The sequence below is a fragment of the Lemur catta genome, chromosome 2 (genome assembly GCF_020740605.2).
Source record: "Lemur catta isolate mLemCat1 chromosome 2, mLemCat1.pri, whole genome shotgun sequence".
NCBI classification, from domain to species: Eukaryota; Metazoa; Chordata; class Mammalia; order Primates; family Lemuridae; genus Lemur; species Lemur catta.
Window position 1 is genome coordinate 82,971,000 of NC_059129.1, and position 144,179 is coordinate 83,115,178.

General features: G+C 40.4%; 2 protein-coding genes across 9 annotated transcripts in view; one reads left to right on the forward strand and one right to left on the reverse strand.

Annotated features, from left to right (window-relative positions):
- The first annotated feature begins 53,288 nt into the window (after window positions 1-53,288).
- Window positions 53,289-93,443, forward strand: NT5E (5'-nucleotidase ecto). The gene is made up of 9 exons (XM_045543964.1): window positions 53,289-53,734; window positions 70,949-71,171; window positions 74,598-74,786; window positions 85,658-85,855; window positions 86,885-87,039; window positions 88,526-88,631; window positions 89,865-90,014; window positions 91,368-91,568; window positions 93,257-93,443. The coding sequence occupies exons 1-9, from the start codon at window positions 53,396-53,398 to the stop codon at window positions 93,418-93,420; spliced, it is 1,725 nt and encodes a 574-aa protein (XP_045399920.1). The 5' UTR covers window positions 53,289-53,395; the 3' UTR covers window positions 93,421-93,443.
- An 8,669-nt stretch (window positions 93,444-102,112) lies between these two features.
- Window positions 102,113-144,179, reverse strand: part of SNX14 (sorting nexin 14) — a 70,692-nt gene continuing 28,625 nt past the window's right edge. For 3 of the 8 annotated variants that reach the window (XM_045543969.1, XM_045543965.1, XM_045543968.1), the window contains exons 13-29: window positions 139,713-139,868; window positions 139,232-139,356; window positions 138,673-138,731; window positions 135,811-135,837; window positions 133,916-134,048; window positions 129,668-129,869; window positions 127,334-127,417; window positions 126,297-126,397; window positions 124,444-124,555; window positions 118,970-119,010; window positions 118,713-118,832; window positions 113,666-113,789; window positions 113,221-113,385; window positions 112,959-113,054; window positions 104,090-104,181; window positions 103,365-103,421; window positions 102,113-102,528 (exon numbers count right to left, since the gene is read on the reverse strand). In XM_045543969.1, the coding sequence (XP_045399925.1) occupies window positions 102,490-102,528; window positions 103,365-103,421; window positions 104,090-104,181; window positions 112,959-113,054; window positions 113,221-113,385; window positions 113,666-113,789; window positions 118,713-118,832; window positions 118,970-119,010; window positions 124,444-124,555; window positions 126,297-126,397; window positions 127,334-127,417; window positions 129,668-129,869; window positions 133,916-134,048; window positions 135,811-135,837; window positions 138,673-138,731; window positions 139,232-139,356; window positions 139,713-139,868 (1,733 nt within the window). In that variant the 3' untranslated portion in view covers window positions 102,113-102,489. Of the gene's footprint in view, window positions 102,529-103,364; window positions 103,422-104,089; window positions 104,182-112,958; window positions 113,055-113,220; window positions 113,386-113,665; window positions 113,790-115,035; window positions 115,198-117,034; window positions 117,106-118,712; window positions 118,833-118,969; window positions 119,011-124,443; window positions 124,556-126,296; window positions 126,398-127,333; window positions 127,418-129,667; window positions 129,870-133,915; window positions 134,049-135,810; window positions 135,838-138,672; window positions 138,732-139,231; window positions 139,357-139,712; window positions 139,869-144,179 lie in introns of those variants that run through there. The other 5 variants (XM_045543966.1, XM_045543971.1, XM_045543970.1 and 2 more) reach the window with 5 other exon arrangements.

A 144,179-nucleotide genomic window follows, 5' to 3' on the forward strand; every position in this document is an offset into this window, starting at 1 on the left:
GTTGTTCCAACTTTCTCAATAAAGGCAAGGGCAGTGGTGGAAATTTCAGGCACCGTAGATATCTCTGATAGAGTTCCCAAAGCTCTTAATAACCATACCATCGTTGTCTATTGTGCTTACGATGGATCAGCCTGCATCATGGTTTCCCAGAGTCATTGCAATTTCTGACTGTTGTTCTAAGAATGGTAGATATTATTACTCAAAATATCACACTGACTGCAAACATTCTTTGAAACAGAAGATTAAAGCTGGAACAAACCTGGGGATCATCTAATCTAATCCCTTCTTTTAATCAATGTTTGAATCAAGGCCCAGAAAGACAAAGCAACGTGTCCAAAGTAACTTTTCTTGTACTTCCTGGTATTTTACTGGGCTTAGTCATTTATTCTTACACTGCTTCAAACAATCCAAGATAACTAGTACTTGAGAAATTAAAAACATTTTGAAAAATAAATTTTCTTTGCCTGAATTTAGAATAAAAAGACAGAAAGAAGGAACTCACCAAATGTAGATACTCATTATTCTCCTAGCTCTGGCCTAATTAAAAATATTTTTAAATGCAAGGAAGAACTGACATCAAAGGAAAAACTAAAAGAGCAACATTACCATTATTTTTGGCACGACTTTGAAATACCAGTAAAAGAATTTTCTACATTTAAGCCCCCAGGCTCCAATTTACATACTCAGTCAACAGACTTGTTTAAAGGTAAGATATTATTTTAATGGGTTCAAATCTCAGTCACAAACCTGTAGTCTGAAAGCATCCCAGCCTGCTTTCCAAGTAATCTAGCCATTAACTTAATTCCCTGCCCTTAAACATACGCCACAGTCTTTGTGCAATTACTGTTTTTAAATTTGCACTAGTTTACTGATCAGTTTACCAGTCAATTATTTACATGCTGAATTCACACATAGTTCCTGCCATTACTTGGCCTCGGTTCTACTACCTCTGCTTTCTGGGTTTCCAACCTCTCTCTCTTGTACTATAGAAATCAACTCAACTCACCTACCTGGGAAATGCCTTGCTATGGGCTACCAGTCGTAGTGACCTCACTTTTGAAAGAATGCAGAGAAAGGAGGCTTCAGAGACATGAAGCCTCATGTATTGAGGATTTATTATGAGCCAGGCATTAGGCCTTGCACTTCCCCATATTATCTAATTTAATCTCTCAGCAGAGAATTAAAAGGAATGAAAACTATATCTCATTAGGACGGGGCAATAAACTTAGTGCTATACAACCTACAAAAGAAAATGGTTTCTGATTTCAAGGAGGAAGAAGTTCTTGACTCCTGGGATGGTAAAATCTGTAACACTAAAAGACTCAGCTCTTAGCCACAGGCAGCCTTGCAGTTTCTCTTGCATTGTCTCCCTGTGCTCGTCATCTAGGTAAGATGTACCTTTTCATCTTTTTTGCTCCTGTGGCTTGTCTCCAGTCTACCTTACAACCCTTTAGGGGCTGGAACCGAGCTCTGTTCTCCCCCTCCCTTCCATAGCCCTGAGTAGATGCTTCTCCACTGAGGATTGAGCAGCTGCTCAATCAACACTTATTGAAAGAAATTACAGTCAAAGAATGTAAAGGGGCACTTGAGTGGAGAAGGTGGGAATGGCAGTCCTGGGAGAGTACTTCCAATTACCTCAGCAATAATTGCTTAATTGGAGCAATGGGTACTTAACTTAATTAGACCATTCAAGTGCATTCCAGCAGATAGTTGTAACATCTTTCCTTGATACAAAGCTAAAATAACTTTTCATGACTCAATTTAAAAGATGATTCTCAACTTAGAAGCTCCTTTTGTGCAACCGTGAATCTAAATTCAAGCCCATCTACTCTACCAGTGGTTTTCCTAGGCCTATTGACGATGTGTTTTAATTTTTTAAAAGGCTTTTGGAATCACCTGTGGGGAGCGCGGACGCCATTGCAAGATGGCGCCGATTTCCGGTGGCCTGGCTGAGGTAAACAAGTGTGGCGCATGCGTAGTACATCTGTAGGTCTGTTACATAAGTATGCATATGAGGTTTTCTGACTCGGCCTATTGGTGACCGCTTGTGATTGACTTTGACCTATCTCTGTTACTTCCTGTTTCCCTGAGGGTATATTACTGTGTGAAAGCTTGTGCTCAGGGTCTTCCGCATCTTGAAGCTTAGAGGGATCCCCAATAAAGCACTGTTAGAAGAACTCCTGTTGCCGCGTCATCCTTGCTGGCGAGGCGGGCGCGACAATCACCTAAGAATGTTCATTGGCTTTTCATGTTTTTATTATGTGGGCTAGATCTGAACGACTCCCTCTTCCCTCACTCTTTTGCATTTCCTAGAGGGCACCTAGCTTCAACCCAGAATAGCTCAGCCACTCCTGGATTTCAGGTTTGGGGAGCTGGAAGCTATTAGATATGAATCACGTGAATTCTCTTAAACATTATAATTAAATCTACTTATAAAAACATGTTGATAATATAATGTCACAAAGATTTTATAGTTCTTTCACAATTGTCAAAGATTTAAAAACAAAAATTCTAAATGTGGGTTTGGATTTACTGACATTGAGTTTTATTCATTTATCTTAGCCCTAGACATTTGGAATATTTCCTCTCCCAGGAGTTAGGGGCAAATAGAACTGTGAGAAAGTAGAACTGATTTTTTTTCTAATACGCATTTTCTTCTGATTACAAAGCAAAATGTCCATTTGTCCATTCATTCATTCGACAAATATTTATTGAGTACCGAATGCATGCCAGGCATTGTGCTAGTAGAAGATACTATGGTGAGCAACAACATAGAGTTGCTGATCTTTTGGAGCCTGGAGTCAGTTATGTTTGAACTGAAATTGTAAGAGGAGATATAACTGGAGGGTGGGGAATGGGTATATAGAAGCAACAACAAGGACATTTCAGGGAAAGTAAACAATATAAACAAAGACCCTGTGGCACTTATTTCAAGAAAGCAGCTGATTAGGTGCAGGAATCTTCACTCTCCTCTTTCATTCAAAATACAAAGGGGAACTATATAGATATATAAACACACACACACACACACACACACACACACACATATGTCCATGTTGAAGGCATACTTGAGCTCAAAAGAAATGGATATCTTCATATGCCAGAAATGAACAGGGAACCCATTACCAAAGACAACCAGTTTTTGAAACTACAGCCACCTTAGCAGAAACTGGGCCAGAAGTATATTTTAAGGGCTGGCTGGCATGTTCATACTTTTATGTGAAAGGAATTGAACCCTTAGGCCCCATGTACATCAAGGAGTAGGAATTGGACCTCCTGTTTAGCACTGGCTGCCCAAAAATGGGCCGAAAAAGCTCATAAACATTACCTGGAAATCCCCTCCAGCAGGCTCAGGGTTACAGGACAAAAGTGAGCTGACTTCCTCAGACTCTCAGAAACAGAGATTTCAACAGCTATTCCCCCATACAATGAGATGTTTGAATCTTGAGACTGCACCATGCACCAGTGCAGAACTAACCACCTTTTTGGAGCCAGCACCATTACCCATGCACTATGGAAATCTGGAGCCGAGAACCTAGCAAAAGCATTGGTTTGGAAGAAATGAACTCAGTAGGACTTGGGCAAGTGCAATGGTGAACCTCTGACATCTAGAGGCCTCTACTTCTTGTGGCATGGACAGGAGTCCCTCTAAAGATAAATCCTCCTGAAGATAAACTTGTAGACATAAATTATGAAGCACATGAAGGAATACAGCAAAAAGGGAAAGTCCAAAGACCCCAAAATAAAAGAATTTATGATTGGGAAACTAAAAATAATGAGTATTGTTAAGTATATTTTCAAATGAGTACTTTAACTATAAAAAAGAGAAAAAAGGAAATGTGGAATCTAATTTTTTAAAGGTACAAAATAAATAAGAACAGGTTAATCTGAAAGTGACCCAGGTAGAAATTTCTAGAAGTGAAACATATAGTAGTCAAAATAGAAAGACTAATAAACAGATTAAACAATAGACTAGATTAAGATAGAATAAACAATAGACTAGACTCAGATAAAGAAATAATTCATGAATGGGAATATGGATCTGAGGAAATCACTGAGAGCACAGCATAGATAGATAACGAGGTGGAAAATATGAAAGAGAAGTTAGACATGTGGCAGCTAGAATGAAAAGTGACATGTGTTTGATAGATGCTCTATAAGAAAAGACTAAAGAGAATTGTTAAGAGGGAACTTTGATGTAATAGTGGAGAATGTTCTATATTTGAGGAAAGCTATGAGATGTCATATGAAAATATATAAAATTAAACTAAATAAATAAATGCTTATCTAATATACCTCATTGTGAAACTAAAACTACAGAACCATCAAGAATAAACAGGAAATCTTGGAAGCTATGAGAGAGAAAGGATAGGTTACCTAAAAAGGAGCAATAAGACTGGCAGAATAATTCTCATAATCAACCATGTATGCCAGAGACAATGGATGAGTGTCTTAAAAGTGATGAAAAAAAAAATTGTTAGGCCGGGTGCGGTGGCTCACGCCTATAATCCTAGCACTCTGGGAGGCCGAGGTGGGTGGATCGCTCGAGGTCAGGAGTTCAAGACCAGCCTGAGCAAGAGCGAGACCCCGTCTCTACTAAAAATAGAAAGAAGTTATATGGACATCTAAAATATATATATAGAAAAAAATTAGCCGGGCATGGTGGCACATGCCTGTAGTCCCAGCTACTTGGGAGGCTGAGGCAGAAGGATTGCTTGAAGCCCAGGAGTTTGAGGTTGCTGTGAGCTAGGCTGACACCACGGCACTCTAGCCAGGGTGACAGAGCGAGACTCTGTCTCAAACAAAAATAAATAATAAGAATAATAATAATTGTTAGTCTAGAATTATATATCCAGCTTTACTCTAAGAATTCAAAAGAAATAAAAGCATTTTCAGACATACAAAGATGAGGACGTAACTGTCTGGAAACTCACTGAAAAAACCTACTGAAGGATACACTTCAACAAAAAGGAAATGTAGTCTACACGAAGCCAAGGTGAACCCAAAAAAATGGTAAAAAATCAGTCAATCAATCAAGTTGTTATACATTGTTTGGAAAATTTAATTAAAAACAAAATCTCCTTCTAGCCCAGAAAACTTTTCCACAAGGGTAGAAGAGAAAGAAAATAATGTTATTATTGAACAAAGCATTAAACCAGAATGTGATGTATTAATAGATAATACAAGTATGCTAAAGAGACTGCAGAGACAGAAGGAAATCTTTTTATATAGCTGAGTGGATATAACCCATTACATTCATGTTATCAAGATAAAATGCTAAGTTTATTATCTCTTAATGACTGGAGGTAGGGATTGTAATTTGGAGTCAAGGGACAGCTGAAGTTTGGGCCTTCCCTTCTTTGATGATTACATTTCAAAGACACGGGTTCTTAGGTCTTTGAGGAAACATTTCTGAGTTGTAAAACTAGTATGAAGCCTTTTATTTAGAATTTGACTATACAATTTAAATAAGCGTTAGCTCTAAAGGTAACTAAATGGAAGGTTAAAAACAAGCTTAAAGTTAAATATTAAACAATAATAACATGGTAGATGGGAATTCAAAGGGACTTTAATGGTGAGGAGAGGCTAGAGATATTAACTTTAGATCTTGTTAAAATATACAATGTATGTGTCTGTTAAATATATAAGGGAAACCACTAAAAGAGTATGAACAGAAAGTGAAACCTCTAAGTTAGAAAAGGGAAAAATAAGTGGAGGGTGGGGTAAAGAAAACCCTACCTATCCAATGCAAGAGAGATGCTAAGTGAAATTAACTGCCTGCTAGAAAAATGGAGTCCAAAAGACATCATTAATGTGTTGAGGCAGGTGGAGGACAAAAACCTGTTAATCAAAAGCTCTATATTTATGAACCTATCTTTCAAAAGTGAAGACAATTTTTTAAAAAAATTCAGATAAAGAAAGCCTGAGAAAATTTATTGCCAGGAGACCTGCACTAGAAGAAATGCTAAAGGAACTTATTCAGGCTGAAGAGAATGACACCAAATGGTAATTTGAATCTGTAGGAGAGAATAAAGATCATTGGAAATGGTAAATATATGGGTAAACACAAAAGTTACAATTTTTTCTATTAATTTCTTTGAAAGACATTAGCGTCTGAAGCAAAAAATGTGAAACTACGTTATGCATTTATGACATGTAAGAATATAACATATATCAGGAATAATACAAGGGATGGAGAGCAAATGGAACTATACTGTTGCAAGTTTCCTATATTTTGTATTTATATTAATTCTAAGTAAATCATAAGTTGTAATAAATATATTATGTTATAATAAATGCATAGCCATATGCAAATTGAAATCCCTAGAAGTATAGCTAAAAAGACAACAGAGGAATGAAAATGGAATAGTTAAAAATATTTCATGCACCCAAAATAAAGCAGGAAAAGAGAAGCAAAGAAACAAAAAGCAGATGAGAAATTAGTCACTCTAGGCTGTGACAAGAACTGTACTTCTCTGACATCCTGACTCTAACACAGGGCCAGGCACATGGCAGGTGCTCAATAAATATTTCTTGAATTAATTAACTAATGGCTCAAACAATCAAATCTGTCAACCCCGGGAGCCCTCCTCGTGCGTCTGGCGCACCTTCCCCTCCCCGGCTCCCCAGACCCTTCACTGAAGCACCGGTGCCTTGCTGGGGTCTCCCGGAAGAGGCCACATAAGGTAGTGTTGGGAAAACATAATTAAACGCAACTTCTCCTCTCAGCCCAGAAAACCTCTCCAAAAAGGTAAAAGAGACAGAGAACAATTTTATTATCGAATAAGTGTTAAACCAGAATGTGATGTGTATCACAAACAATTCACTAAAGAGACTGCGATGACAGAAAGAAGTCTTTTATAGAGCTAAGTGGATACAATCCATTGCACTCCTGTTTTCAAGATAAAATTGCAAAGTCTATTGTATCCTCATGACTGGAGATAGGGCTTGCCATTTGAAGTCACGGGACAGTTGAAATTAGGCTCATCTCCCGGAAGACAGGGAGACAGGGCCTAGTCTTCTTTAATGATCACATTTAAAGACAATGGGCTCTCAGGTCCATGAGGAAACATTCCTGAGTTGTAAGACTGACAAGAGGTTTATTTAGCATTTGACCTTAAGGCGGCAAGGCAGTCCTGTCCTCCTGGACTCGTGCTCATCGGGGTCTCCTTGGGCCTGGGACTGAACTGGCTCTAGACCAAGGCACGCAGAAGCTGCCCCAGGACTGCAGGTGCTCTCTCAGCCAGGTCTCCAGGCACAGCGCTGAACTCTAAGGCCACCTCTCAGGGCAGAAATGTGAAACCTTTCTCTGAAAATCTGCTTGATAACCCTTTTGACCTTGAACTTAAGCAGCAAAGCACTGAAAGCACAGACTTTGAAACTAGACAGACCTGTGCTAAAATCCACACTTCACCATCTATGTTGTCTGATCTTGAGCTAATTAGTTAATTTTTCCAAGACTCAATGTCCTTGTCTATGAAATGAAGATAATAATACCTTCCAGAGAGCACAGAAGTAGAGTTATTAACTACTCTTATTACTATTACTGAAGCAAGAGAGTCAGGAGGTTTGAAGTGTACACTCTGAACCTGAACGCCTGGCTTTCATCCAGATCCATGTTAGGCAAAATCACATATCCTGTTCCTCAGTTTCCTCATAAGTAAAGTACTAGAAGAGTTGTTAGCCCATGTGAGAATTTAATAAATGTTGGCTATTTTATTTTTTTCACCTTCGTCTCCCTTTTGCCAGTGGAGATTGGAGAAACAGCGTTCCAGTTACAGTCTAACTCTTTCAAGTTGTTTCTTTCATTTTTAATTAGGTAGAATCCTTTGAATTGCAAGGTCTATAGACAAATTATTATCCAGATTAAACTCATTTAAAAGCTAAATGGAAATAATTTGAAAACCTAAAGAAGCATAAAATTCCAAATTGCAGTACAGAGAAGGCCTCTGGCTTTCATCCTTATTTAACGCTTTCTCCCTTCCCTCTTTATCTTTCTCTTTTCCTGGAAGTTTCTGAATTAAAGAGAAAAACCTGGCCTTTCATGTCTATGTAATACCTATTTAACAATTTACATTACTTTTAAGAGCCAACTACATCTCCAATGGGAGAGTTACTCTAATTGCTCTCCAAATACTTAGGAGGCATCATTCATCGTGATCTCTTCCCCAGGCTAAGATCAGATCTGGGGGCAAAGTTCAGTGAAATAAACCACTCTAGCAACTAATAAACTAGCATATTAGGAAAAGCATATTTAAGATCTACATTGGTTGATCAAGTGCAAGCCCTTTATTCTTGTTTAAACTAAATATAAATCAAGTCCTAATGCCTTTTGTAGTGTCTTCTGAGACAGAAATGAGCTGCTCTCCATCTCAGAAACAATGCAGCCTCCCAGAACTGGCAGCATCAACTCCCAGATCTCAGGCTCTTCATCGGCTGAGTAATCTTGATTCATATTATTTCCAGGTTTGATGTGGGCAAGTAAGAAGCCAGAGCATGGTGAAGGGTGAATCGTGCAGCAGGTAAATAATGAATGTTGTTTTTGTCACTATAGTCCAACAGAACACTGTTTAATTTAATCTTTCACTTTTTCACCAGCTGTGTTTGAATGCATTTTCCAGGATTGGCCTCACATAGATTTCGATCCTATATCTTCCATTTACTAGTTTTGTCACTGTGAGATAACAAATTAAACTCTCTGGGCCTCAGATTCCTATTCTATAAACTATGGATGATGATACCTTTTTCATATGGTTATTTGGGGGATTAAGTGTGATAGTAAATCTGTACTCCCAACCACTGTGCCCACTCCAGGCCTATAAGACATATACGACCCATAGCCTATACTCAGGGAACATTGGTTCCATTCCCTCTCCCCCCCCCTCCAGTCAAAGGGTCTATTTGTCAGCCCCATTCTACAGATTCAATGCTATCTTCCCAACCCCATGGGAAAATAATTTACTTCCAACTCATCCTTCAAGTCCTACTTTATCCTGCTTCCTCCATTGTCCTGTTCACCCCACATTGAAACCACCTCTCCTTTCTCTGAATCCCTCTAGAGCTGTTATTTTTTCCATTCATACTACCTGGCACACTCTGCTGGTGGCCCATTTTTGCTTAGTCCCTTCTTTGTCTCCATTACTACATCCTTGAAAGTTTCTGTGGTCTACCATGGTGTTTTAGTCACAATACATATGCCTCTGAGCTCCTCTGAAAGCAAACCCTGAGGCAACCCTGGGTTAGGCTGTTTATTGGGAAGATGATCCCAGGAAGTTCAAGTGGGGAAATCAAGGCAGAGAAGGGAGGCAGGCCAATAAAGTGTGCATCAATGAGCCGATGGCCATTGTGTGCAGCTAGAGTTCAGCCCCACTGAGGTCCCTCTGAGAAGCATCCTTCAAAGTTGTCCCACCAAGGGATGCAGACGCTGGAGTGTTTGTTCACTGTATCTTACCCATCAGTGATTAAGGATTGCCCCTGGAGCATCAGTTTCCGGCACTGCTGGCAGCCCTGCACGTGGCTGATCAAGCTCTTTTTGTTGCAGGGAGATAACGAGAGAGCCGTGGACAGGTCAAGTAAGAAGCTGCTGGTGTACACTAGAGCTCTCTGCTGTGGCTGCAGGTGAACTTGGAGTTGGGACATCCACATCGTCTGCTATGGAACTTAATTAACATCTAGTTAGTACTGAATAAATGGAAAAATAAATATCACAGAAACACTGCCTATATCATCATACAAAGCCACTATCTAGAAGAGTTATACCTACCTCTTTTCACACCACTGGTCTATTTAACACATAGTGTCTAAGGCTCAATTCTAGAGTTCTAGAATGGAGATCATGGATATTTTGCTCTCTGGTTCTCTTAGGGAGACCGCTGAAGTCCCTGGATATTGCTGGGAAAAACAAAGGGGAATGTAGAAGCTAATGGCTATTAAGAAACTTTCTCAACCACTTCTCAAATCTTCATTACAAAATACACAGTGGCTGAGAGGCCGAGGCGGGTGCATTGCTCGAGGTCAGGAGTTCGAGACCAGCCTGAGCAAGAGTGAGACCCCGTCTCTACTAAAAATAGAAACAAATTATCTGGCCAACTAAAATATATATAGAAAAAATTAGCCGGGCATGGTGGCGCATGCCTGTAGTCCCAGCTACTCAGGAGGCTGAGGCAGGAGGATCGCTTGAGCCCAGGAGTTTGAGGTTGCTGTGAGCTAGGCTGATGCCACGGCACTCACTCTAGCCAGGGCAACAAAGTGACACTCTGTCTCAAAAAAAAAAAAAAAAAAAAAATACACAGTGACTTGTCCAAGTTCAAATAGTAAGTCAGCTCTCAGGCTGGAAAAACAATTTGGCATTTCTTAAGTTTTCCAAAAGCCCAATCAAGAGAGACAAATAATGAACCACTCACACAACCCACATCCTGGACTCTCCACCTAACTAACCATTCCATCCATACTTCCTTCGTGTTTTCTTTACTCCTACAAATACCATGACCCTATGTTTCCACACAGCTGCTATTCCAGGAGGACCACGGGGTGGCACAAACAACTCTGTGATTCTCAATAGCTTCTCTTTATCCCTCACTGCTTTTCCCATACCCTGTGGGTGGTAAAAATAGAGGCCCATCACCTTAATGCCAACATGCAATGTTTTTAATCAGGTTACACAATTCGCAAGAAATTTCTTGGAGAAATGTCAACCTTCACATCTTACATTTTTCCACATTAATAATGATAAAATTAGCCTAAAATCAACTAATGAAAAAGTAAGAGCAGTAATAAAACCCTGAGCTATTTATTAATTATCAATTCCAATCCTTTTGTTTTGCAATGTCTTTCATTTAACACCTTAAAATAGAGCAAAAGTTTCCTCAGATCAGGCTCAGAATCGTCAATGATGCAATAAAATTTGACCAGAGCTTAGTGCAGACTCCTGCTCAGAATGAGGCCTTTAATAACTTATGAGCAACTCTGGGAAAATTGTGTGTGCTCTCAAAGCTGACATCTCAACCAAAAATAACAATCTTCATGAGTGACTGTTCCAGGACAAAATAAAAGTGTGAAAAGTTTCCTCAGGATTATACTTTAAATTCTTCCTACCTGAACAGCTTCTTTCTTTCTTTAAAAAAAAAAAAAACTTGATTATGGTGCTAAGCTAAAAGAAGATCATTTTCTTCAGGTGAGTAATGCCAAATATTCTCGGTACCCAAGTTTTACAACCATCTGCAAAGAACAGGATTTTCAAAGTCACATGAAGACCAGGAAGGCTCAGGTAAAGAGCTTCCTAACTGCAACTTTTTCCGGCCTACATTCTTAAGAAGCACAAGAGAGAGGGAGGAGGACCTGAGAGCACAAAAGGAGAAAAGTAAAACCAAAAACCTTGTGTACCAGATGCAGACTCAGGACGGCTGGAGCAAGATCCAAGGGAGTTCACCAGCAAAGGTGAAGATCTTGGAAGCACTTAAAAACAGAAGTTGTGGCCACTAAAAAGAAATGTGTGCCCAGAGCCGCTGCAGGAAGAAAATAGCAAATATTTCATTCAATAGACACAGATGCTTATACATAGCACACTTTTACCATGTCGGTCTTTTTCCATTTCCTGAGGCACAAAGGAGAAGTCATCTACGTCCTAGCTCTCAAAGTGGTTACAACCTAGCTGGGGACTTGATTGATATATTCAGGAAGAGAAAATAGACCCCTCCAGGCAAGCCCAGCCTGCAGGACTTCCATACTCTGGTTGGAAGATTTCCAGCCTCTGGGGAAGACTAGCTCCTGTAAGTTATCAGTTAACCCCTCCGAGATCCCATCTCCTTACCAGTGAAGAACCCAGTGTATCAGGAGAGTTTTGTTTTGTAATTTTGATAATGCTATCTAAGTGCTAAATAAATAGCAACTTTTATTCATTATTATTGCTATTTTTATTTGCTTCCTTCGTTAGTAGTATCTTCCTAGAACTTCCTGGAGGGTAGGGCAATGCCCTGTGAGTCCCACATAGAACTGAAATGCACTTTCCTACTGTTATAAATAGTACTTAGGGGATACTGAATACTTCACAAATTAAATGTTTATTATTTGCCATCGGGCTACGACTATCACAGATAACATTCTTCCAGACACTGAACCCAGAATTCCCACCAAGGTCAACTTTACAGATAATTGGCAGATGAACAGGAAACATTTGGAGCCATCCCCTTTGTTACTTGTGTCTACCAGGGGATGATAAGAAGATTGGTGAAATAAGCAATGTGTGCTCAGATTTAAGTCACTCAGTGGGAGGGACAAGCAGGGGCTGAAATCCAGGCCCCAAATGTCCCGTTAGACGAGCCCCTGGCTCTGTGATGACAGCATGGCCTTATTTTTCTTTACCTGAAGGAGTCTCTGAGGGCCAAGCCCATGGCTCATGGGGCTGTGCTGCTTGCAGGAAGAAACTTTCTCTAATTTTTCTGCCCTGAGAAGACACAGAGAGTTAGGTGACCCTGGCAGAAGCCTCCCAGTTGCACCATCTTGGGTGAGTCTTGTATCATCCCTGGGAGAGCTGTGACATCCTCGCGCTACCTTCATCAGTTCCAGTCTCGGTACAGGTGTTCCGCCCTAGGCCACCCCAGCCAGTCACAGGAGTGCATCATGATAATGGCTGTTGGGTTGAAGATGAGTGGCCCTGGAGGTGGCACTTCCCCCAGCATGACCCAGGGCCCAACCGCCCTCCTCCCTTTCTTGCAGGGCCAGTCCTGCCTCAGCCCAGCCACCACCCTGAGCAGGGCACACAGCGCCTCTGGGAGAGCCCGTCTAGCCCTGTCCTCCTCTGCCTAATTCTCTCATGGGGGCCAGCCCCGTCCTACCCAGTCTCTTCCAGAATTCTAGAGAATAAAATGTCTCCACCCAAATGAATAATTGAGTGAGCATTTGGCACGCCTCTGGCACTAACCAAACATTGGTGGAATACATAAGGGAGCAAATGAATACACGGATGCACGGAGCCCAGTGGTGTGTATTACCTAACCAAGTTGAATTCCAGGTTGAGGTACAATCAAGCATTCTTGTAGAATGCATCAAAATGGATAAGTTCGGGCAAGGCATCTGGCTCCCGAGCATACTTCCTAATCAGAGGAAATAAAAGCCTCTATGGCACAGAGGCTGGCATTCCTGCAGGCTGGAATGTTTTTTAAACAAAAGAACATAGACACCCTGCCTACGGAGGAAGCCAGGAGCCAGGGAAGGTTCCTTAGTAAAGAAGATGCAAGACACGTGCCTTTGACAAAAAGGGAGATAGCAAGTAGACCGGATTCCTGTCACTGGAGCAGGTCCCCTTCATACTTCACTGAACCCCCACAGCCAGCCTTGGAGCAAGGCACAGAGATGTGGCGTTAGCTGTGAATCACCACGATCAGGGAACACATGTCCCAACTCCAGGAAGGGCCTGCTTGCCTCTTTTCATTGAACAGCAATTCTCTCCTTTCCCAGGGTCTCAGGCTGGATGGAAGTAAGCTGTCCTCACACCCCCATTTGCAGCCTCAAAAACATCACCTCCAACACTTGCCCCAGAGAGAAATGCCAAAAATATCCACCTCACACCATAAAAGACAGGCTCGCTGGAAAGAAGAAAGTTTTACCACCCCTTGTTAAGTGCACTTTCAAATGTCGCTCTTTGCCCGTCTGCTGGGTTTGAGTGAATCACATCCTCAGGAAATACAACTGGTGGCATAAACCAGCACTCTGGAAAGTCTGAAAAAATACGGCTTGTTCAGCTGACTCACCGGATTGATGCAACTTTAAACGGAACATTTAAAACCTTGAAAGAGGCATGCCCTGTTACTGATTCAAGGTGGGTAACATTGGTGCCCAGGCGTTTGTCCAGGCAAAAGGCAAGTCAGTTTAACATAGAGCCCTTGGTTCTTACCTAAATAAACAAATCTTGGGGAGCAGTTCTAAGGATGGTCAGTGAAGCCAAAGCAGGTGGGAACCCAGCTTTAAGAAATAGCATGGCTGATGTTACCCTTAAACAAATTTCCTTTTTTAAAAATTGTTTTTATTTTTCTGTTTTTTATTTCAGCATATTATGGGGGTACAAATGTTTAGGTTACATATATTGCATTTGGCCCACTGGAGTCCACCCCCTGGATGGTGCACACCACACCCATTAGGTGTGAATATACCCATCCCTTCCTCCCCACTCCTACCTGCCTAACACGGGATGAATGTTACTACTACATGTACACTAAGTGTTGATCAGTTAGTACCAATTTGAGGGTGAGTACATGTGGTGCTTGTTTTTCCATTCTTGGGATACTTCACTTAGTAGAATGGGCTCCAGCTCTATCCAGGATAAATACAAGAGGTGCTAGATCACCATTGTTTCTTATAGCTGAGTAGAACTCCATGGTAAGAAAAGTACTGGGGCCAGGCGCAGTAGTTCATACCTGTAATCCCAGCTCTTTGGGAGATTGAGATGGAGGATCACTTAAGGCTAGGAGTTTGAGACCAGCCTGGGCAACCCAGAGAGACCTCTATTTCTACAAAAATTTTTTTAAAAATTAGCTAAGCATGGCAGTGCACGCCTGTACTCCCAGCTACTTTGGAGGCTGAGATGGGAGGATTGCTTGAGGCCAGGAGTTTGAGGTTACAGTGAGCTATGATTGATAATTGCACCACTACACTCCAGCCTGGGTGACAGAGGAGACCCTCTGTCTCAAAAAAAAAAAAAAAAGAAAAGAAAAGAAAACAGAAAGATATTAGGGACCTTACAAAGAGAGCCTGTGTGTCCTTAGAGTATCTTTTATCAATGTACCAGAAAAATTAAAGAGATTTGGAACTCTGAGTCCAGAGAGAACTTTAAAAGAAGAAACAATATAATCCTTTCTGTTCCACTGTTTGCCCCTGTGTTCTGGCCTTGATGGAGTGATTGGGTGTCACTGAGGGAGGTGAGTAAACCTGGCTGGCAATGCTGCAGGAAATCGGGTGTGAGGCCTGTCTGTACCATGCAAATAAATAATACTCCCAGACACAGGCAGGATTTTCATTTAATTTTCCAAAATTAGAATGAGCCAGACCTAAAAACGATGGGCAGTGAAGCAGAGTTACAGCATGATCTGAGGCAGACCGCATAAACCCAGCTACTTCCCTCTGCCTTTTGCTTGCATCAGCCCCAAGCTACCTGACTGCAGACTTGGGCGAAGGGCTCTCAGAAACCAGAGCAGCAGGAGGAGTGGTTTGTGCAGCCCGGTTGATGGAAGGGAACCGCAGGGATCAGTCCTGATTGGGCACAGAAGAAACTCACACCAAGTTATAAGACATAATTGCATTTGTAAGCTAAAACAATACCTCCTTCCAGATCACGATTTCTAAAGTTTCATTCCAATCCATGTCCTTTTAGTCCAATTCAAGCTTGTGGCTATGAATTCAAAATAAACAGAGCTGATTTGGGAAGCCACAAAGCTTTGCAGAGACAAACGAAAGCCAGTTGTTGTTAAGGGAAAAACTATACATATCTTTGACTCAAATTAGAGGAAAGCTGGGGCCAAAAGCCAAATGGTTTAAAATTTGAAAATATCCTCTTTCTAAGAACAGATCGGTCTTAATAAGTTAATGCCTGATAACAAGGCTGTGCAAAGTCCAGGATGGATGGTCCCGATCTCCTCCCCAGCACAGCCCTGATTCTCACTTTGGAGATCTGGCACCTGGGGCGGCCTGCCCTTTGCAGACAATCCTGCCTGCTTTCTGGCCTTTCTCCACCTGAATCACCCACTCCGGCGCACCCTTAGCCACCATTCTCTTCAGTGAGAAGCTCTCTTACAGGGAAACCACAAGCCCAATCAGCCCCTTTGTGTGAAATGTGAAAACACACGGCACAGTGCCACTGACCCTGGCCCCTCTGAGAGGCAGGGAGCAGCCTTTGGCAAACCGTGCTGGGCTCCCCCTCATCTCAGAGGGTCACAGGCTGGCACAGGTACATGCCCCACGGCCCTGTCCTCATTCTCCCCCAAACTCTAACTCACAACCCAACATGGAAAGCATCCAAGCGTGTCCCACATCACCCGGTGCTTCATAAAGAGCCACGGATAACAATTTCCTAATCTCATCTTGCTAGAATGCTAATGAAAAGGGGCTTAGAAGAAAGCCCTAACCAGGGCCCTTCTTCCTTAGACCTTGTTTTTTATGTTGTTTATGATTCTAAAGTGATTGTTGTTTATTGTTGAAAGTGCAAAAGCCTATCTTACCTCTTTCTAAATTTGGGATCAAGATTGAAAAAAAATTTGGGGCTTTTTGCATAATGGATCCTACTTATTTTCCCATGATGTTAAAAACTTTTTGGAAACATTGTTTCCAAATGCATAATACAGATGCATAATATTGCCTTGCACGGAAGTTCCTTAAGCATCCACTGGGCCTGATTGTGATATGTTCATTTACACATGACCCGTTATTGCCTGTGGTTTGGGTTTTTAGCCGTTAGAGGAAAAGGCCAGGTGTGTGTAGACAAACAGACAAACAGACTGGGCCTCTGCTTCTCCACCCCTGGGGAAGACTAAATCCTCTAGATGACATGGAAAGCTGTCACTAGGGGAGGCAGTGTGCCAAGAACACCTGCTGGCACCTCCACGTTCCTTGCCCCTTCCCCTCTGCCTCTTGGTCCGGGAGGCTGGGTCATTATGGGCCATATCAACGGGCCCCCTTTCCCTCCAGTGAGCTGGCCAGTGAGCTTGGTGACAAGGTAGCTGGCAGGAGATCAGAGAAAGGGAGGACAGGTAAGTGGAGGCATCTGTGCCCCTGGCTTCCTTCCTGCAGGGTGGCCTCCACAGAAAGGTACAGCTCCTCCTGTCTCACCTTCCCTCCAGGTAGCTTCGACATATGACTCTGTCCTGGTAGCCTCTCTCCCTGGTCCCTCCAGGCCCAGGCTGTTTCTAGCCCCACAGTATGCTCCCCAGGGTTCCCCAAATCCTGCTCAAACCTTGTAAACAGTTCTTTGATTAAACCCTTCTTAAATCACTCTATCTTATTTTTGGGGAGGGCCCTGACTGAAATAGGGCAAATGCAAATGGCTGTTTAATTATAGCAGGACAGTGTAATACACCTACAGGAAGGTCAGCCCCAGGTGTCCACGGACCATTTTGCCTTTTTCCAGTCCTTTGAGTCTCTACCATGAAAAAGCAGGGAGCAAACTGGAAAATAAGTCATAGAATGTGTCAGCCGATAACATGTACTGTATGGATGGGGCAAACACTATGCTCTATAAGCACGTGGGAAGGAAAAAGGGTGAGGAGAAAGACACTCTCAGGCCACACTCCTGAGGGTGGGGGCAATTCCAATGGTGTGAGGCAGCCCCCACCTGGATCAGAGAGCCTCCTTGCCTATAATAAACTACAGCAGACACAGCCTGCAATTCACAGCCTGCTCTGGCAACAAAACAATTCCTGCCAAGGAGAGGTATATGAGACCCAGTACATCCTTCATTCATATGACAAATGTTTAGCAAATATTTATCAATATCCTCTACACCAGGCCATGTTGCCTTTTATCTTGGTTGTGAAACTAGAGGCAAGTCTAGTTTCACACACACACACACACACACACACACACACACATGCACACACACGTATCACAATCATCATCATCACCATCATCACCATCTTCACCACCACTGTCATCATCACCATCATCATCACCATCACTATCACAGTCATCATCACCACCATCATGACCATCCCCATCATCACTACCACCATCACCATCATTATTACCATCACCAACATCACCATCACCACCATAATCTTCATCATCATCACCATCATTACCACAGCTACTATCATCACCACCACTACCATCATCATCATCATTATAATCACCATCATGATCATCATCACCACCATCATGATCATCACCATCATCATCATCATCATCTCCTACCTGCTATTAGACTTTGGTTCCTCACCTTTAGAGTAATGTCCTCTATCCTCCATCACCCAGGACTTTTCCTCCTCATAAGTTTTACATAAGATAATCCACATCCCACTCTGGCAAACTCCAAACTTTCAGGTATTTCATTTCCTCGTCTTCATGGTGCCTTCCCTTCCATCCCATAGAGACATCTAGGACTTCAATTTTCTAGGATCCCCCTCCTCCCTTATTATTGCTCCCAGTTTCCCAACTGGTCTCCCTGTTTTCAGTATCTCCAACATGAAAAGCATCCTCCACCCTGCCATCAGGGGATGTATCTAAAATTACCTCTGCTCATGCCACTCCCCAACATCTTAGCAATTGTAACCATGCTGAACTCTTTCTCCTTCTTTAAACTTGACTTTGGCTCATGTGCTCTCCTGCCCAGGATGCCCTTTCCTCTCTTTGCCTTGGTGAGGCCTTCCCTCCTGGTACACTTACATGATTCTCTAATATCATTAAATTTACTGACAATGAGTTTTGCTTTACCTGCACTACAACATTGAGTCCCTTAAAATACCATACTCCCCACTCCCTCTAACCCCCTAACCCCATCCATATGCCTGAGAGGGAGGAAAACAGCCTCAGCAAAGGAGACTAGAGGGCTATCGGGTAGGGATCAGGCAGAGGAATTATCACAGCTATTCAGCCTGTCAGCCTTTATTTAATAAAGTGACTAAATGTTGAAGAGAAGACCAAAAAAATGGCAGGCACAGCTTATGACTCAATAAATTGTCAAGGCAGATCACACTCTGGAGGCAACAAAAAAATATGTTTGCAAACCAACATACCAGCAACTACAAATAAACCAAGCAATAAAACTTGGACAGCAAGGTTAGAAAAGGTCAAACCCAACACACGGGGAGTACTGTTGCTCCTGAAGTGAAATGAGGTATATCGAGAATGGTCCCAATAATGGAGAATGAAGTAGATAAAGTTGTATTTCCGTACCTGTCATTCAGTGAGCTACAAAAGAGCTTGAAAAAATAGAACAAAAGTTCTATTTATTATATGGCACTTAAAAATATTATCAAAGTACTACATGCACAAAATTAAAAATCCTAAGTAGGACGGAGAGCTGGGAGCACAGTGCAGCCACATTCCTGGCTCCAGTCCACATTGTCCGTGTCTGGGTGAGTGTGGTCCCCAGCTATGGCCAGAATGATAACTCACAGTGAGGTTTAGCATGACAAGCTAGAAACTCTGGAGTCCACCTAGTCAAACTCTTTTACAGGTTGATTCCACAGTGACCCTATCCTTCTAATAAGTAGCCTTCCAAAATATAGATGGAACAAGATTCCGCATTCTTCAATTGTGCTTCCCTTGACAAGATCCTACTAAGTATTAGGAGAAGATTCAATGAGTTTTACCATTCTGTAACAAGTAAGGCTGGAGAAAATGATAAACAGTCCAAAAATGCTCAATTTTGCATGTGGTAAGAAAAGAATTCCCAATTATGAAGAAAAAATTGAGATCTCTCAGAAATTTTTAAATTACTAATATTACAAGTAGAGGAAAAGTTTGTTAGGATAAGGCTCTTTGCTTAAGTATCAACTGTGCAGGAAAAATTAAATGGAAATAGTAGAGCAAATAAAAATTATAAGAGAAGCAAAGAAAGGAGAGGAAGGAAGGAAGGAAGGAAGGAAGGAAGGAAGGAAGGAAGGAAGGAAGGAAGGAAGGAAGGAGCCAAAAGCAACTAATCTATGACATTTCTGTAACAATTGACAATTTCTTAAACTGGAAGGCAAAGTTTGGTACAGAATTCTTGAAAATTAGAAAGAAATAAATGAACAAAGAGCAAGTAAGAAAGAAATACATCAGCGAGGAAAAATAGTTATTTGAAGCAGATCGTAATCTTGATACATCCAATATCCAGTTCTTGGAGGATGCTGGAGACAACAGAGAGGTCAATGAATCTCCACCCCAGGAAATGGATGGCTTACAGCTGAGGATGAAAAGGATGATCTAAACTATAGTCCTGCCAATCCAGAAAGCAACTTGGCAGGCAATGTCCTGAGGCTCATGTCTCCATCTGCAGAGAGACTTAAATGCCACCTGTGGTATGCTGAGGCACTTTTGGTTTTCTTTTTTTTTTTTTCTTAATAAAAAATAATTTTTAGGAGAATATTCTTCAGATAACTTTCATCATTTAACTTAAACTGACTTTAAAAGTTGTTTTTTTTAAGGTTATGACAACAGCAACAAAAATGGTCCCATTTTACCCTTCCCAGTCCCTGATAGATTCATGTTGCTGTCATCTCAATTAGGATACAGGACAGTTCCATCATCACAAAAACTCCCCCATACTATCTTTTTATAGTCACATCCTCCTTCAACCTTTGCCCCTTAACAACCATGGACCTGTTCTTTATCACCATTGTTTTGTCTTTTCAGGAATGACATATAAATTGAATCATCTGATATGTAACACTTTGAGACCACCATCTCTGACTCAGAATAATGCTTTTGAGATCCGTCCAGTTTATTGCTTATATCAACAGTCCCTTCCTTATCATTGTTGAGTAGTTTCATTGTATGAGTGTAGTACAGTTATCCATTCACCCATTGAAAGACATTTGAATTATTTCTAGGTTTTGGCAATTATGAATAGAACTGTTATTCACATTTGTATACTTTCCTCTAGAGGAAATACCCAGGAAAGAATTGTTGAATCATAAGTGTGTGTTTAACTTTATAAGAAATTGCAAACCCCATTTTCTGTCCACAATGTTTAAGAGTTCCAATTGCTCTACATTCTTGTCACCACTTGCTATTATCAGTATTTTTAATTTAGCCATTCTAATAGGTGTGTAGTGGTTTCTATTGTAGTTTAATTTGTATTTCATGAGTGTAAATGAGGTTGAATATCTCTTCTGGTGCTTATTTCTATTCTTATATTCTCTTTGATGGAGCGCCTGTAGATCAATTAGGATGGAACTGAAATCTTCACTGTGTTGAGTCTTCCAATTCATGAGCACATTGTATCTCTCTCCTTTATTTTTTAACAAAATATACTTAGTATAATTTTAAAAATTATTAAGATTTGATTTATGACCCAGAATATAATCTCCCTTCCAGAATATTATATGTACATTTAAAAATAATGTGTATTCTGCTTTGGGATCTAAAGTTCTACAAATATGAATTAGATGGTTAATGGTGTTGTTCAGTTCTATATTCTTGGGGATTTTCTATCTATTGGTTCAATCTATTAATATTCCTGAGAGAGGAATATTGAACTCCCCAACTATAATTTTTGATTTATTTCTCTTTTTAGTTCTGTCAGTTTTTGCGTTATGTATTTGGAAGCTCTAAATGTACATACACACTTGGAATTTTCACATCTTTGTGGTGAATTGACTTTTTTATCCTATGCAATCAATATTTTCATCCCTGATAATCTTCTTTCCTCTGAAGTATACCTTGAAATTAATATAAACACTCTAGCTTTCTTTTTATTAGTTTTTCATGGTATATCTTTTTTCATTCTTTAGCTTTTAACTATTTGCATCATATTTGAAGTGAGTTTCTTGAAGACAGCATAGAGTGAAGACATTTTTAAATTCATTCTAACATCTCTGTTTACCAATGGATATATTGAAATGATTTACATTTAGTGAAATTATTGATATGTTTAGATTTATGTTTACATTTTATTATTGTTTTCTGTTTGTTCCCTTCATTTTTCATTTCCCTGTTTCCTCTTTCCTGCCTTTTTGGGGATTATTTGGGTATCTTTTATCATCCTATTCTAATGTATCTATTGTGATTTTTATCTGTTTATGTAATTTTTTTGTCTTTTTATGTAATGATTTTAGTGGTTGCCCTAGGGATTACAAAATACATAATCAACTTTTCATAGTCTATTTAGAATCAGAAACCTTAACACTCTTCCCTTCTTTGTGTTACAGTTGTATTAAATGTCACATCTATAGGTACTGAAAACTTCATCAATGTTATACTTGTGCTTTCAACCATGAAATACATTTTAAAGCACTCAAGAGGAGAATAGTCTGTATATCTACCCAAATACTCACCAATTCTGTTGCTTTTTCTCCATTCTTGAAATTCCAAGTTTCTTTCTGGCAGGCATTATTTCATTTCCGTCTGAACTCCCTTTAGCAATTCTTTTAAAGCAGGTCTATTGCCTAAAAATTCTCTTTGTTTTTCTTTATTTGAGTATGTATTTATTTGACTTTCATTTCTGAAAGCTATTTTCACTGTATATGCAATTCCAAGTTGATAGTTCTTTTTTCTCCCCCCCCCCAGCACTTGAAAGTGTCCTGCTACTTCTTTCTGACCTATGTGGACTCTAAGGAGAGAAAAGCTGTCATCAGCTCATTGTTCTCCTGTAGATTATGGATTGTTTCTCTCTGAATATTTTAAGAATTTTTCTTTGTCTTTAGCATTTCAGAAATTTGAGCACTACATATTTGGGCATGCATTTCCTTGATTTTATCCTCCACGGGGTCTGTTTCACTTCTTGAATATGTAACTATATGTTTTCCTCAAAATGCATGAAGTTTTTAGCTGTTATTTCTTCAAATCTTTTTTTAGCACCACATTCTTTCTTCTCTCCTAGAAATCTCATGACGCAAATATTATACCTTTTGCTGTTGTTCCACAGGACCCTGAGTTTCTATCCTTTGTTGTTGTTGTTGTTTTCCCAATATTTTTTCTCTCTGTTGTCCAGACTGGATAATTTTCATGGATCTATCAAGTTCACTATTTCTTTCCTCTGTCATCTTCATTCTGCTACCAACTCTTTCCAGTAATTTTTAATTTTGGTTACTGTGATTTTTAGTTCTAAAATCTCCATGTGGTTTTTCTTTATGTCTTTTATTTCTATTGTAACTTTGTTCCAAAAGTGTTCACAATTGCTCCTTTGAGTATTTCTATAACAGCTATTTTTAAGTCTTTGTCAAATAATCCCAACATCTGTATCATCTGTTTGTTGGTATCTATTGGTTGTCCTTTCCCGTGCAAGTTGGAAATTTCATGGTTTTTTGTATACGAAGTAATTTTGAATTCTATTCTGAACATTTTGAATATGACTTTATGAGACTCTGAGTCTTGTTTAAGTCCTGTGAGAGAATGTCGGTATTTTTGTTTTAGCAGGCACTATCCTGGTTAAGTTCAAGTCATAAGTTCCAACTCACTTTCTGTGGACTGTGCTTACAATGTCAGTTCAGGTTTCAAAGGCTTTATGTACTATTCAGATCTGTCCTGTGAGTATGTCGCCCAGTGATCAGTCTGGGCCCTGGGAAGAGGTCTATCTGTTAGCTCCGTTCTCACAGTTTTTGAAATACTAATTAGGAGCAGATCCAGCCATGCACAGGTTGGAGATCAGCCCAGATGTCCATAAACAGATTTATGGGATCCGTTTCCTGTCCTCTTCCTTCTTTGCTATCTTCCCAGTACTTTATGGTTCCCTGGGTCTTCTTTTTTTCAGTCTATCAGCCAAAAATCAGCCACTTCTATGACTGAGCCACATCTGGGGCCCAATGACAAGAGGCGAGAGAGAGGTTATAAGGGGGGGGGGTAGAATTGCAGCTCCACCAAATGAAAAATGAAGTCTCCCCTCCCTCAGAGTTTTGCCTCTTGTAGGTTTCCATGGCAACCACTGCCCCCACTATAGGATTGCCTGGGGCCAAGAACGAAAGAGAACGGAGAAAAAGGAGAGGGAGGGAAGAAAACCCCAAGGATTCCCTCACTCTCTCCGACCTGTAAGAGTTCTCTTTTCTGTTCCTCAAGCCAGACTAGAGGGATTTCCTGGCTCTCTGTCTGTTCTGCAGTGCTGACTGTGATTGTGACTGTGTTAAGATCCAGTTGGAGGTACTGGAGGAAAAAATATTGTGAATTCATTGCTAGTTTGGTGTTACTGTAATCGGGCCCCCCATTGAACAAATTTCACTGACCCCTATATAATCTTCTCCCTTAATTAACTACTGGACCTTTGAGTTGTTTCCCAGAAATGGTGGATTTTCTGTAAGACAAAGGAGCTGAGATTCTGAAGACCCCTGGGCAGACTTCCTGATGCCAAGATTCACCATCCCCAGGACCTGGCCCCAATACATGTAGCCCCTTGTAAGACCTGCCTCAAGGCATGTGGTCCCTCCTTTAAAAGCCCGTGATCTCCCTTAATCAGACAGATGAATTTGAGGCAGCTTCTCCTGTTCTCCCACCAAGAAGTCTGTCATAATAAAAATTCCTTTCTTCCTTGGTGGTCTTCATTGTCTCAATAATTAGATCTTTGTATGACGAGCATCTGGACCTAGACCAAAACCCCCTTGCAGTTTCCGACAATATTACTCCAAATTCTGCTATTCTTCCCCAGTCTGCCTGCTACTGCACACAGAAGGGCAGTAGCACATTCTTGGAAGAGACCAACCAGCTGCTTGGTAGCAGGTTGACTTTATTTAAGCCTTCAACCTTCACATGTGCAGAAATGTATCCTGACTGCTAATCTTCTTTTGTAAGTTCCAGGAACACAGGCCAACTCCACAGAGTTCTGGAGGAGCTATTCCCAGAACATACACAAAGAAAGTGGATCCAAATGGTTCAAGAGGTGAGATGAGATGTACGCTGTGGTGTGCTGCCCAGATGCCTGACTTCAGGACTGAAATGCTCATTCTCCCAATGCTGGGAGTCCCACCAGGAATTGCCCTGGAGAGTCAAGCCAAAGAAAGCCACCGTTCCCACGACCACACCACCTCCCTGGAGCCAGCTCACATCCAGGGACTGGGTGACGTGGAGATAGAGCTGGGACACCGTCAGTGCAAGGAAGGGCAACACTAAGGAGCCATCTCAGCTCGAGTTCCCCATGGAACTGACCCTTTCGTTGAACTCCTTCCTTTGCCCAATCCTATTTCCTTCACTCCCCTGTCGCGCCGCACTCGCCTGCAAGGACGACGCAACAAACTGGAGTTCTTCCAACAGCAGTTTAATGAGGCATCTAGTCTAGTTACATGGCGAGAGACCCCGAACAGGAAGGACAGTGGGCTTATATACCATTGCAGGTAGTCGTGGCGGGAAGTGATTGGTAGAGGGCCCTGACAAGGCTCCCAGCAATGATTCTATTGGCTATGTGCTCACCCGTAATCAGAGACCACTCCCAACAGCTCCCCCTTTTGTTTTGCAACACAAGCTTTGGGGACTCCAACCTCAAGGTCCGGATCCAGGGGGTGGAGTCCCTGAAGCAGGTGCAAAGGCCACCGTCTCCCGTGCAATGAGCAGAGACTCTGGGAGGTGCAACGGCTGGTAAGGGGGTGACACGCCACAATCTGGTGCAATGGGGAAACCCCTCAGAGTGCATGGGCCATGTCACGCTGTGCGAGAGGGGAGGCAGTCTTGACCTTCGGAGCGTAACATTTGTAGCCAGATGCCAGGGGATTGACCACACTCGAGGGCGGCTAGGGCTTGGGTAACCACCACTCGGTCCCTGCGGCGCTGTGCACGAACGCGCAGGAACCCTCAGATCACGAAACCTGCTCCCAGGATCCCCATGAACCCTAGGGACCCCAGGCCAGCCCAGTCCTGAAGTCCTCGGACTATTGACTGAAATGTAGGAAAGAGACCATTGGTCACTGTCAAGTCCAGGCGTGTGGAGTTAATGTGGGTGATCTCCAATTGCAACTGCCGGGTCAAGGCGGTAAATTGACTAGACCAGTGTCCTGTCAACATAGCAGATAATTGACGAGACTTGTTGGCCGCGGCGGAAGCATTATCAAACGGTACCGCGGTAATGCATAGTCCTGTGAAACGCCATTCGCAGCCCAGCTGTGCCAGCTGCCATAAGGCATCTATTTGCTCCTGGACCAAGTCCACACGTTGGTTCAGTATCATGATACCACCCTTCAGATGCGCATTGACGGCGGATTGTGTGTCCAGAGCTGTAGCCACAGATGCCGATAGGTTGTTCAGCGTCTGTGCTGTCTGAACAGAGCCTACCGCTGCAGCCGTAGCGGCTGCCAGTGCGGCAGTCACTGCCAATGTGGAAATTACAGCTGCAGTAACGCCAAAATCTCTTTGCTGTCGGAAAAGGGTCAAGAAGCTAGGAGCCTCCACCGGCCAAGGAATATGCCGAGGCATACGGGCAACAATTGCCATGGACTGGCTGGAGGCATTCCAGCAACGGGCATAGGAGCAGTTTGCCGTGGAGCAATTGAGAACACCAGGACCAGAGGAAGTAGCAGTGATCCAGATAAAAGGGGGCCAGAGGCAAACAGGTGTGGAGGGGAAAGACAGATTACGCTGCTGAATAGCGTGGACCGACGTCTCAAATGTTGAGGAGGAGTTCCATGTAAGATTGGCAAGGCCCAAAGAGGCATTAGTAGCGAACAGCCGGGGGAAGATCTGGGCATCATGGGTCACTGGCATCGGTCTCGGGAACACCGACAGGATGGCCCAGCGCCGGTCCGTCGTCACCGATGCGGCCAGCAGCAGAAAGGTCAGGAGCAGCAGCATCCCCGGCAGCGGACGCCCCATCATCTGCATCCTCCACATCCGCCAACCGCTGCACTCGCCGCGTTAAGCGTGCCGGGACCCACACTGGATCAGGAGTGTCCTGCGGGAAAACACAGACAGCTCCCCTGGACCGGCTCACAACCGGATCCGGGCCTTTCCATTTGTTAAGCAGGACATCCTTCCACAAGACCTGCTCTGATAAAGGGGAACCGGGGTTGGCGTGGCGGTCCGCAGCAGAGCGCCCCTGATCATCCAGCAAAAGAAAATTTAAAGTGAACAAGGTGAGAGAGAGCACAGGCTTAGGGGTACGTAAGCCCAAAGGGCTCGTCCCCGTCTCCCCCTTTTGTTTTTTGAGATAGGCCTTTAAGGTGCCATGGGCACGCTCTATGATACCCTGGGCCTGGGGGTTGTAGGGAAGGCCTGTGCGGTGCTCCACGCCTAATCACTGGGGGTCATGGCATGCACACTTAGCCGTTCCAGTAAGCCACGGGTGTAAGCGGCATTGCACCCATAAGCCTTGACAGCTTCAGCCAAAGCTTTTAGTTGCTTGTAATCTAGGTGTTCGTGAAAGCGATGTTGATTAGTGTCCTCAAAGACGGGGAAAGCAAACTCCCTCTGTATCTTCTTTCTAGCTCGGGGAGGCACAAACGAGGTTCCGCCCTCCATATTTAGAGGGGCGGATCCCGCAACGGGAAAAGGAGGGGCAGTAGCGTACGGGGGCGGGCGATTACGCTCCGCCTCATATCTAGCCGCCGCCTCCTCCAGCTCCGCCTTCTCCTGCGGAGACAGCCCCTCCTCCGCCTCGCGAGAACGCGAACGGGAAGAAGAGCGAGACGATGAAGAAGAACAGGAAGAAGAAGGACGAGAGGAAGAAGAGGAAGCCGACATGTGGAGGGAGGCCATTTTGAGAGCCACCTCCTCCATGTCCCTTTCAGGCGGCGGGCGTCCCCGCCGTTCCTGTTTACCCGCGGACTTACGTTTCTTTTTCGGCCTTTTCCTCGGCCGCCCCGGCCGAGCCGGACCCACTTTGCCTCTCTCAGACATACTATCTTGATAATCACTGAGTACTTGCTGACCTTCCTGGACCGGACCGCTGCAACGGTCGTCCTCTAAACAGGAGCGCACCAGTGCCCACACAGGGAGAACACACTCCCAAAGGGGACCAGACTCTCGGGCACGGCGAAGGTCCTGCTCTAGCTTATCCCAACTCGGAATCGTTAAAGACCCCGAGTGGAGAAACCATGGGGCCACCCGGTCCACGTCCTGCACAAAATGGCGCAGGACACGGTCAGGGATACGAAGCTCCCGGGCGACCAGAAGACCCCGCAGGGCCCGCAACAGGTGACAACTAGGAGAGTTCCCCATGGGGTAGGTCACAAGCACCCGGTGCCGGCGTCAGAAGAGGGCAGGGGTCCAAAATAAAGCCGCCCCAGCTGCTGTGGTTCTGAACTCACCTCCAAAGAGGTCGTCTCCGCCGGTGCGAGAAGTTCCCGGGTTTCGGCACCACTTGTCGCGCCGCACTCGCCTGCAAGGACGACGCAACAAACTGGAGTTCTTCCAACAGCAGTTTAATGAGGCATCTAGTCTAGTTACATGGCGAGAGACCCCGAACAGGAAGGACAGTGGGCTTATATACCATTGCAGGTAGTCGTGGCGGGAAGTGATTGGTAGAGGGCCCTGACAAGGCTCCCAGCAATGATTCTATTGGCTATGTGCTCACCCGTAATCAGAGACCGCTCCCAACACTCCCCTGCAGTGTTGAGTGGAGGGCTCTCTCCAATAAACCTCCTGCCCACAAACTGTCTCAGAGTTTGCTCCCCAAGGACAAGTGAAGATCCTAGGTCTAACGATGGCATTCCCCTTGTGACAGGAATTGGTTTAGAAATGGGCACATAACTCAATTCAGATTAGTATGATGTGAGGAGACTTGTTCTGGAATCTTCTGGGAAATTTTCCTGACACTAGAGAGAACCATAGGAAGAGATATCTGTCTCTCTTTGAAACTAAACCTGAGCAAGAACTCCTGCAGCTCCAATTGTTGCTGACAAACATATTTTGACCCCAAGAACAACCAGTCTCAGAACAAAGTTTATACTGTGAATAGAATGGTGAGATGGAGAGAACCTGAGTTCTTAATGCCATTGAGTTGCAAGGTCAATGCACCCAGAAGGCCATCACATTTTTAGATGTCTCGTTATATGGGCCAATACATTTCTTTATTATTTAAAGCAGCTTGGAGGTTTCGTTTTTGTTTGTTTCTGCTGTTGGCAACCAAAATGTCTGATACAAGTGTGCATCTCACTGACTCTCCCTTCCTATACCACTTCTAGAAGAGATTTTCACAAATATTCAAAAGAACTTGGGACATTTACAACCTTGACCAAAAAAAACCGAACTGTAACTAAGTGCAGGCAACTGATGGTAAGTTTTCTTTTCCTTTCTTTTTTCTTCTTTTTTTCTTTCTTTCTACAGGTCACCGTTGATGTTTAAAAAAAAGAGAGAGACCTAATTGAACAAATATATTTTATGTAATAATTAAGACCACAGTGATATTTGCAACTGGGTTGAAAAAAGTACCCTAAATTCTATTTTTAGGATCAAAGTACAATCTAGGTCATGAATTTGATATATAATTGGAACTTCTGAAAACTCCCTCCATAATAAACAGGTAAAGTCAGACACCTGGTAATTGCATAGGGTATTTATATACCTGTGGAGGAGGAAGAGAGAGATTTTTGCAAAATTACTTCAGAAGGAAAATGCCTGCAAAACAGATATAGTTCCAAAAATGATTCAGTTTGCAACTTAAAAGACAAACAATCCATTATGACAACCCAAGAAAACATTACTCACTCCCACACAGGGTATCTTGACTCAAACTCTGAAGGTCAAAAAACTACAATTTTGGAAGACCAGAAAGGAAAGAGATTTCAAGAAGCAAAGCTTTCCGCCCCTTCGTAGGGAACATCGTATCTGCCGTGCCTCCAGGTTTAAGGGCATGACAATGGAACATTCTTTGCTCTGATTTTAACTAATGCAAGGCTCTCTTCTATCTGCTGAATTGATTGTGTTCTCTTCTTCCTCAGCACTAGCCATTTCAAAACTTTTCCTCTAAATACATAATCTAAATACATAATCTAACGATTCTATCATTGTGGATAACAGACAAACCACAGCCCTGAATTTAGGGGGCAGGTTTTAATCTGAAGGGCTGCCCACCAGCGAACTAGGTGGCATTGAGAAAATGTCTTTCTCTCTCTGAGCCTCCATTTCCTCATCTGCAAAATGATCCCTTCTGCCTCCATGATTATAGATTCCTGGGGAAATGAGAGGTGTTGTCTAAATGCTGGTGTGGCTTGTGGCAATAACTCATTTTTTCATTCACCCACCCACTCACCCACCATTTCACAGTTCAAAGTTTTAACCCAATTTGCAACCTACATTCTCTGTTGCAGAGAAACTGGAAGGTAAGGAAATTTCTTTACAAATACTCAGAAACATCAGATCCTCTTCCTCCAAATCTGCAATCAACCTCTACTTTACTTTTGGTGCCTTGAGAGTTAGCCCATGCCATCAGTGCAGAGGAAAACTGAATCAAACACTCCTGTTCCTTCTCTGCTTCACATTTTAGAAACAATCCAAGGATCGCACTGGAGTAAATATAACTGATTTTGCAGTAAACATAGGTTAAGGTGGTGGTGAGAATGGATTGAATGAACCTGGAGTCCTTCAGAGGCATATTAATGAGACTGGGTCTTCAAATGTGTACAAAGATTTGCCCTTAGTTCTCTAAGTGCTAACCCCACACAAACCTCTCGCAAGGTCCTCAGGCCACAGCATCAAAGCCAACTGCATGACCCACGAGACCAGGGATAGAAGAGCTGGCTCAGAAACACAGCCCAACCCAGAAACAGTGACAAGAATCCACGGAGTCCTTTGCAAGACATCTGTCCTGGACACCTCAAAGATTCAGTGAAAAAGAACAGAGGGAGAAGAGGAAGCTCCTCTAGACTGAAAGTTACTGAAGAAACATAGCAGGCAAATGCAATGCACTACCCTTGACTCTAATGACATTCTGGAAACAATTTAGGAAATTTGGTTATTAACTATGTGTTTGGTATTATTGAATTAATGTTCCTTAAATGTGGAAATGATATTGTGATTATTGATTAGGAAAATGAAGAACATCTTTGTTCGTGGGAAATGCGCTATATAGACTTACATGGGAGTGATGTGTCATGATGCCTGCATACTACTTTCAGGTGGCTTACAAAAGGAAAGTGTGTGTGTGCATGTGCATGTGTAGGTATGGCAAGATGCTAATAGCTTTAAATCTAGGAGGGCAAAATATGTATGTTAATTATTACGGTTTTTTTTTTTCAATTTCCCGGAGTTTTGAACATTTTACAAAATTTAAGAACGGTATATAACTCAGCCAGACTTGGTCAGAGAGCGTGTGGGTTTCCAAGGGTCTCATGGCTATAAGCTCCCAGAATGTTTCCCCTTCTCAGAAGCCACTTTGCTTCTAGTTCTCCTAGAAGAAATTGTTACTGACACTTGTGAGGGCCAACCACATAACTTACAATTTCTTTTAAAAAAAAAAAGGGATAGGAGGAAAATAGTTTATTCCCCAATTTACAGAGGAGAAAACTGAAGTACAATTAAGTTAGCTAACCTGCAGAGGTCCCTGCAGGAGCCATGTTGATATTCTACCCAGATCCCCTGAGTCTCTTTGACTGGTTCTCTATGCTCACCTTCAAGCTTCTAGATCCTTCATTCCCAACAGGTCTCACTACAACCTTCAGAGAACTAACCATGGGCTACTGGAACCACTTCACCAAGACTCCAAACTCAGGAGAACCAGAAGTGCTAGGGAGTTCCATCCTTCTGAAGTGACCCATAGCAATGGCTGTCTCATCAGTCTCAGGAGGCCAGAAATTCCTTTCATTTCAGTTTAGTCCCAGAAAATAAATCCTCCCTTCATTGTTGTCATTATACTTCCAAAGCTTACCTGCTTATTCCCAAAATCAAGCCACTTCCCTCCCAAACATCCTGATATCCCACACACACGCATGTCATTTCATCCCATGTGCTTTTGTTGCCATGGATGAGCAGTGCTCCAAGATACAGTTTCACAATGACTGTATTCTCTCTCCTTCAGAAGACACAATCCTGATTCTAAGTTGTCCTAAACTTCCTTGTGAGGAACGTGTGTGATCACAATGCCGGGACTTTGTGGAATCTATTCTTATGTTCAAGGATTTCTTGTGCTTCCTTCCCAAATCTTGGCTGAATTCCAGAACAAAGGTTGGCTGAATAGCCATATACTCTGGGTTCATATTGTTATTTTCAGGAAGTGATGATCAAAATATATAACAACTAGTAAGCACAGAGGCCACCAACTAAGAATGGGTGGGGGCAGGCAGAAGATGGACCCAAACGGGATCCTGGGGGACACCCCCCTTGCTATGCCAGGTATGGACCCTCCAGTAGCTGGGCTGTGGGGAGCTCTGGGGGATGTCTTGGCCGCAGAGGAGCACTCAGGTGGGGCTGCGGCAACAGTTACTTGCAATCAGATACAGAACAATTCCCATATTTCATAATCATCACAGCTGTACCACTGTGGACAACCTGACCATCAGTTCTGGTTGTGCTTTAATGGTTGGAGTCATAGAAAAAAATTATTTTGAAGCTGTGTAAAAGAGAGAGGATAAGAATGAATGAATACAAACAGGGCATTAAAAGACAGACATTACACACAGATAAATATAAACTATCTCTCTCTCTCTCTCTCTCTCTCTCTCTCTCTCACACACACACACACACACACACACATACAGAAAAACAAACAAAGCTCCACACCAATGGCAACAAGCATTTTTTTGCACCCAACTTTCAAACTTCAGTCCCTCTAAGGTAATATTTTAAGAACTTTTAGTGAAAAGGCTGTTTTGATGCCTTCTGCTGTTGAGGTTCCTGGCCAGTCAGCCAGGAGCCAACCTCAGGAAAATGCAAACTATTATTCCGCAAGCAGGGAGGAAACTGGTCGAAGTAGGGAGGACAGCAATAATGATAAACAATATTATTCAGGAGAACCCAGGAGGGGAAAAAGCAACACTGGACAAGATAAGCATGGGGGAACAAAGAGGCCCAGGAACAGAGCTTTCCCTTCTGGGATATATAGAAAATTTTCCAATCCCTAGGCCCTAAAATTGTCCTTGGTCAGCAGAGTCTACACTGACTGACACTGTCCCCCCACTCCTCAGTCAGCTGCTGCCATGAGCAAAGCACCACTGTGAGACCAAAAAGAAAAAAATGTTGAATTTGAGAGACAAATTTAATCATGTTTCCTAATTAGGAGTTTTACTTTGTTACTCACTAATGGGCAATTTAAAATCCAGACACAGTAATAGAGTAAGCTAACTAAACAGAGGATGATCTATCTGTTTCTGAGGTGTAAATATTGCTATAAACTCCAGGTGGACATTTCCAACCACCGGGTCAACACGGAGTACAAACCCATGCAAGTAGAGAGTTCCAAAACTGCACATGGATGAAAAAGTTCTTTTGTGACTGTCTTAGTCCATTCCTGCCACTATAACCAAATGCCTTAGACTGGGTGGTTTATAAACAACAGAAATTGATTTCTCACAGTTCTGGAGGCTGGGAAGTCCAAGATTCAAGGCATCAGATCAGCAGATTCAGTGTTTGGTGAGGCCTCACTCTCTGCTTCATAGATGGTGCCTTGTCAATGCGTCCTCTCCTGGTGGAAGGGACAAAACAGCTCCCTCAGGCCTCTTCTATGAGGGCACTAATGCCTTCCATGGGGACAGAGCCTGCATGACCTACTCACCTCCTAAAGACCCACCTCTTAGTATTGTTGCATTGGAGATTAGGTTTTAACATATGAATTTGGGACGGGAGTGAGAGGCACAAACATTCAGATTGTAGCAGTGACCCTCTGTCACACCATCCATTCTATGGAGTTAAGATTTATCTCTAACAGAATCTGTCACCAGAAAGGATTTTTCTGATTTAATTATGATGCCACTATGATAAGAAAAATGAAATAACGGTTACAACAGATTTTTGTTTTTCCTGATGATCTCAGAGACAGGAATAATGCTAAATGCAGATATCAAAATAGTTAGAATGACTGCATTGGTAGACATTAACCTTAAAAACCAAATTCAACTGTGTCAGTAGTTAGACAATCTGGTCAGGGGGCAAGGATGGTGAAAACAGCTATGAACCTAAACCAAAAAGCCGGAGTGTTTGAACTTCTGGCCCTCTTTTCATCTTCTCGGGAAAGTACAGTGAGACCTGCACATGCAGAAGCCAATCAACTGAGAGAGAAGAAGACCTAGAAGTCAGGGTCAGAAGCAGCAAGGATAGGAGAAGCAAGGCTTTCAAACTTGACTCCAGCTTCTAATAACAGGTAGAGAGGCTGTGCCAAGACCTACACAGAAAGGCAAAAGCTGACAATTGACTTTTGGGAAAACTCTTCACAGTCCCTACTGATAATGAAATCATTGATCAGTTTTGTATTGGTGACCCCACAGTATTTACTCTTGTTTCTGGGGGGTCCTTAGGGAAGAATATAACTGCTCTGATTTGACACTGGTTCCAAGGCCTACTAAGAAGACATTCAGCTAAAACATAGTCATTTCTCTCCAATATTTTAATATAGCAAAGTTCTCATAACTTCAGTATATTTTGTTTCGATAAGAGAAAACAGTAGGGTCAATTATACAACTAAGACTTTAGAGAAGATTCTTCCTATGTGGGCTAGTATAAGAAGTTCAAGTGAATATGCTTGAAAATTTAAGTGTAGATACTCAATTTGCAGTGAAAATTACTAATACTTATAGAAGAATTTTCAGAAAAATTTATTCTTTAGATACTCTATTGATAAAATTCTAAATGTATTCACACTCTATAAATACAGTATTTCAACTTGGACTAGAAAAAACTTTTTAAAAAAAGAAGGAAGAAGTACAGGTCCAGCAAGAACTAGTCTAGGCCTCTGCAACATTTTTTTGTTTTGCTTCAAGAAACATCAGTAAAACCATCTTAGCTAATTATTCTTCAAGTCTCATCTGCTCTGGAAAGTCTTTTTCCCTGACTCTCCAAGATAATAGCGACATCTCCCTGTCCTGAATTTCTGCAGTACTGACAGATATAGCATAGTATGTACGTGTGAGATCATCTTTACATGTGCACACACTTGTTTCTCTAGCTAGGGACAAGTTCCCGGAGGACAGATACCCCCACAGCGCCCAGCATCATATCTGGTGCATAATAGATATGTATTGAATAACTGATTAATTAATGCTACTGAGGCTTCCAGACATAGGCCAGGGGGGAATGAAATGGAGAGAGACAGAGGTGGCAGATGAGAGAGGAAAAGAGGAAGAAGGGGAGAGAGGCAGAGGAGAGCTGTCTGTGGGCAGCCTGATGCAGGATCTGGAATGATGTCTCAGGAATTCCTTTGGTTGCATCAGGGCCACAGGAGGCCTAATCCAGACCAAAGCAATCCCCTGATTCCAGGAAGTTCCGGCTATAAAACAAGTTAACAAACACCTAGTTGATGAGAACTTAAAGGAGTTAAATTAATCAAAAACTGCTCTCAGAATTGTTTAGATGTTTGTGGAACAAGGCCTTGCCAATTTCTCACACATGTACCAACTGAGTAGATTTTTCATGCCAAGCTTCATCGATATGGGAATTCAGGCTCATCCGGGGGATTGGTTGGACCAAGAATCATTTTTTCTGAGATGAAGGAGAGTTACACTTAGACATGATTGAGCTGCCTGACTGGGGCGACATGGCAGGCCCTGCAGGAACGGGCTGCCACGGTTTGCCCACCTCTTCCTGCTTGTGTTGACCATTCTCCCCTGCCAGAGGTATTCCCAGAGCTATGAGTTGTGAAATATGAAACACAATAGCCTAGGAAACATAGAATGCTTGCAATGTTTTTAGATGTAAGACAGTTTCCTTGAGAAAGGTCCTTGGCTGACACGATGAGAATGTAATATGCTCTGACAAATTACTTCCGAAAAGCCCTAATTCCTGAGATGCATAGAACCACGAGCTTGACTTGTGCCCAGTCCTAACCCCTTAAGCTCCTCGGTGGCTCTCAGGCTGGTCTTTCCTCACCCTCCCCTTCCTACGGTTTCCTGGAGTCGCTGTGCTGCGGGAAGGAAAGAATGCACTGCTTGTTTCTTTCCGTTGATGCCCAGCACAAGGGCTGGCATCACTGCCTGATGGCTTCAGCTCAAGCCAGAGCTTCACAGAAAAACATACAGACAAAAACATTGTTATTACACTTGCATTTGCAGTCCAGTGGGGGTGTGACCGTGTCCGCCGGGTCTGCAGAGCCAAAATCCTTGGGTCCTAATCAGTTCCTGAACAGTAGAAGGGACGGAGAAGGAAGAAAGGATGACATCAGAATGTGGCCAGAAGCCAACCCCAGCTATAATTATGTCCCCAGAAAAGCGGTGGCAATTTTACACACTGTATTCAGTGACTTATAAAATTTGCTTTTTGTTAGATTATAATGAAAGAATGAATTAATTTTAAAAGTACGGCATAAATAAATAGAATATAATTTGGAGGACATTCAAAACTGAATTAAATGTTATAATTTCAATTATGAAATTCTGTATAATTTTAATGTGCACATAGATCACCAGTGGATCATGTTAAATATGCAGATTATGATTCAGTAACTCTGGGGTGGAGCCTGAGATTTTACATTTCTGACGAGCTCCCTGGCTAGGTCGGTGCTGCTGGTCTTGGGGTCACACTTTCCAGGAAGGCTCTACACTACGTTGGTTAAGAAAGAGTATAGACTGGAAAGAACATGGTCTGCTCCCAAAAGCATTCAGCTGATTTAAAATTTTATGCCAAAAAGGAACACCCTACAGCAAATAGATTAAATCACTTGCCCCTGAACTATTTATACAAAGCAGTCCTCTATTGGCCACAGTTAAAAAGTTCAATAAAGTTCAAAACTAGAAGTACAGATAACATTCTCTGGTATCAGTGTGATAAAATTGTAAAACCAAAGCACAAATATACAAAATTAACTACCAATAGTGAGGCAATTTAAACATCTTGTTAATAAGTTTGAAAATCCAGAAAAAAAATCATGGCTTTTGAGAAGGATACAAATCACTAAAAGTAACTCAGGAATAGGTGGACAATCTAAAGAAACTTATAGACCTGGAAATTGTCTTTAAAGTTGCCTAAGACTAAATATCCCCCAAAACACAAGGACTAGAGAGTTTTATAGATGAAGTGTTTCAAATCTTCAAGGAATAAATATTTAAACGTTTATAAAATTTTCCAGAGGGAAAAATGGAAAAGTTTCCAATTATTTGTACAAAACCATATAACATTGATTCCAAAACTTAACAGAAAACATAACAGGAAACTATATTCCAATTTCACTCAAAATATTGACACAAAAATTCTAAAGAAAACATTAGAAAACAAAATCAAACTGTATTTTAAAAGACCATACCCCCATCACCAAAGGCAGTCTTGTCTGGGAAAGCAACATTTATTCAATATTAGCAAATCAAGTTAAAATGTCAAAAGAGAAAAACAATTAATTACCTCAATAAATGATGAAAAGGCATCTGTAAAATCCAACATCAATTCTTTTTTCAGTTAGAAAAGAAAGAATCAAAGGATACTTTCTTATCATGATCATATACATTGTTCAAATAAAAAGCTAACAGCATGCATGAGACTGAAATGCTAAGATTAACACTGAAGCAATGATTCTTGTTATTACCACTATTATTTAACATTCTTTAAGACATATTAAATAATCTAATTAGATTAAATAATTATTAATATTATTAAATATGATTCTTGATATTGGAAAGGAAGAGACAAGGCTGATTTTCTGATAATATGATTTTATTATCTGAAAAGATTTTAGGTACATGGATGGGCCAGGAGGACATTAGGTTAAGTGAAGCCAGGCACAGAAACATGTTCTCGCTCACATGTGCAAGCTAAAAATGTTGATCTCATAGAAGCAAAGATCAGAACAGAGGTTATTAGAGGCAGGGAAGGGGGAGGGGAGGATAGCCAAAGGCTGGTTAACAGACACAAAAGGACAGCTAGATAGTAGAGTTAAGTTCTAGTGTTCTAGAACTATAGGGTGACTATAATTAACAATTTATTGTATATTTTTAAAGACCCTGAATTTTGAATGTTTCAAGCACAGTGCGCCGAATAGAGAGAGAGTCTGCGTGCCCAGGGGAGGGAGACTGAAGTGATTATGGGACTTTGCATTGAAACTCAGGGCCACATTGTCACAAGGGAACACAGTATAGGGCAGAATGCTGCCAGCACCCATGGAGGGAGCATTTTGATCACCCCGGCCAGAGGGAAATCCGCCACCCTGGGTTCTGGCTAGCCTTACCACTGGCTGACAAAAAGCAGTCTGGGGCCTGGAATAAATCCATAAGGCAGTCAGGCCACAAAGGCAGCAGTCCTTGGGCAATTTCTGAGAATACAGTGGCTCAGAGCCTGTGAACTCTGGGTGCATGTGACTCAGGGAGACATCAGCAGCAGCAGCCAAGCCAGTGCCTGTCACCCCTGCCCCAGCTCCAGGCAGTGCTGCTCAGGGAGTGTAGTCTTCCACTTGGGGAAAGGGAAGGGAAGACTTCAGAGAACTTTATTTTGCAACTTGGGTACCAGCTCAGCCACAGTAAAATAAAGGATGATCGGTCTTCTAAAAACCCTGATTCCAGGCCTTAGTTCCTGGATGGCATTTATGGACCCACCTTGGGCCACAAGAAAACCTGCTTCACTGAAGGGAAGGACCCAGTCCTGATAGGATTCACCACCTACTGACTAAAGAGCCCTTGGGCTTTTAAAAAACATCAAAGGTAACCAGGCAACAGTCACCACAGGTTTTGGGTGAGAATGGGCTGGCTTCAGGCATGACCTGGCAACATTCCAGCTGTCATGGCCATGAGGGAGTTCCTGTATCACTCCTCCCCCAACTCCAGCAGCCCAGCATAGAGAAGGGAAGAGAGTGAAAGACTTTTCCTGGTAATCCAGGGAATTCTCCTGTATCTTACCCAAATTCACCAAAGCAGTACCACCAGGGGTCTGCAAAAGTCACAGTATTACTGGGCTTGGGGTACTACCAGTACTGATATGGCTGCAGTGACCAAAGACATAGATCCCAACACTCAATTCTCTTTGAATATCTGGAAAGCCTTCTCAAGAAGGACAGATCCAAACAAGCCCAGACTGTGAAGATTAGAATAAATACCAAATTTTTCAATGCCCAGACATCGGTGAACATCCATAAACATGAAGAACACCCTGGGAAAAACATGACCACACAACACAACCTAAACAAGGTACCAGTGACCAATCTTGGAGTGATGGAGATGAGTGACCTTTCACACAAAGAATTCAACATAGCTGTCCTGAAGAAGCTCAATGAACTTCATGTCAACACAGAGAAGGAATTCAGAAGCCTATCAGAGAAATTTAACAAAGAGATTGAAATAATAAAAAAAAAAGTCAAGCAGAAATTCTGGAGCTTAAGAATTCAATTAACTGAGAAACTCTTCAGAGTCACTTAAGAGCAGAATTGATCAAGCAGAGGAAAGAATTAGTGAGCTTAAAGACAGGCTATTGGAAAATACACAGTCAGAAGAAAAAAAGAAAAAAGAATAAAAAGAATGAAGAATTTTTACAAGATCTAGAAAATAATCTCAAAAGTACAAATCTAAAAGTTTAAAGAGGAAGTAGAAAGAGAGATTGGTGTAGAAAGTTTATTCAAAGAAATAATAACAGAGAACTTTCCAAAACTAGAGAAAGATATCAATATGCAGTTACGAGAAGGTCATAGAATACCAAGCAGATTTAAGTCAAACAAGACTACCTCAAGGCATTTAATGATCAAGCTCCCAAAGGATCGCAAATAAAAAAAAATCCTAAGGGAAGCAAGAAAAAAAATAACACATAAAGGAGCTCCAGTACATCAGGCAGCAGACTTTTCAGTGGAAACCTTACAGGCCAGGAGAGAATGGCATGACATATCCAAAGTGCTGAAGGAATAAAACCTTAACAGTTGAATATTATGTCCTGCAAAAATATCTTTCAAACATGAAGGAGAAATACAGTCTTTCCCAGACAAACAAAAGCTGAGGAAGTTCATCAACACCAGACCTGTTCTACAAGAAGTGCTAAAAGGAGTTCTTCAATATGAAAGAAAAGGACTGGAGGAATCACACTACCTGACTTCAAATTATACTACAGAGCTGTAATAACCAAAACATGGTGGTACTTGCATAAAAACAGACACATGGACCAATGGAACAGAATAGAGAACTCTGAAATAAATCTACACATCTATAGTGAACTTATCTTCAATGAAGGAGCCAAGAACATACAATGGGGAAAAGACAATGTCTTCAATAAATAGTCTTGGAGAAACTGAATATCCATATGAAGAAGAATGAAACTGGTCCCTTATCTCACTGTACAAAAAAATCAAATCAAAATTTATTGAAGACTTAAATTTAAGACCTGAAACTATGAAACTACTAAAAGAGAACATTGGGGAAATGTTTCAGGACATTGGTCTGTACAAAGGATTTTTGATTATTACCCCCAAATCACAGGCAACCAAAGCAAAATTGGACAAATGGGATCACATCAAGCTAAAAAGCTTCTGCACAGCAAAGGAAACAATCAACAAAGTAAAGAGACAACCCACAGAATGGGAGGAAATATTTGCACCATCTGACAAGGGATTAATAACTAGAATATATAAGGAACTCTAACAACTCAATAGGAAAAAAATCAAATAATCTGATTTAAAAATGGGCAAAGGATATGAATAGATATTTCTCAAAAAAAATGTGCTAATGGCCAACACGTGTATGAAAAAATGTTCAACATTTTTAGTCATCAGAGAAGTGCAAATCAAAACTACAGTGGGATATCATCTCACTCCAGTTAAAATAGCTTTTATCAAAAAAGGCAATAATGAATGCTGGCAAGGAAGTGAAGAAAGAGGAACCCTTGTACACTGTTGGTGGGAAAGTAAATTAGTGCAACCACTATGGAGAACAGTATGGAGATTCCTCAGAAAACTAAAAATATAACTACCATATGACCCATAATCCCACTGCTAGGTATATAACCAAAAGAAAGGAAACCAGAATATCAAAAAGATACCTATGCTGCCATGTTTATTGCAGCACTATTGACAATAGCCAAGATTTGGAATCAATCTAAGTGTCTATCAATGGATAAATAGATAAAGATATTGTGGTACATACACACAATGAAATATTACATAGCCGTAAAAAAGAATGAAGTTCTGCCATTTGCAATAACATGGATGAAACTAGAGAATATTATGTTAAGTGAAATATGCCAAGCACAGAAAGACAAATCTCACATGTTCTCACTTCATATGTGGGAGCTGAATATTAAAGACAATTGATCTCATGGAGCCAGAGTGTAGAATGATGGTTACTAGAGGCTGGGAATGGTAGTGGGGAGGTAGGGATAAAGTGGTGATGATTAATGGGGACAAAAATATAGTTAGATAGAATGAACAATATTTGATAGTACAACAAAGTGACTATAATCAATAATAAGTTAGGCTATAGTTTAAAATAACTGCAAGAGTAGAATGAAATGTTTCTAACACAAAGAAATGATAAATCCGGATGTGATGAATACTCCAATTACCCTAATTTGATTAATACATATTGTATGCCTATATCAAACATCAAATGTACACTATAAAAATATACAACTCATGTACCCATATTAATAATTAAGAATAAAAAAAAAATTTTAAGTGAGGCCTATCTGCCTTACTTTTTTGAAGACACCAACCTGTGTACTTTCTTTTTTTTTTTTTTTTGAGACAGAGTCTCGCTGTGTTGCCCGGGCTAGAGTGAGTGCCATGGCGTCAGCCTAGCTCACAGCAACCTCAAACTCCTGGGCTTAAGCGATCCTACTGCCTCAGCCTCCCGAGTAGCTGGGACTACAGGCATGCGCCACCATGCCCAGCTAATTTTTTTCTATATATATATTTTAGTTGGCCAGATAATTTCTTTCTATTTTTAGTAGAGACGGGGTCTCGCTCTTGCTGAGGCTGGTCTTGAACTCCTGACCTCGAGCAATCCACCCACCTCGGCCTCCCAGAGTGCTAGGATTACTTACAGGCGTGAGCCACCGCGCCCGGCCACCAACCTGTGTACTTTCTATGCCAAAAGTGTAACCATTATGCCAAAAGACACTCAGCTAGCATACTGCATACATGGAGACTGTGGTCAAGAATCCATTATGGACCAGGCCCCGTGGCTCACACCAGTAAGCCCAACACTTTGGGAGGCAGAGGAGGGAGGATCACTTGAGGTCAAGAGTTTGAAAACACCCTGGGCCACATAGTAAGGCCCCATCTCTACAAAAATTTAAAAATTAACCAGGGAATGGTGGTGGGTACCTATAATCCCAGTTACTCAGGAGGCTGTAGCAGGAGAATTTCTTGAGTCTAGGAGTTCAAGGCTGCAGTGAGCTATGATCATGCCACTGCATTCCAGGCTTGGCGGTACGGTGAGACTCTGTCTCAAAAAAAAAAGTCTTCCCCTTGTTATTGGTAGTTCTGAGCATTAAGGTATTTTTTCCTGTGGGGTCAAAAGATAGCTAAGGATATAATTGCAAGTGAAAAATTAGGGGACAGAAATCAGGTACTGGGAGTTTTTCCAGTTTCATTTGTTTGTGAATTTTTAATATAAATGTATGGATGCAAAACATTAATGCAAATCAAAATGTTTCAGTGAACAAATTTAAGAGGTTCAACTTTATAACAATTATAATAAACCTGTTAAACTTTTCTGGATAATGTCAGCATTTGGATTTTTTAAAAAACAAGTAAATTATTAATGGCAAAATAAGAATTAAGATACAATAATCATGGCCAGGCACGGTGGCTCACGCCTATAGTCCTAGCACTGAGGGAGGCCGAGGCGGGAGGATCGCTTGAGGTCAGGAATTCAAGACTTGCCTGAGCAAGAGTGAGACCCCATCTCTACTAGAAATAGAAAAAATTAGCAGGACATGGTGTTGTGTGCCTGTAGTCCCAGCTACTGGGGAGGCTGAGGCAGGAGGGTTGCTTGAGTCCAGGAGTTTGAGGTTGCTGTGAGCTAGGCTGATGCCACAGCTCTCTAGCCTGGGCAACACAGTGAGACTCTGTCTTAGAAAAAAAAAGAAAAAGAAAAAGAAAGATACAATAATCAATGGCTTGAACAATGATCAAAAAATGTAATGAAAAAATATTTCATTCCCAATAGCAACAACAAGAATAAAAATAACAGCTGAAGCAGGGTGTGGTGGCTTATTCTTGTAATCCTAGCACTTTGGGAGACCAAGATGGGAGGACTGCTTGAGGCCAAGAGGTCAAGACCAGCCAGAGCAAGAATAAGACCCCCATTGCTACAAAAAGTAGAAAAATTAGCCGGCCATGGTGGTGTGCACCTGTAGACCCAGCTACTCAGGAGGCTGAGGCAGGAAGACCTCTTGAGCCCAGGAGTTTGAGGTTGCAGTGAGCTATGATAATGCCTCTGCACTCTAGCTAGAGCAACACAGCAAGACTCTGTCTCAAAAAATAAAAAAAAAAAATTAAAAAAAAATAACAGTTGGGAAAATATGAGTATATATAGGACCTATATATTTTTAAAACTGTGAAAATCTACTAAGATAAGAAAAAACTCGAATAAATAGAACACGAGGGCCGGGCACGGTGGCTCACGCCTGTAATCCTAGCACTCTGGGAGGCCGAGGCGGGTGGATCGTAGGTCAGGAGTTCGAGACCAGCCTGAGCAAGAGCGAGACCCCGTCTCTACTGAAAAATAGAAAGAAATTATCTCGACGATTAAAAATATATAGAAAAAGTTAGCCGGGCATGGTGGCACATGCCTGTCGTCCCAGCTACTCGGAAGGCTGAGGCAGGAGGATCGCTTGAGCCCAGGAGTTTGAGGTTGCTGTGAGCTAGACTGACGCCACGGCACTCTAGCCTGGGCAACAGAGTGAAAAAAAAAAAAAAAAAAAAAAAAAAAAAATATATATATATATATATATATATATTAGTTCTCCCTAAATGAATGTATAAATCAAATACATTACCAGTTGTGTCAGATATCATCAATTAATTGCCTCTCACCTCCAAATTTATTCATTGACTGCTCTACAAAAACAGATCTGAGCCCTTTAAATATTTTCTTTTGCCGGGCGCGGTGGCTCACGCCTGTAATCCTAGCACTCTGGGAGGCTGAGGCGGGTGGATCGCTCGAGGTCAGGAGTTCGAGACCAGCCTGAGCAAGAGTGAGACCCCGTCTCTACTAAAAATAGAAAGAAATTATCTGGCCAACTAAAAATATATATACAAAAAAATTAGCCGGGCATGGTGGCTCATGCCTGTAGTCCCAGCTACTCGGGAGGCTGAAGCAGTAGGATCGCTTAAGCCCAGGAGTCTGAGGTTGCTGTGAGCTAGGCTGATGCCACGGCACTCACTCTAGCCCGAGCAACAAAGTGAGACTCTGTCTCAAAAAAAAAAAAATAAATAAATAAATAAATAAATATTTTCTTTTGTCAGCTATTGCAACGTTAAAGTTTATCAGGAGAGCTTAAACATCGTGATAGAATAGCTTTGTCAAAGAGATACTGAATGAGAAAAAGACTTTTTGCTCCTTGATTCCTACGTACCCACTCTCCAAAACCTGGTTCCCACAGTGCACAGCAGCCAGAAGCTTCCCCACACCACCTGCCTCAGGCAACTTTGCTCACCTGCCAGTGAACCCCTTTCCCTGGAGCCCTGCAGAGCATATTTCCGACAAGTTCCCCAGCTCCTCAGCAGAGCTACTTCTCTACCGTCCAGAGAGCCAGTGTCCTTCACCAAGGTCTGGACCTCAGGCTAGAGGCTCTTTCTTAGGCATCTGTCCCACCCCTAGGAGTAGTGGCTATCCTTTACATAAGCTATTCTTATGAGTTCCTGTTTACTTCTTACTATCCAATCCTTTGTTATTCTTATCTCCTTTTGTAGTTAATAATTATTTACATTAGACTTTCCTTGTTCCAATTACTGTGTGGTTTCCCTCATTTGGCTGAGACACTAATCAAAATGCCAAGTGAGATTCTCGTGAACTAGATAAAAATTATTCTAAAGCTGTTTTGAAGAAATAAACCAATGGGAACAGCTTACCTTAGACACTTATGGAAAAGGAGAGCAATGTACAGAGATGGATTCGCTATGAAGCTAATAAAGCTTAAGCTTTAAGGCCTCTTACTTGCATGGACCAATTTCAAGGCCCTGGGAGGAGCCTAGTTCTTGTAAAAATGTCATAGGTAATGCATTTTAACCTCTGATGAAGTATTTTAACCTCTTGATTAAGACCTCTGTCTCTCTTCATCGCACCTTCCTCTCCATCACAGTGTCCCTTGAGACGGATGGCCTTGAAGTGGCCATGGGCATTTCTGGAAGACAGCTATGTGAAAACACATGTCCATACAAAAACCTCTCCCAGAATGTTCATAACAGCATTATTCCTAATAGGCAAAAAGTGGAAATAATCTAAATATCAATCTATCGATGGCTAAATACAATGTGTTATATCTATACAGTGGAATATTACTCAGCCATAAAAAGGAATGAAGTACTGACACATGCTATACCATGCATGAAAACATTAAGTGAAAGAAGCCAGTCACAAAGGACCACATGTTGTATGAATCTATTTGTATTAAAAGTCTAGAGTAAAGAAATTCATAAAGGCAGAAAGTAAATTGGTGATTCTCTAGGTCTGGAGAAGATAGGAAGAAATGGAGAGAGAGTGCTAATGGGAGTTCCTCTTGGGGGTGATGAAAATGTTATAAAACTGATTTGGTGATGGCTTTACAGCTAACAACAACTGAGTTGTACACTTTAAAAAGGTGAATTTTATAGTATGTGAATTATATTTCCATAAAGCATTTACTATAAAACAGATTTACTGCTGTTACTAAGTAACATGTCTGTTTCTTTTGAAGACCTGAGTTGGCAGGCACAATGGAAATATAACTCTCTAGAGATTGGTTCTGGGACAGACTGGGTGTTGGTTATAGAGCTGAGACAATAAAATCAGGTTAATCTTATATTAGTAATTCTCATGAAAATGGGATTATGCTCCTGACCTATTTTAAAGCTGGTCAACCTGAGAGCTTCTCAGCTAAGAGAAATCCAGGGCTCTGCAATTTTACAAAAATGCACAGAAGCCTATGGAAGTGGTACAAACGGGTTAATAATTAAAGCAGGATGATTTCTTTACCTACCAGCTCTGTGATCTTGAGCAAGACACTTAAACTCTCAAATCTTCAGTTGTTCCTTCTGTAATATGGAGATAACAAAAGTACCTACTGTACTTCATAGGGCTGTTGAGATAATTAAAAGAGATTTAATAGGTATACAGTGCCAGGCACGTGGGAAGGATCCAATGGATGCTGGCTGCCCTTGAAGATTTATTTGAATTATTCTGCAAAAGGAAGTGGGAGACTCAGGCAAACTAATGTCAGTCTTCCTTACATCTCAGCTGAGTGCCCTTTAATGGGAGTGAACAGGCTGCTCCGCTCCCCTCAGAAATGTTTCTTGAGCTCAATTACTACCTAACACTACTTCCACCATGTCCCAGTCAATCACTCCAGGGACAGGAATGTCAGCCTGCCCAGCTCTCCCACTGTCCTGCGAGGAAGCCCCACTCTCAGGCCTAGACCCCCCATCACCATGGCACCCCGGGCAATCTCTTCAGAACCTGTTTTGCAAATTTTGAAGAATGAATTATAACGTAACATAAGGAATTGTGCCTCAGAGGGACCAAGAGTCCTGCCTAAGGTCTCAGTGTGCTCTTTCTAATCCATGCTGCCTCCCATTCAAAAGAGATAACAATGTGTTACATTTTGAGCCAACCAGACTAGAGAGCCAGACAGATCTGGATATGCTGAACTAGACAAAGGGTTTTCTCTCTCTGCACCTTATTATCCTCGACTTTGAAAAGGCTGCTGTGAGAATTCAACAAAATAATGAAAGTATGAAAATAAAGGGCTTACTTCTCATTCATATTTCCTATAGTTTAAAAAATTTATGTTGTACGTATTCTTCTCTTTAAAACATAGGTACAAAAATATATAGCTCTGTTTTCCCCACAAGTGGTTGCTCTCTTCCAAATTTCTAGTTTTCTGATGGGAACAAAAGGGAGGGGGAGGTGTTACAGTAAAAGGCAGCTTTGTTTAGAGATGGGAATTGGAGTATTACTAATTGTTAGTATAATAACATGAGAAAAATGTCATCTGTGGAGCATTAAACTCCTGACACTTGTTTCCAGAATAAGTGGAATCCTCATTTTTCTGCAACAGCTTCAGCGCAGCCTAACATGTAAATTTCTTTTTAAATAATTGTTGGGTCTATTACAAAGAATTTTAAATTTCCTAGGCAGTGTGGCCCACATATATTCTTGGGATAGCAAAGCACACTGTGATTCTCTGGCCTTTAAGCCTCTCATATAACATCCCAGTACAATGATATAAGATTTCTGAAATTGTCCTGTTTGTACCTGGGAAAATGCTCATAATAGTTCTTTGCCGATTACATGATACGTTTGAAAAATGGTATCTTTTTTTAACATTGTGAAGCATATCATTGAAGAATTGGCAACCTCAAGGTTCCCCTTTAGTATACAATTGGTTGAAACTAAAGAGTATCTCCTTAAAATAGACAAATCCTTGTTTTATTTACTATGTTCTTGCTGCTGCCATCAAAGAAAAATTCTTAGGCTGGGCACGGTGGCTCATGCCTGTAATCCTAGCACTCTGGGAGGCCAAGGCGGGCGGATTGTTTGAGCTCAGGAGTTCAAGACCAGCCTGAGCAAGAGCGAGACCCCGTCTCTACTAAAAATAGAAAGAAAATTATATAAATACAACTAAAAATATATATAGAAAAATTAGCAGGGCATGGTGGCACATGCCTGCAGTCCCAGCTACTCGGGAGGCTGAGGCAGGAGGATCGCTTAAGCCCAGGAGTTTGAGGTTGCTGTGAGCTAGGCTGACGCCACGGCACTCTAGCCCAGGCATCAAAGCAAGACTCTGTCTCAGAAAAAAAAAAAGAAAAATTCTTATTTTTTCAGTCCTTTTTAGAAATTACAAAGACTGTCAATGTTTTGGAAATTTTTAAAATCTTTTTCATTAACATATAATAGTTGTACATATTTAAGAGGTATATGTGATACTTTGATAACTGTATACAGAGTGTGTATGATCAAATCAGGGTAATTGGGATACCCATCACCTCAAACATATATCTTTACATTGTGTTGGGACCATTACATATCTTCTCTTCTAGCTGTTTTGAAATATACAATAAATTATAGTTAACTATGATTTCCTATGGTACTATCAAATACCTGAACTTATTCCTTCTATTTAACTGTATTTTTGTGTCCCTTAATGAACTTGGAAATGGTTTGGAAGGAAGAAAGGAAATAAGGAAGGAAAGAAAGAGAGAGAGAACAAAGAAAAAAACTGCCAAACAAAATGTTGCCTGAAAAAAAAACACTTGGTACTCTTTTGTGCAGACGGAGCAGTTGTGATGTTTGTGGTGCATTTTATTCTGCTACTTTCATTATAAAGGAACCTCCTTGGGTCATTATCACTCTTTGCTCCCTACACAGACAAGCACTGAGAATAAAAACTCCTCCTGTCACCCCGAAGTTTTTCTACAGCCTTAGAGGCAACACCCTTATCAGAAGCAGATCTCTAAATCGCTGCATTTTGAAAAGATTTTGCCAAGAAATGGGAACGTCATGGAGAGCAGCTGTCTACCATTCATAAGAGAGAAAGTCTTAAAGGCACTTGGAATTAGGAGCAGAAGTTTTACTTTTTCTAAGGGAAAAAGAAAACTCATTCTTGTTCACTTTGAGAAAAAAGAGTATCCTTTACTTGTATTACCTGCCAGTTTTTTGTAATTACATGAACAAAATGAACCTTTTTACTATTAATAAAAAATCTAAAGTCACCATTATGGATACTATTGAAAAATGTCCTACTTTCTTGGGTAAGGGGCCAATATTAAAAAAAAAATAGCAGGGATTGGCATCCTTTTAACTTTTTTCTAAAAACATAGATTTTATTTTTTAGAGCAGTTTTAGGTTCACAGCAAAATTGAGGTAAAGGTATAGAGATTTCCCAGATGCCCCTCTCTCCCTCGACATGCAGAGCCTTCCCCATTGTCAACATTCCCCTCCGGGTGGTGTGTTTGTGACACTTGATGAACCTACACTGACATATCATTATCACCACAAGTCTATACTTTAAATAAAGGTCCACTCTTGGTGTTACACATTCTATGGGTTTGGACAAATGTATAATGCTATGTATCTACCATATGAGTGGCGATATATATCCACTTCTGCTCATACATCCATATATATTCTACAGAGTAGTTTCACTGCCCCCAAATCCTCTGTACTCCACATATTCATCTCTTCCTCCCACCCAACCCCTGGCAGCCCTGATCTTTTTACTGTCTCCACAGTTTTGCCTTTTCCAGAATGTTATATATTTGGAATCATACAGCACGTAGCTTTTTCAGATTAGCTTTTCTTACTTAGTAATATGCATTTAACATTCCTCTATGTCTTTTCATGGTTTGATAGCACATTTCTTTTTAGCACTGATATTCCGTTATCTGGATGTACCACAGTTTATTCATCTATTTGCCTACTAAAGGACATCTTGGTCACTTCCAAGTTTTGGCAATTATGAATAAAACTGCTCTAAACAATCCATGTACAGATTTTTGTGTGGGCATAAGTTTCTAACTCATTTGAATAAATACCAAGGTGTGCAATTTCTGGATGATAAAAGCGTTTATTTTTGTAAGAAATGCCATGCTGTCCTTCAGAATGGCTGTACCATTTTGCAATGACATCAGTAATGAATGAGAGTACCTGTGGCTCCACATTCTCATCAGCATTTGGTGTTGTCAGTGTTCTGGATTTTGACCATTCTAAACGTATGTAGTGGTATCTCTTTGTTGTTTTAACTTGTATTTCCCGGATGACATATGATGCGGAGGTTCTTTTCATATGTTTATTTGCCGACAGTATATCTTTAGTGAAGTGTCTGTTAAGGTATTTGGCCAATTTTTAAGTCAGGTTGTTGTGTTCATCTTGTTCAGTTTTAAGAGTTTTTTGTATATTTTGGGTAATAGTCTTTTTTTTTTTTTTCTTTAGCAGCACTCTATCATCAAAGAGTAATAGTCCTTTATCAGCTATATTTGCAAATATTTTCTCCTAGTCTGTTTCTTGTCTACTCACTATCTTGACAATGTATTTTAAAGTGCAGAAGTTTTAACTTTAATGAAGTCTAGCTTATCAATTCTTTCTTTCATGGTTCATGACTTTGATGTTGTATATAAAATGTCATCACCATACCCAAGGTCATATTCTCCTATGTTATTTTCTAGCAGTTTTATGGTTTTGCTTTTTACAGTTAGGACTATGATTGATTTTGAGTTAATGTTGGAGAAAGGTGTAAGATCTGTGTCTAGATTCACTTTTTTTGCATATGGATGTTCAGTTGTTCCAATGCCATTTGTTGGAAAGACTACATTTTCTCCCTCGTATCAGCTTTGCTCCCATGTCAAGGATCAGTTGACTATATTTACACAGGATTGTTTCTGGGCTCTCTCTTCAGTTTCATAGATTTGTCTATTCCTTTGCCAGTACCACACTGTCTTAATTATCATAGCTTTACTGTAAGTCCTGAAGTCAAGTAATGTCAGTCCTCTGTCCTTGTTCTACTCATTCAATATTGTGTTGGCTATCCTGGGTCTTTTTGCCTCTCCACATAAATGTTAAAATCACTTTGTTGACATCCACAAGATAACTTGCTGGGATTTTGACTGGGATTGCATTGAACCTATAGATCAAGTGGAGAAGAATCGATATTTTGGAAATAATGCCTTTCTATCCATGAATACGGAATATCTCTCCATTTATTAGGTCTTCTTTTATTTTTTTGATCAAAGTTTTGTAATTTCCTCATGTAGATCTGGTACATATGGGCTGGGTGCAGTAGCTCATGCCTGTAATCCCAGCACTTTGGGAGGCTGAGGTGAGAGGATCGCTTGAGGCCAAGAGGTCGAGACCAGGCTGAGCAAGGGCAAGACCCCATCTTTATTAAAAATAGAAAAATTAGTTGGGCATGGTGGTGCACAACTGTAGTCCCAGACACTCGGGAGGCTAAGGCAGGAGGATGGCTTGAGTCCAGGAGTTTGAGGTTGCTGTGAGCTATGATGATGCCACTGCACTCTAGCTGGGGCAACAGAGCAACACCCTGTCTCAAAGAAAAAGTTTATTCTGCATTATTGACATTTTCTTCATTACTGTCTTAAGTCCAATAAACTGATAAAACAGTAAATCAAGCCCTGATTTGTATATAGATCTACTTGCCTTGGAGAAATTCATTAAGTGTATTTTTCTTCCCTCATTGACTTAGGAAATTTTCTACGACCCCAATGGCTTTGCAGCTGTTTAGTATATGCAGCCTTGCCTTGTCTGCAGCATTATCATCTCCAGAAGAGCTGAAATCCTTCTTGGTTCTTTCAGGTCATTGCTCAATGTCCCTAAAGTACATTTTAGGTTAATGCTACTCTAACCGTACTACTGAAGCAGCTACTCTGTTTCAATCACTTGAAAGGAAGACAAAAAACACACATTAAACACCTGAGGAAAAAAAAGTAAAACCACATTAAAGTGAGATTGTAGGAACAGACTAGGAATTTAGAGAAGAGAAAGCTGACTGCTGTCTGGAGGAGTCAAAGAAATTTCATGTTGACTTGAACAAGAACATTAAGCAAGACTGGGCCCTGCCTGAGGGCAGGCTGGGAGTGAGTGGTGGTTTGGAAAGAAGGAAAGAGGACACATAGAATATGTGAGGGACAGTGGAAGGTGAAGTTGGCCGGATAAAGTGAAGTCTTCAAAAGGCCGGTTAGGAAGCTTGAATTTGGTTCAATAAGCAGTCAGAGACTATTTTAGGTCTACAGGCAATTAAATAGCATAGAAATGATGTTGAAGTAGAAGTCTGGTAGCATCCCTAGGTCAGGAATTTCGGAAGCTATCACACTGACCTAGGTTTAAATAAATAAAAAAAAAACACAAATAAGCAGTTCTCCAGTGATCCATGATAAGTCATGTTGATACCATGTACCCCCTCCTCCCCACCTCAGATACAATGCAATGAGAAAGGCACCTCATCTCTGGAGTATTCTTCCTAAAAATCCACTACTTAAGTCAATCATGAGAAAACATCAGGTGAACCCAAACTAAGGGTCAGTATACGAAAACTAATACTCTTCAAAAGTGTCAAGGTCATTGAAGACAAAAGACTAATAAACTGTCATTGAGTAGAGGAAACTAAGGACCCAGGAAAACTAAATGTAATGTGGTATCCTGGATTGTGTCCTGGAACAAAAAAAGGACATTAGTGGAATAATTGGTGAATCCATATAAAAGTGGTATAGTTGATAATTTTGTATCAATGTTAATTTTTTTGTGTCATTGGTTATATAAGCTATTATTATAGGTGAACTTGGGTGAAAGGTCTGTGGGAACTGCCTGTACTACCTTCACAACTCTTCTGTAAGTCTAAAATTATTTTTTAAGTTAAAAAATAAAAAACAACTTCCAGTTTTTCTACCTGCTAGCTGCAAGAGAGACAGGGCAAAACTTTGCAAAGCATGACCTTAGAGCATGTTTCAGAACAAAGGTCTGCTGCTCCCAATCTGTGTAGCCTTCCCTAGGCAAATGATTTACAATCTCTGAGCCTCAAACCCCATGTCTTAAAAACAGGACTAGCAAGGGACAACTATTCAACAAATGGCACTGAGAAAAGTGGATATTCACATGCAAAAGAATAAATCTGGACTCTTACCTATATGCAAAAATTAACTCAAAATGGATTAATGACCTACAGTGTAAGAGCTGAAATTATAAAGGAGAAAACATCGAGGGAAAGTTTCGTGACATCGTATTTGGCTATGATTTCTTGGACATGACATCAAAAGCATAAGCAACAAAAGAAAAAGAAAATAGACAAATCGGACAGAAAGAAATGATGACCAGAAGAGCAACGGAGGGCAGCATCACACCCTCATAGCTGTCGGTCCTTGCAGTTAACTTGCAGCAGCTGTCCACGCACCGCCGCTGATTGATCACTAAGGTCTTAATCGTGGGTAAACGAGGGAGTGTATTCCTAGGATTTCTTAGCTTCTGAGAGTCTGGGTCCCAGCTTCGCAGACTCCGTGCGTTCTGGAGCCCATCTCACAGCGCGCTCGCTCTCACAGCCAGGAAGCGCAAAGCGCTCGTCTCGCCCGCCTGGCTCTCACTGCTCTCTCCAGCCCTCCTCCTCTTTCTTTAAGGCCCTCTCCTTTCCCTCGTTCGCTCTTTGAAGTACTGAGCTCACGCAGCCACGAGCCCAGCACAAACCATTCCGCTTATAGAAAAATCTGCCATAGAAAGAGGCAAGAATCAGCGCGGACCCACGCGCGGGGCGTCCCCTCCAACTCCTCCCCCGCACCCCCGCAAGAGCAGCCCACCAGCGTGGGACTGCGGGCGCCCGGGCTCCCCGCTCGGCTCCCGCCGGGAACAGCCTCCCCACTGTGCCTGCGGGGAGCGCGTGCCAGCCGCCAGCCCAGCCGCGCCCGGCCGCCCGGGGTGCCAGGGTCGGGTCGGGTGACGCCGCGGGCGTGCGCCCGGCCGCGGGGCAGACCTCGGGGCTGACGGAGGGCCCGCCCCGGCTCCGACCTGGGCCCCGCCCCACCGCCCGGGCGCCCGGCCCTGGCCCGGCTAGTCGGCTGGCACTGGCCGGCTCTCGCCCGGCTGCCCGCGTCGCGCTCGCTCCACGCGCCGTAGCCATGTGTGCCCGGGCCGTGCGGGCGCCCGCGCTGCTGCTGCTCGCTCTGGGCGCGTCGCTGTGGCCCGCGGCCGGCGCCTGGGAGCTCACGATCCTGCACACCAACGACGTGCACAGCCGGCTGGAGCAGACCAGCGAGGACTCGAGCAAGTGCGTCAATGCCAGCCGCTGTGTGGGCGGCGTGGCTCGGCTCTTCACCAAGGTGCAGCAGATCCGCCACGCCGAGCGCAACGTGCTGCTGCTGGACGCCGGGGACCAGTACCAGGGCACCATCTGGTTCACCGTGTACAAGGGCACCGAGGTGGCTCACTTCATGAACGCCTTGCGCTACGATGCCATGGTAAGACCCGAGTCCCCGCCCGGGGTAGGAGTCCCGGACAGAGAGCGAAGCTGGGCTGGAGAAGCACCGATGGCAGAGCGTGGCAAGCCTAGGACCAGGCGCAGGGAGATGTGAGGTTAAAGTGAGATTCTGGCCAATGTGCCAGGTGGATGCAGACATAGAAGTCCCTTGGAGGGTTCGTCTTAAACAGATATTACTGCGCCCTCACTGTGAGATGGGAGTACTTAGAGGAGCGGGACCCAGGCCTGACTACCAGGGGGTTCAGCTAGGGTACATAGGAGCATTGACAATTACCGAGTGCTAGGGACTGAATTAGGTCCCTCACGCATCTCTCATTTACTGCTCGATCTTTCAAAAAATGCTTTAGCTCAATTTTATTGAAAGGTAGACTGAGGGTCAAAGAAGCTGAGTAAATTTTCCAGGTCACCATCCCCCAAAAAGGGAGATGTGATATGAATGGAATTGAGATCGCTTTGACTCTGGAGTACGGGCACAATTAAGCTCACAGCTTTGGGGTAGATTCCTGGCTCAGTTACCTTCTGTGTGATCTTAAGCAAGTTATTTACTCTCTCTGTGCCTCAGTTCCATCCTCTATAAAATGGGGATAATATTAATAATTGTATTTACTTCAAAGCATTGCCTGCACATAGTATCCTCTGTATAAATGTTAGTTCGGAGACACAGTATAGGTTTAAAAAGAGAAACTTCAGAGAGGACCAAAATGATGAAATGCTGGGGTTTCAAAGGATTTCAAAACATCAGCTGGGCAGCAGAAGAGTCCAACTTAAGATAAAGGGTTCTTAAAGCATGTACAAGAGTTTAGTCCAAAGTCCCCAAATGCTGTGGTAAAGGCAATGCTTTGTTTGTTGGACTAAATTAGGGGGGAGGGGAAGGAAAAGAAAAGAAAAAGAAAGAAAGAGAGAGAGAGAGAAGAAAAGGAAGGGAGGAAGGGAGGAAGGAAGAAAGAAAGAGAAAGGAAGGAAGGAAGGAAGGAAGGAAGGAAGGAAGGAAGGAAGGAAGGAAGGAAGGAAGGGAAAGAAAAGAAGGAAGAAAGGAAGGAAGGAAGAGAAAGAGAAAGAAAAGAGAGAAAGAGAAGGAAGAAAAAAGGGTTACATAGTAATAAATAAGTGTAATGGAGATGCATATATGGTGGTTGTTTTTTCATGTCAAACCACCACCCAAGTTTAGCCCTGTGGAAAAGCCTCAACTGAAGGGATTCAGCGAGATTGTGGAGAAACTAGGGACAAAATTTAAGAGCTTTGGAAGAGGAAAGACAGAGAAATCTGTGGGGTCCCTGGGTGTGGAAGTTTGGGGAGGCGCAACAGAAGGCTGGCAGTGTGCTGTGTGTGGAAGAGCTCAGGGGTCAGGAGAGCACAGTGCTATGTAATGTTTTTCCTCTGGAAACCTGGAGAACCGAGGACAGGAAAAGATGATAAGGGGGCACAGTTATTTGATTTTATTGTTGTTGTTTTCTTCCCCTCCCAACAAGAAAGCTCATTTTAGAGAAATGAGAAGAAGGGAGAAAGCTCCCTCTGATGTGCCGTGTTGGTTATGAGCCTATCAGGGACAGTTCAGCAGATGGCTGAGCCCTCAGAGCCCACCTGGAGAGCTCACCACCGTCCGGACTCACAGAAAAATCATAGGTCTCAAGAACTCTGTGGTCTCTTCACATCTTAGCTAGACTTGCCTGATGCTTTGCACGCAGCAGTGACAAAATGAATATTTATAGAATTGAATTGGTACTAGCCTGTGTCTCCACTCCCTCCCTCCCTCCCTCCCTCCCTCAGGAGGGTAAAAGAAACCCTACAAGAGTTTGTTTTATTTCACATATAAACTACAGCTTCATCTACTTTTCTTTTTGTGACACCCTTTTCTCCACAGTTGTATAAATTCCTTTTGGTGAAAAAAAAATGGAGAATTTCTCGTTTTCCCTAATGAAAATATTTCCCTCTTTAGATCCAATTGAGCTCACAGTGTTTGTTAATCGTCCTGTCAAATGTTTATAATAAGACTTCTGGGTCAGGTCAGAGCAGTCTGCTGCAAGTTATAGCCCATCTCCTCTGTGAATGTTTAGAATACTTTTTGTTGGATGGAATTACTTTCAAATTTCTTTCAAGTTGAGCTCAAAGTAATTGGATTAGGGCCCGAGGAAAAGGGAACTACTTATATAATGTTGGCGGGGATAAAGAAGTGGAGGGGGTCAAGTGGCTACGTTGGTGGTTGCGTTCCTGAAGGCATCTCCTCAGGACTTGCTCTGTGAAGTCTGGGGGTTTGCCAAGCATGATTTGACCGGCATAAAATCCTAGTTCTTGCAGTGCTAAGGCATGTGGTAAGGCTCCTCCCGATTCCTGTTTTACAGAGATTTTTCACTGTCATTTTGCTTATATTACACTAACCCTCTAGGAATGTATTGCTATTCTGATATAAAGGTTCCCCCACCACAGCCACTGTCCATCTGGACGCTGGACGTTCAGATGAGGGTGGAAAACAGCTGTGGAGGGGCATCTCCAGTTCCCCAGAAACTGGACCTGGTTTGGGGGCGCCCATCCAAGGACTCAAGGGTAGGGAGGACAAAGAGGAAGGCCCTAGAATCTAGTTTAGCCCGGGAGTTCCCTAGAGCAGGGGCCCCCGAGGAAGTGTAGACTTTCTAGACCTGCTGAAGCAATCCCAATTGCTGTGCAGGCCCCAGGGTGAGCCTGGAGACCCCAGACCCACTGCTAGGCAGAACGCTGAGAAAAGGATTGCAAAAACTAGTTGGTGCAGCTGTCTCAATGGAAGGACTGGTGTCTCCTGATGGATGAGGAGGACAGGTGGATGCACGGGCGTGTGTTCAGCCTGGTTACGCTGTCTGAGCCTCATGTTCCTTATCTGTACAATGGAAGTGGTAACACCCATCGTGTAGGATTTTTATGAGCAATTCATGATACAATAAATGTAAAAATTCCTAGCCCTCTGCTGGCTCTTAATAAGTGCTCGCCAAATGTTAGTTCTGTGTGCTCTGGCAGGAAAAACTGTGAGGGAGGGAAGGTCTGGAGTTTGCGTCTGTCAGTTTATCTGATTCTGACACCCTGGCACAGTCTACCACCTCCCCTGCACCATCTTTTCCCATTGTCTAAACTATTTTTTTTATATTTACTCCTTGAGTGGACTTATAAAATCTCCCCAAAGTACAAAACCAAAGGGATTCATCTCCAGAGGTGGGGTTCTCGCCATCAAGACAGGCTGTAAGGAAGAGAGCTTTGAGCGGGTCTCTTGTGCCCCCTAGAAGTGTGGCCTCCTCTCTACCTGGCCCCTGCTTCTGAGGCCCCGGCCACCGAGCCCACCTCCTGCCCAGAAGACTGAAGCCTTGGCCTTTGCCTTAGCAAATTGCTCCCTAATGCCAGAGCCAGCAGCAAGGAGGGGACCATGGCCCCTGCCTTTAACCCACCCAGGGGACAAGTGAGTCAAACAGAGTGGCCCTTTGGTCACCATCCTCCCTTCCACATAGACAACCATTCTAATGGATGTGATGGACCATATACAGCTTTGTTTCTATGTGTACTTGGCAAAACCTTTGTGTGCTTCTATTTTTAAATTATGTGACTAGTCCTGTTACTCAGCCCATTCTGTTTCTTACTTTTGTCCTAAGCTTGTTGTTTTTATGATTGCTCCATGTTGCTCTAGAACTGCTTATACCCACACATCAGGGTGCATCGTGTTCTCCACATATTTTACCCATGAGCTCCCTGGCTGATGGGTTTGCAGATGGCCTTCAGCTCCGTGTCTCCACGAATTGTGCTGCTCCAATAGCTTCCTGCGGGTCCCCCCGTGAGGATTTCTGTGGGATCCAGACCCAAGACCAGAATTGCTGGTCACAGGGCAAGTGCATGCTTACTTTGACCAAGGACTGCCAGACTGCTTTCCTGAATGACTAGCACTGTCTCCTCTCCCCAACTCACTCCCACCCCCAAACAGGACACGGAAATCCCTATATCTTTACCCATACGTTGTAGCATTATCCAGCTGTCCAGTAGTTGTAAAGTAACATCACATTATTGTTTCATCTGGTATTTTTCTAATGACTAGTGAGTTTGGGCATTTATTGATACGTTTGTTAACTTTTTGGATTTCCTCTTCCCTAATTGGATGGTCAAATCCTTTGCTCTATTTTTAAATTGAATTTGCTCTCTATTTCTTAACTTTCAGGAGTTCTAGGTATTGATCTGTGATCAATTTCAGACATTATAAATATCTTCTGATGATATTACATCTATTAACTTTGTCAGTGTTATCTTCCATTTAACAGAAATCCTTCATTCATTTGGAGTATTTTTTTTTTTTTTTGCGTTGTGCTTTGTGCTTTTGAAAGTTTATGTAACAGTTAGCTCATCTGAAGCCTAGCATCTCCAGGACTCCTCACCAGAAATTCAGAGATCACTACTGTTCTTGCTACCTTTTAAGAGATAAATCTACAATCTGTGGCTATGGCATTCACTTCTCAGTGTCACCAGCTCCTCATGGATAAAATAAGAGGGTTGAACCAGTTCATCTTTGAGGTTCCTTACCTCTCTGAACAACTGGAGCCCTGAGAACTGTTTTGATTCAGAGTAGGGGCTGAGGGTGGGGCAAAGCAGTAGAAGCAGGAATGTATGGCTGGAGCAGCCTGGATGGCAGTGAGGGGCAGAAATCCTGGCAGGTGAGACTATGTAAGCCTTAAGGGCAGCCTGAGAAGTTTGGGCTCTGTTGTCATGGGAGCCACAGAGTTTCTGAGTACAGGGTGACTATAATACAAAATAAATATTCGGTCTTTGTCATCAGTTTCTGCCACAGAGCTCCTAGAAACCTAAGGATTTCCTAAGCAACAGAAATGTCTTTTGTTATTCATAATGAGCCCCTTTGATAATACCTAGGTTTATGCCCCAGGTGACTTAAGGGAGACCCTTAGATGGCCTCAGGGTGGGGCTAGTTACCAGAAAGACCAAGTGATTAGAAGATTAGGGAGTTAGAACTTTCAGCGCCTCCCACCAACATCCAGGAAAGGGGTGTGGGGCTGGAGATTAAGCTCTTTACAAACTCTGTAACATTTGATGAGCCTTTGGGAGATGGCCCTGTCCGTCTCTTCATCTGGCTGTTCATCTGTATCCTTTCTAATATCCTCCATAATAAACCAGGAAATGTGTTTCCCTGAGCTCTGTGAGCCAGCCTAGCAAGTTAACTGGACTAAGGAGGAGATCACCGGAGCCCCCAGTTTATAGCCAGTTGGTCAAAAGCACATATCACATCCTTAGGCTTGCAATTGGCATCTGAAGTAGGGGGAGGTCGTATGGAACTGAGGGATCCTACACTATCTCGAGATAGTGTCAGAATGGAATTGAACTATGGAACACGCAGTTTGTGTCATCTGGAGAATTGCTGGGTGTGTGGTGAAAAAACCCACACATCTGGTCCCACAAGTGTTGACTGTGAGAGTTGGAAGAAAAAGGTTTGTCTTCTCCTTTACACTTTTGTACACTAAAGAGATCACTGGTGGCTGGAGATCCCTGTCTAGCTTCAGGAAGCTGAAGTTGGTGGCTGGTCACCAGGAAGACCATCCCATGATTAGAGGGTTAGAACTTACAGCCCTACTTCCGGGGAGGGGAGGTGGGCTAGAGATTGAGTTCAGTCACCAATGACCCATGATTCAGTGAATTATGCCTTCCTAATGAAACCTCCCTGAAAACCCCTAGATGACCAGGCGCAGAGAGCTTCCAAGTTTGTGAACCTATCGAGGGGCTAGGAAGGTGGAGCACCCAGAGAGGGTATGGAAGTGCCTTGCCCTGTGCACCTCTTCCATTTGGCTGTTCCTGGGTTGTAGTAATAATACACTGGCAGTAGCAGGTAACGTGCTTTATGAGTGCTATGAATTGTTCTATCTGATTATCAAACCTGAGGATAGCGTCATGGGAACCTCCGATTTCTAGCCGGTTGGTTAGAAGTACAGGTGGCCCAGGACTCTCGCCTGGCATTGAAGTGGGGGCAGTCTTGTGTGACTGAGCCTTCTAATTTGTGGGGTCTGACGCTAAGTCCAGGAAGATAGTGTCAGAGTTGAATTGGATTGTTGGACACCAAATTAGTGGTCACAGAGAATTGGTTGATGTGAGGGACAAAACCTCCCAGCTACGTAGGGAAAATCACAGTTTTAGAAGATGAGCAGAGATGGATGGGAGGGGGAAGACCCCAGGGAAGAGGCTGGGCAGCAGTCCAGGTGCGAGACAATGAGGACTGTCTGTGGTCACAGGGAGGCTGAATCCACGAGAACCAGTTTCAAAAGGCGGGCAGCGTGGTATACGGCAAAGGTGAAATTGGGGGTGATACTGGGATGGAGTTTAGTTCCCTTCTTACCACCGAGAACCTGTGGACTGTGAACAGGTTGTTTACTCCCACGAAGCCTGCACTTCCACATGTGCAAGATGTGTGGTGTAGTCTGCACCCCGCAGGTTGTCGTGGGGGTTAGAAAAGACAATAATGCTTGTAAGGTGCCGAGCACACGGCCGACCCACGAGAAGTGCTGGCTGTGCTCCCCTTGTTTTGGCAGGGGGCGCTCAGGAGAGGGCGTAATCAAAAGATGACTCCAGGGGTTTGAGCAGGGGACAGGGCACCAGGAGGGTCAGCAGGCTCTGATGCTGCCCCACGGGAGTGCGATTCTTCTACTGACGCTTACCCCTGACAGCTGAGGCCTGCTATTTCAAGTACTAAAAGGCTTTTCTTGGCCGTACTGGGCACGATCAGACTCTGCAGGGCTGTGGCAGACAGCAGCGGTGGAAAGAGGTTTGGACAGGACGTCAGGACACCCAGGTTTTACGTCTTGGCTCTTGTACTCGTCAGCTATGTGAGTTTGGCAGTGGTGTCCTCGTCTGATCTGCTGCATGTCACTTCTCAGCGCTGCAGCCTCTGCCCAGCCCTCTCTCTTGCTTCTAATCTGCCAGCATAACTTGGTTTGTCTCTGGGCTTGATGTACACACAAGTCTAAGTTTGCTGGACAACTCTCTTATTTCTCCTTCACAGTTGCTTTTGGGTGGAGCTGCTATTTCCTGGTGGAGCAATAGCTTAGGGCTTCTCCCAGCGCCTCCAGCTGGCCTCTGCTCCCAGATGGGGAGGGTCCCAGGATGCTCTGTGCAGTGTTGCTCTATTAGCAACAGAAATGACAGCCTAAGGAAGGGGACGAGGATGAACCCAGTTTTGAGTCTGTTGTCTTTGGGGCTCATTTATTCTTTTAGACCACAAATATTCATTCAGCACTACTATGTGCAGGCTCTCTGCTAAGTACTGAGAACAGTCACTAAGCCCTGCAAGGCTACACTTACTGTTCACAGGACAGTGGAGGGGGCAGTGCCCACTGAGCCTTTCTTCACCCCATAGAGAGGCTGGGTAAGATCTACAAAGGGGAGAGGATGAACAGAGCAAAGCAAAAGCGACTGAAATTCTAACACCTATGCTTGGGGGATTCTCGAGCTAAAGATCTGGTCTGCAGAAGATACAACATCAGAACCTCCTATTTGCCTACGCCCAAATAGACACCATGTTTCTCCTCCGCAGAAAGCTAGTCCCTAAAAGAAGAGAAGTCACCTTATATTCAAGTGCTTACAAGGGCTCTCGTGTCAAGCGAACTCTCAGAATTACTTGATCTTCAATAACAAAGCCCTGTTTGGAGGAAGATAAATGAGCAATGCTAGGTTGGGAAGCTTGAAAGCGAGATCCTGGTGGCAATGGTATTTTTAAAAAGGCAAAGACAATCAGTAATTGTTCCTAGAGCTCAGATCTCAGAAGCTGTGAGTGTCTAGGGGTTTGTGGATCCCAGGCCTCAGAGACGGGAACAACCCTCCGCCCCCTACTTCCTGGGGCTGTGGCCTCAGGCCGCTGCTTCCTTCATTCCAGCCTGAGTTCCAGACCAGAAAGGGGCTGGGCCAGACTGCTCCGCAGGGGAGGAAGGAAACAAAGGTAGCTTCTTAGCTATCTTGTCCTTGTCCTAGCATCGGTGTTTTCTTAACTGAAAATTGGAAAGAACCGTACAAATCACAAAGCATATTGGCAGCTTTCCATACACCACTCACAAGTACATTTGAATGCTGTATAAACTCCTTCAGTGTTTATTTTCTTCACATAACTAGAATTTGAATATTCTCTTGATACTTCTTTTCCCTGCCTTGAATAGTTGGTTCTCCATGTATAATCCAGACATTAGCTGGAGCCCTCTAGCCCCTCAGAGATGTAGTTAAACTTTCCTGGACCCTGGTTAGTTGAGCAGTTAATTCTAAATGTAACATTGATATGCATATTTTGCATTATGGAGAATTTGGACATTTTTCCCCCATACAGAAAAAGTGAAATGCTGTCTGTTCAGTACTTGTTCATTTATTCATTCTTTCAACAAATGTTGAAGTGCAGGTGAGCTTGGTTGGGCCCTAGGGTCCTTTCTGCTGTTCAGTGGGATGCCACATTCACCTGTGGGGCTGACCTGCCCGGCCCAGGACTGCAGGGACGGAGGGCAGCCCAACATCAGAAATGGGCAACAGTGCCAAAAACGTATCAGCCAAACCAAAGGTCATTTGTAATCCTCCCACCTTAAGGATGTTGTGGAGTGTCCCTGAGTGACTGGCAGGTGAGCCCCATTGTATAATAGACCAGGCTGTCTTGCTAAGCCTTGGCTTATAGGACTTCCTGCAACCACTAGTCCCTAAGGAATGAGGTAGTATGCAAGGGACTAGCTAAGTAATTGTGCTGCAAACTTCTGACAAATAGCTTTGGACTAAAAAAATTTTTTTCTTCTGCATCATGTATACTACACTGTTCTTAACGCTCCTTTCCTTTGTTTCTCATCTAATATTCCTTTGCTTTCCTTCCAACATGCCTCTTGTCTTCACTTGGAACATTTTTTACTACTTCACCCCTCTAGTTTCCCTTCCCTAACCTAGCTCAGCCTAGTATTTTTGGCACTCAAACACCTGAAATGTTGCCTGCTGTTTAAAGCCAAAAATAAATGAAAATTTTAAGGACAAAAGGAAATTTGATTCTTCTGTGACTCAAAATCCTTCTGTTATTGTTAAATGAACTCTGCGGAATACAGTATGATGTTTTTAATACCTTATGAAGGTATTTCTTAATATTTACATTTGTTGTGGATAGTTTATGAAAGTCCAGTGGCTTTGATGAAACCCCTTTCAACTAAGAACCAGAAGGTCATATGAATCAGCAATGGAATAATGAGGATATTCTAAGACTTCTGATGTCAAGTTTCTTGTTTTGATTATGAAAAATACCCTGCAATTAGGAGTGAGGGAGAGCTTGTGTCTAAAGTTCGGCTTGGAGTTCACATGAATTCTGTATACAGGCCAAAGACTGCCTTCCCTTTGAGGATAAGCAACGTATCTCTATTCATTGATTCATTTCCAATGCACTATAATGCTAAAAACAATTCAAAATAGGAATCAATTATCATCTCTTGGATACCAAATTAAATGGAAGATACCTAGTACCCACTCAAGTTGAAATGCCAATAAATGCATGATACCATAACGGTACGCTCCCCCACCCCTTTCTCTGTTCTTGGCAGATGACGATTGACTGAATCAGTCTTTCCCACTGAGTTTGGACTGAGCCTCAGAATCCTACTTATTCCTACACTGCAGGGAGTTATTGGCACTCAACTAGAGATGGCCTTGAGATGAAATTATATTCCATCCTTGCACTAAGATAATAATTATAAGCATGTAATCTACTTACTGGCTTTTAACAGCAGTAAAATACATCTTTAGCAAGTAAAAAATGCCAAAGGCTATACTTCTAAATAAAGACGGCAGAATCCTTCTGACTTTTCTCTCTTTACCACTTTTGATCCACAAAGAGTATGGCTAGAATATGCAACTGAATTCAGCAGTCACACCCAAACGCTGCTGGCTGACCACGCTGCCTCTGCGGTGACATGCCAAATTGTATGTTTTTCTTTCCCAAAGCTCTTCCTTATTCACTTGCTCTCTTCCTGTAAACACACACTCCCAGCGGTATTGAGTAAATGGACGAATGGAAGAAACAGTGAGAACACTGCGTAGGATGAGAATGAGAGGAATGAAAACACCTGGCGTGAGGGCAGGTCGGAGGTGGTGGCTGACACAGGAACTCGGGTCCAGGCCTGAGCCTTGGTGCTGGTCTGTGTGGTCCGCAGCGGGACACGCAGAGCTCAGTGGCCATCTGGTGGCCTTCTGTGAAGGCCTCTCGTCTTGTTCTTACATGGAAATCTCCAACTTCCTGATTTCCCCAGGTACAGTGGATTAATCACAGCTGTCTCTCTTTGTTATTAAACAATTAAACAATATGCATTATTTGATCCCCATAATCCATTTTAAGTTATCTAACACAAATACTTTGTAAACATTACTGAGTGAGTGAACAGTAGCTAATGGTTGTGTGGGGCAGGGGGACACAGAGTATTAATTCCCGAGGCTGGAGCTACTGGTCCCTCAGCCCCTGGTCCAGGTGCCCCTGGCGGCCTCATCTGTAGCACCTGGCATTCTGTGCAAGTATCGTTTTCTGTGTGTGCTGTTGTGGCAAAAAGGTTACAAGACACAGTCTTTCTGTCCTCAGGTACCAAACTGGTAAACAGTTGCATCTGAAAGCCTCTGATGAATGAACACAACGGCCACAGTGATAATTTTAGCAGGAAACTAAGCCACAGAAAGCAAGCAGGCCACAAAGCCCTGAGAGCTGAAACAGCCTCGCAGGCCGAGAAGCAGTTCGTTAGGTCACATCTCGGCAGGGAAATGTGTGTGCCCAGATTATAAAGCTGTGAGGAGCTCCTGATGCAGCATCGTCGGCTAGTTTGTCTCAAGCTGTAGCAGAATTTTCATTCTGAGGGTTACCAGAAAATTTAGACTTTTTTCAAACATTGAGATGACCACTGCCCCCACTTGAAAGCAGGGGTTACAGACACTGCGGAAACACAGCGGCCTGGGCAGGGCAGGCGGGTCGGGCAGAGGGCCCTGCGCTCTCGCCCTTTTCTTGTTTCGGGAGGCACTTGGTGGAGTGGTCGGGAGGGACTTGGTGGTTGCTCCCCATGCCCTCCCCATAGCTCTCCGCTCCTCCCGATCCGCTGGCCCAAGAGTCCCCCTGCCAGGTGAACCACTGCAGAGAAGGACACTTACCCCGGTGACCCTGTGAGACAGCCCTGAGGACACACATGGTGTCAGGTGTTGGAAACATGCAGAGGAATAGTGGAACCTGGGGCAGCCCAATCGTCCCTGCCCCACGCCCTCGTGTCCAGCAGGTACAAAGTCCTGTCGCTTCCACTCCTGCACCGTCCCCTCAGCAACTCCTCCCCACCACGCTCCCACTGCCCCGCTCCACCGCCTCACCTCTCCCTGGACCATCCCAGAGGCTTCTGGGCAGTCTCAGGACCTGGGGCTCACACAGCTCCGCTCTGTTCCCCAGAGGCAGCAGACCCAGCTTCCCAAAACACACCCTGACTGCCTCCTGCCCCCGCAGTAAATCTCTCCAGCGCTTCCCCCTTCCCTCTGAAATGAAAGTCCTGACTCCTCCCACACCATACAGACCCTCCCTGATCTCCCAGGGAAGCGCTGAGCTGCATCATTTTTCCTGCCTAAGTTCCAGGTGCCCTCAGTTCCAGGGGCACTAAATCACCCAGATGCCACAAGCTGCTTCCAACACAGTTCAAGCATGAATTCCTTGAGCTGCCTCCATGACACCACCACTGCGGACATCTCTCTCCATTGGTGTCTCTAACAGCACTTGTCCACTGTGACTGTCTGTTCACACATCCGCTGCCCCTGTGTCCTCAGTGATGCCAGGCAAGCGCTGGCTGGCACCAGTGCCCAGCAGATGTTTGCAGAATGAATAATAAAATGCTCACTCCACCTGCTCCTTTTAAATGGGCTCCATTTTACTCTATGATTTAGTGTGTGAGCTGCTAAAACTTTTCAGAAGAAGGCAGGATATGAAACAAACCTGGTAGATAGATAGCACAATGAAGCAGTGTCTTCGTTGAATGAGAGAAACCAGGTTGCTTGGAAGCAGGTGAGAAGCTTGGCCAACTGCATCCCAATTCACAGCCTGACCCCTCAGAACCGCCTCTCATGACAGTACCACAGCTTTTCTTGTTTTCATTTCCTGTGTTTTAATTTATGTCACCTTTATATTTTTACTCATATCTTATTGGCTGTTTGTGAATGGAACAATTTTTTTTTTAAGTTTGCTAAACTGTTCTGTGTGAGTGGAAAGTTTTTCATATAAGATCATCAGTTTTTTTTTTTTAAAGAAAAAAAGTGTTTTAGGCTTTCTCCTGCATAAAGAAAAAGAAAGTGGTTGAGGTGAGGAGCTAGGGGTGGACCATATGCTCACATTGTATTTCTATGATTCTGGTGTTGGAGATACTGAAGGTAATTTTGCTAGGCCCAGCTTATATTATAGAAAAATACACTTGGTGAAATTTAGTGTTTGTGGTAAAAATATACAAGATTGTCACAAGGCTAGAATTGGTGAATCAATAACGTTAGTGAATGAATGAGCTGAATATTAGAAATGAAATATTTGGAAAGCAAGAGAGTGAGGGCATAAGAATATGATTTAGGGTCATGGAAATCACCCACCTAAGGTGATGGTTAAACAGTAAGTGGCAAGTTAAGAGTTGAGCTACAAAAAATGTACAAGCACACGTAAAGCAAGTTGCATGGGAACTTCCAGAGAGGACCGAAAAAGGTGGAATGAGATTATCTGCTCTGTTCTGTTGCTCCTTCTTTTGTTGCTCAATGTTCTTCTCTTGGGCAATCTTTTCCTGAGATATTTTTGTTTCGTTAATGAAAATAATATCAGTGAATAGATAAGACTGGTTTACTTAACACATTTCCTGAGTCCCGCTGTGGCCAGCGTGTGGGGGGACCTGGGTATACTCAGTGGCATGAGCCTCCCCAAGAGCTTATGAATCATTAGGTTCTGAGAGGTGCAACAGAAGAAAGACAGGTAGGGGAAAGTTGAGGTGGGGAAATGAAAATATGAGTTTCTAAAGAAAATAAATATTCACAAAGGAATTTGTCTGCATTAATTTTTGTAGGAAAACTTAGCTGTGTATAGAAAGAAAAGATAGTTGTTGTGGTTCTTCTGTCCGTTCATTTATTCACTCAGCAGTGCATCTGCTGCGCGTCAGAGGGGCTGGCTACTCTGCGGGCAGGTGACAGCTCTGCTAGGGCTGCACGAAGGTGGCTGTCAGAGAGAGGAAGGACATCTAACTCAGGGAGCCCGATGAAGGGCTCTTGGAAAGCCTCTCTTCCAGAAGCACTGCAGGACTTCAGGAGTCAAGCCATTAGTTGAATAAGTGTAAAGAGTTGAATGATGTGAAGAAGCAATATTCTATTCTATTCTGTCTTTCTATTCATCCATCTATCATCATTTGTGTATCATTTACAAAGGGACAAAGAAAAGTGAGATCACAGGAAACTACAAGTAGTTAGGATTTTTTTTTTTTTTTTTTTTTTAGTGTTCCTGTGCAAAGCCCTTTACAGCCGAGCACAGAGGTTAGGAGCTTTGGAATCAAACATAAGTGATGCTAGTCCCAGCTCCACCACTTACCGATTGTGTGATCTTCAACAATTCATTTAACTTATCTAGATCTCAGATTTTCTCTTCTGTAAAATGAACACAGCAGTCGTGCCAACCTCACAGATTGTCTATGCAAACTCATTTTCTTTGATGCTGGCATGGGGCAAGTGCTGGCTCATTTTTATTACCACGCTTGTTTGTTTATTCATTCACTGCCTTTCCAGAGAAACTGCGGTTTAGAAAAGTGTCCCGGGTCACTGCTCATCAGTGGCGAGCCAGTCCTGCCATGCGGCCTCGCACAGTAAGGGGGGCTCAGAAACAGAGATGGAGGGGAAGCAAAGCCTGGTCTCAGAGAGCCTGCGGTCCCTGCTCAGGATGTTGAAGTTTATCATACAGGCAGTCTCTGTAGGAGTTTAAGGTGGAGACTGACAAGGTCAGATTTGCATTTGAGAAAGATTATCCTGGCAGCAATATAAAGAATGGTTTGGAGAGGGGAACAATGATAGCCAAAAGCCCCATCAGGAGCTGCTGCAGCAGTGCAGGAGCCAGTGGGAGGCGCACACTGAGACGGTGACGGTGGCCGGACGGCAGGTAAAGGGTGAAGGGGAGGCACACTGGGGTCCGAGGGAGACGGGAGAGGGAGGGACTCCACGGCTCCAGGGTTTCTGGCTACTGGCTGGGTAAATGGAGGCACCGTGGGCCAAGATGGGGAACACAGGGAAGGGGCTTTGGGCACGGTAAGCCTGGGGCACCTTTGCGACACTGGGGGGAATGTCCACATGGCAGTTGACATAGAAGGCAGAAGAAAAGTCAGGGCGACACAATTGCAAAGATGTGGAAACAACCCAAGTGCCCGTCAATCCATGAGTGGATTAATAAAATGTGGTATATGTCTACCATGGAGTACTACTCAGCTATAAGAAACAGTGATGATATAGCACCTCTTGTATTTTCCTGGATAGAGCTGGAGCCCATTCTACTAAGTGAAGTATCCCAAGAATGGAAAAACAAGCACCACAAAGTACTCACCATCAAATTGGTTTTAACTGGTCAACACCTAAGAGCACATATAGGAATAACATCCATTGGGTGTCAGGCAGATGGGAGGGGGGCGGGGGGAAGGGAATATACATGCATAATGAGTGCGATGCGCACCATCTAGGGGATGGACACACTTGAAGCTCTGATTCGGGGGGAGGGGGGACAAGGGCAATATATGTAACCTAAACTTTTGTGCCCCCATAATATACTGAAATAAAAAAACTAAAAAAAAAAAAGAAAAGAAAAGAAAAGTCAGGGCGAGAGACCTTCAATTTGGAGTTGAAGGTGTGAAAGGGAATGAGATCGTTGAGTTAGTCCATCCGTAGCATTGAGCACCATGACGTGGGCTCCTCTCCCCACGGGGGAGGAGAAGTGGAAAGACAGAGTCGCTGCTTTCTGGGGGGCTACACTCAAGTCAGGGTGGGGAGGAAAGCAAGACACAAAACAAATAAGTGAAAGCAATAATTTCCTCTATTGCCGAATGCTAGGAATACAATGTTGCTGGTAAACTGCAAGGTGGCTTGACAGTTTGAATAATTTTCCGTGAAGAACTGTAGAAATTTTCATTAAAAACAAAACAACTTTACAGTTAAGCAAGATAGTTATTGTCATATAACAAAGGAGATATTTCAACATAGGAAGAAACTATAATGTTCTAAGAATAGAAGGGAAAAAAAATAATTACCCAAGACTGAGAGCACCTTTAAGACTAGATTAGCTTTTACGAGGGAAGTTAAGGTAAGAGGAAGACGTAAAAATGGGTAGATCATCAGAGATGGGGGAAATGGCAAATTCAGAAATGCTACATTTGGCCGGGCGCAGTGACTCACGCCTGTAATCCTAGCACTCAGGGAGGCCGAGGCGGGAGGATAGCTGGAGATCAGGAGTTCCAGACCAGCCTCAGCAAGAGCGAGACCCCGTCTCTACTAAAAATAGAAAGAAATTAGCTGGGCAACTAAAATAGAAAAAAATTAGCCAGGGGTGGTGGTGCATGCCTGTAGTCCCAGCTACTCAGGAGACTGAGGCAGGAGGATCACTTGAGCCCAGGAGTTTGAGATTGCAGTGAGCTATGATGACGCGACTGCACTCTAGCCCATGCAAAAGACCAAGACCCTGTCTCAAAAAAAAAAAAAAAAGAAAAGAAAGAAATTCTACATTTAATAGGGGAGACATGTATGTGGGAATGTAAAGACATTGTGTTGCTTTTTCTGCATAAACACGTGCATATGAGGATGTCTGCACAAGCCCTGGAGCCACAGACTCCTGGTGAACACCCATGTGCCAGGGGAGGGGGCCGCCGTGCTGAGCAGGAGAGGCAGCAGGCCCTGGTGGCCCAGGAGCACCCGGTCTAGCCAGGAGACGGAGGCACAGGAAAGGCCGGCCAACAGGCCATTGCAGTGTGGAATGAGCGAGGAAGGAAGAGGGTGGGGAGATAAGAGAATGAACAAGACCCCTGCTTGGATGGAGGGGTTACCAGCCAGCATTTCAGGCCTGTTCCCAGATGACCCGCAGAGTGAAGCAAAATTGGATGTGATATTTAGAAAATTTGAGGTTCAGTGGTGTTACGTACTAAGTTAGCAAAATAGCCTTGGCAGCCAGCGCAGGCAGGCAGGTAGCCAGAGAAGACGGGTTTATCCCAGAGGCCGTGGAGGAAGCGATGGAAGGTTTTCTGGGGAGGGTGGCCGGCCTGTCACATGTTGTTGGTATGACCCCTGCATGGACCTTTCTGCGCCCTAGGGGGCATGCGACACGGCAGCCTGGGGTGCTGTTGCACCCAGCAGCCACCCCCAGACCACTGAGCAGTGGGAGGGAGGGAGCAAAAAAGGTGGGAAGTGAGGATTGCTGGACACATCCCTGCTCCTCCCGAAGCCCTGCACGCAGAGTGGGTGGGAACCTGCTGAAGGTCCACCAGGGAGTTCTTCACCAGACATGAAACTGCTGGGAAGGGAACGCAGGGTGCTCAGATCTGCTGGAAGGAAGAAGCCAGAGCCGTGCTGTAACGGGGAGACGCTGGCTCCTGCTTGCCCTTGGGGATCTCCGTGTTCCCAGATGCATTAGAGAGAATAAGCGACTGTGGGGCCTTAGGGGAGTGTGACCGAGGAGATGCAACCAGGAAGGAGGCCTCTGGTCCCCCTTGACGGGTCCATGCATTCCGGGTTGCCCTTTGCTGTAGTCCTGGTGCTGTTAACCCTTCTCCCCAGCAGACGCTGTTTGAGCGACTGGGTCTGAAATGTGGATTTATGAGAAAACAGAGCGTGGAAAGGCTGGGCAGAGCCTGGGAAATGCGGATGTTCAAACCTGCGCCAGGTCTGGGGGTGGTGCACGTGGACGTCTGACAGCTCTCCAGCTGCTGCTCGTGCATGTTGGGTGACCCCACCCTCACTAGGTGGGGTGAGACCTGGGTAGCAATTCTCAGCCAGCCTGATGACCTGAGTGTCCCTGGGTCCGACCCCAGGGCTCCTGAGTAAACTCTCTGCAGGTGAGGAGGACACAGGCCTCGGAATCTGTCTCGTGGAGTCTGGCCAGTTTTGGGAGCCGCTGAGCTAATGTAATGTTTTTTTAAGTATGCTTTTATCAGGACCTAATTCTTTTTCTCTTTCCCCTTTTATCCAGGCGTTAGGAAATCATGAATTTGATAATGGTGTAGAAGGACTGATGGATCCACTCCTCAAAGAGGCCAAGTTTCCAATTCTGAGTGCGAACATTAAAGCAAAGGGGCCACTGGCATCTCAAATATCAGGACTTTACTTGCCGTACAAAATTCTTTCTGTTGGTGATGAAGTTGTGGGAATTGTTGGATACACTTCAAAAGAGACCCCTTTTCTCTCAAATCCAGGTATGTTCTCCTTTTACGGCACACATTGCTTGAAAATAGAAGCACTAAATCACAGCTTGGCGCAATTTTTACAGACTGTAGATAAAAGTGGGAACAACCGGGCGAGAAACGTACTGAGGATGACACTGCTAAGACCGTCTGGTGGACTCGCCATTGTTCTGAGTTACTTCTTCAGGACATTTCCTCTTCTGCTCAATGAACTTCTTTGTTAACACAAACAGTATCTTTGTTTAATCCAGTGCATTCAAAATTGGAAGAGAACACCATTTATATCCAGTGCGAAACAGTACAGATTCATTTGCTGGGGAATGAGAGCCCTCAAATGCACTGCCTTCTTCCTAGGGAGCCGGGGAGCCCAGAGCTGGGGTTTCACCTCAGCCTACCTTATCTTTCCTTTTTTAGCATCATTATTACATGTCTAGTTGACTCTCCTTTCTCCCTTTTCATTATTTATCTCTTGTTTGAATGATGTTCTTGTATCTGGCTTTCTGGGAAATACATATATTTTCTTGAATGGCCTTATGATATATATTCTAATGTATATCTGTCTCATATGTCTGTCACATATGTATGTAATAACACACACACATATGACCATTCAAGAAACAATTTGATTGGCCGGGCATGGTGGCACCTGCCTGTAGTCCCAGCTGCTTGGGAGGCTGAGGCAGGGGAATAACTTGAGCCCAGGAATTCAAGGTTCACTGAGCTAGGCTGACACCACTGGACTCTAGCCTCGGCAACAGAGTGAGACCCTGTCTCAAAACAAAAAAGGAAATTATTTGGAGCCACTTTTATAGGAATATTTTGGCAGTGAGAACAAAAATGACATTTTCTCTAAACTGTCCGAATTTCCAAATTAAATGTCTTTCCATATTTGAAGAAAAAAAGGGAAACTAGGACCTAGTGTTATCCAGAAACAGTTTTCATAATTGATACAGGACATATAATTAACAGTTCAAAAAAAAATCTGTATTTATTTTTGCTGTCGTTGTTAAGTCCAGGCCGTTGGAAACACCAACCAGAGGGTCAGCTGTGCTAGCCCTGGGCAGTGAGCTGAGCAGGTCCTGCGGCCGGAGGGCGGCAGCGGGGGAGGCAGGGTGGGGCGGCTGTGGGAGCGGCCGTGAGTGAGAGGAGTGGGAGGTTCTTGCTTAAGAACTCCTGCTCCTGGGGTCAGGTAGCCTTGCTGAAGAGCCACCTTGGCCTGTTGAGGATGTGTAAAGCATCCTGGGGCAAAGGACATTCCAGAAGTGAGGTCCGAGTCACCTGCTAGGGCGCATGCTCCATGAGGGCAGAGACATTAACTGTCTCATTTGCCACCCGATGGACTGTGCACAGTGCCCAGAATGTGGTAAGTTCTCAGTAAATGTTGCTGGAACGATCAGGTGAGAGCAGGAAAGCGTAGGGACCGCAATCACAAAATAGCAGATAGTTCAGTTTCCTGGAACACGGATTCTGAGCAGGGAAAGCTAAAAACTGGGTCAGGGCTTGATTCATGGCTGAGAAATTCAGCTGTGCTTTGGAGGAAAGTATTATTGTCCCTTCTCTAATAGTCACCACTAAGAAGGTAGGAGATGGGGGTGTTGAGGGAGAGACACGGGGGCTTCAGAAATCAAACTATCCCAGCTGGGACTCTGGCCAGTCTTTTCCCAGGCTGTAACAGAGAGGGGATCCAAAGGGATAATGCTTTTTCCAGCAGCTCCCAGAAGAGAGGGGCTGCATCGCTCAGAGCCTAGTGTGGGCAAAGGGGTGGGGGGAACAGAAGGTTCCCGGGAGTGCCAGTTTGTTCCAAGACCACAGGCCCCGCAGCCCAGCATGACTTCTTCCTGCAGATCTCTAGCCCCTAATCAGGCCCAATTCTCCCAGTCCTAGCAGCCTGGGCATCCACAGGCCATTTCTAGCACATGCATTTATTTTAGCTCGGTAATGAAATTTCTGTAATACAACTCTCCTCACAACATCTCAAAATATATTCCATGCTTTGTATTATATAGGTGATGCCCGGTCCTTGTGAAGTTTGTGAGGAAAACACATTCCTTTGTCCTCAGAGGCATCTCTCTGAACTTTTTTGTTCCTTCTCGCCAGCCAAACCAAAGTAGGGGATGGCAGTATTCTCTCAACATGCGTTCATTCCCCTGAGCACCTGTCCATGTGCCAGGAACTGTTTTAGGCACCAGGAATACTGACCAACAAATTCTTGCCCTCTGGAGCTTACATGTTCAGTGGGAGAATAAAATAAAAGAGTGAAATGTTTGTTATGTTAGAAGGTGGTAAGTGCCATGGAGAAGCAGGAGAGGGAAAGGAAAGCGAGATGCGGGGGGGTGCGGGGGGAATGCACCTTGTCATTTTAAAGGGCTGCTCAGGGAAAGGCTTATAGAGAAGGCAACAGGTCACCATGGGCTTATTGGGGTGACCAGCAAGAAGCAGATTATCCATGATGTTCTGATGACAGACAATGGTGGTAAAGCTGTCACAACTCCTGGTTTGTAACATTGCCTGTGAGTTACTGACAACATTGCCAGTCCAACACGTCTGTGAGCTGCTGATTTTCAGGCTGTCAGTTCTTAGCGAGATGTTACTCATTTTTTGGCGTGTTCAGTGTAGTGCTGGTTTAGAAGTTAGCATACGTGAGTCTAGATCAGCCGGAGGACTCCCTTGTAGCAGAGTACTGGACAAAACTTCAGGGCAGCATGTCTGTCTGTATTTGCAGTCATGCCAGTCACAGCTGTAAGAGCTCAAGGCTTGCTGAGGTGTGGTTGCAGAGCCAGTAGGAGGAATCAGGCATCTTGCTGCGTTCAGGCTATGTAGTCAGACCCGTGCTCACCAGTGGATCCCGACAGGCGATCGTTTATCCACTAAGTGGGGGGAGTAAGCAGCCAGTGAAGAACGTACACACTTCCAGTGCCAGCAATACTTAGAAGGCCCCATTTAACGCAGAGCTCAGTAATGCTGCAATGCTGACAGTAATTTAAAGTGAACAAGACAAAATTATTACCTGCCACGTTAAAATTGGCATTCAAGGACCAATGCTGACAGTTGTAAGTTATCCCGAATTTTCAACCCATGCCTTGGAGTTACTAATACTGTTTTATACATCATGCTTATGTGCTCAGGCATTTTCTGCATTGGTATTATGGAAGTCTAGATATAAAAACATATACAAACAAATCATATCTGAAGCCTTCTCATACTTTGAGATGGAGCTTGAGCAAAATAATATCACCCACAACCTTAAATTAATGCAACATAAAGTGAATGTAATTGAGGATATTGATTTGAATTTTTATTTACTTCTTAGGGGATTTGTATTTAACACATAAATATATTTTTTTCTTACTTAAGATATTGGCATGTTAGTACATACAATAAGCAAAATAGTAAAAATTGTTGTTAATAAATGTCCATTTTCTTTATTTCATTCCTTAGGAACAAACTTAGTATTTGAAGATGAAATCACTGCATTGCAACCTGAGGTGGATAAGCTCAAAACTCTAAATGTGAACAAAATTATTGCACTGGGACACTCCGGTTTTGAAATGGATAAACTCATCGCTCAGAAAGTGAAGGGTGTGGATGTCGTGGTGGGAGGACACTCCAACACATTTCTTTACACAGGTAACCATTCCAAAAGGATCCCGTGGGCCAGGATGGCCACATAAGTGAATTTGTCTCTTTTGCCTTTGCAACTGTTATTATTATTTTTACTGATATTTAATATGTAATATATGTTACATAATCTAAAATACTCTAAATATGTAATACACATTGAATGGCAACAGATGTAAATCTTACTCAGAGACTACTAAGAATAGTTTATTAGTTTCACGATTATAAGTCAATTCCACTTATTTATGTATATTATGAACATAAATAAAACATGTATGAAACATACATGTACTGTGTATATAAAACAAAAAGATTACTGAACCCCAACCAAAAGTCAGTTTATTATAGACTCATATCAAAAAGTAGCATGTCATGTAAAACAATTTAAGCATAAACAAAATAACATAAATAGGGTCTTTATAGCCCAGGGTGATGGGATTTGATGTGTAGGTTGCACAGGTAGCAGAAGCTGGAAGCGGGTTTGAGTCCTAGCTCTGCTTTGTCCTAGGACTGCAGGAGTCTGGAAGCCCATGGCCCCTGGTGCTCAGGCGAGCGTGCGCTCCCACCACCTACCCGCCTCACCAGCCCCCTCCCCACCTCTCTCTCTCTCTTCTTCTCTCAGCTTGCGGTTAGGTAGTTCCAGTTAGAAAGCCTCTTTTATTTTTTTTTTCCGTTCTGAACCTACGACATCCGCAAACTTTAGAGCCTGCTTCCATCTTTCCCACTGCCCCCACTTTAGTGCACGTTCTCAGTGTGGGTAACGTTGCAAGCGCACAGCTGGGAGCCCCTCAGATAGCTCCGGGAGGGTTACATGGAGGGCAGAGCCCAGGCCAGAGATTCTCAGGGCGGCTGGGCAGCACTGGGCAGCGGTGAAGATGCTGAAGTCCCACCGACCCGCCAGGAACCCATGGTGACATCCTGTCTGTGCCCGATTTCCCTCTTCGGTGGAATGAGGGCGGGGACGAGAGTTCCTATTGTAAAGTGTCACTGTGACGCGGGTGATGTAGGTAAAAGGCCTCAGGACACTAGCCGTTCTTCTTTCAGCTAAGTGTCAGCTCCGTGGATAAGACCTGTGTAAAGTCCTCCCCAAGGCTTTTCCTGCCTTCCCTCTGAGGCTGTGTCAGAACCCTGGGACACACAGTGGGAGCTCCATGTCTCCTGCCCCTCATCCTTTAGAGTAGTGGCTGCAAACTTCTACAGCTATGATCCAGAGTAAAAACAGCATTTTACGTGAAGACCCAACACACATACATACATGTGTGTGCTGTCACATACAAACACACACAGGACATACCCATGTACACACACATACACATACACACACGAGTGAAAGACAGCTTTCGCAAAACACCTGGATTGCACCCTGACATTTTCTGTTCTACTGTTTCATATTTTTTAACACCAGTTTCTACTTATTAAATTAATTTTCTTGTAGTGTAGCTAACCCACATTTTTAAAAACTCAGCTTCACATGAGGCAGGACCAAAACAGTGCGTGAACAATCAAAGGAGTCCCACTCCTCCACCCAGATGCTGAAGTCATTGCTGTGCCCCTTGACATATCTTTACACCGTCTTACTCGACAGCGTCTTACAGCAACAGTTGGTCATCCATCCCCAGCCTATGGTGTGTGCCCATCAGCTAGTGTGCCCTGACAGGCCCGAAAACATTGGATGACTGTATCCGGCTTCCCATTAATTCTGCAGCTTGTCCCTTTGTTCCTGTAACCATATAGTCACCCCTTAGCATCCACGGGGGACTGGTTCTGGGAATCCCTGTGGATACAAATCCCTTGTATGAAATGGCATAGTATTTGCATATAACTTATGTACCTCCTCCCAGATACTTTACATCATCTGTACATTACTTATAATACCTAATACAATGTGAATACTATGTAAATAGTTGCTATACTATCTTGTCTAGCGGATAATGGCAAGAAAAATAGCCTGTGCGTGTTCAGTACAGATGAAACTGTGCATTTTTTAAAAATATTTTTTGTCGGCTGTTGGCCCACAGATACAGAGAGCCAACCGTATGTGCCTTGCTGAGTAGAGAAATCTAGTTAATGACGAATGACTGGATGAAAGAAAGATTTGAGGATAAAAATTATAGTTTGCTTATCCATAAATCTTGAAGTAGATAATTACAGTCTCTGAGAAAACTGAGATAACTGAGTCTTAGTCATTTATTGCACATTTCATGATTGCTTACCAAGATTAAACTTGTTCTCATGAAAATCTTTGATTTTTGATACTCATTGTTTTGAAGAGTGAACTTAATTAAAAGTAATTCCAGGACACAGTAGGATTGAGGCATGTTTGCCTATTTAAATACATTTTCCCCACCTTAAAAAAAAAAAACAAAACTACACTGAATCATTTTATGGACTTTCCGTAAAGTTAAAATAATAAATCTGTTAAATATGATTAATTAAAAATAGTTTAATATATCCCTTGGAATTTTAAATCTTACTGAGAACCATTACAGTGCATACAGGACCCAGTATACACACACACTGGAAAGAAAACTTTTCCAGAGCACTTGGATTGCACCCTGATACTTTCTGTTTTGTTATTTAATTTTTTAATGTCAGTTACTGCCCATCACATTAATTTTATTGTATCGTAGCCAGCCTGTATTTTTTAAAACTCACCTTCACATGAGACATGACTAAAACAATTGCCTCCAAATGTTGATAGTCATTCCAGTGTCTTTTGATTCTAAGAACGGTGCTCATGCAGATATCCCTAGCATTGTGTGCCCATTGTCACGGCAAAGGGTAGAGGAGAGGACGTCCCCCTACCAGGCTTACAGAATGTTAATGCAAATGCTTTCTCTAAAGGAGTTAAATGCTACAGTCACGAACTGGTCCATTTTGTTGTCTTTAGAGAATAAAGTAGTAAAGTGAGTGCAGGTTGAAGCCTGCAGCTGGAGGACTCTGTTCACTGTGCCACCTTGAAGGGACTCCCAAGATGCTGTCTCTCTGTTTGCCTCCCAATATTGTAACTGAATTTTTGATTCTGCAAGTCAATCTGACTAGCTGTGGCTCTGGGTGAGTGTAGGCATCAGTTTCAGTATCTGCAAAGTAAAGGGGTGAGAATTGTTAATTCTGTGAGCCCTTCCATCCTGTTCCCTAGAAAGTCATCCATGCATAGAGCCTTACTTTGCAAAATTTAGGGAAGTAAAAAAAAAAAAAAAAAATTGGTACAACACCTTATAACTTCCTTAGGCTACTGCAGTGAGCTAATGCCTGCACCTGCTTTGAGGCACAGATCACCTGCCCCCTCCTCATCACTGCCATCTGATGGCCTCCAAACAATCTCCCCCATCCCCAAGAATTTAGCACTCAATTGCCTATCTTCTTCTCCACTCCAGCTCCTACCTTCATCCTGGCAGGGTGCCATGTGGCTGGCTGATCCAGTACTGAGGCTCAGAGTCCCTTGAAGCCCTCAACCCCATGACTGTCACCTCCACTCCATTTCAGCACCTTCATTTCTGGGGCCACAGCCTGGACTTGGTCATCTCCCAAAACTCCACTCTCCAACTATCTTGTCACAGCCTCCTATCCCTAAAGCTTTCTCACCCCCTTATTCCTTTCAGAGCTGGCCTTCAGCCATATTAAACCTCACGTCTGTCGAACTCCTCTTTCCCTCCCAGTCCAGCTAGCTGCATGTCTCTCTTCTTGCTAGCCTGGAAGCATCCATCCTACTTTGGGCCATGCCGTGGCTGACACACAGAAGGAAAGGTGTCCAGTATAGTTGAATGAATGTCAACAAGTGCTGTTTCTTTAAAAGTAAGATTTCTTTATTTGATGGATCTGGCTGGGTTTTTTTATTATGTACCTAATTTTCATTGCTTCTGGATTTAGGCACACATTTGTTGAATATAACATTCATTCTTATTCTTATTTAAAGAACAGAAATTATTTTAATGACTACAGAATTTTGCTCTTAAAACAAATGGAGTTCACAACATAATCATAGATCAGACAGACCAAGAACCTGCTGCGTGTTCTTCCCGCTGCCCCCAGGGCAGGTGCACGGTCTGAAGGGCTGGGTGCATGTTGGCTGTGTTAGAATAAGTGACGGAGGGTGAACGGCTGTGGTTGGTGTTTGCAGTCATTGTCTATATCCCCATCAATTTTCATCCTTGTAGTTTAGATAATCTTGCCCTTTGGAACAAGAAGACCATTTCATTATTTACCACATTCACAGGACAGGGAAGGAAACAGTCTCCAACAAAGAACCATTTCCTTTGGGCCTTCTACAAGGACTGCTGACGTCTGTGGTTTACTGAGTGAGCTGGGAGAATCAGCCGAGGGGCAGAGGTGTGGCTGGAGGCTTCAAAGGTGATTTCCCTTGGTCTTTTTGAATGTGGCAGGCACAGGGACTGACTTGTTCCAGTGGTCACCCACTCGGGTCTTTTCAGTAAACCTCTGGCCACGGCCCAGTCTCAGCACCTGCTTCCTTTACAGAGCAAAGCTGAGCCTTCTGGTGAGCGATTTCTGCAGCCACACAACACTGATCAGTCTTAGCTGTCTCAGGAAACTGCTTTTCAAGGCAAAGTGAGACTGTCCAAAACCAAAATCTAGAAAGAATGACTATAAAACAAATGACAGTCAAGGTCATGTGGCAGGGTTGAGTTATAAGGAAAGCTGATGACCAACTAGTGTGCAATCGTAAGCCCACTCATACCACGAGGCGCAAATTGCTTCCTGGGACCAAAGTTTGTGTTTCCTTAATTTGCTGCTTGCTGGTCTTCCGCAAAGGATCTCATTCCTCCCACTTTCACTGGGCAGTGGCACGGGGTGTGGAAAGGGTTTGGGCTCTCACAGATCCAGCTTCCTCCCAGCTTAGTCACTCCTGGCTGTCTGACCTTGGACAAGTTACTTACCCACCCTGAGCATCAGCTTTCTCTTTTTAAAAATGGTAACAGTTATGCAGCTACCTCAGAGAGTTGTAGGGATTAAATGAGGTCATATATGAGCCCTAGGTCCCAAGACAAATGTATCAGTTCTCTAATATTCTGTGTGTGTGTGTATACTCTGTCTATATATATTGTATATATGTTAAATAAGGCAATATATGAGCAGAACGGGACCCTAGAACATAGTAGGTTTATGACATATATATAGCCATACAGTTAGGGAGAGAGAAACAGAACCCAATAGGCTATATTCTATTGAGTTCGGTTTCTCTGAGGAACTATAGTACAAAAATATTTTACTGAACAAAATGGTTTCTCCTTAAAGTGTACTCTGACACCCTCATCACTAATCATACATATATTTTTTTTAATTCACAAAAATTGTATTGGTTACTACCATAAGGTAGCGGGACTACAAATAATTTTTTTTCTTCTCCATTTGCCAAATATTTTGTAATGCTAGTTTTGCTTTTATAATATTTTTTTAAAAATAACCTCTCTAAATCCTATAAACGTAACCATTAATCCTAAACTTGAACTATTATAAATATTTTTGTTAAACAAGAAAAGAAGGTATCCTAAATTTAAGAACCTAAGCCAAATTCACAAACGACCCAGGATCTCCTCACCTGTCAGAGGCGGGAATCCAGGCACGCGGTGCTTGGACAAGCAGCCCAGGTATGCACTCGGTTCTCTTGCCCTCCCCCAGGCCTAGAAACATTTATGGCTGGGAATCCACGACTGCTCATCTGTAAGAGAATTCCCAGTACTCTGCCGTAATTTGGAACCAGAGCTTTGGCCTTCCGACCCAGATGGTCCCCAGTCCCCGTAGACAAGCTTCTCTGAAGTGAGCTCGGGACACTCCATCACTTACCAGCCTGACCGGAATGAATGATTCATGGGATTAGCCGTTAAGACCACTCACTGACCACGCACGGCATTTTGCACTAGATGACCACGCTGGTAGTACCTTCCCCAGCTAAATGCTTGTTTTCCCTGAAAAATTCATCAGGAGTGTATCAGTTTATGATCACATTTACCTACTTTTTCATCTCAAGACATAAAGTTATTACTTGTGAAAAGAGCACCGTTAGTAAGTGGAACTACATGGGTCTTTACCCCTTTTCCCTGCTCCACCTCCTCGGAGCAGCCACTCCCGGCCTCATGAAGAGGAAGCAAAGACCACAGGCCTGGCCCTGCTAGGCAGTGGGAATCCAACACACTGGACACTCAGTGGAGCTCTGTAAATATTTGTTGAATGAGTGACTAAATATGTGATGAGCTGTTCCCACCCTGCAGGGCTCCCTGCTTTGCCCTACCCAGCCAGACTTTGGCACAAGCCCGGATTGGATTTCGTGGAGGATTTGTGGCTACTCTGGGAACTATTGGAAGATGCATAATCTCTTTTAGACCTCCCCGTTGTCATTGAAAGACCAGGGACAAGAATTTGAGCAGTAAATCAAAGCGTGTGCAAGGTAGAGTGACATAGTCTGGGCATGGATAATAATGCACGGCCCCTCGAATTCCCTGAAGGAGACGTGACTGTGTGTGCATCATGGTTTGGTACAGAGATGGCTGAAGAGACAGTGACTCGCTCCTCTGGTTGCTGGACTCCTCTTGACCGGCTGTGGTGCCGGGAGGCACGCCCCCTCCTGGACAGCCGGAGCTGCTCCTGGATTAGAGGCGGCAGCAGCGGCAGCGGGCCTGACTAGAGAGCCAGAGGGGCTGAGCGCAGAGTTTCTCTTGTGGCAGGGAACCCAGCAAGGGCCGGGCTCCTGTCCCAGCTGGGCTCCAGCCTGAGCAACTTGGCTTTCCTGCTTAGTCAGTTTGCCTTGCCACAAAATTTTTCTTGTGTGCAAAATATGCTCATAGCTTAAAAAAAAAAAAAAAAGAATAGGTTAAACTGCTGTTGGTTTAAACCACTAATCAAATCTTTTGTTTTACAAATTTAGGAAATAAAATTAGTCTTCAGGGACTCAATGTCTCTCCCAAGGTCTAGAAACCAGGTTGAAACTGAGCTGGCACCAAACCCATTCCCCCGGTTCCCGTCTTCCAGTTCAGCCTCCCTCCCACCAGCTCCCACCCAGCTCCACGAGCCCAGGACGGTGAGCTGAGGGGAGCAGTGGGAAGGGGCTGCCACTCTGGCATCGCTCACCTCTGACACGATCTGCCACAGGGAGAGCATGGAAATCTTGCGTGGTCTAGGGGAGAGTGTTTGCTAAACTCCTTAAGTTCAGTCATTCAACAAACATTTATCTACACACCTCTGTGCTAGACACACCCTAGAGACACACCTCTCCCTCCCCTCATGGAACTCAGTGTCTTCAGAGGGATACTGACCCTGATCAGATTTTTAAAAATACATAATTACGCAAGTAAATAAATCATATTATATATAATTACGAAGCATGCTATGAAGGGAGAAATACAAGATGCTGTGAGAGCATGTACTGTTAATAGAAGGAAGGACCTGGCCAAGTCTAGGGGGCCATCAGTGAGTTTGCCCCGAGGGACCGACGTTAGGGCCAAGATCAGAAGGACAAAGAGATCCAGGAGTTAACCTGGTCAATAATCATCGATATCTTTTTATTAAGCACTTTCCTTGAGTCAGTGTTCACTTGCTGCATTAACTTCTTTAATCTTCCCAACAACCCTGTAAGGTAGGTATTGTTATTTTTCCATTTAACAGATGAAAAACTGAAGCAAAAACACGTAACTAATCCACATGTAGGCCTCTGGCTGCAGACGCTCTTAGTCCACATGGGAAGGCTCCCACTCTAGGAAGGGGAGGAGGCTGACTGCTGAAGGGGAGGATGAATGCTCTTATGAAACTACCGAGATAAGAAAGGGCCACCTGGTGTAGGTGATGATACTCACATTAAAAATGTTAGTGTTTTTCCTAAGGCCAGTAGGAAACATCTAAAACCAGGGAATGCATGGTCATATTTATTTATGTTTTAGACAGACCAGTCAGGCTGCGGTGTGGAGACTAGGGTAGAAAGAGGCGAAAAAGAGACCTATAGAGACCAGTTAGGCGGCTGTCGCCATGACCCAGGCGCGAGATGATGGTGGCCAGGACGGTGGCTTGCCTGTGGAGACATAGAGAAGTAGATAAACGCAGTGCCTGGTGGGAGCAGGCACTTCCAAGTAATTCAAAAGAGAAACTCAAGTCCCTTGGAAGCAAGCATTTGAAATATGCTAATTACCAATTATTTTTGTCTAGTCCTTTTATAGGGGCTCCAATTCGGGAGTTCTTACACCAGGTCCTATGTGTGTTAAAATCATGGCATGGTCTGCCTTATAACATTCTATTTTAATATAATTCGGCCGATTGGAAACCAGGTCAAAGGCCTGCTCCCTGGCACCTCTGTCTGTGACGTGACACTCGGAGGGCAGTTGGCCAGACCCGCACTTGGCATCGCCACGTTCCTCGGCTCCCAGGGCTGAGCCCTGCGAGGTTCCTTGAAGCCCCCGCACCATGCTAGGAAATGCTCCCTTTATCAACTCCAGATGTCAGTCCGCAAATCCCGATGAGTCAGGTTTCTAAAGATAGATGTGTGGCTCTGTGTGGAAGGAATATCTGGGGCTGAGCATCTTTGACTGAATGGTGTGGAATGGTGTGGGAAATGTGCAGCCCTGGAGTGCTTGCTCTGCCAGTCATTTCTGGGATTGCCGAATTGGGGGCGTGGGAGAGAGGCTCAGCTGTGGAGGAGGCAGAGATAAGCCAAACTAGACCAGTTATTGCCCTAGTGACATGGTTAGTGTCCTCCTTGTTCCTGATTAAGTCCATTTAAAATGCTGATGACATGTCTTTCGTTCTAACAAAGAACATAAAGATCTTTCCAAACTAGGGAATGGCCCCTGTCAGATGGGAGCTGAGACTGTGAGCTCCTATTTGCAGAGTGCATGCTGATCTGATGAGGCATTTCCCCGGATCGTCGTATTCCTAACTTTTACATTCTGTTTAAGCTGGGATATTTCTATGGAAGGCAGAAAATAAACGCTAGAAAGTCAGGCTCGCTGTTCTCCCGATGTCTGCGATTTAGTGCTTTTTTCCCCTGGACAGGGTATTCTCCGCCACCTTGTGGACATTCGGGGAACTTCACCGTCTGGCTGAGAGGCCGGACCGGCTGCCTTAACCACCTGGTCCCCTGAAGTGCAGACCAGGCTGCAGGCTTGCCCACAAGACCAGCACAGAACGGGATGAGGGTGATTAGAGTGTTAACCTTCCCTGCTACTCTACCATGCATCAGCTCATGGGCCTGTCGCCTTCGAGGCAAATGGAGATGGAACAAATCTCACTGGATCTTAAGTTGGATACTTCTATAAAAGTAAAGTTCCAAGACTTTTTTTTTTGTTTTTTTCCCAAAAGGGAACAAGGAAATGGGACACTAAGGTTGGCAACAGCTATTTACTGCTTATGCAGTGCTGGCATTTGCATACTTTTGCCCTTTGGTTACTGAGCTGAGAGGGGGCTGCTCTTGGCATAGAAACATGGCAGGGGTGGGTCCTTCATAACCTGCAACCCCAGCTTGTCTTAGGCGAAGCTTGGGACACAAAGGTGCCAACCCTGGGTTTGCATGTGTTTTGGTAGGTGGCCTTTGGCACCCAGCTTGCAGACTTTATGAGACGAGCACGTGGTAGGCTGTGTGGGCAGCGGAGAGCACACAAGCCCAGGGCCTCACAGCCCTGCTTTCCAATCTGCTCCCCGTCACGTACCAGCTGTCACCTCGGTACTTTACCTATGACAGTCAGTCTTCTCCTTGTAAAGCACTGATGGGACCTGCCTCGTGGGAAGCTTGGAGGACTAAGTACAGCAAAGCCCAGAGCCTGGCTCGTGGCTGACCCTCATAACTGGTCCCCTGTGCATAAGCAACGCGTGCTGAAGTCCTCTGGACCCTCCGTGAACATCCCGCAGAAAGGACTAGTCATGGGTGTGATGAGGGAGGCGATAGAAACAGTGCTGGGGTCAAGGGTGTCTGTTCCATAGTCTCTGATTCAAAACAGCCCAAACTATGTCATTGTCTCCGTGGAGGTAAGATGTGAACCACAGGGCTCCTGAAGGAGGGCTTCAGTTAAAGAACTTGAACGTGCCCAGTGATTAGAGGCAGGGCTGCAAGCTCCCTGGGTGGCCTCGCTCCCCACCCTCATTCAGGCGCGTGTCTCAGAGGCGACGGTGGGCCTCCCGGCTTCTGGGTGATGAGTGGCTCCCAAACTGTCCCCCACCACCCCTTTGAGACAAAGGCCTGCAGAACCTGACGTGTGTGCGGGCTGGCTGGGCTGGCTAGTGTGCAGTGCTAGTCAGCCCTCACGGTGAATGTGGCTCTAAGGGGACGCAGAATTTACCAGCAAAACCCAAGGACAGCTCTTTGTCATTTCTGCATTTTCCATTAAAGACTCTAAGCTTTGGAGTGTGTGTCTGGGGTTTTTAGAGATTGCCGTCACCTTCTAAGGGAAAGAAATACACATTTATTGAGCACATACTATGTGTTGGCACCACGCTCAGGAGTTTAGACATTTAAGCCTTTCAACAGCTCTGTGAAATAGGAGTTGTTATTTCATCCATTTTACAGGCAAGGAAACTGAAGTTCAGTAAAGTGCAGTGGCCTGGCTAAGCCACCTGGCCAGTGAGAATGGAGCCAGGGTCAGGATGGAGCTGGGATAATCTTAGTGGTTTTATACCTTTGTGTGCCACACAGCACCAGGCACAATGCCCTGGACTTAGGGAGAGCTTAGTCAATGCCTGTTGAGTGGAGAATGGAAGGATTCATGTGCCAAAAGGCATTCGGAAACGGGCAAATGCCCAGGCAGGGCTCTGAAAGACCAGCTATGTGAAGCGGCAGCTGGCGAATCATCAATTTAAAAGTCACTGTCATCCGGCCGGTGGCCTGCTGGCCTGCCGCCAGCCGTGTACAAGGGCTCACTTGATCAGCTTTGGCTCTTTTATTTCAGGCAATCCACCTTCCAAAGAGGTGCCTGCTGGGAAGTACCCATTCATTGTCACCTCCGACGACGGGCGGAAAGTTCCTGTGGTCCAGGCCTATGCTTTTGGCAAATACCTAGGCTATTTGAAGATAGAGTTTGATGAAAAAGGAAATGTCATCTCTTCACATGGAAATCCCATTCTTCTAAACAGCAGCATTCCTGAAGGTAAGTGAAATTCAGAGACTATCCCACATACTCAAAATTTAGATGGCTGGATATGCCCCCCCTCAACCTCTTTTTAAAAAATGTTTCGGGAATAAACTATAATACTATTGAAGAATTTAGCTTCTCCCTGGAGTTTACCCTCCTCGTGGAGACGGAGATTTCAAACACACCCAAATGCCAAGATGCTCATTTGCTTCTCTGAGTCCTCTCAGCACCAGACTCTGCATCACAGCTTCTTCTGCCTTTTAAAAGCTTGGTCCTGACGTGCAAAAGCCACTCTCAGCTCATGCCTGGAGGAGAGCTGATTATCGAAGCAAAGGGGTTCAAACTGGGCAAAGTGGGGCTCAAATCCTGGCCTCCCCCACTAAGGGCCATGTGCCTTGGGCAAGTTGCCCAGTCTCGATGGGCCTCAGTGTCTTTATTCATCAAATGAGGGAGTACCTTTCTCACCCTTTTGTCTGGGATTCAGAGTACATTTTTATGTTATTCATTTTTATATGACACACATGAACACATTCCTGTGTTTGTTTCTCACCTGACCTTTTCTGTTTACCACGATCAGATAAGAAAGGGTGAGGGGTGAGGAGCCACTGCGCCTAGGAGAGCCTGTGTGGTCACTACACGGGCCTCTCCATGGCCAGATGGGGAGGGGGTCAGCACCACACAGACAGTGACAGCCCAGCAGCACCTCAGCAGCCTTTGACACCTGCCCTTGGGCCTTTCAGAGCCCCTACCGCTAATACTGTCCCAGGCAGGCCAACAGGTAGCTCGTACAGATGTGATGAGTTGATATTAAGATGTTCAGCATCTCCTTAAATTAAGATCCACTCCGGGTCTTATTACCAGGGAACAAAATAGAGGTTCCTAAGGAAATTTCATGGTTAAAACTGAAATGTACACAAATATGGTAAAGAAATATGTACTCACAACAGGTAAGCTAGATGATGTTTGATTCCTTCTCCAGAATTTAGCCTAGTGTAAGGTCTGCTTTAACCAACAGGCTACATTCTTTCTTCATTTTTCTTCCAGATCCAAGCATAAAAGCAGACATTAACAAATGGAGGATAAAACTAGATAATTATTCCACCCAGGAACTGGGGAAAACCATTGTCTACCTGGATGGCTCCACCCAATCGTGCCGCTTTAAAGAATGCAACATGGGCAACCTGATTTGTGATGCTATGGTGAGTCCTTTGCAGGACAGGAGGGCCTGTGCCTGGGGAGGAAGAAAGAGGAAGGAAGGATGCAAAGAGGGATCAACTGATAGTTGCAGATTGGAGATTTTAAAAAATTAGTGCCCAGATAAAAGCTTGGTGTGGTTTCATACTGAGTTGCTTGGTCAGGTGCTTGAAGTAGATCAGGTGACCATCACTTTATTGCTTTACAAGAACTAAAACCTTTAGTTCAAGGTGTTCTTCTTAGATGTCTGAATTTTGGATTTTTTTTTTTTAGTAAGATCTGAATACACAAACTCTGCTGCCCTGAAGATGTTGACATGGTAGATAAAGTACATCTGCTTAGACCTAAGTTGGCCAGACTGTTTTTCCCTGATCTGTCCACCTAGCTCCTAGGCCTTGTGTGACTGGAACCTCTTTCACAAGCATAGCATGACGACACACAGTTAACATGATCTAAGCCCCGTGGCTGAGTGAGGTCGGCCGTGAGAGGCACCCTGCTCTACTTGCCTGCAGCAGACTGGCTGCTGCGCTAGCTCCCCGCTAGCCGGACTCACCACTTCCACAGGCTCACAGCGTGCACCCAGGGCGGTCATTTATTTGCCAGTGCGTAGCACGTGGTGCCCGGTGCCAGGTGCCTGGTGTACAACTGCTCTCAATAAATGATGCTAAGTAAATGACAACGTTCATGCTTTCGGAGATGAGACTCCTGGTGGCTGCTCAGCACCATGCGGTCAGCAGGGCAGAAGGGCTTGAAGAGGAGCCAGAATGCAAATGTTCAGAGGAAGGTTTAGAAGGAAATACCCCAGGCTGTTGTTGGCAGCACTCACCTCTCTATTCGAAAGGCTAGGGCAAATACATGCGAGAACTTTTGCTTTTTGCACTATTTATTCTCAAATGAGCATATATTCATGTTATTTGTTATAACTAAACATATATTTTGTAAAAGAAAAGTAAGAATGAACCTGATTCTCCCAATTTCAGGAGGCTGTCCCTGTGCCCCTAAAATTGCCAACTTGGTAATTGCCTGGGGACATAGACATGGAGGCCAGGTTCTTTCTTATTGGCATGAGGTCTGGGGTTGAGCAGGCTTTAGGGCCCGGCCCCCAAGAGCAGGCATGAGACACACCCGGCCCTGGAGGAACCTGTGCAGGAGCGGGGCTGCAGGCCAGTCTCCAGAGGAGGCCCAGTCCGGACACCAGGGCTAGCCCCAAGAGACCGTTTTGCTAAAGCCTACAAGCCTGAGAGTACGGAGTTTTAGGAGAGGGACTAAGAGCTCCCTGTATTTAAGAGTCTGGCACTGGACTGGTCACAGTATCATATTTTTGCTTCTTGGAGCATAAAACTAGGTCTAATTATAGTCGAGAAGTCTCTAGGAACATGCAAGCAGGGGAAAAGGAGCTTTATTTGCTCAGTAGAGCTAACCAGATTCCTAGAGCTTATTCTAAGGAAGGAGACCCAGAATAGCTAATGTGAATGTGTGTTACTGTTGCAGATTTACAACAACCTTAGACACGCAGATGAAATGTTCTGGAACCATGTGTCCATGTGCATTTTAAATGGAGGTGGCATCCGCTCGCCCATTGACGAGCGGAACAATGGTATGCTCCCAGGCCAGCTCCCCGGCTCCCCGCCGCCCCCCCCCCCTCCCCAGCTCAGCTCCTCCCTGCCCTGCCCGGCTCCTCAGTGGTGTGTCCTGTTCCGTCTCTGGCCTGCTTTCCCGCTGTGGCTCCTGCCCTGACCATGACCGTCCACAGCCTCAGCTCATCTCCGCTGCCAGCCATGTACCAGAAAGTCAGTCGTTTCAGTTAGGGTTAGCTGTCACCAAAGTCCAGGACCTAGCCCGAGAGACATACACAAACTTGTGCGTGCTTGTATGTATTCAGACACAGAAGTAGCAGCTAGGGTTAATGGAACCCAAGCTTGGTTTAAATTTCTGACTCACAAAACTAAATACTAATTGTTGCTGATTTATGCAAAATGTTTATTTTGAATAAATGTTTATTTTGCAAGCCTTCACCTTGGCATCTGAGAAGAGAAAGACAAAAATCACCAATTTTCAGTACTAAATGACCAGCACTAAGGTGCTGACATGGAAGTAATATTCACTGGGTGCCAGGCAGGTGGGAGGGGGCTGGTGGGTAAACTCACAACTAATGGGTGCAGAGCGCACTATATGGGGGAAGGGCACGCTTGTAGCTTTGGCTTGGGCGAGGCAAAGGCATTATATGTAATCAAAATGTTTGTACCCCCATAATATTCTGAAATTGAAAAAAAAAAGAAAAAGGGAAAAAAATCACCAATCTGTGCTGGAAAACATGCCACAGATTAAAATATTATTTTATTGTATTTACAGATATCCAAGAAAATCTCATACAGTAAAACAAAGAAACTAGACAGATGTTCCTGACACTCTTGTAGACCTCCCTGATATATTGTCAGCACCCATCAGCATCTGTATAAGGCCCCAAGCTCATCTCATTGTCACACAACGGGAACAGGGGACAGGGATACACTGCCTGTCTGCAGGAACGGAGCAATGCCTAACAACGCACTGCAGATCCGGCCTCAAGCCAGGAGATCCAAGGCTGAGCACGGTGGACTTTTGAGGCACAGCCATTTGTGAGCTCCTGTCATCTTGCCCAGTGGGTGGAGGGCAGGGCCAGAGCCCTCTTGAATCCATGCCCTCCCGAAGTGTCAGGAACCACTTAGACATAGCTGATACTGCTGTGAGGGCCCCCCTGCATCCTTCCCCAGCCCTGAGGGAAACTGGTCTTGGGGTTAGCATTTTCTCAAGCTGTTTTCCTTCTTGCCTTACCTGTGACTACCCTCAGGCACGATTACCTGGGAGAACCTGGCTGCTGTGTTGCCCTTTGGAGGCACATTTGACCTAGTCCAATTAAAAGGCTCCACCCTGAAGAAGGCGTTTGAGCACAGCGTGCACCGGTATGGCCAGTCCACTGGAGAGTTCCTGCAGGTGGGCGGTAAGTCAGCCATCCTCCGGGGCTGGCTCGTCCAAGGTGATGTGGGTTGCCTGCTGGTGGGCTCAGCTCCCCCTTATCAGGACCTCTGTGGCCAGGCTTGTTTGGGTTTTCCCCCATCCAACACCAATACATCATTTTTTAATGGCTGTGGACTCCCAGAGCCACCGAGACTAGGCTGGGGTCAAAGGCCCACAGTCCTGGCAATGAGCAGTATTAGCCGAGTCCGATTTGGACATGAGATGGGCCCTTCACAGAAGCTGGCCCTCCAAACTCTAAGCACGTCAGTTGCCTTGAGGTCTAGTTTCTATTAAAATCTTGGGTGTTTAAGCATTCAATATTCTTTAAAAGCGATCCTCTCTTCTGTTCTATTTGTAATTGCCTGGAACCACGCCAAGGTTCAAAGGCATGCTGCCCAATCGGTATTAACAAGGATGATTTCTGGGAGGGACAGCCTGCCGTGGGGACACACGAGAACACCTGATCCAGTCCCCCTGTAGCCTGGGGCAAGTCCCCACCCTCTCTGAGCACAGCCAGAAAACCCGTCCTGCTTCTCTCGCAGATTGCAAGTGAAGACTGAATGGACACAGTGTTTCTCAAATTGCCAAGGGCTTCTGAAACAAACTTTTCTTAACAATTAATTCCACATACCAGTGAATTAATCCTTTACTTAATAATCTTCTTTTACTCAGAAACCATTTTCTGGCCTCATGTTTTGACTTTAGATTGTGGCCCCACTTGGTGTAATCGCCTTGCCAAGTCGTCTCTCTGCAGAACATGCTGCCGAGATTGAACGTCTGGGGCAGTGGGTCCCCTGGCCTGCTTGCCTTGGCGGTAACCCAGACATCCTTTATTTTCTGACGAGGGAATCAAGGGAACAGCAGTGTTTTGATGCTCTAGCAAAGTACTGAGGAGCTGTTTGCTTTGTGAAAGTCACCCAATCCCAAGTTCTTACCATTTAGTAGCCTTCAAAATTGTAAAATTCTCTGTGCCTTCTCATCTATTTCTCATTTTCTAAAGCCATTGACCCAAGTTAGTGGACCAATTATTTCAAGATATTACAGAAGGAAAAAAAGATGTGGCTTCTCCGTGCAGGGTCACCGTTTGCCCATTCTGGTCCAGAGCTCATTTTCTTTCCAGTGGTCCTTATATCTCCTAGAAGGACCAACGGATAAAGCTGATGAAGAGAGGGTAGCTGCAATGTCACCTCAATTCTCTTGATGAAATTTCACTCAAGCTCAAACTAAAGGAAAACCAAGCCCAGTGCCCCAATGCCATAGTTCAGCCAAAATCCTTTCTTTAGAAAACAGAAATCTCCCTTTGTATCCAGTGAAAATGGACTCATTTCTTTTCTAGGAATTCAAGTGGTGTATGATCTTTCCCGAAAAACTGGGGACAGAGTAGTCAAATTAGATGTGCTCTGCACCAAGTGTCGAGTGCCCAGTTACAGCCCTCTTAAAATGGATGAGGTATATAAGGTGATCCTCCCGAACTTCCTGGCCAATGGTGGAGATGGATTCCAGATGATCAAAGATGAATTATTAAAACATGACTCTGGTAAGCACAAGTGTCTCTTCCTTCCCCTATCCCAGAGACTCAAGAACAACAGAGCTGGGAGGAGAAGGGGAACTACTCATGGTGTGAGGGGGGCAAAGCCAGAACCCAGATCTTGTCCCTCCATTGCAGAATCTCTCCTGTTTGCTTGTTGGAAAACAGCAGCACGGCATTGGGAAATATATACCCCGTCAGGCCCCAGCACACATACACATCCATCCAACCCCAGGAGAAAACCATGTTTAAATAAAAAATGTTCCAAAATTCTTTTAACTACATTTAAGCAGCTATTTAAATTGTTAAATATGAGTTTTACACTTATAGAAAAATCACACCTCTGGGACTTTAGGTTGAACATGGAAAACCATCATAGTAAATTATCTCAATATTCTTTCTTGAAGCACCTTTCGGTGTGAATAGGTCAGGTAGCAGTAGATGGGCTAAGTGCCCTCCTTTCAGCACAGTGGGTTGATGGAACAAGTTATAGGGCAAACAAAAGGAAGCCACTTTTTGACATCAGTTGATATTTTCGACAGCATTGATATGCCAATCTCACTTCTAGAAATCCAATTGAGAGCCACCTCATGTGCATAAAGTCCACTGACATAGAACACACTTCCCCTTCTTCCTAGGGCAGGACGTGGCATGCTTACAAGATACATATGGCCTTCTCGGCACCTCTGGGAAGCTCAGCTAGGCTCCTCCTCAGCCTTGCCATAGTGGACCTGCCATTTTAGCTGCCTAATCCAAGGAGGGTGGAGGACAGAGCTGGACCAAAGGAGACCACCCTTCCTGGGAGGAAAGGTGCTGGCAACTTCTGTCCATTCCATGATAGAAGATGGAAGGGCAGGCTTAAAAACCTGATGAGACAAAGAGGGCGATGGCTGGGCATCACCCAAGCCCAGACTGATGGGTGTTAAAGAGAAGGCACTCGTGCAGCAGGCTGAGGGAGCCCGGACCTGAGCATTCCCAACCCTGGCTATACATTAAAATCACTTGGGGAGCATTTTAAATTAAATACCAATTGGTATTGGTATCGGCCCCAGCTCTTAAGAGATTCTGATTTAATTGGGTTAGACTAAAGTCTCTTCCAGTGATTCTAATATACACCCAGGGGTGAGAACCACCAGAGAGAATTATTTTTTTAAGTATTGGCGTGATATTTTTAAAATAAAATTCTGTTGGGTCCCCATGGGTTTGCTGTAGCTATAGGCAATTACTGTATCTTTATCACCTCTTCTTGCTTTTGGAAAGGAACCCTCATTGTTCCACCATCAATTATGTGAAAATAATTCTTGAGCAGGCAAACAAAAAGCAGCCACTTTTATCTCTCAACTAATTGTTCTTGACTCAGTTCTCTAACCTTGTTCTGGAAAGGTTCAAAGGCTATGATGGCAACAACCTCTTTCTTGAGTCATCTCAGAGCTGAGGGAACTCTACTCTCCCCGATTGCACAATAGTGAACAATGGGCACAGTTCACATCTGGAACATGAAAAAGCAATCAAATTCTTTGCACTTACGATCACCAGCGTTCCTGTCTTCTGTGACGCTTTACCCCTGCTTAGGAAAGGAGCATCTTCCCTTTTACAATTACAAAGGACTTTAAAGGAAAACATTGGTTTTTCTTCCTCTCTTGCTGTTAATTGATAATTACTTTTTCTGTAGTTAAATAATGTATGTATTTTTCTAGGTGACCAAGATATCAACGTGGTTTCTACATACATCTCAAACATGAAAGTAATTTATCCAGCAGTTGAAGGTCGGATCAAGTTTTCTGCAGGAAGTCATTGTCATGGAAGCTTTTCTTTATTATTTTTTTCATTTTTGGCAGTGATCTTTGTTGTATACCAATAGCCAAAAATTGTCCTTGCCATTAAGGTGTGAAACTGCATTTTTTTTTTTCAAGTGAGATGCAAATCTGCCTTTTAGGACCTGGCTTTGTGATTACAGACCATCCTCGCAGGCTCCTAGAAGCTGAAGCTTAGAGCACTGTAAAAGGAAGAGACTGTCATTATCACTCAGGGTCAGTAACGCAGTGAATTAGACAGAAAAAAAAATTAACATAGGGCCCTCCCTATGAGGAGAAAGCCAACTACATTTAGTTTCCATATCCAAATTTCAATAAAATTTTATTAACAATTTTAAACCATAGATAAAATTTTTCTCCATTATATCCATTTCTAATCCATCAAACAATTTATGTTTACACAGAACTTTATCATTGATAAGGGGTTTTAAGCACATTGTCTCATTTGATGCCCACAACTTTCATTGGTAGGGAAGACAGATGTTTTTCCCATATGACAGATGAGGAAACTGAAGGTCAGAGGGTTGATTTGTTCAAGGCCATACAGCTAAAAATGACAGATCTAAGACCTAGGTCTTTTGAACTCAAGTCCATCACTTTTCAACTAAATCAAGTTGCTATTCAGAATACTTCATATCACCTCTCTTCAAAACTATCAATAGCCCAAAGCTCATGGATGACAAGTCTTTATTTCTAGTCTCTCATTTTTTCCTTTTTAGCTCTTGTTGCAATAGCGAGTTTAATGGACTAAACACAGGGTATCATTCTCTCTTGCATTACCCATGTGCCTTTGATGAGTCAGGGAACAAACTGCAGTGGACAATGGGAAGAAGGGCTAAAGGCTGCAAAAGGCAGTCAAGGGACAGGGGAGAAAGGGAAGGCAAGAACAGGACACCAGGACTAATTTACATTGTAGAAGAGAAAGAGCTATAGGGCAGTTAGATGTGTTAGATACTTGCTAAGGAGTAGTGGCAAGGTGCTTGACATATGGTATGAACTGTTATTAATTTTATGAGATTCCATCAGCTCTGCCTCTGTGCTCATTCCTCTTCCTAACATGAAGGTATCATGAGATGAGAATCTTCTAAGCTAAGCTATTATTCTAAACCTGCACCTGTCCCTCCCCAACAAGATGCCTGCACTGCACTTATTCTAGTTACACCACACCCACCTAGCTATAGAAAATCCAGAGCTCCAGAAGACAAGAATTGATTTAAAGTGATATACATAAGATGTTTGAAGTCACACTGCCTCTAATTCTGAAAAATCACTGTAAGTCATTCTCAAGTCCAGACATAAGCATTCCTGCCAGGGAGTGGGCCCCTGAGTGGATGCTCAGGAAATGGCCATATTGATGAAATTATTTATTCCCAAAGAACAAATACTTGCTTATGGTAGTAGTGGAACCATGTGAGCCTGCTCAGCTTTGCCTAACAAGAAATGGGAGCCTTCACCTTAAAAATAATGAGCAAACAGAAGCTAGAGGCTTGGAGAGGGAGTATGTTTGTTTCTTAACGTTTACAAATATTAAGTACTCTTGATACTTATAAAGATTTTTGCAGTAAAATAATACCCTCAGTTCTATGCACATATAGATTAACTATTAAAAAAACAAACATGTCAGTAAGATTATACAAGGACAATTAGAGAAGGTGCATTTGAGGTATATTTTTTATGCTTGACCAGTAAAATAGGATAAATCCTATTAGAGCACAATTTTTTAAAGAACATTTTTGTAAGTTTTCTAATTATGTATGTATTGTGCAGTGGTATGAGAAATGACCTTGAACCACTTTGCAATTGTAGATTCCAAACAATAAAACTGAAGATATACTGTTTGATCTTTGATAGTTATTTCTTCTCTCAAACACCTGTAGCTCAAGAGAGTATGACTAAAGGAAAACTGAGTTTTTCACTGGTATCATTTCTCTTGATCATAAGCCCCTTAACATCTGATAATCCTCCATCTCCCCACCCCTAAAACAAGAAGAAAAATGCATGCAATTTTTAAGTAGGAGAGAAAAGTGAATATTTTAAGGAAGAGTACTAAATTTTCTGGCTTTGATACACAGAATCTAATGTAGAGCTGGTTTTGAGGCCTGTATTGATTTCCTAAAAATAAAAATGTCCAAGTTAGTGCTGAATATTTTAATTATCTGAACTGGTTGTTTGCCTAAGAAATCTTCCTCAAGCATTCTGATAACACAATAGGCCGGTTTTGTTACATCTTGATCAGACACATTATTTTTTTAATGTTTTAAAATTTAATTCCAGTGTTTACTGAATGGCTAGTCTGTATTCTGCTGCTTTATGTGGAGGAAAAATACCAAAAAAGATGAACAAACAGAAATACCAGGCTCATTAAAACCATCTGGTAGCTGTCTTACCCTGTTTGTGCTGCTGTAACCAAATACCATAGAATGGGTGGCTTATAAACAGAAGTTTATTTCTCCTAGTTCTGGAGGCTGGAGAGTCCAAGATCAAGGCACTGGCAGATTCAGTGCCTGGTGAGGGCCTGCTTCATGGTTCATAGATGGCATCTACTTGCTGTGTCCTCACACAATGTAAGAGGCAAGGCACCTCTGGGGCCTCTTTCATAAGAGGCACTAATCTCATTCTGGGCCAGGCGCGGTGGCTCATGCCTGTAATCCTACCACTCTGGGAGGTCAAGGGTGGAGGGTTGCTTGAGGTCAGGAGTTCGAGACCACCTCTGAGCAAGCACAAGACCCCATTCTCTACTAAAATTAGAAAAAAATTTAGCAGGGCATGGTGGTGTGCACTTGTAGTCCCAGCTACTTGGGAGACTCAGGCAGGAGAATTGGCTTGAGCCCAGGAGTTTGAGCTTGCTGTGAGCTAGGCTGATCCCATGGCACTCTAGCCCAAGTGACAGAACCAGACTCCATCTCAAAAAAAAAAAAAAAATCTCATGACCCAATCATCTCCCAAAGGCCCAATCTCCTAACACCATCACACTGGTGGTTCGGTTTCAACATAGGAATTTGGGGGGGGGGGGGGCACAAACATTCAGATCATAGCAGTAGTTGCCTTCAGTACTTTGCTACAAAGAATAGGTTGTGTTTCTTTGAAGAAAATTTAGGCTGCTGATAGTTGTCCGTTAGAAAAAGTTGCTTCCTCGGTGAGTAGGTAGTCCCACGGACGTACGGCTTGGCAAGAAGTCATTACTGCTTGCCAAATTAGAAAAAGTTCCCTGTATTAGTTTCCTAGGACTGCCATAACGAAGTACCACAAACTGGGTGGCTTAAATGACAGAAACTTATTGTTCCACATTTCTCGAGGCTGAAAGTTTTAGGTCAAGTTGGCAAGGTTGGTTCCTTCTAAGGGCTGTGGGGGAAAACCTGTTCCATGCATCTGATAGCTTCAGGCATCCTTGACTTACAGATGGCATTCTCTCCATGTCTTTACATCTTCCCTTTGTACATGTTTGTCTCTGTGGTCAAATTTCTCCTTTTTAGAAGGCCATCAGTCATACTGGATTAGAGCCCACTCTACAATGACTTCATCACAATCATCTGCAAAAACCTATTTCCAAATAGAGTCACATTCAATTATAGGGAGTTAGTACTGATGTCCTGCCACAGGACTTCAACATCTTTTTGGAGGACACAATTCAACCCATAACAGTCCCCAACATGATCTACATAATCAGCTGCAGCAGCCCTGAGGCAACCAGAAACTTCTGTGTCCTATATATTTTTCAAATGAAAGCTTATAATTAATGTTTTTTTTTTCTGTGCTGGCAAATAGGATACATTTTAAGTTCCTTTGGCTCCACTACAGCAAAACACAAAGAACCTGTTTTCCTAGCCAATGTAGTCCAAAAGAGGAGCTTTGGATTTTATAACAAATTAGGGGGATCTCAAATCTCTAGTGAATAGTACCTCTGAGGTCCCTAAGAACCTAAATTAAATACTTCATGAAAAACATTCAGTTAATAAGCTAGCAAGGGTAGGAAAACAAACTCTGATCCATGACAAGGATGTGTGGTATATTACAAACAGCAAAGAAACAAATGCAAGAAATTGCCTGAAAAAAAAAAGCAATGAAAATTATACTAGGCTCATTTTTCATTAGGCTACTTAGTTGCAAATAAAAAAAATCTGTTATCAGGGACATTATCAGAAGGGTATTAGCTAGCTCCTAGAATTATCGAGAAACTTAGAGTCAGCTCTGAAAATGGACAGCAAGCAAAGAAAGTGAGGCATGGCTAAGATTCTGCCACAGAAACAGTCTTAGTCACAGTTCCAGGGCTGCAGGTCCTGGACAGAGGCTGCAGTGCTGCTGTGCGCCTGCCCCGCGGCTGACACCCAGAAGGGCCTTGGACTATTCTTGTGCCTTGGTATCTTGCCTCCAACCAGATGAGAACATCTAATTAATGAAGCCTGGTTCAGGCCCAAGTTGTTTTAACAACGACAGAAGGCTGAGTAAGGAATTATTAATAACTCTAGCCTTTTGGCTTCTATAGTAGAAATCAATGCCCCCTCTCACAAGTGCCTTGGAATTCCTCCAAATAAGATGTTCTAATTCTGGACAGTGAAGAATGTCAAATGGTCCTATGAATACTCTGCACAAAAAATGTATGAAATGTTAAAAACAAAAATCGTTACCTTCTAAGTCTCTCTTGAACACTATACTGAGTTAACATCTCCCCAACAATGTACATTCACATATGTGACATCAGATTTTTATGAAAGTCAAAAATGCTAGGAAAGTGAACAAAACTACAACCTTTTTTGGGTAAGACAGTCATTTAATAATTTGTAAGCATGAGTAATGAAATCAGCCCCTCAGATATTTCCAGATATTATTTTATAAAAAATAAATATAGCTAATCAAATTCTTAATTGAGCTTGATGTTTTTTAATTGGATGTTGATTTTTTTCAGATCTAGATGTCACAGGTGAAGTAAGGAAATCTATACATTTGAAGGATAAACTTTAATATGCTTTATTTTACTGGTAAAATCACAATGCACAGACTTTATATATTAGCATTAATACAAATAGTGTTCCTGAAAATGTCACTAACTCATCACACTGTGAAACTTTGATTTTGGGTCATAACTAAGAAATGCTTACAGCATCATTCCCGCTCCTCTATAGCAGTCAAGCTTTCTTCATCTAGCCTTACCATATCCCTCATCAAAAATCTATCTCTGAGTAAAACTGAAAATATGGGGCTATAAAATCAGAGATCCCAGACACTACTACAGAATAAAAGTCATAATGAACAAACTAGTAATGTAACCTCAGTAACTGTTATTCTCTAAAACTACAGCACAGATAATGTAGGCTGCTAGTTCCTTGAATAACTGATCACTGCTTAACTCTACCCCTCCCTATCCTATTCAGGAAAGCCCACAACAATGCAAGTGACTAACAGTAGCATCATATGGCTAACAAGGAAGATAATATAATTCACATTTGAAACATAAATTTTAAAAATAGATCACACAGAAAGTACAGTACTTAAATTTTATCTCCTGTAACAAATTATTTGCCACCCCTTTGAAACTAATCAAGAAACACCAGTGGGTTCAGTATCAGAGCTTAGACAACTCCTAATCTCCATTAGGTACCAGCTATAAGCATAATGCCAGGGATGCCTAAAAGAAGGAGAAAAATGTGTATTAGAAACATTAATAAATTGTAAAAATTAACACAAACCCACATAATTTGTGAAAGATCATTATTCTATTTATTATAAGATCATAGGAATATCTTAAAACTCTTCATCAATATAGAAAATGAAAATACAAAATGATTGTACACACTTGGTGCAATGCAACAGACACAATGCTTTAGTAATGCCATTCTCTACCCCTCTGGCATTCAGCTCACCTGACAGTTTTCACTCTTGTACTATACAATTGGATTTGACAAACTGTATAAAAGTATCGAAACACATTTCCTTAAAAGTGAAATTTCAAAGTCACCTATTTTTTCAGACTTTTGAGCCACTTGTAAAAATTAAATCTCCAAATAAAATAACTTGGCAACCTCCTCCCCATTTGTGAGTTCCTGGAAGTTGCTTCCCTGTCCTTGTTAATGCATATTGCTCTAAGCTGCTCAGGGCTTCTCAGCCATTTTTTCAGTGAACCTCATTATCATCCCTCCACACTGCACCAGTTTTGTCCACTTTGCATTGTTGCAAAATATGGATATAGTTCTGCCTTTACTCCCAAGAGCAGCTAGTAAAAAACTGTAGTCGCAAAACAAAGCTTTACCAAGTAGGCATAACTGGAGAGAATTACAATGAAAAAAAAAATTAACACTCAATATATCAATGCTCCTAAAAAGCATTGACCAAACCCATAATGTGGAGTCCCTTTTGGGGTCCCTCTTCGGTTCCCTTACTGTTAAGCACTAGAGAGCCCCAGGGCACAGTCCTTGGACCACTTCTCTTTTCCACTTCCACTTACTCCCTTGGTGATTTCATTAGGTTGCAATACATCTGTACGCTGGTGACTCCCAAATTTTGATCTCCAACCTCGATCTCTGCCCTGAATTCCAGACTCAAAAATACATATGCCTATTTGGCATTTCTGGTTGGGATATTTAATAGGCATCTTAGACATCACATGTCCTAAAATGAATTCTTGATCTTTCCCTCAAATGTGCCAGTCACAATCTTCTTCATCTCATTTAACAGACTCTTCATCTTTCCTATTGCTTAGGCCAAACCTTAGGGGTCATCCCTGGCTGCTCCCTTTTTCTCAAACTCACATCCCATCCACTGGTAAATCCTGTTGTCTTACTTTAAAAAATAATCAGATTTTGTGGGCTAGGTGTAATGGCTTATGCATGTAATCCCAGTGCTTTAGAAGGCCGAGGCGGGAGGATCACTTGAGGTCAAGAGTTCAAGACCAGCTTGGGCAACATAGAAAAACCTTGTCTCTACAAAAAAAAAAAAAAAAAAAAAAAAATTAAAAATAGCCAGGTGTGGTGGCAGACAACGGTAGTCCCAGCTACTCGGAATGCTGAGGTGGGAGGATCCCTTGAGCCTGGAAGTTCAAAGTTACAGTGAGCTATGAGCACACTACTGCACTCCAGCTTGGGTGACAAAGCAAGACCCCATCTCTAAAACAAAACACAAAAAAACAAAACAATCAGACTTCTACTTCTCAAAAACTCCACAAATACCACCCTGATCCAAATTACTGTCATCTCACCTGAATTAATTCAAGAGCTTTCTAAATAAACTCCTTGCCTCTACTTTTGTTCCACTTTAGTTTATTTTAGTCTATTCTCAACATTCTCAACACAGCAACCAATGTGATTCTGTTAAAATGTAAGATCATGCTGTTCACCCGCTCAAAACCTTTCCATCAGACTCTGAGTAAAAATGACAGTTACTGGCCAGGAGTGGTGCCAGCAAGTTAGGTTTCATTTTGAGGCCTATTCTCTTGGCTTATAGGTGGCTGACTTCTTGCTGTGTGCTCATATGACCTCTTTGCGCACACAGGGAGAGGTGGAGAGAAATCTTATTACTCTCTCTCTTCTTAAAAGGCCACCAATCCTATTGGATTAGGGTTTCATCCTTATGACCTTGTTTAACTTAAATTGTCTCCTGAAGGCTCCACCTTCAAATATAGTCACATTAGGATTTATGATTTCAATTTCAACATATGAATTTTGGCAAGACACAATTCAATCCACAGCAATGGGTGAAATCTATTTAAAGAAAATATTATTTATAAAACTCTACATATACAAAATTATGTGAATTAAAGCATTCACGTTATAAAAATGGAAAGGAACAAAAATGTAATCCTTATTATTTGATAGGCATTTCATCATCACAGATATCACTTGGACTTTCCAGCCTCCAGAACTTTGAGAAGTAAATTTCTGTTGTATAAGCCACCAGTCCATGGTATTTTGTCATGGCAACACAAGTAGACCTGACACACCGTAACTTCTTTCTCACCTAAATAAACAGAATGTCACAATTAAAGAATAGGTTGAGGATGGCATAAAAAGGCCTGTATTTTATTTTTCCAGTTGATCCATGACATTTTAAATAATAATGTTCAAGTCCTACGGATTTAAATTTGAATAGTTAGCCTGATTAATTTCCCACCTGCCCCTGAGAAGTTAAATGTGTAAGGCTTGGTATTAAATCACTAATTCACAAAAACTCACATTCTAGAAACTTCAAGTATTTAAAAATAAAGTAGAACTGTCACAAAACCTGTTCAAAAATTTATAACATCTAAGAACCATTTTTGAAATCTTGAGAAAAAAATGAATAGTAAAATCAAATGTGTTAGCTTTCCAAATTATATAAGTTCCCACATTATACAGCTTAGTATCTAATATATGGCTGAAGCTCAATAAATACATTCTGAATAAATACTACAACCAATAACCAAATGCAAAATGCCCAATAATGACAGACAAATTTGTTTTAAGGAGAAATGTATAGCATAGTAAGGAATTCTAAGAATTCTAAACATTGAATCTTTAAAAATAATTTTTAAGTTAACTTTCAAGAAATACTGTATTCTGTATTCTATACAAATAATTCTGTATTTTTCTTTTGAAGGGATAACAGACAACACAAACCAAAAATCTACTTGTCTAAATTGTTTAAACAAGCTTTGGGAATATACTTACACACAATTCAGTGAAACTTAGTTGCAATCACGCCACCACAAAATATCTGTAAATAAGCAGTTTTCACACCCAACGGCAATAACTGTCAGTCATCCAGCAAGAGTAAGGAAAAATCCCTTGTTTATTATGAAAAATTCATACAAGATGTTTTATTTATAGACACACAGTTATTAACTATGTAGAAAATGAAAAAAAGGAAAATAAATACACTGAAATGTATCAACTCTATATAAGAAAAATCAGATCTTACTGTTCCTCCACACTAAACATAATTATTTTCAAAGTGATACAACGGCTAAGAAACTCAGTCACTTTTAATCATTATTAAATTTGTATTAGTCTTTATTAAAACAATCAAAATTTCAGACTGAAGTACATGATATATACAAGAATATACAAAAGTAAAAAGAAAACTGTACATTTCTACAACACTAGCACAGCAGAAGTTTCAACAGATTATTCTATACCAAATCCAAATGTTTACATCCAGGATGTCACAGAGGTAACTTCCTTTTGTACCTAAAGTGAAAATAAATCCATTTAATAGAAGCAATAAGATAAAGGTTCATTTGTGAGTTGCCTAACAGCTCTAATGTATTAAAATTCTAACCTAATACATATATTATAAGCCAAAAGAAACTGGTTGACAGACCTTATAAAGTCTCAGAGCTGAAGGTTTACTGGAGTTGATTCCCATGTACACTGAACATAAAATGTCTGTAATTGCCACCCTGTTCTAACATACCCTTAATATAACGATAACTTGAAAGCTTAAAATAAGTAAACAGTCCAAATCTGGTTTCCTCTATTCTACAAAAGTGACATTTCATTGTGATACCACAGTGCCTTGAAAAATAGTTTTTCATCCAACCAAGAGGATTAGTCAAAAAATAAAATAGAAAATAATGACTTACACTTTTGCTCAAAACTCAAAATCCTCAAGATTCAATATAATAATGATATTATCATACTCTAATTCTAATTCATTTTGAGCTCTTGGGTTTATATAAACCCAATTGCTTCAAAAAATACTGAAGTCTCTGACTTACACACAGCATACAGTGTTGCAGACTTAAACTCACACCTTCCTCTGGAAAGACTGTAAAGGTTCCCTATGTGTTTGTAATTAGGAAGGGATAAAGTCAAAGCAGAGGCTATTTAGTTCCTATCCCCCAAAATCCACTCTTCTGTTGGGCATGTTAAATAAAGAAATTAAAAAAAACATTAGATGAGGTTGTTCATTTTTTTACAGGATCATAGTGACAAAGGTTTTATTAACCTTTGTGTCTCTAATTAAAATAAATGTCAGCATACCATTAAGAGAGTAACAAATAAAATTATTGCTTTTTAGTTACCTTATTGAGCTCTGGAAACAGCTCCTGTATCACAATGTCCAACAATACATAAGTAAGCTAAAGCACCAAAATAATAATAATAATAATAAATTTTAAGGCATTAAACATAAAAAACATAAAAATGATAAGCACAAAATTGAGGACGGTGGTTACCCCTAAATGGCAAGGCAGGGAATGGGACTGACAATGTAAAACAAGCAGGAAAGTGGCTTCACATAGTATCAATAATGTTCTATTCTTGAATGGGTGGTAGGTACACATGTGTTTGCATGTGAACATTTTATTATTATTGCCTTATAACTCATTTTTATGTTAAATATCTTATAGGTAATAAAAATATTAAAGAAATAAGCAGAATACAAAATTCTAACTGTATTAAGATCTCAACAGAATAATATAGACTACAAACATAAAAATGTTAACTGTGGTTATTCTATGTGACTTGAATGATGGAATTACCAATTTTTAATTTTTGACTGTATTTCATGAATTTTCTATATATTTGAAAATTTCTACACTGAATATATATTAATTTTAAATCAAAACAATTCATGTTATTAAGAAAAAGGAGATCAGCAAAAAAGAGTAACACAAATAAAATACTTTATCTGAACGTCTGAATTACACTGCCTAGATTTAGTATAGTGCCACTTACACGGCTAATAATATACCAGATACTCAACAAACCCAGTCAACACCAGCCTACCAGCTCTAATGGATCTTACCTGCTTGTTGAGTACTGGCTGCTGTAAGCCATCAAACAGAAGTCTGATGCTTTCATACTTGGTTTCTTTGCCAATACACTTGACTAACAGATCTACACAAAAAAGCCACATGTGGAACAATTTTATATTATAAAGTCAGTCATCATTAACTAGATCATAAAGCAAAATCCCCACCCTGTTTCCCAGATATTATGTAAAAACTATTAATCAGTATTTCCCAAACCAGTGTTTTTGCAAGAGGCTCCTGGAAAAATGGGTTCTATGGTCAAGAAATGCAGTATCATGTATCCCACTTTGGGAGATTCACAATATACAAAAGCACACTGAAAGCTCTGAGGAATGTTACAGTAAAAAAATCTGCTTATACTATGAATAAAAGATAGTTGGAAAATAATACATACTGTATTATCCTATTAGGGGAAAATAAAAAAAATAAACTCTAAAATGATGTTTGTACATTTGTAGACACACACATAGAAATGCATAGAAAAACGTCTGCAAGGATTAACACCAAACTGGGGCATGAGCCTACTTCTACACAGTGGGGAAAAGGATAGCTTCTACTTTTTTCCTATATATTTTCATAATGTTCTTAATATCAGAAAAAAAATTTAATTTTTAAAGGTAGACTTTTTGCAATGACTATGACCACTTTATTTCTGTACTTTTTATATAAATTACTATTAGTCATCTTAAAGACCAATCATTCTGAAAAACACTACAAATGTTTGAACACTAATTTAGGATCCAAGTTCAGATTGTTGTCCAACTGTACAGCTGTCACGTACCACGCATATCATTCCTCTCACCAAAAAAAGGTCAATCCTTATTAAGATTTCCACTTAGGGGTGGGGGGCAAGATGGCTGACCAGAGACATCACTTGCCAGACCAACCCAGAGGGAAGGAAGGGTACCAGATAAAGGAGATGGGAGAGCGGATGCATCTCAGGAGTAGGTGAGAGAGGGAAACGCCAGAGCCTGCAGGGGACCTCATGGAGGAAAACTGCATAGCAGAGAAGGAAGAAGATAAAGGAAACAAAGGTATCAGGGAGGAGCCCAATGAAGGAGTAAGTGGGGGGATCCCTTTCTCCCTCCCACACTCCTTCAGTGATCAGAGGGCTACCAAGTTTCTTGGAAGCTTTTCCAACCCCAAGAGCCCAAGCACTGCGGCAACCATGGAATTTTGGGGAGAACTTGCATGATCCCAGAGCTTGAACATTCTGTGCAGAGTTCCCCTCCAAGGAGGGTGATCCAAGAGGCTGGAGAACCAGCTTTCTTCCATTCAGACTTTTGTCCTTCCCTGCCCCTCCCCCACCCACTGCAACGAGGAGAGCAGTTTCAGATGAGAATTTGGTGAGCAGCCACCTCTCCCTAGCTGTTGCCCTCCAGTATGAGGTTTCCACAAAGAGTGAGGCCCACGTCTTTCCCCTTGAGGACCTGCAGTGGACCTGAGGTGCCCGACGTGGGAGCTCCCTTCCTGCTGGCATTTCTTAGAGACACAGGAGAGCAGGTCAGCCACACAAGCTGGATCCTGTGCCCCCTGGACTCAAGCGGGTGGGGCGGGAGGGGTGGGTTTAGGAGTTGGGCTCCCGCGAGGAAGCCCACGTGGGTGGAATTGACAGGAAAATACTGTGGGGGTCTGAGACACAGAGATCTGGGGAAGCGCCCACCCCACTAGGGGGGGTCCTCCCATGGGAAGATTCCAGCCATGGTACCATACCAACTAAGGGCGGGACACCTGTTTGCAACCAGAGGCGCTAAGGCAAGAGAAGCAGAGCTCACTCCAAATAACCAGTTGGGGAACTGTGACCCCTTCCCCACAAATAGCCTTCCTGGTCTGGAAAGCCTGCCTTGACCCTCCTGCAGTGTCTTTCCCTAGCGCCAAGAAAATGACTTTGGAGTCCTGTTGAGACTCAAAGCCCCAGCTTGAAGTGCCATAGCAACCAAGTGTGGCATGTAAAAGCACGTCCGTGTGAAACAGACACAGGAGGGCAAGGGTAACTTATGCAAGAGGAGAGGAGCTCACTCCCAAAAGAGAGCCAAAAGACTTCTGGAATTGATAAATAAATTCAGCGAAGTCTCAGGTTATAAAATCAGTGTATACAAATCAGTAGCATTCCTATATACCAGTAACAGTCAAGCTGAGAGTCAAATCAAAGACTCAATACCATTCACAATAGCTACAAAGAAAATAAAATACCTAGCAATATACTTAACCAAGGAGGTGAAAGACCTCTACAAAGAGAACTATGAAATACTAAGGAATTACACATGATACAAACAAGTGGAAAAACATATAATGCTCATTGATTGGTACAATCAACATTGTTAAAATGTCCATACTACCCAAAGTGATTTACAGATTCAATGCAATTCCCATCAAAATACCAACATCATATTTCACAGATCTAGAAAAAATAATGCTACACTTTGTGTGGAACCAGAAAAGAGCCCAACTACCCAAAGCAATCTTAAGCAAAAAGAACAAATCTGGCTTACCTCACTTCAAACTATACTACAAGGCTATAGTAACCCAAATAGCATGATATTGGTACAAAAACAGAGACCCAGACCAATGGAACAGAATAAAGAACTCAGATATAAAACCATCTACTTACAAACCAACTGATCTTTGACAAAGTAGACAACAATGTACACTGGGGAAAAAAAGCCATGTTCAACAAGTGGTGCTGGGAAAATTGCATAACCATATGCAGAAGAATGAAACAGGACTCCTACCTGTCACCACTCACAAAAATTAACTCAAGATGGATAAAAGGCTTAGACCTAAGGCATGAAACCGTAAGAATTCTAAAGGAAAATATACGAAAAACTGTTCTAAGATATCAGTCTAGGCAAACTATTTATGACTAAGACCCCAATGACAATCATGGCAACAACAAAAATAAATGTGATTTGATTAAACTAAAAAGCTGCTGCACAGTTAAAGAAACAATCAACAGAGCAAACAGACAACCTACAGGAGAAAATATCTGCAAGCTATACATCTAATAAAGTGCTAATAACTAGGATTTACAAAGAACTCAAGCAAATCAACAAGAAAAAAAGAAACAACCCTATTAAAAAGTGGGCAAAAGACATGAATAGAAGCTTCTCAAAAGAAGAAAGACAAATGGCCAGTAAGGATATAAAAAAATGCTCAACGTCACTAATCATCAGGGAAGTACAAATTAAAACCACAATGAGATATCACCTTTCCTCAGTTAGAATGGCTTTTATTAAAAAGTCCAAAAACAATAGATGCTGGCATGGATGCAGAAAGCATGGAAAAGTCCCACACTGTTGATGGGACTGCAAATTACTACAACCTCTACGGAAAACAGTATGGAGATCCCTCAAAGAATTAAAAGTAGACCTACCATTCGATCCAGCAATCCTACTATTAAGTTTTACCCAAACAAAAAGATGACTTTTCATCAAAAAGACATCTGCACTCAAATGTTTATCGCAGCACAACTGCAAAGATGTGGAATCAATCCAAGTACCCATTAATTCTGAGTGGATTAGTAAAATATGGTATATGTATACCATGGACTACTACTCAGCCATAAAAAGATGAATTAATACCTTTTGCAACAATCTGGATGGAACTAGAGACCATTTTCCCAAGTAAAGTATCTCAAGAATGGAAAAACACCACATGTACTCACTATTAAATTGGAACTAACTGCTAAGCACACGTGCAGACAGGGAAGTAAAACTCAGTGGTAATCAACCAAGAGGGAGGGAGGGGCAGGGGAGGGGGAAAAAAAGCTACCTAATGGTTACTATGAACACTACTTGGGTGATTGCCACACCTATAATTGGGACTCAAGCATTACAAAAGTAATCCATGTAATCTAAAATACTTGTACCCCCTCAATGTTTTGAAATAAAAAAAAAGTCTCCATTTAATGTTGTCCCCAAGCAGAAAAAAATTATTCTTAAGTAAACAAGGCAGCCAAATATTTGCCCCTTTCCCCCATTGTAACTAAACTCAGTGCTATTCATAAAAAATTCTCCCTTTATGCTTGGTTCTATAAGGTCAATCTAACCCTAAGAGGCAAAGGCTAAATTCAATTTACAATGGACATAGTAGATCCTTGATATTTTCAAGATATGTGGCCCAATATAGATTTTTGTGAATCCTAAAATTTACCAATACTCCATGGAACTTCCATGCATTCATATGCATGAAGCTAATGAACAAATATATGTGATCCTTTCAGATCCTTCAGGTGTCACTAAGAACACAGAATAACAGAAAGGCATGGTAGGCGTACTTAAGAGCTAAGTTACTTCTTTTCAAACAGGATTCTTAAAGAAAATGTGGTTCACATTTGTGCCTCAGCAAAATAACACATTAGTATATTCACTGGTTTTCCATGTTGGTCCTAAATATCAAAACTGAGACCATTAAAAGTATGAATGCTAAAGGTCACTATATTACAAAGCAGGTAAAAAATTATTTCATCATTTGCCTCCAGAAGACTTACTCAAAAATAGCTTATGTTCACTTTTATATGCACACCAGGTATTTAACTTAATTGTTTTTACAAAGAGCAACAGAACTATTTCAAGAATAATTCTTCAATGCTGAGAACTCTCTAAGATTCTGTCCTAAGCACTCTTCTCTTCACTTTTTAAAACAGACTTTGTTTTTTAGAGTAGTTTTGTGTTCACAACAAAACTGAGCAGAAGATATAGATTTCCCGTATACTCCCTTGTCCCAGCAGACGCAGTCTCCTCCATTATCAACATCCCCCACAAGACTGTACATTTGTTATAACTGATAAACCTACACTGGCATATCATTATCACCCAGAGTCCGTAATTTATAATGGGGTTCACTCTTGGTTTTGTACATTCTGTGGGTTTGGACAAGTGTATAAGGACATATACCCACCATTATAATATCAAACAGACTAGTTTCATTGCCCTAAAAATCCTGTGTTCCACCTATTCATCCCTCCCCCTGCAACCACTGATCTTTTTACTGTCTTCTTAGCTTTGCCTTTTCCAGAATGTTATATAGTTGGAATCATACAGCATGTAGCCTTTTCATATTGCCTTCTTTCACACAGTAATATGAGTTCAGGGTTTCTCCATGTCTTCTGATGACTTGATAACTCATTTCTTTATAGCACTGAATAATATTCTATTTTCTAGAAGTAGCACAGTTTATTTATCCATTTACCTAATTGCCTCCAAATTTTGGCAATTCTGAACAAAGCTGTTATAAACATTCATGTGCAAGTTTTTGGGTGGACATGTTTTTAACTCCTTTGGATAAGTAACAAGAAGCACAATTGCTGGATCTTATGTTAAGAGTATGTCTAGCTTTGTAAGAAACCAACAAACTATCTTCCAAAGTGGCAACACAATTTTGCATTCCTACCAGCAATGAATGAAGAGTTCTTGTTGCTTCACATCTTCCCCAGCAAATGGTGTTGTCAGTGTTCTAGATTTTGGATATTCTAATAGGTGCATAGTGGTATCTCACTGTTGTTTTAATTTGTATTTCCCTGATGACACATACTGTGGAGCATCTTTTCATATGTTTGCAATCTGTGTATCTTCTTTGGTGAGGTGTCAAGGTATTTGGCTAATTTTTGAATCAAGTTGTTTGTGCTCTTATTGTTGAGTTTTGAGATTTCTTTGTATATTTTAGGTACCAGTACTTTATCTGGTAAGTCTTTTGCAACTATTTTCTCCCAGTCTGTGGCTTCTCTTCTCATTCTCTTGACATCTTTCACTAAGCAAAATTTTAATGAAGTAAAGTTTATCAATTCTTTCTTTCATGGCTCATGCCTTTGGTGTTGCAACTAAAAAGTCACTGCCAAACTGAAGGTCATCCACATTTTTTCCTATGTTATCCTCTATGAGTTTTATAATACTGCTTTTTATAGTTAGGTCTATGATAAATTTTCAGTTAATTTTTGTGAAGGATGCAAGGTCTGTGTTTGATCATTTTTTTTACATGTGGATGTCCAGTTGTTCCAGCACTATTTGTTGAAAAGACTATATTTTCTCCATTGTATTGCCTTTGCAACTTTGTCAAAGATCAGCGATCAGGTGACATTACCTATCTGGTTCTATTTCTGGGCTCTCTATTGAGTTTCCTGGATCTATTTGAATTAATATATCCTTTTGCCAATACCACACTGTCTTGATTACTATAGCTTTATAGTATGTCTTGAAGCAAAGTAGTGTCAATCCTCTGACTTTGTTCTTCTCATTCAATACTGAGTTGGCTATTCTGGGTTCTTCTGCCTCTCCATATAAACTTTAAAATGTTTGTCAACAAAATATAATAACTTACTGGGAACCGGGATTGCACTGAATCTGTAGGTCAAGTTGTGAAGAACTGACATCTTGAAAATACTGAGTCTTCCTATCCATGAACATAAAATATCTCTCCATTTACTTAGTTCTCCTTTGATTTCTTTCATCACAGTTTTGTAGTTTTCCTCATAATAGATTTTATATACATGTTTTATTGGATTTTTATCTAAATGTTTAATTTTTAGGAGTGCTAACGCAAATGGTATTATTTTTAATTTCAAATACCACTTGTTCATTGCTGGTATAAAGAAAAGTGACTGACTTTTCTGTGTTAACCTTATATCCTACAACCCTGCTAATCATTGCTTATTAGTCCCAAGAGTGTTTTTATTAATTTTTTTGGATATTCTATACAATCATGTCATCTGTAAACAAAGACAGTTTTATTTCTTCCTTGCCAATCAGTATACTTTTTTAATTTCCTTTTCTTGTCTTACTGTATTAGCAAGGACTTCCAGTACAATGCTGAAATACAGTTGTGAGAGGGAACATCTTTATCTTGTTCCTGATCTTAGTGGGAAAGGCTCAAGTTTCTCACCATTAAGTATAATGTTAGCTATAGGTGTTTTTGTAGATTTTCTTTATCAAGTTGAGGAAGTTCTCTTCTATTCCTAGAAGATTATTTTTTATGAGTGGTTGTAGGATTTTATCAAGTGCTTTTTCTGCATCTATTGTTATGGGCATAAGATTTTTCTTCTTTAACCTGTTGGTGTAAAGGACCACATTAACTGATTTTTGAATGAATGTTGAACCACCCTTGAATATCTGGGATAAATCCCACTTGGTCCGGTATATAATTCTAACATTCTTGCTATAAGTAAGTCTGTTCTGATGCTCTTTCTCTCCAAATTGTGTTTTTTTAGCTTTAGTATGTCTTGTAATGTTTTTCTTGATAGCTGGACATGATGCACTGGGTAAGAGGAACTGCCATAAATAGGCCTTTAGTAATGTGGTGGTAAGGTATGCAGGGAAAGGAAGGTTTCTACAGTCCTATGAATAGGTCTCAGTCTTTTAATGAGCCTGTACCACTGGACTATGAATTTCATACATGCTTCAAGGATTTCCCCCCTCCCCCTTAGGTAGGACAGGATGGCTACAGTAGACTAGTTATTTCCCTTCTTCCATATTGAAGACCACAGTGGCTGGAGTTGGGTATTTCCCTTCCCCTAGGTCAATTAGGCTCTGGATAAATATTAATAGTTTCTCCTGAGGGTAGGTCTTATTAAGATGAACAGAGTACTCTGATACATTTCAAAATGGTCCCTTTTCTCCTCTCTCTGTGAGAAGCACGAGGGGATTTTTCTCTAATATTCACTGTGAAAACCTGGTTAAGCCTCTGAGATAAAACTCACAAAAGTATGGAGAGCCCCGCCACGACTTGGTTCCCCTGGAGTTTTTAATCTCTCAAACTTGTCTACATTGAGCCTCCAGAAATTCATCAAAGTTTCCCCATCTCAGCAATGGCTTCCACAGACGTTTGAGTTCATGGGTTTCTGCTCCAGCTAGCTGTGATTCTCTGTTATCTACCTATTGGTCTCTCCAATTTGGGGGGCACTGATTTGCCCTGTGACCCCACCACTCTGCTGGATCTGAGAGCTGTTGATTTTTTAGTTTTTTTCAGGTTTTTACTTATTACTAGGCTACAGTGGCAACTTCCAGCTTCTCATGTGCCAGACCAGAAACTGGAAGTCACTCTCTTCTCTTCTTACTCTGTATTTTCTCCCTAGGTATTAGTAATCACTCACACATGATTCCCATGTCTCTATTAATCTACCCTGTACCACCTTTCCTCCAACTTCCAAATCTAGATATCCAATTGCTTATTTGACATTTCCTCCTGAATAATCTATAGGCACTTCACATTAAAAATGTCCTAAACCAATCATCCTCTGATTTGATCCTGTGACATTTCTCCTTGTATCTTCTACCACAGTAAAAGGTTACTACTATTCATTTACTTAGGGGCCCAAACCTACCAACTCTATAAGAGAGGTGATCATCTTCCCCCTTTGTGATATCTCTGTAACATGAACATGCCTCTATTATCACATGTATGTTTTATCTATCTATCTGTCTTCCTGCTATACTAAGCTACTCAAGCACATTTTTTATATTCCTTGTACTTTGCATAGTCCCTGGAACATGGAAGGTGCTCAGTAAATTTGGAATGAATGAATGAATTCTGATCTTTTAGTCATACCCACTTCTGCAGCTATTCTGATGATGTAGTGGGTGTAGGACTTCAACTGTCCTACAACATGTCACTTTGATCAGTCAGATTCTAAGTTATTATTGAAAGAATCTGGCTATTGTGTGAATAGAAACTGCCTTGTCTTAAAGCTCTTAGTGCTAACATCAGAAAGAAACAAATTTTACATAACTAGTCAGTTAATTTTAATTGGTCCTTATAACTATTTCTAAAATGAAAACTCACTGTAAAAATCAGCTTCAATAATTACTATACATCATGACCTCAAAGGAGTGCTAATCTATATGAAATTAAGTTATTTCTTAAATATTATACCTGGAACGTAATTCATCATTTCTTCAAAAGTCTGTTTTGCTCCTTTTTGCTTTTCATGGAGAGAGCGAGGCTCAGTATTTTCACAGAATATAGCATCTAAAAAAGAGTAAAAAGAAATATTTATGGAATTTTCACCTATTTATATACAAAGTAGTTCCTCAGTGTAGAAATACTAATGAACCAAAAACAAGACTTCTTAGTCTTTTAAATCCAATTAAGATCACAAAGTACATAAAACATAAACACATGAGAAAACACAAACCTCTAAGAAGCGTTATGAGTGAGACCAAACGGTGTTCCTGAAATAGCTGTTCTAGCTTACACTGAAGATAGTAGTCAGTATACATTTCCAGGGTGTTTTTAAAGAGGATTCGCATTCCCATTAAGAGATGATGAAGCCAGTCAGGAACTTGGAAAACCACCCGTCCTGAAATAGATCAAATGGAATGCCTTGTTGTTCCAGATAAACTGATATTTTGAACATATTCTAATATAGAATGCACAAATGACAACAGTCAATATTTTATCTGTAAATGCTAGCAACTTTAATATGTTCAAGACCAATTATATTGAATTCTTACAAAAAAAAGTACCTTCAATTAAAAAAAACTTATGATGGGCAATACTCAAAATTATTATTTGCATTGCAGAAGAAATAAGATAGATGACTGAAAAACAGGTCTTATTATAAACCACTTAGATCTTACCTACGTACATCAGGTAATCGTAGACTCCTTCTACAGTCATCACCTCCATAAAATAATTCTGATTTTGCTTTCTCTCTGTATTCTCAGCACGGTTTGCATTATTCTTAAACAGATCATTGAAAAGCTAAAATGTAAGTTTAAATAACAAAGACATATTTGTTAATATTTATTAATAAACATATGCTGCTGATAATCACTAAAGTGACACAGAGCAAAGGCATTTAAACCTTTTCCAATCAAAATGAAATATCAGATAGGTTAAGATATATTTCTAAAATTCCATATTTATGCCCAAAATTGTGTTAAAAAAATACATGTTCCCCCCAAAATGTTATATAAAAGTGTGCATTGATTTTAGGCACAACAGATAATTAATTCATTATTTATAAAGACCCACTCCTTTGTTTTTATATACCAAAAGGAACAAAGTAACATATTAAAATATATAGATATTTTACTGATAGCTCATTTTAAAACTAACATGATTTAAAAATTATAAATCACTAATTAATGAGTAGGGGTGAAAATTCAGCTTTAAGCAAAGTTTATTTGGACAATAATATTCAAAGCCCAGAAAGGCCTAACTGTTGTGAAAAAAATAAGATATGAAGAATAATAGTAAAAATTATGAAATGCAATTAACTCTCACCTCTACTCACCCCAAAACTACACAAAAAGAATCTACTATCAATAACAATAATCAATATATCCTAGGTAACTAATTAACTGAAGCAATATTTTATTCATTTATACATCCATTCAATAAACCTTTATTAAGTAATTTCTATGTGCCGGAGCAGACAGCATGCCAAGGGCAAGGAATACAAAAATGGGTCACTGTTCTCTAAAAAATTTAACATCTAATAAAAATAGGTCAAGAAAACAAATGAAATGGCATAAAACAGGCATTATGAGAGAAGCAAAGTACAGAGGACTGTGGAGGAAAGTATATTCAATTTTATCTGAGGATTAATTTTTAAAAAGCTTCCTAGAAAAGGAAGAGAATACACAATACATTCTATTGGCTCTTTTGTCAGATAAGTCTTAATGCAGAGGCATAAGTTTCAAACATTTTTCCCCAACCAAAGAAATATGAAAAGGGCTCTCCCTCCTGATACATTTCCCATACTCTTCCACATCCTTAGTTTAATTTTTTAACTAAAAAATAGTAATAGTACAGTAAGGCTGGAAAAGAAGGAGGAAAAACAACTGCCTAATACTACAACTATTATACTTTTGTATATTCCCCTCTAGTCTCTATGTATATAGCTGCAATGAGTGGGGTTCAAAAATTATGTCATACTTTTTTCACTTAGCACCGTATCAGGTATCTTTACGTTGCTTTTTAGTTTTTAGAAGCACAATTTTACCTGTAGCAAATATTCCCTGAGTGGATGGTTCCTTAAAATAAGTAATCATTCCTGTAATGTTGGAGTTTCATGTTGTTTCCAATTTTTCATTTCTATAAACAATACTTTAATGAACATCATCACATGTTATAGGCTCTTCTATTATTTTTTTCTGACAAACACCTGTCATTTGAGTCAGGAGTCAGAAGGTCAAAGAAGCACAAACACCTGATGGACTTTGTCACAAAGTACCAAATTCTTTTCCCAAGAGGTTGGGCCCATTTATAAGTCACCAGCAAAGTAAGTTTCTGGTTTGACCAAACTTTCATAAGCTATTTTGCAGACATATCCCCTATATACTAAAATTCACACTGTAGTATAATGACTCTTTCCTTATGTTTCCCCTGGGTAATCTTTTAAAATCCTACCCAATAGGTCTTTCATATTCCATCATTCATAGAAGTATGCATACATAATGAAGGCCAACTAAAAAAGAATTTCATAAAAAGCTGTTGTATCTTTTCAAGCAGTTTTGAGTTTCAATCTCTAGGTATAGTCACAACAATCCTGAGAGAGAGGACAAATACTACTAAGACTAATAAATTGCATTTGTGTCTATCTCTTCGGAGACAAAGCTATTACTGAGGAGGGCTGAGGCTTACTATAGAGAGCCACTTAAGATGATGCTTGAACAGAGAGGAGGAAAAAGTTAACGCCCATATCTCAATTCCTCCTCTTGAACATTTTAACATTTTTTACTTTATAATGGTATTTAGTGGAATTTTTGTGTTCAATAAAGATAAATGTAAAGGATCTATTAAAGAAAGCGAAATGCACATTAATATAGATAAACCACAAACCACAAACAAAATTAACATAAGCCAAGTTTTCAGCAACTGTATTCTTTAGAGCAGTAGATACGTTAACGGCTTCTGCTTCTCCCCACCACAGCCCTACTACTCAAGAACCTTAAGTACCAAGCAGGGTTTTATAACACAATAGACTCAATTCCTGTTTTGCCTGAAAACATCTGCAGGGAATAGTAAACCATTATTTAAAAGGATAGTAGACTTGGAGGGTGGGGGGCAAATTCTAAAAATAAATAAATAAATGAATGAATAAATAAAAATAACAAAACTTTTTTAAAAGTTTGGGTAGGTTTAAATAGCAGATCTGACACCACTAAAGAGGTAGAATTGGAAGACAGATCAGAAAAAATAAAGATAGACCAGAAAGTAGCAGAAACAAAGAAAATAAGAAAGAAAGGTTCAGATACATGGGAAATAGAAGGAGAATTAAATCAGTATTCCAGAAGCAGGTAAGAGAGGGGGCGTAGGGAAAAGGCAGTATCTAAAAAGAATAGCTGAGAACTTTTCAAAACTGGAAAGAGAACTGAGATAAAAGTGATCATGCGTCTCCATAGCCACACTCTTGTGTAGTCCCCTCCCACATCAACTCTGGGCTTGGCCACATGACTTGCTTTCTCTAATGGGACAAATGTTGAGCAAAATGTGGAACAGAGTCCTGGAAAGCTGTGGGTTGTGGCCTGCCCTCTTAGAATGCTGCTGTCACGTGAACCCAGGATTGCTTGAGGACACATGGCCCAGCCAACAGGCCACCAACATCCAGACATGTGAATGAGGCTATCTTTGGCCATCCAGCCCAAGAAGAGCCAAGACTGCAGCCCAGGTGAGACCAGGAGAAGTGCAGTACAACTGAGCCAAGCCCAAACTGCTGACCCTAGAATCATGAGCCAATAAAGTAGTTGTTTTAAGCCACTAACTTTTGCAGTGAATTGTAACACAATGTACCTTAAGTGACACAGAAATTTGTACCTAAAAGAAGGGTGTTGCCATAACAGAAACCTAATATACAATGGCATTGGCTTTGGAAGCTAGAGGTGGGTGGGCTGGACAAGTGGCAAAGAGTCTGTTAGTAAAACCTGGAAAAATGACAAACAAGTGTTACTGTAAGTTGGAAAAGCAACGAGGTAGCTATTACTGAAAATGGAAAAACTTACATCATATGGATTGTGTTCTTTGACCACAATGTAATTAAACTAGGATTCAATAACAACGAGAAAAGGATAACCTGAAAATTCAAAAATGTTTGGAAATTAAGAAACATTTATAAATAACCCATAGGTCAAAGAAGGAATGATAATGGAATATTCTGCAATGAATAACAAAAATGCTACATGTGGAATTTACAAGCTATAGTCAAAAACAGATTTAAAAGCAAATGTACATATTTTAATCCTTATATTAGAAAAGACTAAAAATTTATAAGTTAAGCATTAGCTCTACCTGAAGAAGTTAAAACTATAATAGAAGTATAAGCCCAGAGAAATATAAGGAATAAAAAATTTCTAAAAATACAGTCTGATAGAAAACATCAACAAAGCCAAAAGATAAAACTGACAAAATCTTGGCAACATCAATTAAATAAAAAAAAAGAAAAGACAAAGAATGTTGGGAATAAAAGCAAACATAACTACAGATGTCAGAGACAATGAAAAGAAAATATTATTGATAACTTCATACCAATAAATGTTCAGATTTAGATAAAATGGAAAATTTATCAAAAAATATAGCTTATCAAAACTGACTCGTAAAGTAATAAATGAATTTTATAATTGTTAAGGAAATTAAATTGGCTGTTAAAAAATCTTCATACAAACAAAATTTGAGGCTTAGATGACTTTACCAAGTGCTATCAAATATTTAAAAAGCTAATAACCAATAACTCCAATTATCATATAAAAGTCTACCAGAAAATAGAAAAGGCTAATATAACTTTGATACCAAAACCTAACATGGATAAAATGAGAAAGAAAAATTATAGGCTACTTCCACCCATAAATATGAACATGAACTTCCCTAACTTCAGAAAGGATATTCTATCAAAAAAGCTATACTACACTACTTAATGGTAAAACAACAAAACAATTTCCTTTGTATAGCAGGTTCTAATCAGGAATGAAACAAAACTGCCATGATTTGCAGTTAATTGTGTATATCTAAATAAATTAACAGACATATTACTAAAACTAATACAAGGCTAGCAAGAATGTTGAATAAAAATTAACTGTATTTCTGTTTACCAACAAGAAAGTTATAAAATGAAAAAATATTAAAGATATTATTCATAGTAATAATAAAAATGAAGATGGAGGAAGGGGGCCTGTCCTTTGAGCTTCCGTAACTCCCCATGCTGGGCACTACATCTTGGCACTAAACAGCTTCTTGAGGACAAGGACTATATCTTTGTATTTCTAATGCCTGGCACTCAATAATAGGCACACAATAAAATGTTTGTTTAATGAACAGATTAAATTATTATAAGCTATTAAAATCAGGTAATACCATCAAATAAACATAAATACATTATAGCAATTAATTCCTTGATTATTAGAAGTTGGTGATTTATAACCTAAGAAAACCACTTTTAAAAATCCCTCAAACACAGAAATGGTAGAAGTTTGTGAATACAATACCTAAAAAACATTTACCACATTAAAGCAAAGAACCAAGTAATTACACACAATAGCCCCTGTATACTGTACAACTGTTTTCCATATAAAGGAAATGTATAGTCCATACATTTCATTAACAAAGGATTAATTCTCCTATAATGGAAAAGTCATCCCAAGCAGAGCAACTTTAAAATTAACGGCTCTTTAATGCAATATGCAGTACCTTCTTGTTGTTTTCTGAAGTAGGGCTGAGAATGGTCAGTTCTGGTCTACTTGGTTTAGGCTTTGGAGATTCACAAGAATTAATGAAATTCATGATAAAAGGTTCCAAATGCTGACCTTTCTGTGGTGATACAGAGATCATTTTAAGAAAACAAACAATCAAGATGATTTTAAATATCATATAATCCATCAAAATTCATCAATATTTAAATGTTTATGACTATCATGTTATAAAATACACATAAATCAGTTATTCACCTCTTTCATTAGTTTTCCAGGAACAGACTTTATAATTTTTCCTGTAATTAAAAAAGTAAAACATTATTTTTTATGAAGGCATGATATACTTCATAACTGCTCATATGAATACTTCCCTAGGTAACTTTAAATACCAAATAGCCAAGTAAAAACTGTACAAAGTATTTATGACTGACTATTTCACATTCAACAGAAATTTTTAATAAATATGATATTCTAAACTATTTATAGATACAACATTTGGGATTTACTTTAAAATAATCCAGAGAGGTAGGAGGTGGGGAAGAGATGGAACAAGGCAAGTGTTGGTAACATTTGAGTAGAGTGAGTTTATTACACAATTTTCTCTGCTTTTATGTTTACTTGAAAATTTCCATAAGAAGTATTTTCAAAAGATTTTAAACAATGGTAAATATGTACTATATGTAAAGATAGGCAAAAGCTAGTCAAAAGAAAAAAAGTTTTAAGAATTGCTCCACATTTAAACTATTTGAATAGTTTATATTCTGAATTTTAGATGAAGAATTTCTAGTGTAATCCTATGTTTGCCAAAATTACTTCTTAATTTTACCTCCAGGTTCCCTGTAAAATATCAAACACCTTGAGATTTCCTCAAGCATTTAGAAATGACTGTTAAAAATTAATCAAAATTGACAAATACAACTTAAATTTCTGTCAGGTCAATTTAGAAAAAAGTAGAGTCATGACAACAGCAGGAGATATTAATAATAAAAAACAAAAACAGAGATTGTTTTGTGACAAACAAAAAATGCAAACTACCCAACCTTCCCACCTGGCTATTTCTGGTTCACGTATCTCTGATAATATCCCCTCTGCCCCTTATAATGTTCCCAAGCTCCTTAAATTATAGGGTTTCATCCCTACGCTTTTCTCTCTTCTATGTGTTCTTCCTAAGCCAAATTATTTGCTCAATCTGATTTCAAATATTAATAAAACTCAAATCTCTAATCCTTACCTGTCTCCTGCCTAATAAAATTCCTTCAACTGGATTTTATAAATTCAATAAATTGAAAACTTTTAATTTATTTCCCTATCCCAAAAAAGTAACAGTATTCATTCAGTTGTTTAAACAGATCATTTTTCTCCTCCAGTCAAACCTAGTCAATAACCAGGTCTACCCAACTCTATCTCCTTAACACCATATACAAGAAATATAAAATATCTTCACATTTTTCTCCTGATAAGACCCATATATACCAAATATTTTGGTGTATTAATATTACCAAATCTTAATTACAAAATATTTATTTGGTAATTAAATTTATTAATTTATTTAATTAGCAAATATTAATACTAAATGTAGTAATTTGGGGGGATATAGACAAAAGGCAAATTACTCACTTGTAATATTTAATTCATTAACTTAGTTCCACATACATACTTAAGATTATATAGGAAATATATTTAGAAACATTGCTTTCATCCCATATTATTTTCAATAATTTTATTCAAATTTTTCCAGCTTTGATCACGTTGGTCTGTTTTGAAGTTTACATAAAAAGAATCATGCTGTACATATTCTTTAGTGTCTTGCTTCTTTCATTCAACTAATTAAGACACTGTCAGAGGCTTCATGCTATAGGTATTCTTTGCAATAGGTATTCAATGTTATGAATCTATCACAGTTTATCTGTCCATTCTATTGCTGAACAACATCTGTGCTGTTTTTAGTTTTGGCTATTAAAAACAATGCTATAGGCCAAGCATGGTGGCTCATGCCTGTAATCCCAGCACTTTCGGAGACTGAGGCAGGGGACTGCTTGAGGTCAGGAGTTTGAGACTAGCCTGAGCAACAGTGAGAACCCTGTCTCTACAAAAAAAGAAAAATAGAAAAATTAGCCAGGCATTGTGTTGTGCTCCTGTACTGTAGTCCCATGTAGTCCCAGGTACTCTAGCTACTTGGAGGCTGAGGCAGGAGGATCGCTTGAGCCTAAGAGTTTGAGGTTGCTGTGAGCTATGACGATGTGCTACTGCACTCTGACCGAAGCAAAAGAGTGAGACTCTGTCTCAAAACAAAACACAAACAAATAAACAACAAAACAATGCTGCTATGATTAAGGATTAGAGAGGTAATGGTCTTACACATATATACTCTAAGTTATTTGCAAATATTGATTCTAACTACCTTCAGTATTGTCCTCCAAACTGCTACCAGAGTTCTATTTCTGAAATCCAAATCTAGTTAGGCAAATCCATTATTTAAAACCTACCAGTGGCTCTTCTTCCCTATAGAGGATCAAGTCCAGATTCCTTACCATGACACATCTGGCCATAACTTGTCTTTCCAGCCTTGCTCTCTTACATGTACTCTACCTTCTAGATACTCCAAATGTTCCCAGCTGATTCCCTCTTCCATGCCTCTTATACATGCCAGTCCCTCCAACTGGGATGATCTCCTTATCTATCCATTTCTACTAATCAAGATCTAGATAGATGGCCTGGGCATGGTGGCTCATGCCTGCAATCCTAGCACTCTGGGAGGCCAAGGCAAGAGGATTGCTTGAGGTCAGGAGTTCGAGACCAGCCTCAGGAAGAGTGAGACCTCTCATGTCTACTAAAAATATAAAGAAATTAGCTGGACAACTAAAAATACAAAAACATTAGCCGGCCATGGTGGCGCACACTTGTAGTCCCAGCTACTTGGGAGGCTGAGGCAGGAAGACAACTTGAGCCCAGAAGTTTGAGGTTGCTGTGAGCTAGGCTGACCCCACGGCACTCTAACTTGGGCAACAGAGTGAGACTGTCTCAAAAAAAAAAAAAAGATCTGGCTAGATGATACCTTCCTAATACAGCCCTCCCTGATTCCCTAAGCAGAACCAGCTGTTCCTTTCTTTTAGCTGGATCTTCCAAGATGAGTAATTGTAAACATACAGCTACAGTAGAAGAGCATATAAGGTGAAAGAAAACAGTACGGGGGAAAAAAAAGCACTAGAGCAAAAGGACATAGGAGTTCAATTTTGCTACAAAGTGTGAAAGGAAGTACTAAGAGACAAAAGTGTTAAGATACACTGTTACCAAAGCACATAGTGATTTTCAGAGGGTTCTAGATTAAGGAAAGACTTCCTATGTTAAGAAAGAGAGAGAAACTAAAAGTTTTTAGATATGATCAAAGGTATACTTTAGGAAGATTAATCTGGCTGTGTTATATAAGAAAAAATGGTTTAGAGCAGGAGGAGGATGAGAATCCAAGAGACTAGTAGGGAAACTTAGTAGAGTTCAAATAAGGGGCAATGAAAGGCCAGGCATGGTGGCTCATGCCTGTAATCCCATCCCTGTAATCCCACTTTGGGAGGCTGAGGTGGGAGGATCACTTGAGGCCAGGAGTTTGAGAATAGCCTGGGCAACACAGGAAGATGCCATCTCTACAAAAAATTTTAAAAATTAGCCAGGTGTGGGTAGTCCCAGATACTTGGGAGGCTGAGGTAGGAGGACTGCCTGGGTCCAGGCATTTGAGATTACAGTGAGCTATGATCATGCCACTGCCCACCACCCTGGGTATTTTTTTTTTTTTAAAAAAAGGAATGAAAAGTTGAATTAAGGAAATGGTAAAGGGTATGAAGAATATGACATGAGTTAGTACCAAAGAGGTAAAACTGACAGAATTTGGGGACTAAAAAGATGTGCAGTGAAAGCATGAGAGAGAAAATCCAAAGTAATGCCAAAGTTTCAAGCATAACCGAGATGACTGCACTATCATTAACAGAATTAGATGTTACTTCTGAAAAGATAACAGGATATCAAGTGGCAACTGATGTCCAATTAGTTATGGGAAAAATATAACTAAAGGTCAGACTGCATTTGGAAACATTTGCATATAGGTACGAACTAAAATAACAAGTTACACTGAGACTGAGAAGAAGAAACTGAGGACACAGCCTTGGGAAACACCTATATTTAGGTATATAGAGACAGAGGAGGATTGTGCAGGATGGAAATGGAGAAATGGAAAGAGGAGTGAGCCAGTTAAGAGAACAGTATGCACTAATGAATGCCAGAGAAGAATTTCTAAAGCAAAGAATGCTGCAGAGGGGGTCAAGTAGAGTAAGGAGTGAGAAAATGTCTTGGCCTTTGATAACAATGAGATCACTGATCATCAGCAGGTGCGATGGGGATTAAGGAGCAGTTTTGAAGCTAGCGGTCTCCAAAGCAGAATGTGTATACCCCAGGGGGTTTGTGAGATAATTCTTTGGAAAAATTTTAGAACCATTATTTATTTAATTGAATCCTTTGTTATATTTCTATTTTTTTATGTATACATACAATATATATAATACATTAATGGTTACAGAAGACAATCTATCTGGATTTTTGTTGACTTTATTGCTATTTAGAAAAACTACAACAAATAATTCATCCAAAAGTGATAGCTGGAATTAGATGCTCAAGTATTACAACACAAAAAATATTTTCTGAAACGTTATCTTCAGAAAATACTAATTTCAATCTCAAATAGTAAAAATTACTATAAAATGTCTTCAGTATCCAGCATAGTGCTTTGACTATAAATTTTATTCTGCCATAATAAAAATTAGTATATTTTAAAACAGAGCAAATATCTTTCTGATGCACCTTCAATTTCCCTTGAAACAACATTAGTGAAGATAAGACAATCTACTGATTGACAATGGTTTTACTAATTACGAAGCTACTTTGAAACTAAGGATCAAGATTTTATTTACCTAAATTATTGTTCTAAATTATTAATAAATCAAAACGAGAAACACTGAGATTCAAAGCAGAAATGTTTCCACATAGGCTATTCTCCTGTATACATTCCATGTCATTATTTTATAGCCAACGATTAATTAAACTTTAAATAAAATTCATGTATAGAAGTACCATGAAATTTGTTCAGAATACCATTAAGATTGATTCAAGTTAACTAAAAGCCAGTTTATACAAAGTTTACTTATCTGAATTACTACTACAGGCTACCCCCAAAAAATTAGGCTTTAAGGAATATTTATAATGTTTAAAATAACAAAATAAGGAAGGATATGATATAACCTACAGATGAAGGAAAGAGCAGCTAAGTCTTAAACTAAGCCAAATGTCAACTGATCTGGTCTTCTTTGAGATATTTTATGAGACATTTCAAATACCATAGCTATTCACATATGCTGAAAAGACATGTTCATGCATGCTGAAAATACCATCTTTTCTTATATTTAAATTTAGAAAATAAATTTAAAGAAAATGAATAAATAAAATACATTGGCTAATATAATTTTTTGTGATAGGACATATCATTAGAAGAGACTGCTTATATAATCAGAACCCACAAACTGGACAGGTTAAAGTCATCATCTAACATGTCTCTAATGCAGAAATAAGGCCCTTGAAGTTCATCACATGGCTATACCATCTCAATTATTTTTCTAAACTAATCTGAAAATACTCATTTTTTTCTTTTCAGTATTTCTTCTCATACATGATTCTTTAAATTGACTTACCAAGATTTACATCTGGTAGTATCTTATCAAGAAATTGTGTTTCCCCACCATTAGGGGAGAGAAAGTCAGCCAGAAGTTGACTATTACTCAGTTCGGGATGCTGCAGAAGTTTCTTGAATGAACAAAAAAGGAAAAACAGTTTAGAAATCTATAAGGGTAATCAAAACTGTATTAAAATGATTTTTTAAAAATTTTAAATCCCCAAAAGCTATTTTATATTTACAAAAATAACAAAGCAACTGTATTTATAGAGGAAATAGTATAAGACAATTAGGTAAGACCATCTCAGCCTTTACACTCAGACATACATGAGTTTGAATTCTGGCTTTTCTATATGCTAGCTAGATGACCACAGAAAAGATCCTAAATTACTCAAGAGTCAGTTTCCTCATCTGTAAAATGGGGATAACAACACTACTTAGTTTATACTATCATTATGCAAAGCATTTCACAGTTATCTGATACATAGGAAGATTAAACCTTAGCTAATATTATTTACCAGTTTCTCAACTATAAAATAAATATTACAGTATCATATAACTTCCTTAATAATTAAAAAAGTTGGCATAAAGGGTTTTGCAGAAAACTAAATGTAAATTTGTGAAATAACTTGGAAAATCTACTGTCTGTTCTTGCAACACTACTTTGTAGCAAGATAAACTGACTCTTAAAAATCAAAATTAAACTAGTCTTACCTAACAGTTTTCTAACTATGAAACAATTACAAAACTTTATTAGCAGAAATCTACATAAAATACCAGTACAGCAATCTCTAATATAAGTCCATATTATCAGAAAATATTTGTTCTAGAATGAGGTACTCTCTAGTTCTTAAAAAAATTATTAGTTAAAATAATGGGTTAATGGATCAACAAAGAAAACAGGTTTATGTTATATCCAAACATTCCTACAACAGTTAATAGTAACTTCATATTTCAATCTTCCTACCACCAAAAAGCTATAAAGTAAATACTTGAAATCAAAAGCATTCAACAGTTCAGAGAAAATAAAATGCAAATGTCTTTACACTGCTGAATATTTTTAATTTAAAAACTACTAATTTTTGCCTAGAAGGCATCCAAATTTAACTGAATCAACAATAAAAAAACTATAAAATGCCATGTTCCAATAAAAGAAACTTTTTTTAAAGCAATTAAAAGCATACTCTCTTTGGTCTTACACACTTGATAAAGAAAGATGGTCATTAATTTTGGAGAGTCAGATATCTCAAGTAAGTAACTTTTATGCTGACTGTACTATCTACTGAAATAATATACCAATTACATTTTAACGTAATGTAATGTGCACACACTGAGGAAAATGGAATTCAACTCCAAGTAGCAAATGATAAATAGTTGATCCCTCTCCCAGGAAACTGAAAAAGCACCTAGGAACTACAAAAGAAAAGGTACTAAGGAATAAAACAGGAAGGAGGATTCCAAAGTTCAGAAAGTACTAAAGACAAAATCAAACAGAAAACAGAACAAACAACAACAAAAACTACCCAGTATTTTCAGAATGCATTTCATCTTTTACACTAAAAGTTTTTCTTTTTTTTAACTTCTCATACGAAGTTTTAATTAGCTTAAAACTAATTAAAAAAGACTTTTTTCCCAAGAAAATATCTGGTATTTCACTGGATATCAATTTAAAACAAAAAAAGAAAGTATACTTTTGACAAAAATTGATTTTAAAATCCAAATGGAAAAAATTTTTTTAAATAAGAAAGTTTTAAAAATCCACATGGACAGGTATTTATAAAGCAAAGCACATATATACAAGAGAAAAAGAGACAAATTAGCAAATACAACAATTAGCAATGTTTTAAATTAGTAACATAGTTGGTGCTACACCTGTAGATATTCCTGAAACTCTTCTCTCTTTGACTTTAAGAATTCATAATTTTTGGGGCCAATGATCCTCTTAGAAGGAAGCTGGGCATCAGGAAATGTGCCTGAAATAAGTACATATTACAAGTCATTACTATATTCTGCTACTATTTTTAAAACCTAACGCAAACTCAGATCCACAACACTGCCTTGTAGAGATATGACATTATTCTGTAAATAATCTTCACAAAATCAGTTTCAATTCCCAAGTCCAAAGAACTTGAGTCTCCTAATATCCAAAATATTACTCTCTCTCAATAATTACTCTTCGTCGACACAGATTTGTTAGCCTTCTATCCTAGTAAAAATAACTTCAAAAAATGATGATATTATTTTGAAATTGGTGAGATTCTGTAAAACAAAATCTTACAAAAGAAGTATCTACTCTTTCATGGAGAAAAGGTAGCATTTTGTCAATGCTACATAGCCTTAAAAACCAAATGCAAAAACCACAAATGTGCTTTCTCAGACAGGGCTGACTTTGAAAATTTAGCATCAAAAAGGAACGATAATGTTGGGAACTCAACCAACTTTGGGTGATCCAGAATTTTAAAGTACAGAGATAAATGATTTTCTCTCAGCCTTAAACAAAGCAAACGTTTCAGAGAAAAAAAAAACAAGACAAGGATAGTAGCACTGCACCATATTGGCAGAGAGAAAGAGAAAATCATTTGAAGTACAAACTCAAAATCTAGGCTAAAATTATGGAGTGGTATCCTGCATTCTTTATCTTCTCGTAATAATCATCTTATCACACGCTTTGCTTTCCTAGCAGGGTAAAGAAGGTCCCTTGCCCTTCTCAATTCAGAACCAACCTGAATTTGAATCACGGGACACTCCACAGAGCTTTTCTAAAATAAAAAGATTCAGAACACAAGTGTACACAAGTGTCACTATTTATATTTCTTTGGTACAATTACTTTAAAAAATTAATTTGGTACAACAGCTTTAAAGAATGTTAATGCTGAAGTGTAATGTTTTATCCAAAAAGAACAACATACCATGAAATTCTGTTAGCTTTGATTCAAGTACATAGAATTCAAGGTATCTTCTATAGACAGACCAATGTTCAGGCTCATGCCCAACTGTAAATTGAATAAATATACACTGAGTAACAGTTTTACAACCCACTACACTAAAAGGATGCAGTATATAAAAAATTAAGAAAAAAAAAATTAAGAATACAAAGCTAGAAATTATTCCGCAGTCAGTAATTTATTCTTTTTGGCATCACATTAACATTTTATCCCATATTTTAATTACCTAGAAGAGACTGATAAATTTCATCTATTTATGAAGTTATCTCAAGAAAATATATTTTTTATACAACAGAATCATAGAGCTGGCAGAAACCTTAAAAAATTATATCATTATGGTTATTTTTTAAATGTCACCAAAATGATATATTTCATAAAAATCTGTGTTTGATTTTGAGTCTCTCAAATAGTTACCATGTTGTCCTGATATAGTAAAGAGCAGTGCTACCCAACAGAACTTTCTGTGATTATGAAAATATTCTATGGATCTGAATTAATATAGTAACCACCAGCCACATGTTGCCATTGAACACGTGGAATGTGGCTAGTGTAATCAAGGAATTGAAATTGTAATATAATTTTATTTTATTTACCACATGTGGCTAGTAGCTACCAAATTGAACAGCACAACCTAAGGGTTTAACGAATGAATCTTGAGTCAGACTGCCTATTCCAACCCGTGTCCCCCATTTACTAACCATGTGGCCTTGAACAAATAAATTCACTATACCTTAGTTTGCTCAGATGTAGGATAATCACACCTATCACATATAATAATCCACATAAAACACTTCTGTACAGTGCAAAGCAGAGCAACCACCCCAAAAATGTTAACTGCTATTGGTCGCATCTCATATCATTCTAGTATAGATTGAAGAATGCACTGGATGAAGTCAAGCAATACCATAACCACCCCGAAACAACACTTCTTTCTATTCAGAAAAAAACAACCTGATATAGTCTCAGCCTATAGAGCAAACCCTAGTTTTCTTATTCCACATTGGTCTTAAAAGCTCTATACTATATTTAGGTTTGGTTTTTAAAATCCTGAAATTGCTATTTTGCTAACATATAAAATCAATATAGTAGTTGATATACTTTTTTCTCCCTCGTAGGCCATAGTTTCCTATGAGCATATTACACTGACAGTATAAGTGTCCAACACTGCTGACAAAAATTACCTTTAAAATACAAGTTTTAAGGCTGTTTGGTTTTAATTTAATGTTTACACTACTAAACCATAAATTACTATAATTTATGTTTAAATTATTAACCTTTTAAAGCACAAAATTTAAAGACTGTTGTCCCAAAGGCAAAAACAAAAGTATATTCCCAAACAAAACTAAGTTGGAAACTGAAATCAGACTGTAATATCGACAATGGCTTGGCTGTACACCTCGTAGAATGTGGAGAGAACAGCAACTAGCAAGAATGAGCAGCAATTATAGCAAAATCAAGTAGCACTGCCTACAACCTGCACAGAACAAGACCCTGCCTGGTAATTAGTTACAACAGGAAAAATCACAGCTAACTATCTTGGGCATACTTCTGTCTCCATTCTCTGTTTTATGCTCTTCAAATAGGATCAGCTTCTGAAAAAAATCAGAAAACCTAATACTTTTTGAAAAATAAGAAGAATGATTAGATCTCACACTACTACTTAGTTACTCCTCTCAGAACCATTTCCTAATATTGCCAGTTTTTTTCCTTCTTTCCTCACAGATAGTTACCTCTTCCTAAGCTCAACTCAATTTCTCTGCTCTTCATTCCCAAAATGTGCACACAACTTTGTGCTTTTCCCACTAACTGCCCCACCTCTTGGACAACCACTACAGATGCTGTTTAATCCTTGTCTCCATTATAATCTACATGTGAAAGAACTGAAAGAAAAAATACAGCAAAACATGAAGAAAACTTGTAGAGTTGAGTCTGACCATATTTTCATAGATTCTAATTAGCCCACAAAAAGGAGGGAGCGGAAATGCTACCTTAATTAAATTGGTATAATACCTGATATAGTCTTATCTGAATTAATGATAGTCAATTAAGTATAATGGTTAATGATGATGGCAATAAACCCATTTAAAAAACAAAATGCCTTGCTAGACTATCAGGTGTCTAGCAGGCATCTACTCAACAAGTATTGGTTGAATGAATTAATTAGTTAACTGTTAACAGAAATAACCTAGGAAATCCTAAATTTTTGTTAATTTTCTGTTCTGGACATTTATCTTTTGGATATATAGTCATACTTGTTAGCGGGCATCTTTTAAGAAAGATACTCATAAACCTTCCTACCTGCTCTTCTATCATTTCTTTCAACATCAATACAAAACACAGGAATTCTCTCCTTTTTCTCCTTCCTTTCAGAGGAGGGATCTTCAAAAAAATCTACATATGGAATGCTAATTTTCCACGCAGCCAGGTTTCGGGGAGTATTAGGAGTGCTCACAGCCTCCACTGGAGAATCATCTTCCATTACAACAATACCTTCTTCAATCTGGAAAAAGATTACCAGGATGAATTTAATAGTTCCAGTACCTTTAAGACTATAATATATGAGATATAACTATTACTATAAAGTAATAAGCCCATATCAATTTGATAATTTTTAAGACTTTAGAGATTAGATAATGAATTTTCTACTGAAAAAGTAAAAAGTTAAAAACTAACAAGTTACTACCATCAAGTCCAAGTTTTGTTATATCACCTATACATGACCATACAATAAAAAATAGAGAACAGACACTTCAAGATTATGAAAAAAATATTAAAAATACGCAAATATAGAAAAATGTTCAACCTTGGTGAAAAGAAATAAAAATTAATGTACTTCTGTCTGTTGTCTTTCATTTAAAAAAAAGAAAAAAATTAATGTATTGATATTTTTCATTTAGAAATGTAAAAATTTATAAATGATAACAGCCATTGATGGAGACTGCACAGATAAACGAAGTTTCAAACTTTAAAAAAGGCACAAGTATAAATATATTCATTGCAGCATTAAATAATATAAAATTGGAAAAAAGGTCTGAAAGGAACCCACCTCTATAGAATTGTTTCTTATTTCCTCATTTCTGAAGTTTTAACAATACAAATGCTTGAAACACTGAATATTTTAATAACAACTTTTTTTTAAAAACTGTATGTTCTAGAAATATACACACTACACAGGAAAAAAAGACGACTCTAATTCTTTACATTGGAAGAGACTCTTAGAACCTGGCATATAATAAATATCTAGTCATCTAGACATCTCTTATTCATGTTAAAGGAGACAAAATATTACAGATAAAACACATTCATCTTCAGCCACACTTTTTTTAAGTCAATGAGTCAGTTTGCAGCACTTCAGAGAATTCTCAGTAGCCTAGTCAGAGCAAACCAGTAGTGGGGAGGAATTTATTTCCAGAATTCTAACACCCTACCTTCACTCTCAGTTCTTTCCTACTTTCACTCTCAGTTGTTTCTTCCCACACCTCATACTCACCTCTCTTCTAAGAAAATTCCTTTCCTCCTCCATGAAGCCCCTTTGCTTTTTCCTATTCTTTTCCTAAATAACTTTCCATAATCCCTAATAAGACTGTTAATGATCTTAGGAGGACTTTTTAATGCTCTGTTGAAAACAACTTCAAAGCCATAAAAAGTAAAACTATATAAAATAGATGATAGATACTGAGTTTTGCCTTTTAAGGGACAAGGTTATCTCCTTATAAACTTGGAAGAAAACAGAAATGAGGGAAATGTCCACTCCACTGCTCAGAAACTGAGGTTCAAGGTAGCATTTTCCATGGTTATTATAACCATATTTTTGTTAATGGATTTGGCTTCTGCAGAGAGGGCAAAGTGGATGACAAAATGATAGAACATTTGTTTAACAAAGTGACTAAAACCCAAAAACTGAGATATTCTTAAATAAAAAGAAGCCCCTCCAAATCAATCTAGGAAACAAAATGGGAGATCAAAATTCTTAGCAACATAAAAATATTAATGAATAATAAAGGGCAACATTTTGCAATTTATTACTGTTACCAATGAAATGGTGTTTATATCAATAAAGTCTAATGTAAAATATCTAGGGTAAAGTTTCTCTTAAGAATTTTCAGAGCTTCCTTTAATGTTATTTTGAAATAAGTAAATACTGTAATCAAAATGTTAATAAAGCAAAATGAAGTACTTTTTTGTTTTCAAACAGATGCTCTCTCTACCAAGAGGATGGGGATTAAGGACAGCAGAGATAAAAAACAAGATGTCCCCCTATTTCCTTAAGAAATGTTAATGTTTCTTATTATTATTTTTTCCTACGTGGAGATAACTGCCAACTTACCAATGAGCATATTATGTTCTAGAAGTTTATTTGTAAATCAGTTCTGAACCTGGATAAAAATGCATTTTCAGACAGACCAACCCAATCTTATACACTAGGCTTTGATTCTTAGGCCAGTACACATATGCTGATTTAATTCAAACTTGCATTCATTTAGTTACAAAAATCAATGGTATATAATATTGTGTAATGCTTACAGTACTTACTATGTGCAAGGCACTACTCTCAGTGGATCATACATATTGTTTAATCCTCCTCACAACATCCCTATATAAGATAGATACTATTGTCTCCATTTCACATGTGAGAAAAACAAATCACAATAAAATAAAGCTACTTGCCCAAGATCACACAGCAAGTAGGCATCGCTGACATCAATCATGACGACAATGTTTCTAAAAAATAATGTCTCCCAGGTCCCAATTTAGGGTTGCAAACCACTTTATCCCTGGCAGTGAGACTGTCAACTTCTCTTTCCCCTCAATTTCCTATACATGCAAAGAACATTCTCCAAGGTCCCACAGCTTAGAAGTAACTAAGTGCGTTCTAAATCCTAAGTGGCTCCACCTCGGTCAGTATCTTACCGCCCCTGCCTTCTCTTCTGAGAGTTGGATTATGGATTAGTTTGTCTGCTTCTCCTACTTTCTGTTATTGCTATCTTTATTTCCAGTCAAGAATTTCCTTCTTCCTTGGGCCACCACAAAACAGAACGAAATCTCTCAGCTTTTTAAACATGCCCTGCTATTCCTGAAAGAAAAGTATAACTTGTATTTCAAGCAATCAAGGAAAGCAAAAAATAAAAAGTACATCTTCCCCCAGAAAAATCAAGTTTTAAAAGTTCACAATAACATGGGTAAATACTTATAATACAAGTGGTTATTGGGTGATAGGATTATGAATGCTATGTAAAATTTTTGTTTACTTTTCTATATTGTTAAAAATTGAGATCTCTACTAACAAGAAAAAAAATTAAGAATATGCCTAAAATTAGAAAAACATTATTTTGAAAAAGACTCCTTTCTTAGATCTCCTTTCTTCTACCCACACTTTTAAGGAAAAATAAGAGCATAAAAAGAAAAAAAAAATGCTGTATTTTGACTATCAAAAAAGGGCTTAAATAGATTTTCTTCCATTTAAATTATTACGAAGAATCAGTAAAACTCCTTAATAATTCACCAGTGCAATGGGACAGAAGTCAAAAGGAAGAGGTAAAAGGAAGAAAGGGGTTTATTTACTCTTCTCTCCCCACCTCTCCTTCTACTTCGTCACTGTCAATCAATCAGTACTATTAATATTTATCCCTTTTATACTCAGGTTAGTAAATTTCTGAAGGGCAAGGTCTATGTCTTAATCATCTTTCTATCCCCACTGCCCATAGTTATGAAAAGGCAAAATGAGGATCCAAGATAAGATTCAATAAGATTTGTTGAACAAATGAAAAGTACAAATGAGACAATATCTGCCTTTATGTGACTCACTATCTCATAGGGGAGACTATCATAAACATATAATTTCAAATACATGATGGCACATGCTATAACATACGACATAACAGGTGCACAAAAAGAAGAAATGTTCAGTTCTACTTGGGACTCAGGTAAGGGTTTATAGGGAGCAGCTGAGTTTTAAAAGACAAATGTGAATTTTCTAGGTAAATGAGGAAGGAAACGCATTTCAAGCAGGGCAACATGTGTAAAGGTACAAAGAAATAAAATACTGTGGTAAGTGAAATGTGCATACAAATCAACTGGAGACTTTGTTAAAATGCAAATTGATTCAGTAAGTCTAAGATGGGGCCTGAGATTCTATAGTAATACAAGCTCCCAGGTAATGCCAATGCTGCTGGTCCACAGACCACAGTTTAAGTAGCAAAGGGTTAGGGCATCTATTAACAACTCTGTATACCTGAAGTATATGGTGGGAAAGGGATAACATCAGCATACAAAGCCTAATCAAAAGATGGTAAATTGTTTGACTACTAGAAGTATCTTAGCTTAACAGGAACCACTCTGCCTTATTAATCAATAATGTAGTACTCAGGAATTTTAAGAATCAGATTAGCACCATGACACTATAACTACTAATGAAAGAATGAGAAAGATAATGGTAGTCTGAAGAAACAGATAAAGAATGGAAAAACAATAAGTGAGCATATCTAATTTTTATGCTATAGTAAATCTGAAGTTATACATAAATAAAATTGAAGAATTTTTACTTACAAAATCATCTTCACCTTCAGCTAAACCATAATTAGGCAACATAGCTCCCTCCATTGTGGTACTCTTGAATACTCCTTTAATTTTGCTACCTATTCTGCTGATTCCAAATGATTCTCCTCTTTTCTGTGTGCTCCTAAATATTAAACAAAAATGTATCAAGTACATAGCAAATTACCACAACAGTCTAGTTCACTATAAACAATCATAAAGAAAAACAAAAATAGTTTTGAAAATGATAAACTAACAGTATAGCTAACATAACTTTTGGAGTATTCAGGCATAGATTAAGTATCAATATCTCAGAAGCCAAAAAAGACATTTAAAGTTTAAATTCGAGGGATGAATAAATGAAATAATATTTATTAATAAATATTTGAAATTTACCTACTATAAACTTCAAAACTTTAACTGAACTAAAATTTTTAAAAGATGAAATCCCCCTAGTGGTATAAAGTTCATACTGCCATACATACTTTGAAATAACATACAAAAATGTGTAATATCTGTTCAAAACAGAACCTCCATTTAGAAGAACTGTACTGATAACATAAAACAACAAATATATATAAAACTGTGACCTTCTCGGTATTTCATTTTCAGATGGAAAAAAAAAATTTTTGTCTTCTGTAACTTACAAATGTTTAAGAAAAATTCAATTTTACAATCATATAAATATTCAAAAGAGGAATGAGGTATAAAATGCATCTTATTTAACTTCAAAGTAATAAAGAGAAAAGGTAAAATCCAAAGGGGAGAGTTGGCAATGAATATAAAGATAAAAACAAATGTTGGCTAAGGAAGCAGCTTGCTCTGCCATAAATATTAAATGTTAATTTTGCAATTTTTTTCAAAAGTGAATTTCTAAAAGCCGAAACAGCTGAAAAACAACAAAATTAAAAAGTTAAAAATAGCAAAAATTTCCTCCATTAGAAGCTACTGCTCGATGTTTCAGCAAATAAAATTATAACTTTTATCCAATTTAAAACTCATGTTCACAATGAAATACTGCTCTTAAAACAAATAACCAAATGATTATTTTAAAATCTGAGAAAGTTTATTTTCAAAGCTTTACTAAATGTATAGTTATTATTCCTACAAGCAAAATTTATCTACTGATATAATACAATTACAGAAATAGCAGTAAACTAATCAAGTTTCAAATATACCAGCTGTATAGTGACATGTATTTTACCTATGTCCAAGAAACAAATCAAACATTTTAAAACTGAAAAAAACACTAAGTAGTAAGTAGTAAAAAGGGTATTTAAACTACCTTATATTATCTAAACAAGCACACCATTAGTGTTTTATAAAAAAATCCACAATTGTAAACATAGGTATGATAGAAGAAATGTTTCTAAAGACAAACATAAAAATGTTGACAAAATATTATTAAAATCTCTAGAATCTAGATAGATTATTAGTCTCTAGAACATAGAGATTATAAAACAGTTAGGGTTTTTGAAATATAACATTTAAGAAGTATCTCATTTGTGATTATGCCCAGAAACACAGAAACATCATTATACTTCTTAAGAAAAAAAAAGTTCTTTAAACATAAAAAATTCTAAAAATAATTTAGCAAAACCAGAAACAACAAAAATTAGTCAACAGCCTTGGAAAGTAAGATACCAACAAAATACATAATGAAAACATCTTAAAAATATCAGGATATTCTTATTTTATGATGGAATATGTCATGCTATTTCAAAAAGGAGATTATCTAGAATCAAAGGAGAAATTCACTTTAAAAGATTATCCTAAATAACTGATATAAAGACAATAAAATCACAGTATTTCATTCTTTCCCCTTTTAGTTGAAATTAAGTTATTTGGAATGTACTTTCTGGATTTAAACAGATAATACTGAAAAGAATCACATGCTTAAGACTTACCGAAAATCATCCAAACTTAGGCTACCTCTGCAATAACAGATATGTGAAATTATGTAAGGAGAAGAAAGAGAGAAAGCCCAGATATTAAACAAATTTCACTTTAGAACACAAAACACAATGTAAAAGCTTTAAAAGTAACACAGGATAGCATTCATTTTTGCAAAGAGAAGAAATCCTTAAGAATAACATGATAAAGGTAAGAGAAACAAAAGCACGTGGCTGTTTTTGTATTTGAGGGTAGTAAGTCTACATTATTAAAAAAAGTTCTTAAAAATTCAAAAAATCAGGAAATTATTCTGTCTTTTTTTGTCCTTAGGCATACCATTTGTTTGAAACAGTGGAAAGTATGCAGAGACTAAGCCACCAAAAACTTGGCACAAAAAACAAACCCATATTTTCCAACATGGAATTCATGTCCATGTTAGATACAATCATTCATGCTTCACACACCTTTTATTTTTGGGGGTTTTTTTTTTTTTGAGACAGAGTCTCACTCGGTTGCCCTGAGTAAAGTGCCATGGTGTCAGCCTAGCTCACAGCAACCTCAAACTCCTGGCCTCAAGCAATCCTCCTGCCTCAGCCTTCCAAAGTGCTAGGATTACAGGCATGAGCCACCGTGCCCCAGCCTATGCTTCACCTGGTTTTAACTTATTTTAAAAAGTATGTTTTAAGCTAAGAAGCAAAGTTAACAAAAGATCCCTAAATATTAAAAACAAAAGTTATGCTTTGGGTACATAATGAAACAGAGAACAAGATAAATAATATGCATTAAAATTTTATTTTTAAAATACAAATATAATGTAGACATAAAACATATGAATAAATATTTTATATATTTTAAGTCACTTAACAGCAAATTAGCAAAGCTACTCTAAATTTCCAGTGAAAGAATGTTAAGAAATTCTTTTACTTATTCTATATAGGTAAATCAATCATTTATTATCACAGAAGCAAAGTCTTTAGAAGACTGATAGTTAATGCTAAAATCAGATCAACAAAGAAAAACATACTTTAGAAAGTCATAATCAGTACCCAGAATGACAAGAACCCATATTTCCTTCTTGTCTTTCTTATATTTTAAAGCCAACAAAATTAGTGCCTTAATATACTGAAGACAATCAGGTGTTCTCAAAGTGACAAAGAAAGCTTTCCATCTTTGAAGTTATGACCTTGACTTAGACTGAGCTACTAAGCAGGCTTTTGAGATCACAGAACCACTTCCCCTTACATGGTCCTATACAGACATTTCATTAAGCCCAATATCCTGGTATAAAACTTGAAACATCTTAAGTCTATAAACAAGGATAAATTCCACCTGCTCCTCAAGTATGCTGGGAAATTTGATAAAAGTCCTTGAAAAAGTATTCAAATGAAAGAAGAGGTGTGTGGCTGAGCAAAGAATGCTATTTTAAATAGCAAGGATATGATTTTTGTTAAAGTTTATGTTTCACGGTAATAACAAATTCCTAGGAAAGGCAAAGGAATATTTTCACAAAAAATCATAAAGATTTTTTCCATCTTTCAGAAAAATTATTACATGTGTATGAGGCATTATGTAAGAACATTCAACATTCAAAAAAATTCAGGCCAGGCGCAGTGGCTCATGCCTGTAATCCTAGCACTTTGGGTGGCCAAGGTGAGAGGATCACTTGAGGTCAGGAGTTTGAGACCAGCCTGAGCAAGAGCAAGACCCCATCTCTACTAAAAATAGAAAAAAATTAGCCAGGTGTGGTGGCATGTGCCTATAGCCCCAGCTACTCAGGAGGCTGAGGCAGGAGAATCACTTGAGCCCAGGAGTTTGAGGTTGCAGTGAACTAGGATGATGTTACTGCACTCTAGCTGGGGTGAGAGAGTGAGAGTCTGTCTCAAAAAAAACAAAAAAAAATTCAAATCTATTCCTATAACACTTTGTTATATAAAAAAGAAATGCAATATATTCTCCCCACGGCTAAGGTTTTCACATTTTTCCTTGTACTAGCTATCTAAAATCTGCTCCATTTTTTGATTTACCTATTTCTTTGTACCACATTTCCAATTTATCTATATATCTATTAGAAACATGCTCAAACTGGAAGGTGTTAAGAACAATGTGAATATCTATTTTGTAGATTTATAGATTTGACGTCTGTGTCAATTTTGTATATATTCAATATAACATTATAAAAACAAATCAGAGGCGGGCGTGGTGGCTCACACCTGTAATCCTAGCACTCTGGGAGGCCGAGGCGGGTGGATCGCTCAAGGTCAGGAGCTCGAGACCAGCGTGAGCAAGAGCGAGACCCCGTCTCTACTAAAAATAGAAAGAAATTATCTGGCCAACTAAAATATATATAGAAAAAATTAGCCGGGCATGGTGGCGCATGCCTGTAGTCCCAGCTACTCGGGAGGCTGAGGCAGTAGGATCGCTTAAGCCCAGGAGTTTGAGGTTGCTGTGAGCTAGGCTGACGCCACGGCACTCACTCTAGCCAGGGCAACAAAGTGACACTCTGTCTCAAAAAAAATAAAAAATAAATAAAAAATAAAAAAATAAAAACAAATCAGAAAATTATCCAGTTTATAATCCAGTTTATAGATGGATAATGCTTCTCTCTTCTGTTACTTTTCTTTAGGGTATTTAACTTCACACTTACATTTCCAGACAGCCAGAAAGGAAAAGAAGAAAAATCTCACCACTTTTATACCCAGTAAGCACTCTAACAAAAAAGTTTCCTCCGGGGAAAACAAAAAAAAACTACTGTCTAAAATTTTCTGAGTTACCTATGGATTTCGCATATGCATTCAGTCCCTAAATAGCTAATAAAGACAATGATGCTATCACAGAATGATAAGCATCAGCAAGTTCAAACAAAATACACAACCTACCTGTTGAATTTTGAATTACGTGTTGGTGATTCTGCACCTCTTAGGAGTTGTCTGAAATACTTCAAAAAATGAATAGTTACGGTTTATTAAATTAATATTTGACACTGAAACATGCTACTTTACCTTACTACTTTGCAATCTGCAATTTTTTTAAAAAGGCATTTAAATAAAGTGAATACAACCACAGTCAAATAGGGTAAGGATGAAAATAACACAAATGGAGATGATTTCCACAGGTCAATAAATAATGTGTATATAAAAGGAATGGGGTTTCTGCATCACCGCAGTGCTACAAAGCCACTCAGGCATATGGCAAATCGGGCAGACCAATGTATTCTCAATCCACATATTCACATAAACACAAACATGGTTTTGTATAGAGACTTGTGTTTACAAATAACTTCTAATCTCCATTAAATTATACAGTAGAAAAGAGTATTTGCCTTCTTAATCTTTTTTTATTTTTCTTTTTGTTATTTGAATCACTCATCTAACAATATCAGAACCACTATTAAATTGTGTATAAAAATCCTCAAATAAGGTTAACATTTTGACTTACCTCATCACTGTGGCAGAACATAGGGGTAAACACATTCTCCAAGAGAGAAAGAACATGTTCATATGCTTCAAAAAGACATCTCATAGTTTGAAGTTTCACAACATCTATGTATGGGCCTTCAGCAACTATTAAAAAAATTCTATTGTAGAAATTATTTATAAATAGCATATATATATTATATATTGTTTTAAAATTCACTATAGTAAAAGAGCATACAATCCTAAAACTATGTTTTACAGAAATTCCACTATAAGAAGTACACTAGAATGAGAAATGAGAACCAAGCTCCAATTCTGACAAATATCAGTTATATCAATTGTGAATAAGTTGTTTCCTCAAAGCTTTCCTCTCATTAGTAAAATAATATAACAACTGCCCGTGTACCTCACAGCTACGGCAATAATAAATAGAGAATTCGTGGGAAAACTCTTTGAAAACTATACAAGAGGTGAAGAATTCAATCTCATCATCTTTGACTTACTTCTTTGAATCTCTTCTACAATGAAGGGATCAAATCTAATTTTGTCAATACTTTCATCCAAACAGTATGTTTTATAAATCTTCTGCAACTCTTCGTGAAGAGATAGCATTTCATCATTCGATAACTCTGGTCGCAAAATTCTATCATTAAATTCCTCTAACAGACAAGGGAAAGAATAAGAAAAATAAATTACTATAAGCTATTAATGAAAACTTTATATTCCCATTCTAACTGTAGCCAATATTAAGGCAGCAATTAGAAGCAATCTAATTCATTTTAAGTTTTTAAAAAGTCTGTGAGAGTAAAATAACTACTCTAATAACAGAGAAATAGTGGATCAATTCTTACATGTTAATATAAAATATCTGAATACATAAATAGCAATACAAATTTGCTAAAATTTAGAACAGTAAAACACATTTGCAATAGTTTCTTTAAAGAACATATTGGATTAATTTCTTATACCAAAAGGTTTTTAATATTTTTAAATTTAATTTACTAAATAAAAATGAAGACAATGCTTTTAAACAATATTTCTCTCCATCATGGAAGCTTCAGGCTAGTGGTGGAGTTAAGAGTCTGAACAAGTGAATCTTTTCTAAAATGCGAGATGGTGCCATTAGGATAGCCAAAATATTGACTGCTTTTTAAATATTGATTGCTTTTTATTATTCTAAGAGGTGTTAATAAGGAGTTTATCCCTTAATTCTTAATTATTCAAACTGAAAAACAAAAAGGGAGAAAAAAAGAGTTTAATAAAAGCTGGAACAGAGCATATAAGAACTATGGTATAATAGCATATAATTTCAGTCCCTAATGACTTAACACGCATATAACCAGAGTTCCAAAAGGAAAAGAGTGAGAAAATGGGACATAATATTTGAAGAGATCGCCAGGAATTTTCAAAACTGATGAAAGACACCAACCCAAATATCTAAGAATCTTATCAAAATCCAAGCAGAATAAATAGAAAACTACACAGTATAGTCAAATTGCTGAAAACTCAAAGAGAAAACTGCAAAAGCAATCAGAGAGAAAAGCGACACATTACATGGAACAAACATAAGATTTGAAGCTGATTTCTTATTAGGAACAATGGCACTTGCAGAAAACAATGAAAAAAATGACTTTAAAGCACTGAAAGAAAAAAATCCCAAAACTATTAACCTAGAATTGTTTTTTTTTTTTCTGAGACAGAGTCTCACTCTGTCACCCAGGCAGTGGCATCATCATAGCTCACTGCAACCTCTAACTCGTGGGCTCAAGAGATTTTCCTGCCTCAGCCTCCCAAGTGGCTGGGACTACAGGCACATAACACCACACTCAGCTAAGACTTTGTGTTTTACAGCAAGGGTCTTGCTATGTTACCCAGGCTGGTCTCAAACTCCTGGCCTCAAGTAATCCTCCTTCCTCCTCAGCCCCCCAAAATGACAGGATTATAGGCATGAACCACTGGGCCTGGCATTAATACTTATTTTAAAAACAAGATCAACTATATGCTGGTTATAAGAAATACATTAAACACCTTAATCAGATAGAAAAAATACATAAATGCAAACTTAAGTATAAAGAAAGATGGTGTAGCCATATTAACATCAGACAAAGTAGACTTCAAGACAGAGAATTACCAGAGATAGAAAGGAAGATATTATAATGATAAAAAGATAAATTCATAAAGAAAATATAATAATTTTAAATGTGTCTGTAGCTAGTAATAAAGTTCAAAACATAAGAAACAAAATAACAAAACTAAAGAGAGAAATAGTAAATGCATTAAAAAATCAGAAAGAATACCGAATATCTGAACAACACTATCAATTTAACATAGAACACTACCTAACACAAAACAACAGACCCTGGCTCTTCTCACATATACAAAGAACATTCATTAAGACAGACTGTATGGATCGGCATAAAACAAGTTTTAATAAATTGCAATGGAAAGAAGTCATACAGAATATGTTGTCTGATCAGAAAAGTATTAAATCCCCAAGTGTATTATTTATAAATTGAACAATACATTTCAAGATAATCCAATGGTTAAAAAGTAAACCACAAGGGAAATTTAAGATTATTTCAAACTGAATGATAATCAAAAACACAATATATCAAAATTTAGCTATAGCAATCCATAGAAGAATTAAATTTATAATTTTAAATGCCTATATTGCAAAAGAAGAAAGGTATACAAATTAATCATTTATGCTCTAACCTTAAAATCAGAAAAAGTGCAAACAAAACTCCAAATGAAGAAAGAAAATAATAAAAAAGCAGAAAATCAACAAATCAAAAATGTTAATAAATTTGGTAAAAGCACAGCAATGTAGATTTAAAAAAAGAAAATACAAATCACCAATTAACATAGGACATTACTAAAACTGCATAATGAGAGAACATTAGGAATAACTTGACAATAAAGCAGCTTACTGTGACATGGTAAAATCGCTAAAAAAATTCAATATCCATTCATGATAAAAACTCTCAAAATAGGAGCAGAAGGAAACTCTCAATCTGATCAAGGAAACCTATAAAAAACCCAGACTTAGTAATTTCCTCCTAAGATGAGGATTATAGCAAGGATGTCAGCTCTTACCACTTCAATTCAACATTGTAATGAAGGTCCTAGCTATTGCAATAGGCAAGAAAAAAAAATAAGGCATAAACATTATAAGGGAAAAAGTAAAATTGTATATTTGCAGATTATGTATGTGTAGAAAATTCTAAGGAAATCTACAAAGAAACTACTAGAACTAATAAGTGAATTTAGTAATATCATAAGACACAAAGTCAATATGTAAAACACCAATTCAATTTCTGTATATTAACAATTTGAAAAATTACTTTAAGCATCATGTACAAATATATACAAAAACATAAAGACCTAACCTGAAAACTATAAGATACTGTGGAGAGAAATTAAATAAGACTGAAATAAATGGAAAAATATACATATTATGTTCTTTCACTGGAAACCTAAATGCCATTGAGATGTCATTATTCTCTAAGTTGATCAATGTAATTCCAATCAAAAAAATCCAAGCAGGTTGTGTATGTGTGTGTCTCTGTGTGTGTGTAAATTGGAAACCTGATCCCAAAATTTATATACAAATGTAAAGAACCTAGAATAGCCAAAATGATTTGACAAAGAACAAAGCAGAAAGCCTTAGACCACCTGATTCCATAACTTAATATAATATATAGCCAAAGTAATTAACACTATGGTATTGACTAAAGAACAGACATATAGATAAATGGAAAAGAACAGAATTCAGAAATAGACCTAAACATACATGGTCAAATGATTTTACAAACATGCCAAAGTAATTGAAGAAGTAAAAGAAATGTCTCTTCAAAAAATGGGTACTAGAAAAACTAGATATCCATATAGTAAAAAAAAAATGAACCTTCACCCCTACCTAACACAACACCAAAATTATCTCAAGATAGAACACAGATCTACATATAAATCTAAAAGTATAATACATATAGAGAAAAACACAGGAAAGTATCATCTTGACTTAGGGTAGGAAAAGATTTCTTATGGAAGTCACAGGAAGTACTAACCATAAAATTGAACACTGATACATTGGATTTCACCAAAGTTAAAAAGTTCTGCTCAATAAAAGACACTTCAGAAAATGAAAAGACAAACCATAGTGCGGAAAAAAATACTCATAATACATATATCTGACAAAAGACTTGTATCCAGAATATCTGCAGAACTCCTATAATTTAATGACAAAAAAAAAACAATTCAATAAAAAAGTAGGCAGAACACTTAAGTAGTTTCACAGAAAGATATTCAAATGGCCAGATACCACACTACACCCACTGAAGTGGCTAAAATTAAAAAGATTAACCACCACCAAATTTTGGTAAAGATATGAAGTAACCAGAACTCTCATACACTGTTAGGGGGAGTAAAATAGTATAACCACTTTGGAAAACAATTTAGTCATTTCTTATAAAATTAGACATACACCAACACTGTGACCCAGCAATTCTACATCCAGTTATTAAACATATGCCCACAGAAAGCTTTGCATAAGAATGTTCATAGCAGCTTTATTCAAAATAGCCCACAAGTGGAAGCCGTCCAGATATCCATCAACAAGGAGAATGGATAATGAAATTGTAGTATATTCATACAACAGACTATCACTCAGTAATGAAAACAAACTACTGATTTTTACAACATCGATGAATCTTAAAAAGCATTATCCTGAATGAATGAAGCCAGCCACAAAAGAGTATATACATTATATGTGATTCCATTTATCTTTTTTTTTCTGTAGCATCTCATGCTCTATGTGATTCCATTTATATGAGAAAACTGTACAGGCAAAACTAATCTGCGGTGAGAGAAATCAGACCAGTGATAACTTTGACAAGAGTAGGGGCAGGTGTGGATCTCTTTAGGAAGGACCCTAAGCGAACTTTCTGGACTGATGGAAATGTATGTCACAT

Coding starts and splice junctions, on each gene's coding strand:
- NT5E (XM_045543964.1), top strand. CDS start 53,396: ATGTGTGCCCGGGCCGTGCGGGCGCCCGCGCTGCTGCTGCTCGCTCTG. Junction 74,787..85,657: donor CAACACATTTCTTTACACAG/GTAACCATTCCA, acceptor CTTTTATTTCAG/GCAATCCACCTTCCAAAGAG. Junction 87,040..88,525: donor ACCTGATTTGTGATGCTATG/GTGAGTCCTTTG, acceptor TTACTGTTGCAG/ATTTACAACAACCTTAGACA.